The sequence below is a fragment of the Opisthocomus hoazin genome, chromosome 4 (genome assembly GCF_030867145.1).
Source record: "Opisthocomus hoazin isolate bOpiHoa1 chromosome 4, bOpiHoa1.hap1, whole genome shotgun sequence".
In the NCBI taxonomy this organism is placed as follows: domain Eukaryota; kingdom Metazoa; phylum Chordata; class Aves; order Opisthocomiformes; family Opisthocomidae; genus Opisthocomus; species Opisthocomus hoazin.
Genome location: NC_134417.1, coordinates 70830019 through 70956496, shown reverse-complemented (window position 1 = coordinate 70956496; position 126478 = coordinate 70830019). Strand labels below are relative to the sequence as shown.

Genomic DNA, 126478 nt, shown 5'->3' with positions numbered 1-126478 from the left:
AGAGATGCAGCGTGAACACTGTGTGCATTCACAGCCTCCCCTGCAACGTCCCTACTGTCCCATTCTTTGCGTTTCACACACTAAGCAGCCAATCTGTGCCTTCACGAAGGTGGTAGACTGGCTCATTGGACTCTGGTTTACATCAGTTTCATCTGACTAAACTAGTTAATACTTATAAATGAAGAAAAAATAGTTTTTCGTAGAATCATAGGTTGGAAAAGACCTCTAAGATCATCAAGTCCAACCATCAACCCAACAACACCATGCCTACTAAACCATATCCCAAAGTGCCACATCTACAGGTTTTTTGAACACCTCCAGGGACAGTGACTCAACCACCTCCCTGGGCAGCCTGTTCCAATGTCTGACCACTCTTTCAGTAAAGAAATTTTTCCTAATATATAATCTAAACCTCCCCTGATGCAACTTGATGCCATTGCCTCTCCTGTCACTAGTTAGCTGGGAGAAGAGACCAATACCCGCCTCACTACAATGCGTGTTGTAGAGAGTAATAACGTCCCCCCTCATCCTCCTCTTCTCCAGACTAAACAGCCCCAGGTCCCTCAGCTGCTGCTCGTAAGACTTGTTCTCTAAACCCTTCACCAGCCTCGTTGCCCTTCTCTGGACACTCTCCAGCACCTCAATGTCCTTCTTGTAGTGAGGGGCCCCAAACTGAACACAGCACTGCAGGTGCGGCCTCACCAGAGCCAAGTACAGGGGCACGATCACCTCCCTACTTCTGCTGGCCACACTATTCCTGACACAAGCCAGGATGCCGTTGGCCTTCTTGGCCACCTGGGCACACTGCTGGCTCATGTTCAGCTGGCTGTCGACCAACACCCCCAGATCCCTTTCCACCAGGCAGCCTTCCAGCCACTCTTCCCCAAGCCTGTAGTGTTGTGTGGGGTTGTTGTGACCCAAGTGCAGGACCCGGCATTTGGCCTGGTTGAACCTCATACAGCTGGCTTCGGCCCACCCATCCAGCCTGTCCAGATCCCTCTGCAGAGCCTTCCTACCCTCAAGCAGATCAACACTCCCACCCAACTTGATGTCATCTGCAAACTTACTGAGGGTTGTGCGATGTCACAAAAAGCCTTTTTTTTTTCACAGGCTAGAAGTTTAGGTTGCTAGAAGACTTTGCTCACTCTCAAAATAGCTTCATTGCTGTTCACTTGTTAATTACTTCTGCTAACGTTTTTAGCTTGGACATTGTTCACAGAGGTAAGCTTCAAAACTGAATGCTGAACACAATGCTTTGTTGGCATGTCACCTTGAATTCATATCCCACCAACTAGCATTTGGGGGAAGAAGAAACAAGGTGTTTTGAAAGTAAAGTTATTAGTCTACGGGAACCTAGCAAACCTTAGAGTACAGTGAGTTTGCTAATTCTTAGTTGAAGTGGACACAAGCAAAAGTTGTCAGGCTTTTTGTTCCCAAATGCAGGAGACCATCAGTACAGAGGTGAAAAGCACAGAAATGAGCCCCATAACAAACAAGACTACTTCACTGCTCTGAGACTTGTGTATTGTCTAAAATTAATCCTTTTCAGTTAGAAGAGACAGGCAGGTGCTCAGATTCAGAAGCTGGCAATAACAAGACTGATAAGAAATTCTTGCTCTTTGTAGAGCCTGGTCACATCCTCATTTCATCCTCTTGCTTTGCGGCAGGATAATCAGTACAAAATACTCTCTGTTGTAATGGCTCCATTTACAGTTCAGGAGAAGGCTGCTTGCCTACAGAAACAAAACAGCTAAGAGAAAAGGTAAGCTTTCCTACGGAAATTGGACATGTAGGCTTCTGTATTGCCATGTTTTGAAAAAATTTAACAGTAAATTTGTCATTAATTGTTACAAGATTTTTGTTAAAATCCCATATGATTCTTTGAAATACTTATACTTCCTCTGCTAGCAGGTAGATTTCTAAATAATGTCATAAAAACAATTAAAGCTTTCATAATAGAGCCTTCTATGAAATACTAATATTTAAGTTTTGCTTTGACTAAACTTTCCATAGAAGCTTTGGCTGATCTATTTTTAAGATTGGAAAAACCATAATGATATATTAACCTCACCAACTGCACCTAATGTAAACTGTAGAAATCCATGCCATGAATCTTGTATTTTTCTCTATAAATTATTTGGTCCCACATCTGACTTCCCAGTTCCTCTGTAGGGTAGATAATGACTTATGGACTCTTGCCTAAATGCTTTATAAAAGCTCTCTGTCCTGGCTCCAGGTCAGGTTCTAGAGCCTATGAAGACTTTTTAGTTCAATATTCAAAGCATTTAATGTATTGGGCCATGGGCATGTTAAAAACCAAACTTCAGTCTACCAACAACTGGGGCAGCTGCTGACCTCCTGAGCAGTGCAGATCATAACATTCAGTCTAAATTCTGGGGAAACCAAGATCTGGAATAATCTTCCACTGATCAGAACAGGTCCAGGTTGTTTAGGGAAACACTGCAGATCCTTTGAAAAATGAAAAGATTGTTCTTTTCATTTATCTCTTTTGAATTGATTTGGAATATCCTACACTCGTGGCTCTCTTCTTTATGTGAAAAAGAAAAAAAAGAAAGGAAAAGGGTAAGCAGAGGGGGACTGCTCTATGTTAACACCTTGGGACTAAGAAGATCTTGAAAGAGATTTCCTTAATTTCATTCTGCCGTGCTGTCCATATAGGTTTTAACACTGATAGCCATTTTAAACACTTTTTTCCTTTTTAAAATTTAGTTCAAAGCAACCAGGTTAGGTGGCATATATTTCAACTGAAAGACACGTACAAGGGGAGCCCATGAGAACTGCCTATGTTCTTGCTACGCCCCTTCTGCTTTGCATTTGTGAGAACACTCACCTGTCTCCAACTGTGCTAATTACTGAATTTTAACTCTGTTTTGGATAGATCTGTACAAGATGGTTGCAGCACCAGACTGTGCTGCCTTCTTGCTCCCTGAGTGCCACAAGTCTGGTGTGCAATCTGAGCAGTTCTCCAAGCCCCAGCAACTTCACTTATGAAGCTCAGCACTGGAACTGACCGTTGTTGTGCTAAATAACAGCAAGGCATTATTATTATTTAGCGTAAGGCAACACAACTTTCAAATTCCTTCAGTTGCCTTAAAACTGTATGGCTTTTAAGAGTAGGTGTTAATCCTACGAGTCCTTGATGGAATTCTGAATTTATTACTGGTGCTTAGATCTCTGAGAGATACTTGTTCAATGTAAAATAACGTCAATGGTGATGATTGACTCTAATAGCAAGAGTAAAGTTGGTACAATTGTATGGCAAGAAGATTTAAGGAATATTACAAGCCTGTGGGGACAGCTAAGGGTCACACAGTTAATGCTGGAAATAAACACTCTGTTCTATTTTCGTGAACAGGAATGTCTGCCTTATCTGAATAATCTTGCCATAATGCACTTAAAATAAAACAAACACAAGAGTAAAGAAACCAGAACCCCAGAACAAAACAAACTACTCTCAGCTGCTTTCATAGGTATGCTCTACTGTAGCATGTTTATAAATGGGTTGTCTATTCTTCTGATCTTTCTCTGATATTGTTTCAGACAATGGAAAAATGCTGGAAAACAATACTTTTTTCTTCCTAACAGAGTTGATTAAATAGAAAATAAAATGGATCTCCTTTTCTTCCTACCTTGGAGTTGGCCAGAAAAAATACAGCTAAGAATACTGTCCCCTCAAGCTGTGAGTGTGATGCCCCATTTAGCTTTGCAGGGCAGGAGAGCATTTCAGGCAGTCAAGTTTTATATGTTCTTAACAAAAACAGCTAGAATACTGTTGTGGCACTTGTAGGGGCAAAACAGAATCATAGAATCACTTAGGCTAGAAAAGACTTTTAAGAACATTGAGTCCAATGGTAAACCTAACACTGCCAAGTCCCACTAAACTCTGGCCCTAAGCACCAGGTCCACGCGTCTTTTAAATACACCCAGGGATGGTGACTCAGCCACTTCCCTGGGCAGCCTGTTCCAGTGCTTGATAACCCTTTCTGTGAAGAATTTTTCCTAATATCCAATCGAGATCTTCCCTGGCACAACTTGAGGCCGTTTCCTCTCTTCCTATCACTTGTCACTTGGGAGACAGACCCCCACCTTGCTACAACCTCCTTTCAGGTAGTTGCAGAGGGCAAGAATGTCTCCCCTCAGCCTCCCCTTCTCCAGGCTAAATAACCCGAGCTCCCTCAGCTGCCCTGATAAAACCTGTGCTTTAGACCCTTCAACAGCTTTGTTGCCCTTCTTTCGATGTGTTCCAGCACCTCAATGTCCTTCTTGTAGTGAGGGGCCCCAAACTGAACACAGCACTGCAGGTGCGGCCTCACCAGTGCCAAGTACAGGGGCACGATCACCTCCCTACTTCTGCTGGCCACGCTATTCCTGACACAAGACAGGATGCTGCTGGCCTTCTTGGCCACCTGGGCACACTGCTGGCTCATGTTCAGCCAGCTGTCGACCAACACCCCCAGGTCCTTTTCCCCGGGGGCAGCTTTCCAGCCACTCCTCCCCAAGCCTGTAGCGTTGCATGGGGTTGTTGTGACCCAAGTGCAGGACCCGGCATTTGGCCTTGTTGAACCTCATACAGTTGGCCTCGGCCCATCAATCCAGCCTGTCCAGATCCCTCTGTTTTTAATTACTTTTATGAAGAAACTACTGCAAGGTAGCACTGATAATTTCTGTGGGAAAAGAGGCACGACACCTGCACGGGGCTGTGGTAAAAGCCTATAGCAATGCTTTCCTTCACTCGACTGTAAGGTGCCCCTTCAGCATATTAAAACTTTCTGTAGCCAGGCAAGAACTAACAGAGTGACTTACAGAGGAATGCATTTCCTAATGAGTTCTGAACTGCGTGGCTGGGTTTACATCTTTCCTCTGATTAGAAGGGTTTTTTGGTTGCTGGGGTTTTTTTTAAGTAATAGCCATGCTGGCAGTCACATAGCAAACTGATGGAGGTCTGTGGTTTTTTTTTCCATACACTTCAGCTTCCTAAAAAGGATTTTTGAGTATCTGACTCTTCAGTTCAAGGTCTTGAAAATGCTGGAAGTTGAGAGAAATTAAACTAGAAACCATCAGCCTCAACTCTGCCATTTTCCCTGTCCAAATGCAGCCTTCAGGCAGCTCTGCTGGGCAGAGCGAAGGGGCTGTCCTACTTAGCATGCGTTTATCCCAGCTCCACCGGTGGCTTCTCTCAGTCAGACAAACTGGTTCCCCCAGAGAACCAGCTCGGTTAGCGCAGCAAAGCCCCCGCAGCGACCGCTTCTGCCGCGGCCAGGCTTCTCCCTCAGCGAGCCGCGCGCGGCTGCCGCGGGCGCCGGGCGCGGGCCGCCAGGGGGCACCCGAGCGCGGCTCGCGCCGCGGCGGCGGCGGGGTGAGCGGGGCCGAGCCTCCGCCGCCGGCCCCCCGCCCCGCCGCTAGCGCTCGGCGGCAGCCGCACCGCCCCGGCACCTCACGGCCGCCGAGCTGCTGCGCTCCGCGCCGCGCCGCTCTGCCAGCGGGAGCCGGCCGCGGAGGGGGCGAGGATGCCGCGCCTCAGCCGCGGGCGCCGCCGGCAGCGGCCGTGTCCGCTGCTCCTCCTGCCAGCGCTGCTCTGGGCGCCGGCACTGGTGGCCTTCAACCTGGACGAGGAGAAGCTGACGGTGTACAGCGGGCCCCCGGGCAGCTACTTCGGATACTCGGTGGACTTCTACGTCCCCGACCCCAGCACGTGAGTGCCGCCGCCGGGCGGGCTGCGCGAGCCGCTCCCCTCAGCGCCGGGCGGCGGCGGGGTCCGGGCTCTGCCCGAGCGAGCGCCGCCGGGCCGCACCTCCTGCCTGGCCGGGGCTGCGGGGCGCCGACGGGCTCGGGGGAGGCGGTGGGGAGGGAAGGCAGGCGGGCGGGCAGGCGGTGGGGAGGGAAGGCAGGCAGGCGGGCAGGCGGTGGGCACACGGCGGCCGCCCGCCCGCCGCCCTCGGGCCGCCCGCCGGGGTGACAGCCCCCGGCCCGCCGTGCCCGGGGCCGCCGCCCGCCGGTCCCGATGGGCGCGGTGACCCCCCGCCGTGTGTGTCGCAGGGTCGGTGTCCTGGTGGGAGCTCCCAAAGCCAACACCACGCAGCCAGACATAGTGGAAGGAGGAGCGGTGTACTCCTGCGGCTGGCCCTCCGCCCGGTGCCGGCAGATCCCCTTCGACAACACCAGTGAGTGGAGCGCTGCGCCGCGCCGCGCGGGTTGCCCTGCTGCGCCCGCGGCCCCCTGCGGCACAGGCTGCTTCTTCCGCCCTCGCTCTGGTTGTGGCGCTGGGCCCTGGGTACCCGCAGTTCGCCGGAGAAATCGCGCTCCTGGGGGTCTGTCTGCGTGTGCGCCTGCAGAGCAGGGTTTAACGGTCCCCAGAGAAACAACGGGAGGATGACCTCCAGGGTCTGCGCGTAGTTCATCTTGACGCTTTAATGAAAGGTGTTTGTGGTTCCTTATTTTGAAAATGCCTTTTTTTTTTTGAGTGGTCAGAAGGCAAAACCCCCAAACCCATGTCTCGCACACTTCTCTTGAATCCTGGAAACCACGGGATTGCTAGTCTTTGCTGTTATTTTCAGCAAGGGGTTTTTCGTCTGTTCAGATGGGTGAAGTACCTCGTGTGGCGTGCTTACTTAATTCTTTTCAGAAGCAATAATTTCATTTCAGAGTTTTGAAAGCTAGATACAAACTGATTTAGGCACAATGCAGATAGATTATATCCACTTCCAAAATCCCTAGACAGATGTTTCTTATTTAATTAGAGGGAACACACGTTTTAAACAATTCAGGCTGTTTATGTTTTCTGTTGTCTCTTTATAGGTCTTGAAAATAATTTAAACCTAGTGTTTGCAGAGACTTTAAAACTGATTCCTTTATTTAGGCACACTTTGATGGTTTAATCATTAAGCAAAAGCTATGATTCTTTAGGTTATATTTAATCTTAACACTTGTGGTTTATTTAAATCCAAACACAATGCAATTCAGGTTTTTTTTTCTGAGAGCACAAATTAAATTAGAAGAGCTTACTTAAATGTAGCAAGCAAGCAGTGCAGTTCTTTACCTCTTCCAACTCCAGCCACCTACACATCCTATTACTGTGTTAGTGTCTAGGAACTCTGCTCAGGATGACTCTCCCATCATCCTGGGCATTCTTCAAAACAGAGTAAGAGATAGCTCCTTTATGTGTATGTGGCTACTTGGGCATGTGATGCTACCTACAGCGTATGGTTATATGTAACTGTGAGTGTACAGACGTAGACAGTATGCATGCAATAAAGCTGACTAAAGAGACTCAGGACAACTGCATGCTCTTGGCAGAGGTGTCCTTTCGCAGGTACAATGTTTCAAATAAAGGCACAAAACACAGGCTGATGAGTAAGTATTGTCAACAAGGCTTTGGACTGCATCACACAACTATTCAGCTTGGAATCTCCAAAGCATGGGTCATTCAGTCTACCTGAGACGGTTGTTTCTGTCCTCTGGATGGATGCCTGACCTGTAGATGGTTGAAGTTAAGCCAGAGAGAGCCCATTGTGTAGATACAAATGCAGTGTACTTGGAGGAGGGACTGCAGTATAGGCAGGTTTAGCAATGTTGTCATTAGCTGTCTAATTCCGGTACCACAGGCCGTAAAGGTGTCATTCCCCACAATTCAGCAACGGCCAGCTGCCCTCATACACAGGGACCCCGGGAAGGTTTGCATAGCTTGTACCAATTCTTCATTGACAGCAACATAAAGGCTATCTCCGGTACCTCTCAGATGACTCTTTTTGCTGAAGTATGGATGTATATTTTGTGTCAGTTTTTTCTCTCCAAAACAGGCGACTCACAGGAGCGAGTTTTCCATCTTTTCCACTATTACCCCAAACAGGGCAGTCCACATGAGCTCTATCCTAGATGATACTGTTTAAAATAGTCTGTTACACACAGTTCCTTTTGAAGCCTTTGGCTGTTGTATGCTTGGTAGGACTTCGATAGTCCTTACGAAATATGAGGGGTATTTTCAGTTTATGGATCTTTCTTGTACAGGCATCTTGTACTAACCATGCCTTCTCCCTACAACATCACTCAGAAATGCTACTATTCCCATTTTATATTTATATTCCCATTCTTATATTTATTCTGATCAACAGAAAAAAGTCAGTCTGGGTTGTCAAAGATCATACAGGAAGTTTGTGATGATACTGGTAACCCGCTCGGGATTTTTTTTTCTTCCTTCTGTTCCTTAACCACGAGATTATCCTTTCTCCCAAAACAAAAACACGCAGTAATTGTTAGAAGACTAGAAATTAATCTCTAGCAGCTTTGATTTTAAAGATTAATACTTCATGCCTCATAGGAGATTTTGAGAAGTCTTGGAAAGATTTGGGAATATTTTCTAAAACAGAAAAGAAAAACTACAGAGGCTGCTTCAGAGCTGAAAATTTTCATTTTGATGCCTTTTTATACAAATCTTCCTTTTTAAAGTACTTGTTTCTTGACTCTAACCAAATAATATCAGCCTTTTCAGTTAGATTAACTATGCACAATTAAAGAAACAAAACTGCTGAATAATTGGAAGCATTTTTAATTAAGATCAGTGGTAGAAAATGAGTGGAACTAGAAAGAAGGGGAGAATATAATGTGATACTTAAAAGGCAATGTGACCCAACAAATAGGTAAAGCATTTACTAAATCAGTATTTTTCAGCCATAAGAGTTCAAGCAGTGGAGGATTTGTAAATTCTAAAGAATTTGTAAAAAAAAGCAGATTCGCATATACAATATCCCAAGTTAGATACATGAAATTGCTGCAGGTAACAGAAACTGCAAAATTTCCACTATAACATAAAAATTCAAGAGATCGGCAAATCCAAGTGGTTGAAAACCACTGGCTCAAATTACTTCTGAGCATGAAGGCTCATGTCTTCCATTTCTGAGGGCTGGGTACACAAATGCAGCTCAGGTACATTGCATTCAGTGCAAGTTGTGTTTTGCCATTGAGGAGGGAACATACAGTTCACTTGGATGTTATGTGGACTGTTACTGCCACAAATAAGTGTGTAAGTGGTACCTGATTGGTAAGACTCATGTGTAACTGTACAGATTATTTCACTGTTTCTGCAAGAACAGTAGACCTCATTTCAAGAAGGGTTCCTTCATTTGCAAATGCTTTGAAGTTATTTGTTTTAACACTATTAATATCTTGGTCCTACTAAATGAAAACAGTGAGCATGTTGACTAGTATTCTGTGATGGCTTCAGTAAAGATTCTGGACATTTTCGAATATCATGGTGTTACAGGTGTGGAGTTGCTTTGTACTAATTTATAGTTATCCTGTATTTTACAGATAATGAGATGTTTACTGAATGAATGGATGGACAGATATACCTTATTATGGGGCTGTAAAGTATAGCAAACTAAAAAGGAACAGAATCCGTCCCCAAAAGCATTTAAGGCTTGTTAAGAGGCTATGATGAACAAGAACATGCTCATGAGTCAGGGAAGCGAAGGAGCAAAAGAAGAATGTGTTGAGTTTGTAGAGTATATGTTGCCTTAGATTGAGGGGGCACTTGTCCAGGAAGTGATTTGAGGGAACCAAGTGAGTGGTAGATGCCTTAGGGGAAAACTTAGGCTTACTTAAGTTAATATTATGAAGGTAAGCACTGAGATAGGGTGGTCTTTGGTCCTGTAGAGGGCTGTTTTGTTGAAGAGTTTTGTTTTTCTCTGTGAATAATATCTATTTTTGAAATAACTAAATTTTTTCATTCAAAGAAAACTGTTCTATATCCTACATGCCATAGAGTCCTGAAGGGAGAATACAAAAGCTAAGCCTAACTGAACTTGACATCCTGACACTGGTGTAAGGCAACTGCAATATTCCGCAGTGGATCAGAGATCTGATACTGCAAGTGTTGCACCCAGAGTCAACTCCTGATCACTACACAGGCTGTGTCACTCAGGACTAAGCTCTATTCTTTGTCTCACACAAGCTTTAAACAGCAAAAGACACGTCCTTATGGTTTGTGAAGCTCTATTGCTCCTTTTTTCTCAGAAACTAAGATCACATAAGGGAGTAGACATTGCATTGGTTACTAACGTATACCCAACAGGAGCACTCAGTATTGACTCAGTTCCCAGTGAAAGATACGCAAACACCTTTAAAAATGTGTCATTACTTCCGAGTGCCAGGTTCTAGCTGTCAAACACAGACTGGGTTCCTTACTATTAGCACTGATACTCAAAACCAAGACTACTCCTGAAATCATCGCAGTGGCACTGTGCGTATGTTAGGATGCTCAAGCTGGTCTGAGTGCTGTCAGCAGCTGCGTAACTTGTGTTAGTGTGGAAATGTGTGGGGGCTAAAACACTCTTCTGAGAAGATGGCATAGTTAGAGTTAGTTAGAGTTAGAGTTAGAGTTAGAGTTAGAGTTAGAGTTAGAGTTAGAGTTAGAGTTAGAGTTAGTTAGAGTTAGAAGGGGTGCACGAGTATCCGTGGCCCATTCCTAAAGGAACCACCTCACTGAAGTGGTTCTACAGGCAGTTCTCCCAGATTGTCACTAATCCCTCAGGCCATCTACCTCTGTTCTTCAGGGTAGCTAATTCAGAGATTTCCAACAAGGTGATTTACTTGCAAACCGACATCAGTAATTAATCCTATTGATAAAATAGATTGTTCCTGACAAGGGACAGAGGGGCAGAGGAGGGAAGGGGGATGAAATGTTGACATGCTGTAGGATTTGGGCTGACCCATCCATACGCAAGTCACGTAACCGGACATTCCCATATGGGTTGGCCAGGGATATGGCCTCCAGCCAAGCAGGGGCTTTAGCAGGAACTCTCCATGTTTCCTGCTGTTGATACAGCACTGACTCTGCAGTCCCGTGTTTTCAGTTCTTTAAAGCTCCCTAAATCTAGGCACTGGAGCCAAGGCTCTGGGGAGAAGCTGAAAGCACTGCCCCTGAGAGCACACCTGGTGCTTTAGCCTGCTCCATGGCAGCAAGGAACTGAGATAAAGTAGAATGAAAGGGCTTTTAGTATCCCCTTACTCCAGGAGATATGGGCTGAAGGGCAGAGACTCTTCTCCCTTTTTTCCCTGCTCCGGAAAGCTGTCTTGTTGCATTTCAGCGTAAGGCTGTGATACTCTTTGAAACTCAGTGAGAGGACAAGGGAACAAGTGTTGGCATTGTATTACAGAGCTGTGATCTGTCTTTCCTCTCTTACCTACACAAAGCTAACTTCCCTTTTCAGTTTCTCCATTATGAAATTAGGGTTACAATGACTATTTCTGCTTTAGCATTGAGGTAGAATTACTAAATCCTTGTGTTTAAGCTGAGTGCTCTTCCATTCAGCTGCCAGGAGAGGTAGCAGGAGAGCAATATGAAGAAAACTTTCTCCCTGCTTGATTAACTGGGGAACTTCTGAACTGCTCAAAGCATCTTGCAGCCAGAAGCAAACTTAAATGCCCCCTGAAGTGCACTATTGTATTTGAAATCTGGTAAAAAGCTAACAGTTCATATTTCAGAAACTCCTTATAATGGTCATTTTAATTGTAATACTTCACAGACTGCAACACGTTCTTATGTTTTAAATTAGCTCCGAAAGGCAGAATTTCAGATACCACTTTCCCTAAGTTTCCAGAACTCACTGGAGTGTTGTCCTTGCTATCGTTGAACTTCACCAATTTTTGTAAAATAGGTTATATTTTTTCTAAACTAGCTGGAGAAAACCTGAACAGCCTCTGAAGAGGAACAGGGGAGGGGGATGTAGATCTGTTCCAGCCAAGTGTGCCGTTGATAAAAAACATGAGCTAATCTGGCCAGCAGTTGAGCTGATTGTAACAGAACCCTGGTATTGCATAAGGAAAGGATGTACTGTGGGACTCGAGAGGTTTAGTTACATGAAAAAATCATTAGCTGTAGAGATGGTAAGATTCTAGGGAAAACTTAGAATCCTGTTATAAAACAGAATTTGCATCTCAAGAGAAAGTTCTGAGGGAGAACTTTGTTGTACTTTGAAACGTTGACACATTTCAGTCCACTGTGCCAGTAAGACCTTATCTAGAACCTCACGGTTCACTTGTAGCATTCTGATTTATAATAGACCCTCATGGACTTCTTTTATAAGTCACAGCCTTATCTAAAGGGAAAAAATACCCTTAGCTATGTTAGTTCAAGCCCTGAGGTCTTAATTTGGTTTTGATCAGATTGCACTTCGGGAAACATTCCTATTGCGCTTGATGATTCTTTTTTTTTCTTGATTCATGGAGTGAAATTCCAAATAAAGCTCTCTAGATACGATCTATTAAATTAAAATAACTCATATGAACAGCATCTAAGGCACGATAAAACCCAGAAATTAAATATATGTTTGCAGCATCTGATAAATCTAAAAATAGAAGCAACTCTTCTTGTCATGCAAGGGTTTTGCATGTCCTTACTGTCTCTAAACTCTGTGGAGCCCTTTTTTTCACCAGCATTAATGTTGAAGGCAATTGCTTGGTTTAGTTTCCTAGATCATAGTCTTTAGCTTTGCACTTCTATTCTGTCTCTCTGTTGATGGTCTAAAATCAATGACCCTGTGAATGTTACTGACTTACCTTTGCTTAGTAGTGGGTGGTATGATCAGAATCTTTTATGGTAGTGATACCAAAAAAATACCGCTCTGCCATGGTAATAGGGTTGACAAGATCCCCTGTCTTCCCTTGCTTCTGGAACACGGGACTGTGTATGCCAGTATGAACCCTTCTCTCTCTCTTCCCTCCTGTAAGGCAAGACCCTAATGATGCAGCAGGGCTGATTTCAAAGTTAAATTAGGTTGCTCAGAGCCTTGTGTAGTGAAGTTCTGAAACTACCCAAGGATGGGGATGCCACAGCCTCTCTGGGGAATCTGTTCCAGTGCTTAATCACCCTCACCATGAAGAATATTTTCTTTATATCTAATCAGAAATTCCCTTGCTGTGACTTGTGTCTTTTGCCTGTTTTCCTTTTGCTGTGTGCCTCAAATGGGAGTTTGGCACTCTCTTCTCTCGACCCATTGAACACTGGATGAAGTGCAAATAGATCCTCCTTTGCTTTCTTTTCTTCGGGCCAAACACCTGCAAGTCTTGTACTGGTGTCTCAAAACTGTACATAACATTCCAGGTATTGTCCCCATGTGAAGGGGATAGTCACTTTCCTTGACCTATATATATATTTATATAAATATAAATGTTTGTTTTTTCTATACGTTTGTATTCTGATTTTACATAAATACGGATAGGTTGAGGTGACTATTCACCTCTGCTCTGCATATATATAATTACGTATAAATATATATATATTGCATTTTATAGTCTCTATGTTTTATACATATGGATGTGCATAGATACACACACACACATATATCAAAACAGGTGTTTGAAAGGGATTTACCATCCTGGATGTAGTCTGAGTAGGTACCGATTAGAGGGCAGAGCGTAACTGAGCCTGCTGCAGATGCCTGGTTAATGGCCATCTGTGTTTATCCAGTACACACAGGCAAACACACACGGAGCAAGTAAAGAGAATACTTTTCCAAGTTCCTGAAGGGTGAGAACTTTTGAAAGAGTTGCAGGTTTATTACATAGCTGGATTTGTTGCTTTGATTAGAAACATTGTTTTCCTATGTTAACTTTGATTAAAATATTTTTATTTGCTCTTGTTCATTTGAATATTATAACAGAGGCTGCATTTTTTACCTGCAGTTTTCAAGAGCTGAATGAACCACCATGAACCACTACCAGTGTTTGTAAATGCATGTTTCTTATGCAGATCTTGATTACTACAACAAAGAAACATTTGTAAGAGTAATGTTTAACTCATGCCTGTTAAACAGTTTATAATGTGCTGACTCAGTGACTGAGAGGAGACCAATTCTCATACAAAGTACCAAATTTAGTCTAATGTGTGCAAATGATGGATTTGCATTAGCACTTGCTCCAAGCTCAGTTTTTAATTCCTAAAAATGAATCTCTGCACTGTTGTTCCTACATAGGTTTGCATTTTACTATCAGCATTCAGATTTTTCTGCTTGTCCAGCTACAGCTTTGGCAATTTAAGGGGCCTTTTTCCCTTTGGCATCCCCTAGGTACCTCAAGTCTAAAAAACTGGGTAAAGAAACACTGACTTTGAAAATCATGTTTCACCATCCCCAGAGCTGCTGCTGAAGATGGGCTGTGGGACAGTATCAGTATATAGGAGTCTTGGCTCCTGCAGTAGAATATGAGATGCTTTTGGGTTGCAGAAATGCAGTTTAAGGATGTCCTGACACAGAAATTTATGCGTATACATCTCTCTGCTCTTTGCATACTCCTGGTTGTCCAGGCCTTAGCCTGCAAGGCAGTCTTAGGCAGTACAACGAAGAGTGACTGCAGGGCTGAGTTTCAAGACAAATTTGGGAGTCATCCAGACTGCTGACCATCTGGAACAGCTTCTGGGCTGGCTCTGAAGCAATCCAGCTGGTACTCAGGCACTGCCTGGACTGCTCCGCGGACAGGCTCAGGCGTTGTGTGCCCAGCCCAGCTGCTGCCTTATATTCTAGCTATCCTTGCACAAGCATCGTGTATCATGATACAAGATAGACTGGACTACTTCCCAAAAGGGGCCAGACATTCTCCTGCAGAAGAGAAGATGACGTTTGAATGCAACCTGAATTCAAGCCAAGTTTTTGCTGCTCACAGAAATACAGCTTAGCTTATGGGTACAGTATAGGTACCGTATAGACATAGCCTGGGCCTCAGATCCCCGTAAATAACACAAGGAGAGATATTTCCCTGTCATATAAGGGTGTTGTAGACAAGTGAATTTATTGAAACTCTTAGATAACACAGTTTTGAGGGATGTACTAAAGACAGAAATAACAACTTTTTTTTTTTTTTTCAACTGGATTGGAATTTATCTGAGTAAATGAATACTTTTCTTCTGACTCTAGTCTAAGCTGGTCATCCATGGTTATCTACAGTTGGTAAAAAAATAAATTAAGTACTTTTAGGCCATGGCTTTTCTGACCTGCTCAGATGTTTGCTTTAGGAGGAGAAGAACTGTGCCCTAGACCATGTCCTCAGCTGTAAGTGGATGACTAGCTCAGAACTGGACATTTACAGTGGCTTCGTTCCGAGCCTTGTTGCCTAGCTGAATACAGTCAGGGCACAGTAGTGAAAGTCCACATGTATTCAGACAGGTTAGCTGTGTATATAGCTTCATTGTGATAATGTTATAGGCGAAGCAGTATCTGGTTCACAGCAATCTGAAATTCTGATTGGTTGTTATATACAGAAGACTGAAGTATTTTAAGGCACAACCTCAGAAACTGGGGATATGACTCCACAGCTCCAACAAGTATCCTGAACAAAGGTGATTAGAGAATTTCTGTCAAAAGAGATTTATCTAGGGATAAAAAGCTGTTTATTATTTTGTGTGTCTCTGATATTTTACTGATCATTTTATAATGAAAATGCAACACATGATGAAGGATTCATACTACATTATATGCCACTGAGCAGGGGAGGGGTGTGTGTGTGTACAGTTCTTGTAGATTTACTGGTAAATTCAGCTATAGTTTTTATAAATCCTGCAAACGGTTGCCCTAGTTTTAAAATCTAATTTAGTTTCAAATTTTAGTATACTTTGCCATTAGACAAGTATGCCTGTTTTATTGAAAACGTAAGCTCTTTTTAAGGTAGAATACTGGTCGTGAGTATCCTCAGAGCCAGGCTAGCATTGGCTGCTGTAAGATGACCATGGCTGACTGTCGAGCTTCAAAAGCTTAGTTTCTATCAAGACCTCATCTGTGGACATTGATCATGCTCAGATCTGCTGCAGCATTAAAAAAATTAAAAAAAACATTTAAAATTTTAAAGGGTCTGACTTCACTGGAAAAAATAATCAAAAGTGGTGTTGCCAACAACTAGGTAGAAGCTGGCAGCTCCTACAATGCAGTGTGCCAAAGTCGCTGTCTCCCACACTCTTGAAGTTTAGGCCTAACTTAAATAAAATGTATGTTTAAAATTAATATTTTTAGAGTGTTTTAAATTATTCTTCCTGAATTTTAAAGATCTAAATATTCCTGAAATTTATCTCTCTTATCTCTCTAAGCATGGATTTCCGTACTAGCTCCTGTAATCAGCGCGGCACAGAGACAAGTATTTAAATGAAGGAAGACGTTTTCTGAGACTTTCAAACTTTCACAGATTCATTCTCATTCAACTTGCCTTCATGTTTATTAGAAAAATACAGAGATAGAGTACCCTTGGTCTCCCAATACAACACATTTTTCTTTCTAATTCAGTTTATATCCGTAACATTTATGAAGTTACCACAAGCTGGGGTAACTGGTGATCCAACATCCAGGAAAAGCATTCAGATTACTCCTTTATTCCTGTCAGGCAAATCCTAGGAAGTGTTGGCCTTTTAAAGGTGACAATTATACCAGCTGCATTTTTCTTCAGTGTTTTAAAAAATGTATGTAAATCCATACAATATAATCTGACAGTACTTTTTTCCTACATTCCAAAGTAAACCATATATTGTTTTATTTTCACTTAGAGTGAATAAAAAGGGTTGATTCTTGTGAAATCCCTCCTGATAGGAACCAGAAATAAACATACGGGAATGCAGATACAAGGGGGAAGGAGTAATGCCCTGCTTATGTATAAATTGAGAAGTTCATTAGGAATGACTGGTAAGGGAAGAGCATAGCTCATGAACATATGGGAAATCAGTTTACTTCAGAGAACTCACGGTGAAAGGAAGGGATGTCTGCTTTTTATTAAAACCTAAAATGCATTATAATTGGCCTGAGTCTTTGCCCAGATGGCTTCCCTTATGCTGACATCTGCAAGAGTGTATATAAAGCACCATTAAGAAGCTGTCTCTTGTGACAGTGTGTACACATGTAATTCTGTTAAAAACTAAGTCATTTGCTTACTCTGGTGCTGGTCTTTGAATATGCATGCTGAGAAATGTCATTTGTACGACAAAAACTAGTTATGGAACATGCTTTTTACGTGGAAACTTTCTACCACGTATGAGAAAACTTTTTAAGGCTTTTCACTTATTTTTGTAGATTTTTGTTCATTCTTCATCATAAATTCCAGGTAAATTTTTTTTCTTTTGCAGGGGGAAGCACAGGGTTTCTTCTGCCAGTCCTTTGTATTTTTGTCTGGAGTTTAAGTGTATTTATTTTGATTTTTCACAGATGAATTTTAAGCTGATTTCCACTGACCAGTCAAAAGTTTAAGCGATACTAGAATGTCCATTTGCTATTAAGCTGGTAGGACAATGACAGTGGATGCAGTGTAATATATCGATTAGTCAGTTCACTTGTATCTGTAATTCACAGGGTAATTCTTTTTAAAATAAACTGTCAACATACTGCTTCTTTCTGTATCAGACAACAGGAAAATTAAAGTCAATGGCACCAGGGAACCTGTTGAGTTTAAGACGAATCAGTGGTTTGGGGCAACAGTCAAAGCTCATAAAGAAAAAGTTGTGGTAAGTCTTATACATTTGGTATTCATTTGGACATAATGTTTATTCTTCTCAAATGTATATCTTTAATATCTCTCTGTGTAAATTTTGGAAACAAGTCTATGATTATGCATGAATTATAAAACAGGTAAAGTATGTAACTGAAAATGAAAGTCTGTAAAATCAGGTTGAACTAATCAAGTGAAGGTGATCCCACTGCCTTGTGAAAATAGCAGAGTGCCGTATTGTTATGAAATGGAATGGTGGTTTTTTTAAACAGATAATGGACATATTTTAGAGATACACAGTAACTTATAGCTATATGCTATAAAATGTTTTGCATTATGAAGCTTGATTTGGAATGCTAAACACGGAGTGTAATGGCAGCCATGACCCTGTGGTGAAGATCAGTTAGTAAGAGAAAGCACTGACCTTTCTTGTCACATTAACAGACTGCCCTGGGGAAGTGGTGGAGTCCCCATCCCCGGAGGTGTTCAAAAAACGTATAGATACAGCGCTTCAGGACATGGTTTAGCAGGCATGGTGGTGATGGGATGATGGTTGGACTTGATGATCTTAGAGGCCTTTTTGAACCTTAATGAGTCTATGATTCTATGATTTTTTTTAAAACAGGTAATGATAAAAAAGCTCCAAATCAAGATTGCTGTCAAACTGCAATGTCTATTGTCCAGTTTCACTGAACATTTTACCTGTATTGATAGAGGACTCCAGCGTGGGGCAAATACTTTTACTGCTTAGTAAAGTAGTGGTGATGCTGGTTATACACAGACATTTTATACTTACAATTTATGCACTAAGATTTGCATTGAAAATATAACCGAAATAATTGTAATAAAAATAAGTAGTTTAGTCATTAGTTTTATTAGCTTTTACAATTGCAAAGCGATAATTTGTATCTTGGGATTTGCTTAAAACTTCCAATTATTACTTAAGAAGTAGTCATAAGGGAAAAAGTATCTAAAGGAAATGCTTTCATTTAAATAATATGCCTAGTGCTTAACCTAGGGAAGGATTTTGACATGAAAGAGGTAATGAATAAAACATCACCCTATTCTGTTACAGAGTGAAGTAAATGAAAAAAGTCTAAAAAAATCTAAAAATAACTGAAGATTTTTCAGTTTGTGTACTCTACTAAGCAACAGTTCACAAACTGAAATAAAATAATTCTTTACCATAATTTTCTGTATCTTAATCAAGTAAGCAGAAAACCTTATCACCGACTGATGTGCTGTGTCTGTACTGACTAAACTGTTTTGCTTCTGATAATTCTTCTCAGGCTTTCTGAGGCAGAGATATAGTCAACACTTTCAGGCGAAAATTTGAACAGTGAAGCTAAAAATCTTTGTCTGTTAAGCTTTGTAGACTGGAAGGAGAGAAAAAGAAAATGTCATCAAGCTATCAGAAACATTTTTTTTTAAACTACATATGTGATAGTCAACTGCATTAGGTCGATGTTTATGATTATTCTTGTTTCAATCCACTTTGCTCAATGTCAAATGCACCTAAAATCACCCTCACAGGACATGTATTCCTCTTTGCTGCACTCTGGTTTTGCTCTCTGTTTTAATCTGTAAGGTCTTCTAGGCAGGGGCATGGTAAGAGTCCCTGTTCTTAAACCAGTGTTCCAGGAGCTCTGACTTTTCTGGTAAGCTCTGAGTAGCACAGTGGTTCATCTAGCTGGAATGGATTGCAGAAAGAAGGCTTACACAGTAAGGTGAATAATAACAATGCCTTGCCAGAGGTAGACAGGTTTCTGATGGGAAAAGTAAGACAGAGTAGGATATGAATGGAGGATTTGTTTGTATCTTAGAGGCAAAGTTGTAGGGAGAGGCAGTGTCTTCCTCTGCTTACCCACCCCCCCAGCCAATTGAAACATTGTAGGGCACAGGAATCCCTAAAGAATGAATTGCATACCTAACAGCGTATCTTTTTTATTTTTCCAATTATCTGAATTTCAAAAATGATAATGTCTCTCTCTACACAACTTGTGTATCCTTTATCCTTACACTGTCATGTTTGTAACACCACTACCATAACAGAGAAGGTTAAAAATTAGTTCATTAGCCAAAACTTACTTAGCAAAAATCCATTCACTCAGAGACTGTTAAATGCATTATAGCTGTATCATCTCTCCAAAGATTTGAACAGGGGTTTATAAGAAGGCAGACAATCTGATGATTGTGATAGACAACAATACCATGACAAATCTTCTGCTAAGTAGAGTGGTACCATTCCAGTTCTGCTGCAACAACCATGATCTTAAGACATGTCTGAACAGAAGTAGGAATGTCTTCAGCCACATGTATGTGATCTACATCTTAAACTATGGGATCAAGTCCTGTGTAACGAGCAGCAATAAAGCAAACATATTACTTGTGAAGCAGGCTTAGAGGGTGTTTGTAACATATGCTTAAATGTGAGATGTAGTCCCTGACAGATTTCACCTGCTAGGGGCTATAATTGAAGTATCAGACTATGCTTTTCAGGTTATAATAAAATTATGCCAAGCAGTGGTCCTGGATTTTCTTCTGTCAATACATTATGATCATTGCTGTATTAATGATACAATACTAGAGAGAATCCTTGTACACTGTTAAAATACTACATTTGCCAGATGCTTGAGTGTGTGAAAGGTGCGTGTGGCATTGTTTCTGTTTTGACAGGCTTGTGCTCCTTTATATCACTGGAGAACCCTTAAAGATAGCCCTGAGAAGGACCCTGTTGGTACCTGCTATGTAGCAGTTCAGAACTTCAGTGCCTATGCTGAATATTCTCCTTGTCGCAACAGTAAGTATTACTAGGAACTTTGATATGTTACTGTGTTGGAGGAATTGATATTGCACTCACTGTTTTCAGCTTTTCAGTATTCACACAGTCTGGGCTGAATGAAGATTACTATATGACATTATTGCATTCGATGAGGGTTTAAAGAAAAAATAACATTAAATTATATGCCTGCAATTGGGTGCTTTATTGTATAACTGAAAGACAAGAAATTAAGTAAATTAAGCTTATGCAGTTATAGTGATGAGATATAATTGGTTCAATTTAAATGGCTTTAAAATGTAGCAAATAGATCTAGATAAGAACCAGACAGCATTTTAAACCAATTATTCATGCTGATGCTGAGTATAAATCTCTCATCACAGGATCACCATCTGAAGACCAGATCTTGCACAGAAAAATACAAGCCTGCATCACCATTCATGCCAATATCATTCACAATAGCTCATTTATGAAGGACTTCCAGCATGAAGGAAAGCCGTGCACATTAGCACTGCTGTTCCACACTGTTCTCTGTGCTGTGCTGAGGATGTGGTAGCCATCTCTGGGCCTTGCTTCTTGGGGAATAGGGGAAAAAGTGCATGTGTATTTAGAATCTAGATCAGTTACCTAGAAGTCTTCAGAAAACGCCACACATTAGATTATATCACTCGTTCATCCTGTTCAGCATCCTATGTCTAAGTGTTTATGATGGTTATCAATACCCTCTTTACCTCAGCACTCCAAATTGTTAAAGTCAATATGAAGTATCCAGTGACTTTACTGAGCTTTAGACTGAGCTAGGTGTATGGCAGTTTCTGCATTCACAGATCAGAGAATTGTTGTTTCAGTTACTTCTCTAAAGATAATGTTTATAAGATGGAAAGTATGATGGGCTTACCTATCCCTTCCAGGGGAAACCCTCCCAACAAAGCTGTGATGTTCAGTTCAGCGGAGATGGGTAGCTGTTGCAAGTTGCGCGTGCTAGCCAATAACACGAAAAGTCTGAATGTAGTTCCTTGTCCCAATACCCCTTGTACAGAGACCTTGCTGTTGCAGCTAGCATTCTTGCCATGTGCACATGGGCTAATTTCAAAACACACCTTTTAACTGTTCCTCTACTGCAAACTGTGCTCCTACCTTCGAGTTTCTCATGGATTATTCTGCCAAGAAAGTAACAGGCGTTTTACAGAAAAAGTAGACACTTACTTCACACGATTAAAAGGTATCATTCCTGTGAAGATCTAGTGACCGCATCACATCACATAGCTGGATTTTCCTGACATCTGACAAACATGTGATAATGTAGCCCAATAATGCTTTCCATGGTCAACCAGAAAATCTGCACACCTATAGCAACGTGAGATTTTTGCGTGTACATTCCGTGTCACTCTGTGGCTTTCCTTTTCTCACATTGTGGTATAGTCCTAGAATGAGTTGTACTACGTCTTTCTTTAAAGTGTAATCCTTGTCCCTGGATGGATAGGTGCAGAAAGAAGGTGAATCCGTAAGAAATGGTGACCAGAAGATCTGCTTCCTGTACTTCTGATGTCTCACTGGGGCTTTGCCAAAGGCTTATGCCGTTTGAAGAGAGAGTTCAAGTGGCCAGTCTTGCTCTCAGTTTCCAATCCTGCAGACTTCCAACACTCCAGCAGTCTTAGAAAAGCCCTAAAATGCATGCCAACACACTTGGTACAATTATATAAGGCTTTGGAGACTAGAAATAAAAAAGGACAGAAGCAGAAAGGATGTTTTTGCACATACAAATGTGCACCCAAAGTTATATTACACTTCAGTCCTCATTGAGCAAATGCATATCAGTTAAAGGGCTGGCCCTTTTAAAGGACATATGCCCCTTTCCCTTGGCATAGTACAGATGATGGGATGTTGTCTGAGCATGGACACTTTGTTAGTAAACACTTTTTTTTGTGTAATGGCAAAGTAGACTGTGGTGACCATCCTAGGATTTCTTGTTGTTTGCTTTTGTATCTCCGGCCAAATTCAAACAGAATCCCTGGTAGCTGGTTGCAAGGGTCCTTCCTTGGCGGTGAGAGGAGAAGGTCCCAAGTAAGTGGTCCTATTTCTGAAAATCTTCACCTGGGGATTGCATGTTCAGGGTCCTATAAAAGGTCTTGATTCACTCTTCCTCTTCTAAAAAAGAATACGTGTCTTTTCATGTGTTTTGGTATTTTTGCATTTACAACCTTACAGCTCCAGGGATATTTAAGCTGTCTCCCCCATGCACTATGAAATCAATAAAATGCTTCTACCTTCATAATTGCAGGCAATGCAGATCCTGAAGGACAAGGCTTTTGTCAGGCAGGTTTCAGCTTAGACTTTTACAAGGTGAGATCCTGCTTCTGAAATACTGTGACCAAATGTAATTCTGATATATCCCCAGTGTTCAAGCACTGCCTCGGTGATCAAGTTTATCCCCATGATGTTGCACATGAAAAGTTTCATGAAGTTGTTGCAAGCTTTTTCCTCCTTTACAGGATCAGACTTTCTAGTTTCATTAATAAAAGGAATACTGCAATCAGCACCTGTTTATCTCTTTGCAGAACTCCTGTCTGACTCTGCTCAGTCTATCTTAATAGAAAATTAGGAGAAAAATTGTATGTGCTTTTATCTCAGTGTGTCACACTTACGATGCTTTCCAGAGACCCAACTTTCAGAAAATAATGGGCAGGTGCCAGCTAGTTTTTAAAAGTTAAAATAGGTTGTGTAAGGATGTATTTGGAGGCAGACTAATCATTGAGTAAGTCCATTCTCTTGTGGAGATGAAAGTGCTTAAGGGAAATAGCTAGTTGGTCAGTTATGCCAAGAGGCTCCAGAAAGAATATTGTGAGACAAAATAAAACTTTGCAACTATTCTTACTATCTGCGCCGTTATCAGAGCACCAGGACCTCACGTAACTTTGAGCATTGCCATTGGTTTCAGTGTTCTGCAGCTACATTGTTATTCGCATTATTAACAGTCAAGAACTAAAGACCTCCTTGTAGGGTAGACAAATATATATTTCTCTATAAAGCATTACTCTTGCTTCATTGAACTTGAAGACCCTCTTTTATGCTGATTTGGTTTTGTTACAAATAATCAGCAAGTTTTAAAATGCTGTGTTAGTGCTAAAAAAATTATGTATTTCATTCAAGTGAAGATGCATAGGGTGATCTTAACTCTGTTTAACTGTGGATTTTCCTGCACATCCATGCACCTGCATCCTTTCCTTGGATAGGTGTGTTCTCCTTTATCACAATTCTGATATTCTTTTGGTCATTTACATTGTTTTTGCCATGCATGCTTAATTTTGTTGTGTTCTTTTTTTGAGTAATTTTATTCAATTCTGTTTTTTGTAGAATGGAGACCTGATAGTAGGTGGGCCTGGTAGTTTTTATTGGCAAGGTATGTTCATCTGGCTGGTTAACTTGATCTAAGAAGTGAAGCAGAGAAGCAGAAAGTGTGTGGAAAATGTTGTTCTCGATTTCCACTGTTTTCTGAGTTTAAGATAACCAGTCTCTGGTCTTATTTTCAACAAATGTAAATCAGAAGAATTGCTTATCAAGCAACTGAGCATAAAAATAAGTCAGGAAAAATTCAGGTTGTAGGTTGTATAGGAAGTGAAGCAAATAGAAAGAACTATTTTTATGTTGGTATTTTAGCACATTTGTCATTTAATTAATAAACTGACTGTTTCCCTAGAAATAGTGCAATTTAAAAAATAGCTAATATTTGTACAGCAAATGTAGTATTTTCAAAGTTTTTGTCACTGTTTGTTTCTGAACACAACCTTTTATTGCTGTCTGCATATATTTTTAGTTCATTTGTGGCATCACTGTAGTTTGCAAGATATAGTTTCTCATGTAGATAAAACCTGAAGTGGTTTTGGTAAAGGATTGAAAGGGTATTTTTGCTTTCACCTGTTTTTGACATGTATGATATAGCTGATGCCCAGACTCTGCCTACCAGCTTGGCTGTTGTCAGCCTCATTAAAGTGTGTTTTTGCATGGCCATTAAAGGAGGAAGATCTAATTGATTATGGCGGTAGGGAATTCATAGCTTTGAATTCTCCATTGAGAAATTGCTTCCATTGGTCTACTACATTTGTACAGTACAGCATCAAAAGGTAGCTGAGCCTGAAAATGCTTGACCAAAGTTTGAATCAGCACCTTGAAATGGGTCCGGAGATGTTTTTGTGAGGGTTTGATAGAGTCTTACTGCCTTGTTGTATAGAGTTTTGTGTACTTTTGAGACTTTCAGGGTTATAATGGGGAAAGATTGAGAGGTCTACTGTTCGCATCTGTGCTATATTATGCCTTCAGCTCTGTTCCAACATTCTGCTAGCCCTGTTGTGTAGAAACTGGCTCTCCTGTATGTCCCATTCATTTATGAAGTTGTTTGAATCCAGGTCAGGTAATCACTGCAAATATTGGGGATATCATCACAAATTATTCCTTCAAGGATATTCTGAGGAAACTGGCACGAGAGAAGCAAACAGGAGTGGCACCACCCTCATACGATGACAATTACATGGGTAAGCTAAGCTCTATGTCAGTTAGCAATGCGTTCTAAAAGCATGTGGCTTATAGAAATGTGAAAACAAGCCCTAAATTACTCAGGTCCCAGTTGTGAGAGGATTTGAACATGTTTTGCCTTAAGCGCAACAACAGGTCAGTAGTTTTCTAGTTACTTCGGTGGGATTTGGATTATGAACATTCTTAAAATTATGTACAGAAACAGGGTTTGAGGGTTGAGATCTTGAATGATGCATTAGTGTTCTTAGTATTTGATCTTAAATAATTAAGCAGAAATACAAAATTTTCCCATTTATATCATTTTTCATTCCAAGGTGATGGATTGAGTTTAAAGTAATTAAAGACTGTTTCAATTTTAAATAGATAAAAGAAAATTCGGTTCTGCAGTATTTTGTACATTACTGCACAAATACCCAATTTATTCTCACTGATATTTAAAAGATACAATTGAAGTAAGCAATAGCAAAAGTCAGTTTGAAGATACTATGTAACAAATAGAAAAAAGACTCAAAGTACCTTTTATTAGTATTGATCTCCAAGAATTTGCATGATATTCACATGTCTCTGCATGTAAGACAGGTTTTTCTTCATGTAATTATAGAAAAGATGCAGTGGAATTTGAAAGTAAAGATGCATCCTTTCATCTCTGCCCATAGATATGAAATTACACTCCTGATAGAATCCAAAAGTCTTTACTCTGTCAATAGCAATTATCTCACAGGTTTACTAAAACTCTAGCACGTACTTCACTGCATCTTTGGAAATCTGTCTTCCATATAGTGCTAAAACAGCATACTCACACATTACGCTGCAGTAATGAAGACCTAAATTGTGTCAATAGCTGTTAGGGTGAACGACCATAGTACCTGCTGTTTTTTCAGATAGATTATTATGTATTAATGACTTATAAGCTCATTTTTTGAGAAAAGGGATACGTTTATTATACATTTAGACCTATAGTTAATTTAGTCCTAGTAACGTGATAAACAATTTTCCTTTTTTTACATAGTTTTAGTACACTAATGTTAGAAAATTTGCATTCTGATGATCAGATGAACAGACAAATCTGATTGTCCTTGCATAAGAAATGGTTTGTCAAGTGTTTTGCTTGTAATTTACCTTTAACAGGATACTCAGTGGCTGCTGGGGAATTTACTGGGGATTCTGAACAAGGTAAGAAGCTATATGCTCGAATGGAAACCATATGGCTATGCACCTATTAAATTCCTCATTTTGGGTTTCTATGCAGGAACATACCTTTTATACATTTGAAACACTTGTGAGAATTAAGCTATCTGTACCCAATATTCTCAGAGGCAAATATTTCCTTAGAAGGTATAGCATAACGCAACAGAATTTAAGTAACCCAGAAGTCTGAATCTGTTGTTGTGGTATCGTGAAACTTTCACCTGAAATGTTTCATGATCTGTAAAACACCACCTTCTAGGATTCGATGTGCATGACCTGGTAAAGTAGAGCAACGTGCACTGAGGAAAAACTTTTGACGAAAATTACAGGATAAATGTTTTTTTAAAATGTGCAGAGTGTCATTACATAACTAAAAATTCAGCTCAAACACTGAGGTTCAAGTTGTTCCCTCTGGCAAGACATGACTTATTAGTTTCACATGGCCAGTGAAAACTACCCTGGAAGGTGGCAGCTCTGGTAACATGGTTCTGTAGTTCTCTAAGGACAAAGTCAGAGCAATCCATCCTGCAGAGGCTAGGTTTAGCAACAATAGATCCTGGAACACCTGTGAACAGCTCCATGGTCCAGTCTCACAAAGCCAATAGAGACATCGTACAGTGGTAGAAATGAACCCGGCTCCCAAGAACTACTGCTGGTGCTTAATCCCTATAAAGTAAGTTCCCTGTCCTGTGCCACTATGGGTTTAGAAAATAATAATAATTTTGAGCCGAATGGTATAATGTGGAAAAAAAGACGTGTCCCTGGTAATGGAAGGCTTCAGCCACCTAGCCACCTTTCTCTGTATGCATTTTTTTTTTAACTGCATGCTCACATTTTTGTAATTGATGGTTCTTGAATCAGTAAGTCACGTGAATGGTTGGCACAAAGAAGTGCATTGTTGGCTGACCTGGGAATTGTCCTGTGTCCCATTCAATCCTTATTTACAACTTCCATCTCCCCTTGACAAAACACGTTCAACCGTAGGGCTAAAACCATATAAACCCAGAAAGGAACAGAGGAGTGCTAGGTCAGTACAAGCAAATGTCTATGGTGCTCTGCTATCTGAAGTTCCTGCTGCTCTATTCTGATGTGGATATCCTAATGAGGGAAGGTTTGGACAGTAAGACTGCAGGCTGTGACTTTGCTCTTCTTTTTTTTTCCATTTTTTCCACTAGTTGTTTAAGATTTCACAATTGAGCAGAATTACGTCCTAGAAGGCAGCTAGGTCCAATGTTTCATGTTCTTGTTCAATGGATTCCCCGAATGCCACTCACAAAAATTTCGTTACAATGCTGTTAGGTAGCCTGTGCAGAACTTGTCAAACACTTTCATGCCATCAAGCCAAATAACAGAGGAGGCAAACTGTTGTGCAGCCAGAAAGAAAAGGGGTATTTGTAAGGACAGTTGTGTTTAGCTTCTGTACTCTAGTGTGTGATGCCACAACTAATTCTGGTTCCATGAATCCACAGCCGTCAGGTAACAAGCTGATTTGTACCAGGAGCTTTATTATACTGTGCTATGCTAAGTAATGCTAGGCAGAAAGAGATCTCTGGGTGAGTGTAGTCAGCAGTTCAGATGTAATATTTCATGCAACTAGATGCACTGAATAAATGTTAAAACCTTATGAATTAATGTCTTGAAGTGATTTGCAGGTGTTTCTAATACAGTTAAATCGAAATCCTAAAGGTTATAGGAAGACTTAAGTGGTGTGGGATACATGTTGGATGCCCCACTCGGCATAATCAGTTCACTGTTGATCATCTGTCTTTTCAGAGTTGGTTGCTGGAGTCCCAAGGGGAGCGCAGAACTTTGGCTATGTATGTACTGGACCCACATTTTACCCTTTTATAGTGAGAAGGCAGTTACACTGTTTTGAAGGTTAAAGTCTACATTGTATTTTCTGTCTCTTTGATCTTGAACTTTCTAATCAGAGAAAACTGCCAATGACTTTCACCTTCAGGCTTACCAGGCTGCGTTGAAATATCTTACTGGTTTGGGCTTTGAATATCAAGCGCTTAGCCCCTTCTGAAGTCAGTTTTCAATAGCCAATTACAAGCATGCTTTGAGTATGACTAGGATTCCTATACTCACTGAGTGTTCTATCAGACCTAAGCTTATCCATAGGTTAGCGTATTTCATGTGCAATACTGTGTCCACAGTGGAGAGAAGTCCAAGTTCAGAATATTGATACCCAGTGTTTATTTTCATTGGTCTAAGTGCGTACACTGAATACCAGATGCAGAGAGTCATGACACGCAGTTAGAAGTGAAGGGAGAAGACAATACAGATGTGTGGATACATCTTTTACCTCACAGGAAAAAAAAGTTTCATAACTAACCTGATCGGGAAACAGAGATCCCAGCCACACACGCATTCTCTGGTTGTGTGGACCCAAAACTCCTGGTAACTCTGGAACATATTCATACCATTTTTCAGAAGAAAGGTGTGTGTATGTATAGATATTTGTGTGTGTATGGATGTATATATATATTTTTTTTCTTTATGCTTTAAGTTCATGTTTTCATGTCTAATAATGTAGTCACTGATTAGCTGATAGTCTGTGATTTGCTTCTGGTCAGCATCCAATAAGGAAGGGAAATAATCTTTTCCCCATCTTATTCATGGGGGACCTGAGACTCATAAAATCTTAGTGATTTGTTCAAGATCATACAGGAAAACTGTGGTGACAGAAAAGAATTGTTGGTTTTTCTTGGCCACTTGGACCATCTTTCAGTGTGTCAGATTGGTTTGCAGTGACATTGAGCTGCAACATCTCCATGTGTGCTTGAAACTTGCCATATTTTTCTGTTACCAGGTCTCAATTATTAATTCTTCAGACTTGACCTTTATCCAGAACTTCACGGGTGAACAGGTAATGTCAAGCAACTACATGATGAAATACTATAGAGGATATAGTTTCATTAACATAGTTTCAAGAATATATAAAATATTTTTTAGAATTAATGACAATAGAAACAAAGAAGATATCAGTAAACATTTTTTTTTAAATTGATATCTGATATGAAAGCCTATCTCTTGTTTTTTATTTCCAGATGGCGTCTTATTTCGGGTACACTGTTGCAGTATCTGATGTTAACAATGATGGGTAGGTTACCAAATATATTCAGCTCCACTGAACATTAATAGAAGCAATGCCTGATATTTAATAATAAACATAGATTTTCAGGTGCTTCATACCTCAAAATGCTTCTTTTGCCTTCTCTGCTTTTCTAATTTTAATTGTTCACATAGGTTTATCTTTGTGCAATCACAGTGGCACAAGTATTTGCAGGCCTAGTTTGGGTGAATTTATCTTCCTGAATATATATTCAAAGCAGTGTGGCACAGTGGGAATGTCCAAAGTCTTAGGAAACAGGCCCATGTAGAAGAACAGTGAATAAACAGCACTAGCTACTGCTGGGAAGAGCTAGGTGAAAAGTCAGGTTTCATTCTCCCATTCTCAAAAGCAGGTAAGTCTTCTCACATGTGCACCATCCATAGCTTCACTTCTCAATTTTAAAAGCTTTCCAGTATCATCAGCTCCTCATTCCAGCACCTGCTGGTTGGCCATCCATTTTCATCCTCCAGAGGACCAAAAAGTGTCTATGGCCCGTAGCTGTTACAACAGGCATTGTGCTTGTCTGAGGGAGAATGCTGCTCGGCTCCTGGGGTCATGCCTAAGATGCTTGGGGATTTCAGACCCTGTTGAACAAAATGCTTGCTAACTTTGAACTCATGTAAAGTCTGATTAAGTGTTTTAGAAGATCGGGACTTTAGTAAGTGAATATTGATACTAGATTTCTAGCAAGGAGATAAATATCTCTGAAGCTCAGAGCCTTGGAAGTCTGCACAAAGGTGAACCAGGATTATATTTAGAGCTGTGGCATACTCTTGCCTATTGCAAAATGTCTCAGATGTGTCTACTTCATATTCTTTTCTTGTGATTATTTCTTACTAGGTGCTTAAACATAGTGCATTAAATAATTTTTCTGGGCTAAGTCATTGCTTCCCATCAGTGACTAGTGACCCTTTAAAGAGTGAGGGATATAAGAAAAGAGAAAAGTAAAGAAATGTGATAAAATGTTTTTGCAGTTCCAAAACAAAAACAAACAAAAAAGAAAGCTTCAACAGTTTCTGTGGTGGCTTCATAGTACTCAAATCTTTCCAAGTTTCTGAGGTCAAATAATGTCATAGTACCACAGCTTTTGATAATTCCTATTTTGATGATATACAGAGTCAGGATTAATTTAGTCCTACCGTAATGCATTACTAATGTGAAAGGGTGGAGAAACATTGATCTAAGTTACAACAGACACTCATTAGACTTTCAGGGAACTTGCTATTTAACTTCTCACTGAACCAAACTATTTCCTGTGCAGGTTATTTCCTGTGAATTGTAGGGTTACTTGGCAGGTCTCATATTTTCTGTGTACCTCTAAGACCACAGTTTATGTCAAAAATATAATCAAACTGCTGAGGCCTGTGTGGTCTCCCAGTCTATATCTTGAAAGAAATCTAATGACTCTCTCTGAGATCCAAACATCCCACGGAAAACAAAACACAAAAAGCTTTACTTGATAAACATGTCTTATTAGTTACGTAGTCTGTCTTTGCTGGTTTGCACATATAGTTGATAGAAATATTTTTCTGAAAGGGAGAGTAAAACAGAGAGAAAAAAAAGGCAAAAAGGAAATGACCACTTCAAATTCACTTGGGTTTTTTGTGCAGCTAATGACAAAGGAGTTAGTAATGGCCTTACCAGTATGAGAAACCTGATTAAGCTATGTGCTGAAAAGATTAATAGGAATGATGCTTTGCTGTAATAAGACTGAAGACATGGCTCAAAGATTAGGATCATCCTAGGAAAAAGCTCTGTAGATCTTCTGCTCCAGCAATTCTGCAGGTGTTCCAGGGTGACTTTCGCAGTTTTATCTGCATCACATCAGAATTCTAAGCAGAACAGGAAAACTGAGGATATAGTTTGAAGTACTGTTTAGTTGCCCAGTGCTAATAATGAGAAATTCACAATGAAATTTAACAAATCAAGCTGTGCTGTCAACTTACAGACTACATTCCTAGTAAAGAGGAAAAAAGAGAACACTTTCAATTTAGACTGTAACAGCCCAATAAAAATAGTGGAATAAACTGTTTACTAGTCTTTTATTTGGCCTATATCAAGTTATACTTTGTCCTCTTGACATTTCCCATACTCCTGCGTTTTATTACTTGTCAGTATACAAAGAAACCACGTACAGTCTCAGCAGGTGGTCAGCTTGTGCTTTTTAAAGATTATTTTTATCAGAAGGGAAGCAATACTGGCTGGTTACATTTCTGTGCTGGAACAAAAATAAATATATAATTTATATTAAGTGCAACATCTTAGTATAATGATGAAATAAATCTAATGAATCAGTTCAAAATACCACTGCAAACTGAACTGCACTTTATAGTTTAATATTACTGTCCAGGGGCTTTTGCTTTTGCTTTGCTCTTATGGCCTTTTAAAAGCGATCACATCAACCTGAATTTGGCTTAGAACTCCTATCTTGTAAATATAAACTCCTACAATTTAAAAGCCAATTGAAATATCCTCCCTCACCAACAAAAATGCGCAACTCCAATCACATAGGTACTTATAACCAAAGAAGTGACCCCTCTTGACAGCTTGATGTCTAAATACTGAAACTGTAGGAGCTGGAAGGTAAAACTGACCATAAAACACGGCAAGCAGCAATTATTTGCTTGTTACCCACTTGGAGAGAAACCAGGAATAAGTAAATGAGGATCAGAGAGAGCAGGCTAGCTGAAGAATCCTTCCTCTGGCTATGGTATGCTGCTGTGACAGTGCAAAACAAAAAACAAACCCAAAACCCTAGAATTGCCTGAGGGGGAATTCCTTCTTGCAGAGGACTTCGTGTAGCAGCTTGCCTTGACCTACAGAGTTCCGCACTGACAGAGAACGGGGAAAATCAAGAGGGTGAGGAAAGGAAGGCTTTTGTGTGGGTGAGACATAGAATCATAGAATCATGCTAAGACCTGGAGGGAAAGCAAACTAAGTGCTCACGGGTGTTCTGGGTAGCTCTGCTGCCTGTAACCAGTTTAGAGATACGTCAATATATTTTAGATGACTGCCTTCTTCCCACCTTTCCCTCAGCACATCAGAAGATGAGCCATCTTAGATACTGGGTTCTGATCCCTGCCCCCTGAACTATTCACACATTTTATACAATCGTGGTCATTTATTTTAACAAAGTAGAAATTTTCCTAGAAAAATAACCTGGCATTGTGCACTTCCAGCTGAGATGCTGTGACCCCTGCACAACAGACTCCAGCTTTTGTCTGCTTGCTTTCTATCTCACCTGGTGAATCTCACATTCTGGGTTAGGCTTCTGCTTAGAGAGTTTTAGGCCACTGTGGATGACAGATAGTCAGATAGATAGGCGCTCTGGATATTGTTCTGTGGACCAGAGTTCTAAAGGTATGTAGGTATCTACTTATTTTACATTGATATACTGGGAGCTTCCTGGTTCTGAATCTTTTGGTTCCTTACCACCTCTGAAAAAATATTCCCCTAGTCTTACAAGCCTTCATTTGTAAAATATTAATTGGAGCCAAGTTCATATTTTATTCATAACACCATGGGGTCCCAATCTTATGGGCAATATTTGGACTGTGATGTACTAAGATAATAACTGATGACAGTGCTACTGTGTTATGCTTTTAGTATATGGCATACATAAAAGAACTTCTGAAAAAAAGAGCATTCATGATCTGTTTCTGTTACTGCCATTGTTTCATGGCAACCATTTCAGGTGACATTCTATCCCAACCACGAACATCTTCCATTAGTAGAGGAGGACTTTTGATGTTTAGTGTGAAAGGAAAATCCCACCTTTGATGTCAAGTCAGCATCTGCTTCCTTCCTTTTTTAGTTATTCATGCCATGGAGTAAAATTTGACCTATAAAGAATAGAACAACTGTACCACAGTGACCTGACATTTTGAATTACAGTTTCCTTTATGGAAATGTACTATAAAACTTAATACAAAAATAACATTTCTAGAAGTATTTTGTCACAATTTATAGAATGTGTAAGTTCTACAATGTGATTAAAAGGCTTCTAGATGAGATATTCTGTACTGTTTTATGTTATATATCTTAGAACCAAAGTATATATCTATTGGAAAGTAGTTAGCTGAGTAAATCATACAGGGTTTTTTTATCAGGATTGGAAAAAACAGTGTAGTGTAATTTTACTAAGTGGTTTACTAATGGATAAAGCCTTTGTGAAAACATCACTATTGGGAATATGATGAATTGAGAATAGAAAGTTTTCTACAAGTTTTACGAAATTTGAACAAAGTTTCATGTTAGAGGAAGAGAATATGTTTTCCAAATCAAAAATTGCGGGATCAAGTAGTATTAGTTATTTGCAGTGACAGAGTTGCTTAATATGGATGACCAATGTCCACTGAATATAATGGGAATTATCCTATTAGTTTATATGGGCTTGAGCAAACTTCAGAAATTAATCTGATACTATCATTTCAGATCTCAGAAAAATCTATTAAGAATATTTCTGCTTGATACCTGTCTATCAATTTTGCTTGATTTTATTCTTTACCATATAGTAAAGGGTCTTTTTTTCCTGCTAAGTAAATGTTCATAACATAGTTCAAAACACCCCCGTTTAGAACGACAACAGGCAAAATATGCTTTGATTAGTTTGTCTTCTTTTCCTGGATCTTCTTGGAGTAGCAAAATGGACAGAAGGACTTTTCCCTCTAAGCCTTATGCTTTTGTGATTCTATGATGTCCTTTCTCTTTAACACTTAATAAAGCAAATTGCGTGAGCACTGCAACTACTCGTGTACCTAATATTCAATAGAAGTGTTTTCAGAAATAAAGCTTTGGCTTTGTATCCCAGCTTCCATTTGAATTAGTGATGAGGCATCCTCTGTTAATTGATGCTCTACCCATATTTCATGTGTCAAAAATCTGCTGGGAAGTGGCAATTTTTGTTCTTTTGTTCACTTAGTAATGTATAATTTTAAAGAGCTAGATTTTATACTAAAATCTGTCTAAAATTTGTTCTAGTAACATGGGTCCCCTCTGTGTTAAATTCCTGACTTCTGGATCATTGACTGCAATGTATAGCTTTTCAGTGTCTATTGTGGGGATAAATTGAAGTGGAAGAAATTCCATTTAAACCTAGGAATAAATGTTTTTGCTGTAAGGGTGATCAAACACTGGAAGCAGTTTCCCAGAGAAGCTGTGGACTCTCCATCCATGGAGATATTCAGAACTGGAGTGGACATGGCCCTGGGCAGCCTTCCCCCGTTTACCATGTTTTGACCAAGAGTCTGGACTAGAACACCAGAAGTGCCTTCTTACCTCCGTTAGTCTATGACTCTATGATAATTGTCAGATTCCTGTTTAACAAATGCATGAACTGTGTTGATTACACTCAATCTCTCTGTGACACTGTGTTTTGGTTGACTGTTTCAGTTTAGATGATATTTTAGTTGGCGCTCCTCTCTTTATGGAACGAGAATTTGAGAGCAAGCCTAAAGAAGTTGGGCAAGTTTATCTATACCTGCAAGAAAGTGCTTTCATCTTCCAAGATGCACAAATTCTGACAGGCACTGAAGTGTTCGCGAGATTTGGCAGTGCAATCACGCACCTTGGAGATCTCAATCAAGATGGATATAATGGTAATTTATATATAATGCAGTAATATATATCTCTGTATAACACTGAAATTAAGAATGGCTAAGCAGTGAATATGAAGTGCCTGTGCAGTGCTTTTTAACATGTAACTGTCTTCGAAAGTCATGAGAATTTACACTAATCCTAATGAAACTGATACTGAGGGCCAAACCAAGAAAAGCTTACCTATAGGAGGACAGTCATATTGACTACAGTGCTTCTTTTTGCTAAATATTAGCATGTTCATTTGAATAAAATTATCTTGGTTTATGACTAGAATTGTTTTTAAATACTTAGTTAAGATGTTGCATCTGTTTAGACCAGAGTTCTCCTTCTCTCCTCAAATGGTTGGATGAGTTTGAGAATTTAATGAGGCTCAATAAATGGAGCATTTTGCGCACAATAAAAGAATTGGACAAGTACAGACATACTATTTTTGAGTCAGACTTCCACTGGTACTCAGGCACCAAAAGAAACAGGTGCATAATGAGACCTTTTTCAAATGACTATAGCACATGCACACAACAAAACATCCATGTGAATTAACTGGGAGCCTAAATTCAAGAAAACAGTCCGAATACACTAACTTGTGTAATGATCTGAGATAGTTCGGATGCCTTGAGCATCTAGAGTTAGTCTTCTAGACACGGTCCATAACACTCTGTTTTTCCCTGCCTGCATTTCCTTACTTCTTATTTCCAGGATGTTAGGGATCTGCAAAGTAGGCATCACTGCATCTAAAACTCCAAGGAATTTTTCATGGAGGAGGTATTTTGCACAGTAGCCTTACAGATAGTTGGCCCACTAAGCAAAAATTAATGGACTGCTCCTCCTTAAGTTGAGGGCTGTTTTTCGTGGTGCTTTAGCCTCTAGACTCTAGAGCAATGTCACCAATGTCTGGCTCCTGTGCAAGTGATAAGTCATGTCATGAGCCATAGAATTGTATTGGGGTTCAGGGTACACAAAATCCGAATACCATCCTGTGGGTAGAAGCTATTGATTGTAACTGTTGAGAAGACCCTCAATGGGTTGTCCTGGAATCCCGTCATGGATTTCAGCCCAGCTAGACCCCACGGTGAAGGCTTTCTGTTTTCTACTGTGAGCCATAGCAGAAGACCTCAGCTTCTCTGGACAGGGAAGGTTTATATCCCTGCTCTCCAGCATTCTGGTAGTGCAGGGAGGAAACACTCCTGCTTTTCTCTTTAGCTGTATGGAGAAGTCTAAGCAGGATCTAGAGCCAAAGTCTTCTGCTTCATAACTGAAGATGCCAGTCATAGACCTTTGGTGCACTCCTGCCTTTAGTGAAGGTACAAATTCCAGGTGCTGAAGTCAGATTTAATAAAGGAGTCCAGCATCAGGTCCTAGTTCAGAACCTAAAAATGAGAGCCATAGATACGTATCCTCCTCTAATGTTTCCTGTTGGCTAGCTCAGCTAGTGCGACTGTTGAATCTCAGTGTAGACACATGATTCTCTCCACATCCCATGCATAGGAACTAAGAAGAGCATTGTCAGTTCCGCTTCTTGGATATGGCACCTCATTTTTTAAGGATTGCAGTGCTTAATTGCATAGTGCCCAAGGCCTTTGGTTCAATTCCTGACTCAGTACTATTCCCATTTCTCAATAAGATGTTGGCTTGGTATAGAGGAAAACATTATATTCCATTGATCTCTTTTGCATACTAAAGCACTGGATGTTTGAGGGGGGTGGGGTTTTTTTTTGTCTATGTTGAATATTTTATCTGGAAAAAGAAAATTAATTTTGTGTAACAACTGTTACTTATTAATTAGGTGATAGAGGAAATCAAAGAAAATTTGTGTCTGTTTAAAAATATGGAAGTAGAAGCAGGCATTCATTAAATCTTGGTTTATTAAAGCTTATTAAATGCCCTGGAAATAAAGTAGAGGAATCCAGTGTTGACTGACTATTTAGTATAATAAAATAACCCCTTCTTAGGATGATTTTATAAGCTTTTGCCGTGAAAGTTTGACACAGAAAATACACTACATTTTTGTGTATTTGCCTTAAAGCTAGAATCCATACAGATGTACAGAATGTTCACGTTCTTGCATGTATGTAGCAGAAGCCATTTATGTCTGTTTTCCTGCAGGGACTTAATTTTTGCTTTATTTTAATTGTGCCTGTTCTTTTTATTCTTTTATTGCACTGCAGACATTGCTATTGGTGCACCATTTGCAGGAGAAGATAGAAGAGGAAAAGTGCTCATTTACAATGGATACAGTAATGGGTTAAATACTAACCCTTCCCAGGTTCTCAATGGAGCGTGGGCCTCACAGTCCATGCCTTCGGGATTTGGCTTCACTCTAAGAGGAGACTCAGATGTAGACAAGAATGATTACCCAGGTAAGATTTTTCTGTTAGAAAGGGAATTTCATACTTCCATTCTCTGGAAAATGCATCATGCTTAAACTGCTCCTTTTGGAAGGCAGAGATCAGAATAAAGAATAGACATTTTTGAACAGTTCTAGCTTGCTTTCCTGAGATTTAAAATCAGACAAAACAAATACTCCCTTTCCTGTCAAAAGACATGATCAGAAAGGCAAGAAGGGGCTTAAATAGTTACATTAACATAAAACATGTGAAGTTTACAGTGAAAAGCTTAACCCTTTCCCCCCACTTCCAAAAACTGAATGCTCTCAGCTTATTGAACTTGTAAGGTCTCCTTCATCCTGGCATTCTTTCTTAATTAAAAACATATTGTGTTGTAGAAGAAGGGATTGACTTGGTTGTGTTGCTAAGTTGTTTTTTTTGCTGTCCAAAGAGACACTGAGCTATATATAGGTTCTTAATGGCTTTGATTACATTATGAAAAAGCAGAGAGAATGCAAGGACGTTGCTTTAAGGCAGATACTTCATTTGGGCCTTTCCATCCCTTTTATGTTTTCATTCTGCTATATGGACTCTTCCTTTTTAGGTTAGCTTTAATTCTTCCTTATCAGTTTACCTGACATGCAGTAGAATTTTTCAAGTTTGTAATGTTGGTTGAATTTCTCTGGGGAGGTATTTATTTTTTTAAGAGACATGTTTGTAGCATTGTAAGTAGTCTGAAAGTTAGAGCTATTTTTTATGTGCTTGTATGTACTTGCTCTCTCCTCTAGAAGCAAATCTGTTCTGTTTCTTTTCTCACAATTCAGAAGACTTAGCAAGGTTGTGCAGTAAAACATTGTATTTTGCTATTGTGAAAGGTTCATCCACAGTAAAATGCTAATAGTTTTTTTCTTTACTTCCCTAACTTACTATGAAATCTCTTTAGTTAGCCCAGGTTATTTCAAGGCTAGTGTTCTTAAAAGTTGTATTGTTTTAAAAGTGAAAATTGTGATTTTCAAAGGGACAAAAATGGAATCTCTGTTACCTTTTTGTGATGGATTGTAAAAACCTTGAAAGATGTGTTTTTTCAAAAGCGGAAGAGAGTTTCTGGGAGGGGGTGTTTAGAATAGAAATTACGGTTTTACAAACAGAAAAGCTGACTGCAGAGTAATAAAGTGAGGCTATCACAAGACTGAAGAGAGAGGATCATTAGCGTTTCAGAAAAGAAAGGGCTTTTAAACACTGTTCTGACTTTTTGTTTGCATAGTGTTGATGTTGCTATTAATACTCTTTCATTGTCCGTGACTAAAGAGGTTCTTTTGGACAATGGAACTCTTTCTTAAAATTTCAGCATTTAAACATTTCCTAAAGCACCCACAAGGTCCCCCAGCAAAACTAAAGAAAACAGGATATTGCATTCCTGACACTTCTAAGATCGAAAAGATAGAGAGAGGGAAGGGAGAGATATTTTCAGGTCATCTTTGAGTCACATGGGGAAGAAAGAAGAGTAGAAGTCTAACCAGTGTACTTGCATACTTTATGTGGAGCATCTTTTAAGCTAACTTGTGAAAAGTTTGGGTGATGAGTCTTCATCTTTCTAAATGTGTACTGAGGAACTGCTATAGTCAACTCAGTTGTGAGATTTCTTGGAGTTATTCTGCTTGTCATTGTTGGCTCCGCTATGCATCCTACTTGCAGAATTTCACATTGTCGTATCAGCTCACTATGTGTTAAATGGCTTGGGTTTACTAAATGAATTACTTATTTTAGCAACGCCTGGCCCTGCAGTAACTGTAACTGTCTTGTCCCTCCACCTCTCGTTCTGAGTATCTGGATGAGCAGTCCAGAGTACTGGTGAGAATCTGTCAGAAAATTATGGAAGAATAAACCTTACCATCAGTCAACCACCTCTTTCTTAATTCACAAAGACTTAAAGCACCAAAACAGAACTGTAAAAATAGCACAGCCATGGCACAGTATTAGCACAAAACCAGAATGCCTTCCTGTGGGAAAAAGGGAAAAAAAGAAAGGAAATAATATGGGGAAATGTAAGTCCAGGACAAACACACTAGGCAATGAATTAAGTAATCCTTCTTGTGTCAAACAGCTTTTCTTCTTCACCTCCTGATCGAAGTGCTGAAGGGCAACCCTTGTGCAAGGAGGAAACGAGGGACTGAACTTGGAAGGAATAGGAAGGAAGTTCTATTTCAGATGTCAGCTGAGAGGCAGAGTATTTGCTAACTATAGAAGGCCTAGGAAAATAGCCTTGAATTCAGTGCTTCCCAAACTACTGGTTGTGACTGTGATTTTGAGAGCATTGTGAAAGATTAGGAAAACATCTCAAAAGTTTTTGTTTAAGCTTTTTAATGTGTATATTATAAAAGCAACCATTTTATAAAAAGAAAAAAGTATTAAAACCAAATTATGCTGACTCATCACTCTCAGAAGTTCAGTTCCCACAGACTGGGAAATGAGAGCCAGCTGTGGTGTCTGGCTGTAGGTATAAATATGTATTGCTGCAGTCTAAGGTAAGATTCTCCAAGCAATCAGCTCTTCCATTGCTAGAGTTGGAAGTGTTGTGTGAAGACAAATGAGGGCAACAAGGGAACACGCTTGCAAGAAGTTCAGGAGTGACACCAATTTGTGAGGACTCATATAACTGTAGTTGTGCTTGTACAATTTATTTAAGTCCTTGTGCCTAACGTTCATGAGGCAGGCATATCCCTGCTAGGAAATGAGAGGCTGAGAGATGGGGAGTTACTCTGCCACTTCATTTTTAATGTGCTTCTGTACCATTTTTCAGAGTTTTTAGAGTTTCAGACCTTTTTCTTTAAATCAGACAATGCATTAATGTTCTTGGAGCAGGTCACAGACCTGGAGGCCAGAAGATGCCACCTGTTTGTGTGGCTTCTTATCACAGACCACTGAACTTCGTCCTGGGCTCACTGTATTGAGCTCAGGAACCAGCGCTCTTAGAGACTGAGTTACAGGTTGAGGAATATAGTTCCTGAAAAGTGAGGGTGAATCACAGTCAAATTTTTCTCCTATTGGACAAAGACTAAATCCTCTCTTGGCTGGGAGTTCAATTCAGGCTAAGATCTACCTGTTAGCCTTCTGGAGAAGACCAGCCATTTGGCACAGAAGTGATATCTTTCTCTCTTCATCCAAATGCCGGTATAAGCTCAGCAGCAGAGAAAGTAATAGGGAGCAGACAACGGCTGCCTAATACTCAGTGCTGTTCAAATCCCCTGCCTTTCCTGTGGATCGAGGAGTGGTTTCTCCTTCCTCCTCTTCCTGTAACTCCTGGCCAGCAAAGGGAGAGAGACCACCTCCTGCTTCCTGGTCTTATCTAGGAAAGGCAGAGGAAGACCTTCTTGTCCCCCAGGACCCCAATTGTGTAATAAATATGGGAGAAAACTGATCATGGACAGGTTTAATGATGGAGTAGCAGAACAGGCAGGGAAGAACGTAATGCAGCCATACCGATACAGGTGAAAGATCTGTCTAGCACTGTAGCCTGTCTCCAGCAGTGGCCAACAACAGATCCAGGAAACTGTGCAGTTGTTGTGACATTTCCCAGAATATTCACCCAGCTCTAACCAACTGGAAGAGCAAGGTGTTTTTCAGTCGGAGGTGGCATCCTCAAATTTAATAGCCCTTGACAGACTTCTCTTCCATGAATTTGACCAATCAGTTGTAGAACTCATGTGAACTTTTGGCATCCACAGCAACCTGTAGCAAGGGGCCCTACAGCCTGCCTGTGGAAGGAACCCTAATTTGCTTAATTGTTCCTTGTGCAGCGGCAAATAGCACACCAGTCCTGCTGTACCAGATGATGGTACAGTCTTGCCATCACGTGCTGCCTCTTGTTTATACATTTTTATGTAAAAAGCAGTGTGTGAAATGTGACTTATGTCTGGCTAAAGCATTGCTTCTAATAAAGATTTTACCATTGACCTGGGTTTTGAACTTATCTGACATAAAAAAAAAAGCTGTATTTTCCCCACTGAGAAGAAAACCAGAATTAATACTTGACAAAACAATAATCCCAAATGTTTTTCATTGGTATCTGTGACTGTGTTTGTGCAAGAAAATAAAGTGAGCCAGAAACTGTGGTCTGGCCTTGAAGCTATGTGGCACAGCACATCTCACTATCATCAGATGAAACTCTCCTGCCCACTGAAACAGGATAGCCATACCCAGTCTGCCTTTTGGGAAAGGTCCTTGGCTCAGGCTGTTCCCCAGACCATTCCTGGCCACTATCTGGGAGAGTAGTAACTTGCACACACTAAAATCAGACCAGAGTCTGTGCTAACAATATAAAAATCTGGACAGTACCGACACAGTGCTCAAGCTCGTTCCCTGACTTTATATATTTCACTTGTGTAGCCACTCACTGCACAAAGCGCAAGATACAGACAGCTGAATGGCCACCTAGTCAACATCACACCTAAAAATGAACCTTTCTCTAGTAGGATCAGCATGCAAGCAGGGCTGGTTTTCCTTCTCATTAGCAGTCCTGTCAGTGTCATGACCATCTGTTGTCAGCTGTCCTGGCTGAAGGTGTTATCACTGTAACAATAACAGACCTATACTCTCAGCATTATGAAAATACAGGAGGGTTTCTAACCTTTCAACATGGAAGATTTAGTTTTTGTTATTAAGCACAACCCTTGGTTTACATCTCTGCTGCTTTCCAGGGTAGGACTTCTGTAAATTGTGTCGTACTGATAGGCACTCCAGATGTGATGTACTCAGAACTATTCCTTTATCAACACAGATAGGGATGATAATATGGTAGTCTCTGCTTTGCAGGCTCAGAGGTAGTGGGAAACTTTCAGCCCTGGGGAGCAGCAGAGGCAGAAAACTCTGCAGATCATCCTAACAGCTGTGTGGCTCTGAAGACACGTGGCTGCCCTCTCTCTGTGGCAGTGTTCATCACCCTCAGCCCCAAACAGCTGTGTTCCTCCTTAGCAGAAGAACTGTGGTGCCAAACAGTGGTGGTGGTGGTAATGAATGGATGGATGCTCCTTTCTCTGCAGTCATGTAAGAGTTAGGCAGACTCTGACCAAACTTTGTAGTCAAATAAGGCTAGTGAGGGGGAAGCAGTAGGAGGAAGGCAGATTAAGCATGTCAGTCAGATAGACTGAGTGTACCAAGCCAGCTCTGTGCTTTTTGATGTGACTATTCGGGGCAACAAACAACATGGGGCTTTCCCAGTCTTCCAAGCACAACACTGACAAGCTTTGTGTCGTACTTACCCGAGTGACTCAGTATCTCTCCAGTATACAAAGTGTACCCAGCATTTGAAGGAAAAGATCAAATAATCCTCTTAAGCTACATCTTCACTAGTAATTCAAATACGCTTTTCTCTGGTTCTGAACTGTCACTGAGCAGTCCTTGTCCATACTATCAAACTCACTTTCTTGCCAAAACAGGGTTGCTTTGTGCTCTCTTTTGGAAGACCAGTAATTGGCATGGGCCAACTGCCTTAGGGCCATTCTAATGATACCACCACAGGCAGTGCAGGGATGGCACATAGACACATTCGCTGGCAGTAATTTGCCAACACTGACATAATTGTAACATCTTTCAGCAGACAATCCATTTCACAGTTTTCTGATAACTCATGTTCTAAGGTTATATTAAAAGGAGAGGATCTAATCTCACTTGTGCTGTTATAGTAAATACTGACTTAATGCCATTACTCTGGATTGACATTCAGGTAAAAAAAAATAAAGGGAATTAAAGAAATAAAGGGGGGGGAGCTGTGAATGAAGAGAAAAAGTGCTTTTCTCATCAGTTTAAGTGCAAATACAGTGGCAGTTGGAAGGAACTATGTGCGAGATTCTGTGCTGCACTTTTCAGTGGCAAGGTTAGGACATAATAAAGCAGCATTATGCTGTGTCTGAGGCTGTACTGGCCAGGCCATAACAGAGTTTATATAGCTTGGGATCTTCTGTGATAGCAGCTCTCCACGATTTGCCCGAGATCTTCTGAAATCCATGCCTCAGTACAACCTTCCTGGCTGTCTTCTGTGCTGGAACATCTGAACAATGTAATAACTTTCAACACAGCTTCCATTACAGTCCCCAGTAAATCTGGGGCTTTTAGGACCCCTTTGCTCCATCCTGGGCTTTACTTGTATCATCAAGGCCTGGAGCAGGCAATGAAGCCTCAGCTTAGGCACGTATTTTGAACTGTAGTTTATTTAATTTATAATTTTCTATTGTCTTTTTCTGTTAGCATAATACAATTTTTCATAGGAACAAAAGAAATCCATAAATCTATTTAATGGGAAAGAAATTTGTTTCTTTTGGCTTCTGGGCATCTGTTCAAAGCTGGTCCCCACTGAGTGCTTGGAGTCTGTGATTATCTAGGTGATGGTGTCACACTTCCAGCTGGTTCATTTGTCTGTGCTGGGCTCAGGCATATAGAGGCTGTAAGGTTTCCACCCTCACATTTCAGCATATGTTCGGTCACTTGATGGCTGATTACAACTGAGCAAATAGTTTATAATTAATAACTTACTCAACTCATTAAGCTTGCTTTCTTCTTGTGGCATGTCCTCCAGCAGACTATAGTTTCTTCAAATGTGTTTGTGAACCAGGATGATTTACCCAGTTTCTTTTAACAGTGTGGGTAGATTCAGAGCAGTGCTCTAGATGAATTCACTATTCAAAAACTGTTGATTAGTTAATTAGTTAATTGCTCAAATAAATTATAGAGTATTGTTTCTGCTCCCTGCCTGTTCAGACACTTGTGTAAGTCTTCGTTATTAATATAGTCACCATGGAGTCAGTGCCACTGAAGCTTCAAGGTATCCCACTTTTATACAAACACAGCTGTTGACCTGTTCTTTTGGTTATTCTTTTTAGTGAAGACTTTGTCAACAAAGGGAAATGTATAAAGGCATCTTCACGCCTTGTTATTTTGGACTCAGTGATTTTCTTAAGAGTAGCATGTAGTTAGTATAAAAAAATGACTCTAGAAACATTTTAAGAAGTAAACAAGTGTGATCAAATCAGACAAGATTTCCTCAGAACTTCAGTAATCTGGTCTGATCTTATTAAAATAGGAGTATTTAACAGCTCCATCTGCTAAGTACTTTAATTCAAACAGTGGGAAGAAGAACCTCAAGTTTCTTTCTGAGAGGGAAGGGTTCCTCAGCATTCATAATTTTTGAGAGAGCAATAGGCATTGTGCCAACAATATCACAAATCTTAATCTAGTGATGATTTAATTATGAAGTTGGTCCAGGAGATTTGTGGAAGACAAACAAATTAAATCAATGAGAAGCTGCTTCTGCTTTGGTAAGAGAGGTCTGCTGAGCGTGGGAGCCAGAACAAGGGCATGGATTTTGGAGCAAATCCAGAAAAGTTGAAGTGTTTCTACCACCTAATTATGTTTTCACATGAACAATCAATCAAAATGTAGTGACAAGCCAAAATGTCCTACAAATATGTTAATTTTATGGCAAATCATCCTCTGTGTAATTTACAGGTACGCTTTTCTAAAATTCCTTGAGATATTGAATGACATTGCAATATTGTGCCCAATGGAATGTAAGAATAAAGCAATTAATCCCAGTAAGTAGGGATTTACTGAAGTGATAGAATATTAACTTCCCTCTTTTGGATTTGTTTGTAATATAATGATTAAGAGCATTGTATTAGGAGAGGGAGTCATTCAGACTAAAGAAGAGCATTGAGTTGAATTAGCCTTAAGTGTTCTCCTTAACAGACCAGAATGGTTGAAAAACAGAGAAGGATCAAGGCTGTTGAGAATGATAGGACTGGAAGATGGTGACTCTGTTTTGGGTGGTGGTTGTTTCCAGTATTTAACTGAAATTCTTGAGTAAAGTTGGCTGAACTGGACAATTCTGTGTCAAAGGAAATTTTATTCTGGACCTTTCCAGCTGACGTTTGGGAGTGTAGTGCTCTCTGAAATCCTAGAAAACATATAGAAGTCTGACTGTGGGCCTTTTTGGCACCTGATCTGCTGAGGGAAATAAAAAACAAAAAGGCTGACAAAGATTTTTTAACAGGGTTTTCAGTTACACAGTTTTCTCACTCTCTTTTATGAAATTTCCCTTAGCACCTCTACTCAGATAGGATTCTAATTGTTTTCCAGTCCCTATTTAGACTATGCAGTTAAACTGTCAGACTACACAAAGTGATGTTTAAAGCTGTCGGCAAATCATTCTGAGTCCATAAAGTCAACACTTTCCTGCCAGTATCCTGGTAGAGTTGCAGTGGGGAGGTGACTCAGCTATCGTTTCATATTTGGGTTTCTCGCAAGTGAAGTGTGTGCCAATTATGTAGTCCTTCACTGGCTGTTGCTCTTGGCCACTGTCCCCCCATGAAGCGAGATGAGATACCATGTCTTGGCAATTTCTCTTGCGACTGCTGGACAGACTCCAACCAAGTGTGGGGTGCTGAGCATGCCGCGTGTTTCTCCCTGCCAGACTCCCTGGGGCTGCATCTCTCAGAGGGGATGGAGATGTCCTTTAAAAATACCAGGGGATCAAAGAATTTGCTCAAGTTGATAAGTGAATATATCTTGCTGAGACTGGAGGTAGGGCTTCGTTGATCTTCCTACTTCCCACAGTTAGTTGAAGGCTTAGTCAGCATCATGGCAAGTTTCTGCCCTTTGGTGTTTCAGGTCTGGCACATCCACATGGCAGAAGGTACAGGTAAACAGACCAGCTTACAAAATCCAGTGTGCCTCTCAATGCCATCTGTGAATACTCTTTCCTTAGCTTTTTATGATAATTCTGTCTCAGAAAATGGATTTTCTTCACCAGACAACAGCTTGCAAGCCTTCCTTTCACAGCAAAGTAAAATTTAAAATAAGCATGAGGATTGTGTAACTTCGCACAGTGCCCCTTGACTTCAGTTAAGTACATGCCAAAGACACTTGTTTCAGGATTAAGCTCTGTGAACTCCACCAGCTGGGATTTTAGTGCATACAACCCTCAAACTGTGTTGAAATGCAAATTGAAAATTCCTTCAGAATCACTACATGCTTGTTTTCTTAGTTTTTGCAGTGTGTTTGTGACCCCACATCTCATTTATTCCACAACAGCATTGAGGCAGAAGCGCACGGCTGCTGCCACCAGCCCCTCCTTCCAGGTCTCTGCTTCTATGGAGGGTGGTGGCTGATAAAGGATCTTCTCAATGAGACGACATAGGCAAAATGGTCATCTACTTATATCTATGAGGTCCTTCATCCTCCTGAAAACATGAAATATGAGAAGGAGTGAAGATTTCATGATTCTGATACTTCTCTTTCTTTCTCTCTTTATTTATACACATTTTAATCTGAGCTTGAAATAAACCCTCAACAATGCAAAGTAGCAAAGTTTTTCATATACTTAAGACTCTGTTTGAAAGGGTTGTAAGTACTTAAGCTGGCTTTTTTTGCTATATAATTCGAAATTGCTTGTTAAACCCTTGTTTTTCAGCTACTGACCTTTGCATCAGTGACATTGCATGTGTAGCATTAACAAGCAATGAATAAAGACAACTTCTCTCTATTTTTAGGAGGGGAGGGTTGCCAAACTTCAGATAATTTAGACATCTCATGTTTTTTCACAGAAATGATTAATAACTTTTCTTCTGCAGAACACACAATAAATTCAAAACTTCTGCTTATAAAAGTGTTTTAATTTGATGTGTATTCAAATCTCATGGATTTGTATCAATGTCAAAAATGTTTTTTTCCGATGATGGGCATAGGAGTTGCACCTCACATGGCAATGAAAGAAAGAAGAAACTACTGCTCTGTAAGAGAACAAATACAAGCAAAGCAAAATCCCTAATGGATCTTCCAGTGAATACTCTGCTACTTGATTGTTAGATTGTTATATTAGACCATAGATGTCACTACTGGGTGTCAGTATGATTTATTGTTTGCATATTCATTCTTAAGTCCACTTCTCCTACTGAGTAGTTTCATTCATTCAAGCTCTTTGAGTCAGGAATAAGCATGACTTAGACCAGAGAATAAAGGACAGGTCAGGAAAAAAGTAAGAGCTTCCAATCAAGAGCGGGATGAGCGTGGGCCTGGCTGGCCTTAGAGTGTGCTCAAATAGTGCCTTTGTGATGGTGCCATGACTGAACACCCTCATCTATTTTGCTGTGTCTCCAAATCTGGCTGAGGTGGCAATGCAGAAAAACTGCTCATGGAAAACCAGTCTTTTGGTGGCTGGGCCTGTCATTGCTCCTCTAGAACCATTACCCTCTGTCTTCAAATAATCTGAGCTCTGTCCCAAGGAGAACAGGGTTGAACTATTAAGCAGATGTACAAAATCCACTTTAATATTAAAGTGGAGATGCCAAGATAGTGGGAAATCCACACAGGTGTAGATACTGAAATTAAGAGTCAACTCGTACTAGTGAGGCTAACTGTATCTGACAGACTCATTCTTTTTAACTTCAGATTCAAACAGGCTACATTAAGCTTACTCAAGTTGTGTGTTCAAGCTTTCCCTTGTGCCTGTGAAGGATTGGAGTGCTTTATTTTTTAATAAAAGGTCAGATTATGAAATCATCCCAAGACCAGGATCTAAAGAAGTCTTGAATACCTGTTTTGTCTCTGCCATAACATAGCCCTGTACGGAAACCTTTTGAGTTGAGTAATCAATTCTAGTACAAAACTGTACATATCCGAAGTTAAGTCTGTTGCAGAATTCATCAGGAGTGTCCAGCTGGGAAGAAGAGAATGGGAAACGCCTTCCTTCTTGTCTTTCACTTTCTGTTCATAATATAATGTTTCCTTTTCATTGAAGAAAAAAAAAAACACAAACAAGAAACACAAAAAAAACCCAAACACAAAACCCCAAACCCCAACAGAATATTAAATCTTTTGGGCTTACAGTGGGTGTTGCTATGAGGGAGCTGCCAGGAAAAGTTCTGTCATGTGCATTGTGTAGCCTTTATGGTAATGGCTGTGTCTCAATCAGTTGTTTATTTAAGAGGAGGATATCTTCAGGTTTTGGTACTGTGTGCAAGTTGTCTATAAAAGCTGCTAATGAAAAGGACTCATAAATGTCCCAAAAAGGAGATAGAAACGACACTTATTTTCTTCTGGTATTTAAAGTGTTCCTGACCCTGAAGCATATTTCTCTAAGGCCAATAGAAGTAGAAAAATGTAAATGTTGTACAAAAAGAGGATCAGACCCATAAACTGTCCATGTCTTATCGTATTAGGACATTATTCAATGGAATTCATTGTAGGACAGGCTGTTACCCATGTGGAGTACTTGTTTAAACTTGTGAAATCCGGGCCATCTGAGAGGCAGACAGAGAGCTGGAAAACACGCTGCCAGACCTGGCCCAAACCAACCCAGCTAATTAGCATCAAAGCTTTGTAATTGCATCGTGCTTGATGACTTCAGGGCTTCTTAAGCAAACTAGTGCTCAAACTATGGAAGCAGCAAGGGTTTGTTTACAACCCTGAGTACTGGTTTAATTGACTCATTTAGTTCAGTGTAGGTTGCCAGCCTGTACCACTGCAAGGTCTGTTGTAAGACTTGGTCTACTGAATTGGACATGTGTAAATCAGGTGGTATGATAACAGCAGTAGAGTGAAAGGGGTGCCCAGATGGACACTAGGGCATTTGCAAATGAAACAAAGCTCCTTCCTTTTCTTGAACTGTGCTTCAGCTAATGGCAGCAGGAAAGTTGACCCTTTTTCCTCAGTGCGTGGCTCCAGCTTTTCTCCAGCAGGGCGGAGTGGTCCAGCAAATCAGTCTGGATCTTTCCAGAGAGCCCTGTGTGGGGACTCCAGGCAAAAAGAGGAAATATTTGGGCCTGTAGAATCCCAGCCGAGGCCAGTGTCCAGTAACGAAGGTGTGCTCAAGGCCCAGTGTAGCACTTGTGTTGTTGACTCCATCTGTTCCAAATGCTGACTGGTGGGGAAAAAGGTGACCTTAGACGGATAACTGTTGTAAGCCTTAGCACATGCTGCTACAATGCTGAAAACAGTGGAAACTACAAAATCAGCCATCCTATCTCCTGTGTGTTGTATTTATGTACACAGAGATGTAATGCTTAAATTAATGAACAAATTACTTCAAACACAAAGCAAGATGGGAAGGATTGTCAGGAAGGAACACCATAAATTATGGGGACAGTCTTTTTAGCAAGGTCTGTTATGACAGGACAAGGAGTAATGGTTTTAAACTAAGGGAGGGTAGATTTAGACTGGATAGAAGGAAGATATTTTTTGCAATAAGGGTTGTGAAACACTGGAACGGGTTGCCAGAGAAGTAGTGGAGGTCTCATCCTTGGAAAAGATGAAGGTCAGGTTAGATGGGACTCAGAGGAACCTGATCTAGTTGAAGATGTGCCTGCTCACTGCAGGGGTGTTGGGCTAGATGACCTCTAAAGGTCCCTTCCAACCCAAAGCATTCTATGGTTGTATGATTCTATGAAATTTTCAACATGACCTGTAGAGAGTGACGAGGAAGTGGTTTGCATCTCTGTCTGTAATGGGCAATTAATGATTTGGAATAAAATGTACAGGGGTTAATGACATTCTTTTTCCCCTTTAATGCAAGTTGGAGAGAGGCAAGATTATGGCATGGGTGACCTTGTGTTAAATAGATTTGCAGTTACTGGGTACCCCCAAGACATTTATGAGCCCATCTCTGATAATGTGAGATGTTTTCTTTCAGGTACAGTGTTAAAAAAATTACTTAGAAAAGGATTATCACATTTGTTTTATGTTACTGCATTTTTAATATAAATAATATACGCTGAAACAAAATGTGTAAGAGGCTTCTATATAGTTCTTCTCAAGCTGTTTTGTTTTTCCAGATTTAATTGTAGGTGCATTTGGAGCTGGAAAAGCAGTTGTTTACAGGTATGTGGTAAATACAATGGATTTTTTTATTTTACATCTTTGGTGGGAGATCTGCAAATAAAAAAAATTCACATTTCTGTGTTTCCAGGGTACAATGTGTAAAAGATGCTCATTACAGATGATAAATAAAGCATCCTGTGAGGAACAAATGCTTTTTTCCCATACTCAAAACCTGTCATTTTCAATGAAAATTTCCATGCTTAATCTTAGTTCTAGAAACTTCTTCTGGAATGTTTGACTCCTCAGTTAATTTTAAATAAGAAAAGAAAATGGTATTTTTGCTACCTTTAAAGCAATGTCACACACGTTCCTATACAGTCAAAAGGTTCTTGCTACAGCATGTCAGAAAGAAATTTAAAAAGCATAAAACTGAAAAATAATTTATTTCCTGGGGGCATGGTACGAGTAAGAAATTTTGAAGTGACTCTGATTCTTTGGAAGCCATGTACATTAAAGCGTCAACTATTTATTGAAAATAAAGACTGTTGCTTTTAGCTTTAGTTCAGAAAAAATGTAAGAGATCCCATTTTATAAATCACAAATTTGTTGCTGACCATGGATTTTCACTAAATGCACTGTTTGATTAGAGGTATAAATTAGAACTATCAAATACAAACCCAAAAATCCGCTGCCCTCTTAGTCCAGCCATGCTGACGATTCTTTGCATTTAAATATTCTCCATCCTATGCTGCAGTAATGTGGTCATGTTTCTTGATTCCTGTCTGTCTTCGTGTCTGTATTCTGAACTGTACCTGACTGAGAGAAGGCCTGTTCTGCTTCCTAAAATGTTTGTCAAAGCATAAGAATTTTGTAAAACAGGAATGTTAGCTCATTTTAGCTAACAGTGTAGGTGCAGTGAGTAGACCTGATATTCCTGCCCTTTTTAAGAATCATGCAAATATTTTACAATGCATCACTTTGCAGTGGCATGAATGACTGCACAGGATGTGAAATATTGGAGAATTAGATGCAGTGTGTATTTTAGATAGCAATTAAAAATGTGTTCTGTTTAATTTAAGAAAGTGAATAGCAGGAGGCCCTCAATCTTTCAGTTTCCTGGCCAGAGTGCATCAAATATGCAACTTGCCATACTGGAGAAATAGATTTTCATTAACTGAAATCTGCTAGAAAAAAGCTTTTCCCTGCTGCACAAAACTGAAGAAGATAATTTTATTTTTTAATGTCTTGCTGAAGTAATATAGAGCAGTAATCATAAAAGCTCAGCTGTGGATTAAAATATGAGGGAAGTAATTTTGTAATAAACTAGTTTTGCTAGAATTATGTAAGTTACTATATAATAGTACTGCTGTACCCTTTCCTGTTTTGATTTGTCTTCTGAATTGCCCTCAGTTATAGATTATCTCATTACTTAATAACAGATTGTTATTCAGAGGGATGGTTCCCATGACCACAACTATATATATATTCACATACTCTGCAGAATTTTGTGATGATTATTCCTGGTTTCCAAGGTCAATTGTCTCAAGACATGTCAGACAGAATTTACTTTATTATTGTCTCAAGATATTCTAGATCAACTTTAATTTTTTTGAGAATCTTAAACAGAGATAGCATGTCTGAATATGTCACTGTTAGTGGAGACAGTATAAAACAAATCGAACCGTATAAAATAATGACCAAAGGACTGCTGTAAATTCCCAAAGGCAGACTCTGTCCCTTTGTGAAAACCCAGTGTGATGAACTGTGTCTGATGTGCCTCAGTCGTGGGACACACCTATTGTTAACCATAGAATACTGTTTCAGCGATGCTGTTAACCTGTGATTTTTTTGTGAAGGACTTGCAAAATGTCGTAGTATAAGGTATTACAGTTAGTGACCAAAAAAAAAGTTATTTGGGGCAGAAGCAGCATTATAAAAGTGTTTCTCCCAAGTAACTCTGCATTTTCGGGTTTTTTATGGCCATCCCAGTTAAGTTTTTCCTCTGCTGCAACTTAGATACTAATGTGCTCCTTCGGTATGCGGTGAACCGTATTTCTGTCCCGCAGAGCCAGACCTGTTGTGACAGTGAATGCTCAGCTCGTTCTGAACCCCATGATTGTGAATCCAGACAATAAAACTTGTCAGCTCCCTGAATCTCAGCTTTTGGTGGCCTGGTAAGTTCATGATTAGACAAAAAACATCCTAACCCTCTTTCTCAAATCACTTCCTATTTGTAACTTTCCTTGCAGCTTTTTGTTGAACATGTTCAAAGTTAAAAAAAAAATGTTCAAACATGCTACGAGCACAACAAAAGCAAAAATGTATAGAACAGAATTCTTTTTGATATTTTCCAGTACTTCACAGATCTCAAAATGAAGTAGCTAAAAGCCAAGTCGTTTGATATGCTGAGTCTCCTTCTGCATAGGAGGATGCACAGTGCTTCCTAGGATCAAGCTGCAAATTCATATGCAGTGTTTGGATGAATGAAACATGAAACAGCTAAGGCAGACAAACCACAGAAACACTGATCTGTCAAAACATACATCTTTGTTGAGAAAATGTAACAGCAAAAGTGATGCAAAGAGCTGGTGGGCCCATTGTTTTCTGTTAGAGAGAGAGATATCTCCGTCCTGTGTGGAAGAGAGAAGATATCTGCTGGCCATCCTGAGAGCAGTTCACAGGGTGTTGTTTCTGGCTGCCATTGGTGAGAGGAATGCTTTTTTTACTGTTTTGTACAGGACAATGTTGCATATATCTTTAAAAGAAAAACTCCACCACAGTAGCATTTAGCTTTGAAAAGAAAAAGTACATTCAAAATCTTGAAACTAATTAAAACAATTTAAGACCAGTTACAAATATAAAATGCTTGCAGGACAGTTGGAGGCTATCTAATAGCACATAATACCACATAAACACACATTTACTGCACTAGAAAAATATTGACTTAGAAAGGAGCCCAGGAACAGTTGACAAAAGAGGCTGTTGCGAATACATAAGATGCTGTTTAAAAGTGGAAATCATAACAAATGAGGAAACTAAAAACAAAACAGAGCATAAACACGTGCAAGTGGAATATAAAATACCAGTAAGTCCTGCCAGAGAGACTGTGAGGAACAGATTTCTGAGACATGAAAACTAGTCATATCTTTTCATTTAAACACATTAGAGGCAGAAAGCCTGCCAGGACGTGGGCTGGAGGAAAAGAACATCAGGGTGTAAAGGAGGACTCCAGAAGATAAGGTCACTACAGAAATTTTGCACTACTTCTAAACCAGAGGTGTTAACAGGGATTCCCCACACTGGAGACACTCTTTGTAGGAGAAGAGTTTTAAAAATAATCTCAAATGTAAGAGCAAAAGAGTTTTTAGAACAAATTGATAAATATGAACCATAAAAAATAATTGTGACCAGAAGCAATTCTATTTAACAGTCATAAAGGAACTAAACTCTGATACACTTCCATCACTAAATGTCTGGGCTTTCAATGCATTTGATGCAATTTGTGACTCAGGATGTTCATTAATCTACTGATTGTGAAAATCTGGGATGGAGCTGTCAAGAGATTTTCACTTTTGCTCTATTCTTTTACTCTTTATGGAACATCTCATATTTGTCATAATCTTCCTCATTTCTACATCCTGTGTAGAAAATCACCCATCTAGAGAGCAACATAGAATGCACTTGGTAGAACTATGCAGTCCCAGAACTTTGAAGAGCTTTGACTTTTCTGGAGTAGGATCCAGATCAAGATCCATCTTTTTGACTCAAGCACCTTTTGTTTTAATAGTTGATGTAATAGAGAATTTACAATATTGACATTGGGCTGAAGCATGTTCATCGATACAAATTATGTTTTTTCAGAACTTCAGTTTTTAAGACCTTTTAAGAGTGCTTTATGTTGTAACGTAAAAGATTTCAAAACCATAACAGGTACCAACAGTGTACTGAAAGAGAAAAGGTGGGGTTTTGCACAAGAGAAATAAATAAAAACATCCCTGTTAAAAAGCTGTTCCTGCTGTGAGACGTTGTTTAAAAAAGGGAGGAAAAAACCCAGAGTATGTTCCCTTAACATGTAGTTTTTTCATTACTTTTTATTTTATAGTAAGTAAGAAGGTGTTTGGTTCATATCTACAAGCATTTGAATAGAAGCATAATTTAATTTCTGTCTGCTTTATTGTAAAACACTCTTCCCTAAAGGTTTAGTTTGTGTTACAGAATGACAGAAGAGCAGCTGCTGTTTTCCATGCTGTAATTTTTCTCCTTAGTTGATATAAGCTGTATTGTACATATGAAAACAATTAGCAGGGAAACTCCAACAGGCAAAGAATTCCTCAGTCCCATGGGATAGATCTCTGTATCAGCCAGCTGTGCAACTTGTATAAAATGTCTACTGACTGACATTGCAAAATTAGAATGAAAGGAATCCTCCTACCAGAAAGGTTTCAGGAAGTATGTGTGTATGAATAATGCGGATTATTGTACATTTTCAAGTATTAGGAAAATATTATTTTTGCCATGATATAAATTGGAAAGCTGAAGCATAGAGGAAACATGCACAAAAAGTCATTTTTATGCACAGTCCTGAGGATTGTCCTGAACTTCTAGAAACACATAATTCTTTCTCTGCTATGTTTAAAACATGGCTATTTCTGAGTTCCCAAAACTAATAAATTTGGAACAAATTCTGCATCTTTGAAGCTGTTAAAGAAAATGTAAAAACTGTTGGGTTTTTTTTTTAAGATGTGAAAGATGCCAGTTGATTTCTGTAAAAAAAGTTAAATAAATCAAACATTTATATTTTTCATAAAGCTGTTTCTACATCATATGATTTATTAAGTCCAAGACTGGAATCCAGTTATCAAGAGCTCTAATTTATCTCTTCTTTAGTGTTTTTGTTGACGTTTGATTATACACTAGCTACTTTGTTGATACTTTGTGATTAAATTGTGTCTGCAAGTTTTATTTACTCCGCCTCTCACTAACTTAAGGTAGTGCAAATGTTGTTACTTCCATTTGACAGAGGAGCAACAGGTCAGACAAGTTACCTGACTTGACTCACTTACCGAAGTTTGGGTAGCACAGAAGTGGCCAAGCATGATAAAAAATCTATTTGCAGAATATATTTTTATTGGTTAGTGGTTTTCCATTTTGGATGTCTAATCTGAGATGTGCCTTGTAGGCTTCTTCAGGGAACCCAGCTATCCACCTTCTGTAAGCCCACTAAACCAGAGGCAAACTGCTTAAAATCTCTGGTACTTAAGTTGCTACTATCAAAAAATTATTTGAAAAAATCTTGTCAGTCTTTTATCTCCAAATGTGTTATTATTAAAACAGGAATAAAATACTTATAATCTTGAGTCAGCTAGACTCAGTAAACGAAACATTTCTACATACACTTCAAAAAAAGCTGAATACAAAATTCCTACCAAAATTATAAAATCCATAATTAAACATGTTTCAAAATTACAAAATCAAAACTAAACATGGTTCAAAATTATAACATCAAAACCAAACATGTTTCAGTCCTTCCTAACTGTATAATGTTTGGACTATTTTTCGAATTTTTCTCCTTTCTACTGCTGGTACTTTATTTTTCCATTGACCTAAGATGAAACTGGGTGCGATCGATGCCCCATGGGTATGGACCTCAGGGCCTTTGTACTTCGTTGAGATGAATTTGTGTGAGATTTACCATAGACTGTTGGCCAGCCTGACTCTGTGAGTCAGATAGCAAAGTCCCATGGCCGAGAGTCGAAACACGCATACCTCACACCTCAGGGGCTGATGGCAGGTCGTGACAGTTGCTACCCAGGAAGCCCACTGCTGTGTTGCAGACCTCTGCTGTGCCAGGAATACAGCTGGGTAATATGATGCTATTAGCTTTAGTAGCCCTGAAGACATCGAAAAGACAGCAATTTGAGTTAGCTAGCAGCCCTGGTGTTACCACAGCTTGGCCCCGTGATGTAGCCTAGCCACGGAAAACCTTCAGTGTTAAAGCTCCATGTTGGTCATTGTGTGTCACTGGGTTGTGCTTTGGCGTAACAAAATCGAAAAGCAGGCCAGTTATCAGAGTATCGTAATAGAAGTATGTTGGCTTGCTTTACATATTATTCCTTAAAAAGAGAACAATTTGTTTAAAGGTAATTCATCAGTAGACAATAATAGCTTCTGCTATTCTTCTGTAGAGGTTTGTGACCTTGCAGGCTGGGTATCAGCCTCACACAGAATGGAAGTCCATAGCATCAAAGGTTAGAGTGCCTTTCTCCTAAGGCATTATCCATTTTTCCTCTCCATGTGCAATTCTGTGCCCTAAAGAAATTGTCAACAATGAAAAATGACATCTGGTAGGATCTGGTAATTCCTTGCTTTTCACTTCCTGAAGTAAATTTCCTCTTTTTTTTCACCTACAAGAACAGCCAGACCAAAATAAATTCTTACTGGTAAAAACTGCAGTCTAGAAAACACTATTTGGGGGTAACTGATTTTTTTATGTTCTAAGAATTAACCATTTTGTGTAATATTAAGTAATTTGGTTTGATTTCTGAAGAGACTGTCCCCATCTATGCCATGAGTAGTTTTGAAGAGGAATATTTTTAAGCTTCTTGTTCTAATAATATTAAAAATGTTTCTGTCTACCTGAAAAACACGAGATTATTTCAAACTGCTTTCTTAAGATTACCAAGAAAAGCTAACGTATTCAGTTTTAAGGCTTTCCCTCTCTTTTGTAGCTGCAGTCAAATACTGCTCAAACTGTAAGCTTACAGTAACAGACACTGCAGAATAAATGCAGTTTGGGGATGTCTTCAGAGAGGCAACACTGATAGCACATAAAAGTTCATATACTTTATGATGATGGACTGTTTCCCAGTTCTTTCTTAACCGCTGAAATTTTCTTCCTTTGATTGTTAATTGTCTTGTTTGGTTGATTGCTCCTACAAGCAAGCTCGAAAGCTCAAGTGCTGTATTTCTTACTGTGCCGAAGAGTCAGGTCTTAAATCTCATATATCATTTAGACTCCTGCCCTCTTTTGTGGTCTGTCTTTTCCTCTGCTTGTCTTTTTCTCACAGCTAAAACATCCCTCAACATCTTCACAGCATCTTCTTCTCTAAGTGATGAGCATATCTCAATTTGTTTGGTTTTGTCATAAAAATCTGTGATGTCTTTAGAACTGTTCTGAACTAAATATCCATAAAATCACAAATGCATGGCAGAATTCTACTAAACCCATAGTCTTGCCTCTTGCATGGCCAGAGGTTGGGAGACTAATAAACACCAAATTTTTGCTTTTTTGTACTGCCATTCTCTTTTTAACACTCTGCCTGGAGTGGAAGGATTAAATCTTGATTCTTACAGTAATACTTAAGAACATGACTTTGGTTATCAAATGTGTGTGATGAATTATTCTATTCATTATAGTAAACTAAACATATGCTGAAATTGTGCTGTTTAATAAGTCAAGCATTTCAAGCTGGATTTTTAACTCAACCTTTTTTTAAACATGACAGTGCAAAAATGATGTGAGACCTCCAAAGCGAGATCACTGAGTTTAATACGTGATGGCAGTTCATGAATTTACGTTTGAGAAAATACTCTAATGCTACGACATGTGAGACTGGCCTGTGAAGCCTGATATCTAAATTGCATTTGTGCAATTACACAAGCCTTTCTCATTTTTGTTGCCCTTGTGTATTAAGAAATAATAAACTCTTCATCTGTTAACTCATAATTGTAAAGAAGTAGGAATATGACTGAATTTGCAATTTTTGCATGGAACATGAATCAACACTCGTAATGTCATTTGAAGGCTACAGTTAAGTGGAGTTTAATGGCATAAGGCAATTTTTTTGCCCAAGAGGAAGGTGTTTAACAAGGTCATGAGAGTTACATGAATCCCAGATGTGGCACAGTTTCATTACATTTGTCAGAGGAAGCAAACACACAATTAGAATGTGATTAGAGGTTATTTTAAAGGTTATGTTACTGGTTTTGAATTCACTGCATGGAGAAGTGAGTATGTAGTATAACAGTAGTGAGGAGATTAAGAGCAATGGCAAATTCAAATATGTTTTTATTTAACCCAAGCTGATTTCACATGTTCCAGTGCTGAGCTACAATCCACATTTATCTGGGTCTTCCATATACAAAACAAAACATTTTCTGAACCCATGAAAATATTCTGTACAAATGGTTGGTAACCAGGGACAATTGCAAGTTTTAGGTAGTCCCAAATCTTTCACCTGAGCAATTTTGTTACATTGTACAGGACTTCTTTGGGAATAATGGTGTGAAGAACTAAGTCTTTATGGAGTGTGACAGCAGAAATCAAACATCAAGAGCATCTTTCCAGTGACAGATTTCTTGTTTTGTCACTCATCAGGGAAGTGCGCCCTGCTAATAGCATCAACAAGTGTCAGTATAACTGTTTCCCTAGCCATGCAGAGTAATTTGTGAAAGCTTTTTTAAAATGTGATTCAGTTAAATATTTATATAACTTGCATAGATTCCTTACAAAATGAAACTTTTCTATAAGCATTTACATTTTTTAATGTTTTTTTAATTGTTTTTCATAGTAAATATTGCTACAAGGTATCAGCCAATAAAACTATAAAAGGCTTCTTCTGTCAGTTGTTGAGTATAACTGCAAATCTATTGCCTGTCTTACAGTGAAGTGGAAGTGTTTATTATGAGAAATTACTAATTATGGCTGAGGTGATGTTTGTATAATACAGTTATAATTGTAATGTGAATATTGCTAGGCTCAGAAAAGCTTGCTATAGGGTATAAGCAGGCAAATAAAAACCAAATAACTTATAATGTGCTGCATTGTGTAGAATGTGTTGCTTTAGCATATGAAATAATGGACTAGAATAACTAGTCTCTCTATGCTTTGATTTAGGTCATGTACCTGCTAACTTCTGCAAAACGTAGCAAATTAAATACAATACATTCTGGTTAGTCTTGTGCAACAAAAATTGAACAATTCAGGCAGTGCGTTTGGAATGAATCATGAAAGTCTTTTAGTAATGCCAATGGAAATCATCCAGGTGTTTTGATTTGCTAGAAAACAGCTTGGGTGTTGACTACGTGCTGAAGAATTTTTCTTATTTGACCATGATGAACCAGAAAGAACTTCTGCAGACAGCCTTACACAGAGGTGGCTTGCTGAAGCTCAGCATAACGAACTCAACTTTGCCAATAGTATTAGAACGGTGATCTCTGTAGGCTATCTGTCTCAAGAATTAGTGAGGACAGAGACTCTTCTCCATATCTTTCCTAGGAAGACATTCAGATCCTGTCTTTATTGATTACTAGTGGAGCCTAGTAGACCTGCTAATTTAGTTACAGAATATCTTAGGTAGCTAAATACAGATCTCGGTGAACATGTTTTTAAGAAAGTGATAGGAAAACTTGAAAGCTATGACTTGGGAGCTGCTGATTCCCAGGTCAGCTCTCTTTCTGCTAATTATTGCTTCTTCTTTTTTATATATAGCTTTACTGTAAGAGTCTGCGCAGACTTTGAAGGTCAAAGTATTTCCAATGAGATCGGTAAGAAATGTTTTGTATTTCTATAATTTACTCTGACCCACGCAATTTCAGATGTATTTTTTTCTTACACCTTGAGAGACGATAGGAGTGAGATCCTCCTAAGGCAAGAAAATACACTTTTAAAAGTACAGATATAGATACAGATACACATATAGATGTAGATACAGATATAGATATATAACACAAAGCTTCTATTATTCACTTGAAGACTTTTAGATTCAGTTAAAGCCAATTTCCAAGTAAAACTAAGAATGTACCCTGTTGGAAAAGGTTCTGTTATGAATTAAAAAAACATTAAAAAAATTGAAAGAGGTCGAAGTTCTGTACACGTATGATGTGTAAATGAAGTTAGAAAGCTTAAATTAAACATACTCCATATTTTGGATCAAAAACTAGTGTGCTGCTAAACAGACAGGCAGTTAAAGCATGAATCGGTTTTACTTGGAAGACTTTGTCAGAGTAATTAAATATAATATATAATGAATTGTTTACTATGTTTTCTTTCCATGTTAAATAAATAAATATTTTATTTACTTGTATCCTTTAGTGCTGAAAGGTGAATTGCAATTAGATTCATTGAAACAGAAAGGAGCTGTTAAGAGGACACTCTTCTTTGATTACCATCAGTCACATCATTACTTCTCCATTGTGATAGAAAGACAGAAACAGCTCCATTGCCAGGACTTTCTTGTTTATCTCAGAGTAAGTTCTTTAAAGTATTTTGGTCTGTCATCATTTGAGTAGTATCAAGGATTCAAAGATAATAATTAAAAAAAGGAACTACTGGAAAAGGAAGAACAATTTCCATTGTTCTTAGATCCCAAAATTACAGAAAAGTGAGATAAGAAAGGCCTCATCTGGGTGTCCAGAAAATTATTCTACCAGGGTAAAATTTCCTATGTCAACCTCATAGGTTTTGTCATCTTTTGTCAATGTAAATATAAAAGAAAGACTTCCTTTGAAGAAGAGTGTACAGTTCCTCTGTGTACAAAAACACTCATTTTGTGCTCTTCCGGAAATTCAGATGAAATACTGCATCTTCTGGTACAAAACTGCAAGATTGCTCTCCCTATAGTTTTCACATTGGGATAATCAACTAAACATGATAAATGTCATGCCAGTTCAGTTTCAACAAATATTTTAAAGGAGTGTCACCAGCAATATTGGCCTAAAAATCATATGTTTTAAAAAATATTTTTAGGATATTTTAAAATGTTTTTAGAAAATTTAAAACTGTGGATCTGAAGTTGTGAAGGAGAAAGGGTCATTGGTTACTCACTTGCAGCTGAAATTACAGAATCACAGAATCATGTAATGGTAGGGGTTGGAAGGGACCTCATGGGTCATCTAGTCCAACCCTCCTGCCGAAGCACGGTCACCTACAGTAGGTTGTAGAGGACCTTGTCCAGGCGGGTCTTGAATATCTCCAGAGAAGAAGACTCCACAACCTCCCTGGGCAACTTGTTCCAGTGCTCCGTCACCCTCAGAGGGAAGAAGTTCTTCCTCATGTTCAGATGGAACTTCCTGTGCTTCAGTTTGTGCCCATTGCCCCTTGTCCTGTCACTGGGCACCACTGAAAAGAGTTTGGCCCCATCCTCCTGACACCCACCCTTCAGGTGTTTGTAAGCATTTATAAGGTCCCCTCTCAGCCTTCTCTTCTTCAGGCTGAACATGCCCAGCTCCCTCAACCTCTCCTCATAGGAGAGATGCTCCAGTCCCCTCACCATCCTTGTAGCCCTCCGCTGGACTCTCTCCAGTAGCTCATGCAGTTGAAGCAAATTCCAAGGCTGGTCCTAGAAATGCAGTGGGAGGTGAAATGGAGGAGTCTCAAGCAGTATGTACGGGAGTATCTAGGCAATAAAGGTGGTGGAGCTTTACCATTGCTCACCCATATAAATTCTTGGTTATGAAAAAAACAGCAATATTAGCTCCACAAATCCACACATGCCCTCCCTCCATTCCAAAAGGAAGGAGTGCACTAGCTGATAGGAAGTGGTTCTGTGTGTCGCTCTTAAACAGCTTCATTTTAGGCTAATGCTTTGAAAAAATTCTGAGTCTACTCAGATCAGCCAGCTTCTTCCAGATGTGGGGTTGTGGAGGCAATGTGTTCTGGGCATTCCAGTTATTGGTGAGTCACTTTGTTTTCCTAATGACATACCATACAGCCAGAATTTGGTCAGCAGCTGTCAAGGACCATATCTTTACCTTCAATAAAGACTGAAGTCTGAATCTGTTGCCATACCATACAAATCTGAAATAATTATATTAAACTATTGGTTTTTATTATGTTATTGACACTCACAGGATGAAACTGAATTTAGAGATAAATTATCTCCCATCAGTATAAACTTGAATTATAGTTTGGATGAATCCGGTTTTGAAGATAGCTTGACTGTGAAGCCAATACTGAACTATTACCAGAAAAGCTCAGTGACAGAACAGGTATGAATTTTGCATGCCACATTTTCTCTATATAAATGTGAAGGCATTTACAAGTACTGTGTGTGTCATCTTCTTAAAACAGAATTTCATGCCCAGAAATTTCACAACAAGGATTTAATTCATTCAAAATGTGTATCGAATATAAATATAGAACGAGGCAGGTCTTTAAAGCATTTCCAAAACTTTATTGTGTTCATAGTTTTGATTGCACTCTAGACTATATAAGCCAAGTTACTGTGGGAAAGGGCCTGAATGGTGATATTGTTCTGCTAAGGACATAGTTGACAGTCTAAATAGTCTCCAACAGTACTCCTGTGGAAAGGAACTTACAGGAAGGAGAAAGAGGTTAATTCACCAGGGCAGTGCTAGTGATACTTAAGCCATTTGGGTTAGTGATATTTAAGACATTTAATTTAGGTTAGGGACGTTTAATGAAGTGATTTGGACTTTGAAGCATGCACTAACTGTATTATAATTTTTTTATTTTATAACAACACAGGCTTACATTCTGGTTGACTGTGGGGAGGACAACTTGTGCATTCCTGACTTGCAGCTTTCTGCTATGCCGTAAGTTAAATAAAATAAATGCTGCTGTGTATAACAAAATCCAGACACTTCTACCTGCTTTAACAGAATGAAATATGTAGAACACAGTCCTGTTGTTTGCTATAGCTACTCATTCTTACCTGATTTCCAAATTTTAATTTGCGCATCAATTTCATCTAGGAAACCAAGAAATGGTGAAACATACACTTGAAAATGTATCTTTGTCAGACCCATTCATGTTTAATGGTTATCGTAGAAAATATAGTTTGCAAGTGTTTGTTAGGAGTGATTCTAGTTCTCTGAATGCCAAGAAATGATACAAATTGTTGTTCAAAAGAGATTTTAAACTTGTTTATTTCAGTGTGCCAGTGATTTTGATGTTGGGACACAATTCTCCTAAACTCAGTGTACAGTGAAGTAAATGAAACTCAGAATATAAGAATTTCAAAACATGCTAAGATTTCCCACTATGGAGGGAGAAATAGGCCAAGCAGGACAAGTGGGGAACCTCTGACAGTTATGTGACTCTGTGCCATCAAAATCAGTACGTAGCTGTGAAAGGAAAGGGCATAGTGCCATTGGAGGTCTCGAGAGCTCTTCTGCCATCGTTCATTTTACAATGGGCATGAGGGGAAAACTGGAATCCCACCACCTTTGTGCCTTCCATAAAACAATGCTGATGGGACCCCTGTGGCAAGCAATTTCTCCACTAGATGCTTCTTTGTGGTTAGAAAGTATTGAGGCTGTGAAATTTTATACAACTAACTTTCAAGTTCTGTGGTAGTCCACTTTGTCTGCTTGACCTCTTTCCTACCCAGGCGCTGGCATACTTTTCCATGGGGTAATTTTTTTATGGAAAGTGTTTTATTCTGTGTTCGCAGAATATTTTCCAGAACAGATGCTATGAAAGCAAAGTGTCCTTCTGCATTATTCATACATAACTTGTAACTGTGCATGTTTTAACTCCTGACAAGTAGTATGTTTTATATAGAGATAAGGATCAGCTAATAATTGGAGAAGAAAACTGTGTCATGCTCATCATAAATCCAAGAAATGATGGGGAAGGAGCCTATGAAGCTGAGCTACATATAAAGATTCCACCTGAAGCAGATTACACGGGGGTTGAACGCAACAACAAGGTAAATGAAAATCAACATGTTAGCAATAATAAGGGAGAAGAACTGAGACAAGGTTAACCGATATACGCTACACTAGCTGAAAGCAGTAAGTGGAGAGGTGCCTCTTAGGAAGGCAGATTCCACCAACTGTCTGCTGTCCTTGCTCACACAGTCCAGGCTAAAGATTAGCCATGTGTCTAGAAGATGGGAAGGTCGGGACCATTCTGCTCGGAGCCAGCTCAAGTCCAGCTCCTTGCTATTAACTTAGTTATAACACCACACAAACACTGTCACATTTATCCTAGGGCTAGTGGTATTCGTATCATTCAGATTTTGAACCAGTAAATCTTACCAGTTACAGGGAGTGGTAGTGCAGAATGCCTTGACTGCTTCCAACCTTGGATCCCATGGTACCAGCTCTCAGTCAGAGTTAATGAGCCCAGCTGATTCCCAGACACTTGGACAGCTCTGTCTTATGGTCCAAGCCCACCAGTTTTTTACCATTATTAAGGGTATCCCAGTCTCTGATATCCTGAAGAGTTGAACATTAACTGCAGTACAAACTTGACAAAGTTGATTTTGTTTGTAGTCAATTATTTTATCTTATGGATAGGCCAAAAAAGCGGTTATAATGTAAAATGTGCCAGTGTGCACAGAAGGGCTAACGTTGACTGAAGTCCTGCTGAGCTGTGCTGAACGTACAGTGTTTCCTTTTTGGGTCTGGTGTTTTTTTAAAAGCAAAGACGAAACACTATCCTGCAAACAAGCCAAGTGTTCATGTATTCTCTGTTGGACAGCAAGTCTGAATCACCTCATCTGAGCATAAATCTCCCAAGCTGTTGCAACATGAGCTTGCTTTTCTCTGTCAGTGCCTGGAATGTTCAGAAGGGCCTCAAGGGTGAGAGTGGGAGAAAGCAAGTTAATTTCATTTCTAAAGGCAAATGTTTTTAAGGAAGATGAAAGTAACTTACAAGGTATTTCCTTATTCTCCTTCCGTCAATGTCTTTATTAATGGGCTTTTAACCCAGTTTGAAAAAAATGACAAGAACTAATGATTTCACCAAAGCTGAAAATATGAAAATTCTCTGCAACCTTACTTCTCAGAAGCGTATCTTTGTACACAAAACATATAAGTATAGACACCAGCCTTTTTCTGTTGTCTGTTTCTTTAGTTCTCTTAGCATAACCTCTGCTTTTTTGGACTGTGATCTACAAAGCTTAAATTCTCTTTAATATACTACACCTGGTTATATTTTTCCTTTGTTGCTCTTTAAGAATCTTTGGCCGTTCTTTTGGCCATTACCGAGGATGTCAGGGGAGGCACTTATTTCAAAACCCACAGCACTTATTAGCATGTGTCTATCATTTGGACAGAAATCACTTAGGGCTTTTCTTTATTTTAGGAAAAAAATAATTTTGTAGTGCCAGCAGGGTAGATTTATGGGGAAAGGAAGGAAAAAAGAGATGGGAGATTCTGGTGCTTTGGAAGAATAAGGAGAAGCTAGAATGGGTTGGGAAAGAGTTTTAACGTTCTTTTTCTTTTGAAAAAAAAAAAAAATTTAAAAGCCCAGGAGATGTAATGCAACTTTTTCTTCAGATTCTGTGGAAGATAAAATACATTTTTGACAAGTCCAACTCTGAATCCTTCTGGATTTATAGAAAAATTGCCTTCATTTTGTCCACATTTACTTAATTCACTACAACACACAATTTATTTCATATTTGGTTGCTTTTCATACTTATTCCATTGAAAGAGATGTCATTATGTTCTTTCTGAGAAGGATCCAATAATTGGTCCTTCTATCTACATCATTCTTAGTGTCTTCCCTTCCGCACTGCAGGTACAGTTTTCACAAGGATTGCATATGGTACTAAAAGCAAGTTTATTCGCTCTGTGCGTTTTTAAACTGTAAATATATATTTATAAAAACTTTTATATTTCTAAAACCAAAATATCGTGGCATTAAGATTCCATTAAATAAACTAAAATATTCACTTCTAAGTGGATTTGGAAAAGAAATTGATATTGTAATTTTCTTCAGAAAGACAAAGCTAAAACTTGCTGGCATTTAACTGCTGGTGGAGGTTGGCTCTTGTATGTATTCAGTTGCTTTTCTGTTCTGCCATATGTCACCTAAAACTACTGTGAACATAACAAAGAAGAATATACAATCTTTGTAATTTAAAAAGAAAATTTAGAATGGAAAAACACATTTTTAAACTCAGACATTCTTTCATTTCCTTCCCATTCTGTTTTCTTATTGAATTCATTCTTTCTAAATGTACAAATTAAATAATTCAATCACTCAAATCAAGAATTAGGGTTTTTTCAGTTTTTTTTTCCCAGAGTGATCGAAATCGTAGGTATTAGAGGTTCATGTGTTACCAGGATGACCAAATTCTTAGGGACCATAGTATAAATGACTATAAATTAAAGAAAGACTCAATTAATTCAACCTATAGGGCCTTAAAAAAATATGGCGATTTACTTGGCAAGAGGACTGAAGAAATTATCACAATGGTATTGCAGTAAACATTGAGGTATATGGAAAAAAGGTCTCTCAGTCTGTGGGTATTTTGAGGCGTGGACCATAGATGAAAATTAACGTTTTGCTGTCAGTTGCAGTGGAGTCAGAATTTCACTTCTGATTTTTGTGTTTGCTCCACACCCTGCCAGTGGGGCATCTGTGACTGCTCACGAAATGTACTTAATTTAATAAAGAGTAATTTCAGCAGACAGGTGGATTTGTAGTAGAACCTATTGCAATCATGCTTTTAAAGCTCTGCATCTAAGGACTTCATTGACTTTTCGATGTATCAGCATTTATGGTCCTCTGTGTAGCTGTTTTGCTCCAAACTGCAGAATTCCTTATATTAAGGTAGAGATAGCATTCACCTCAGAGCCAACAAAAAAGCAGTCTCAGAGCAGAATAAATGAAATGTAATGAGCTGAATAAATCATTTGGTACATTTCTGATGGACCTGAAAAATCTTTAGAATCAAATCATTCCATTATGCTACCATCTTTTCAAAGTAATTATACTCATAGAGGATATTAGGCTACTTTATTATGGGGCTACTCTAGATTTAGTCTGTCTAATAAAGAAACAAATTTATCCCTTAAGTGCTTCCTGTCCAACCTGATTTTTTTTGGAACAATGTGTTGGGTTATTTTATATCATTTGAATTACACTCAGAAAGTGTTGAAGTCAACAATTCAACTGGAAATTTGCTTGCCTTCTACCTCTTGCCTTCAGCTTTATGGATTGCAATGTTTGACCTGCTCCAGTTCTCATTATCTGTGATATCTTGTTGTCTCAGGCCTGATTCTGTAGCATATTGTACATAGACTGTGCAACCGTATCAAAAGAGTAGCATTTTGCAGAGATATACGTGATCATATGCCAATGGAGTGCCAAGTGAATGTGCGTGATCTCAAAGTCTGAGGCCAAGCATGTAATTTTGAGGTTTCATTGATTCTTGCACAAACTGATACTTCCTTCAGTCAAAAACTGATTAATGAAGTACAATGACATACAGTGAAATAAAATGTGTTATTCGTTAGTTGTATTGTGGAAACACTTAGAAGGATCAGAGACCAGATAAGTGAGTAAATTACCACAGCTTTAGTAGTTACTGGAAACCTTTTGGCGTGTAGTAACTGTCCATATGCAATAGGTCTGGAGTTACTGGAATTAGCTGCAATGAAAAAAGTATAACCACGTTATGTTACCTCACATTTCCATGGCCAGCAGTAGATCCAGAGGCAGTATATACTTGCTGTGTGGTACATTCTGACACTACAATAGCATGATTGTGTGTTTGAACCCCAAGCCATTGCCTGAATATTGTGCGTTTATCCTTTGCCCAGTGAAAGAGTTCCCCATATTGAACGGCTCAATCCTGCCTTGGTAGCAATGGCCAGAACCGAAATTCATATGAAATAATCAGTAGAAGTAAATTAGGCAAATCCAAAGCCCTAGCAGGTATTTGTTGCACACCAAAAATTTTACATATTTTGGCATAACTGTCTCTGCTCTGGCTGGGAACTTCAGAGTTGTTGCAGATCACAACCAGATTTATATTGCAATGGATAAGCTCCGAGCCATTATCCCCATGCCTTTCTGAACTAAAGCATGACACTCTCTTAAAATAGGAAAAAGACCTGAAACCTTTTTGTCTTACCTGAAAATTCTTAGAATAAGTACATGGTGGCTGCCTAGATGAGATGTGATTTGAGCCTTGTGAGGGCCAACAATAATTCTTCATACATCAGCTAGATGAGAAGCTAGATTCTGGCACCTAGTACCTAATCCATCCACCTTTCCTCAGAAAATAAGGTTGAAAGGTGTTGATCAAGGAAAGAGAGGAGGTGTTATACTCTGCAGCCTGTTACGCTTAACTCTTCTGGCATCAATTAGTAATTCATCACTAAGACCACCAGAAGGAGTTTCAAGTTTGTAGGCTGCCTGGATTACTTCAAGCATCCAATCATTTTCTAGTTAAAATGCACCCTGGGAGCACACGTGTTAATTGTCGGGGTTTTGCTTCTGCTCAAGACTGCCAAAAGACCATGTGTTGCTATAAAAATATAAATTGCTACTAGTGTCAGGTAGAAGGGGTTTGTGGCAAAACCTTCCATCTGGCTGAGCTACATCTGAACTCAGTGTTGCTGACAATACTAGGTGTAGAAGTCTCTACTCCTGCTTGCTTCCTGCCTGGTTTTAATTTTCCTGTTTTGTACTTAACCACCTCACAAGTGTGATCAGTCAAAAAGCAAAGCCAATAAATCTCCATATTGAAGAAATTCTACCACAGCTGACCCTTTGTCACATCTTTATGCTGCACAAATTAACTTTTGTGATGCTGGTTGTATTAATTCTGTGCCATTAATAATTGTCAGTCTAAGAGCCTAGCCTCCAAATTGCAGAAAACCTACTCACAAACTCCTCTACTTGCTCAGCCTTTGAGGGACAAAAAATGTGTGATAAGGGCTGATTTACTCTGTGCTGGTCTGTGATACAGCATTGATAAAGAAACTGCAAAGTATCACATACAGATGAATATTTATTTTCTAACATTTAGACCTCAATTTCACACACATGCCCAAATCAAAAACGAAATTATAAACCAACACATCAAGCTAAAATGAACAGTTTTCCAGACAAGTTTGGTTTCAACTGCGTTCACGCCCTCTTTTCTCCCATGTGTTGCTTCCTACTTGTAATTAACCAGCTGGAAAGACTGTAAAAATCCCGACCTTAGAGGGGCTTGGAAAGGCTATTAGTGTGCTGAGCATGCTGTGTAACAAACTTTGTTTTCCCCTAGAAAACTGTAAAAGTGTTAATATAAAATGAGGTGTGTACTGAGGGCATACTTCATATGAGCTCTTTTTAGGACATGCCCTGTTTTTTCTTTTAATCTCAGGAAATGATAAGATCAGCACGTCCATACTGGCTTTTACAGATGGGAATGAAATGGTAGTCAGTGGTCTGGAGATTTCCCAGGTCTTTTTATATAAAGACCATGACCTGGAACGTATTGCTTAACCTGTGAGTCACAAATGAGAGGAAAGAGAGTGGGAGAGCCTGATAGCAACAACTAGCTGCGTACTGCTTTTACAAAGCTGGTTTACTTCTGCATGTATGTGGAAGTATTTTCTATTATTGAATATGCCAGAGAGGAAAACAAAAAAAACCACATTTTGTTGCTTTGTCCTACTCTATATCTCGTAACTTCCACTGTTCTAGAACTCTTCCTCCTTTTATGCAGTCTGTTTTGTATACAGATCATCCAACTAGTGATAAAGACTATAAAGGGTCAAAAGAAAAGATAAAACATTGTACATTAAGAGCTTTAGAGTGAAATTGTACAAGTGTAGCCTGCAAGTTATCCACCAAAACTGCCTGAGAAGTGTTAGGTACAAACTGGACTGGAAAAGTTAAATTTTACTTATTGCTATAAACAACAAACACCTTAATTTCTTGTAATGTGAAAATCTATCATCTCCTTTGTTGCTAGATTATAAACACAGGTAACAGATTATGTTTTTAAAGAAGTATTTAATGTTCTAAGTACTTTAGCATAGGTTGGAAAATGAAGTTCTAGACTTGATCCATTATAAACTTCTGCCAATGCCACAATTTCACTACTGAGACTTCTAGTGATGGATAATACAACTATTGCAATTAGTGTGAGGCCTGTTCTCCTCATCCAGTTTTGCCCACTCTTTTTTTCTCTGTTGAGTCATTATGGCTACAGGAATGATTCACAGCAACAAAGCAGTTTGTTAACACTAGAAATAGAGTGATCTCACCATGGCTTTTAAGGTACTGGGAAGCTTTCCTGTTTGTTTTTCCCTGGCATCAGTTTTCCCCCATTGTCTGACCATAACTGATTAAATGTTTGGATAGTGCACTGAGCAGGTGTCTGAAATCAAAAGAAATGTCACAGTCAAAAAGGCATCACTTTCCCAACTGGATACATTTCCCTGTGATCTCTGACCTCCATATTGATGTGCTTTTGTTACAGGCACTGCGTGTATTGAGCTGTGATTACAAGATGGAAAATGAAACTAGAATGGTGGTTTGTGATCTTGGGAACCCCATGGTGGCTGGCGCAAACGTAAGGGAAAACCAGATGCATTTACTGATTTTTACCTAATTGAATTTTAAAGGGGAACAAGTGGAAAACTATTCAATTAGCAGAATGTGTCCCAATAAGCAGCACCTAAACCAAATTACTACTTGGACAGGAAATTGTTGATGTAATAAGAGGTGCTTCTGAAAAACTAACAATTTGTTTTTCTAAAAAATTAATGATACTAGAGTCTGTGTTTTATTTCACTTACTCTAAAGCAAATGAGAATGAATTTAAGTCACAGAAGTTGCGCTAGTATAATGAGAAGAGAATCCAAATCCATAATATGATCTGTTTATTTCTCCCTTTTAGTATTGTTTCTACTTAAGATATGTATATTAATTGACAGCTTCTTTAGCCTAATTCTCATCTTGAGTGCATATGGGTTGTCTTATCAGTTTATGTCATGATTTATTGCATGAATATGTGGTTGGAGTCAGGTTTTCCTTCAAGGTATTAATGTCATTCTAAACATTTTCCTAAGACAGTGATTCATAAATCATACTACACATTAGATGGAACATTTATAGCATTGTTTTTAGACAAAAGTGGAACTGAATAATGACTGACAATGGACAGCAGATAAGGATTAAATGTGGGTTTGGAGATACAAAAAGTGCTACTCATTCCACAATTGTCATCTCTTGTCCCTGTTTCATGACAAAACAGTTCCGGGGAAATCCCAAAGTGTTGAACCCAGGAATGTTCCATCATGGATGTCCTTGCAGAGGAATTCTGGCGCTGCTCATAAATTCATCAGTGCTACGAATATTTAACTAAAAGCAAATAATTCAAGCTTTTATACCTAGATAAAAAGCTGTCCTAATAAAAAAGAAGCAGTCATCAGCATGAATATATATGAGGAGTAAACAACAGCTTTTAATTGAAAACTGCCACTGTTTGCATTTCATTGGGCCTGGGGCTTTGCGAAGAAAACAAAGCAAATCTCCTTAGTATTTTCAAAATCCCTACTAAGTTAAGGTTTGTCCTATGGAAGATCAATATTTCACTCTTCAGACTCTCTATAGAGGGATGTTTTTCTGGCCTCTTATGATCTTGAAGCATTTACTGTCTCACCCTCAATAAAAGAACCAAATGGGTCACGTGAGGAGACTGGAACTAGAATAAGCTTGTTTGGATCATAGAGTTAGCTTCAGATCAGTCAGAGCTTTTGAAAGTGAAGGTGAGACCAGGTATTTCATGCCTTCATGGTCATGAGCAATTCCAGATAGATTCTTTGGGATTACAAGGAGCTGGAAACCATTTGAAAATTAACTCCAGGTTATGGACATATGTCGTGGTTTAACCCCAGCCAGTAGCTAAGCAGCAGACAGCCACTCGCTTACTCCTCCCCATCCCCTCCATGGGATGGGGAGGAGAATGGAAAAAAGTTAAAACTTGTGGGTTGAGATAAAGGCAGTTTAATAAGAAAGCAAAGAAATTAGTAATAATAATAATAATATATATAAAGCAAGTGATGCACAAATGCAATTGCTCACCACCTGATGAACGATACCCAGCCCCTCCCTAAGCAGTGATTGCTGCCCCCCAGCCAACTTTCCTCAGCTTATATACTGAGCATGACGTCCTACGGAACAGAATACCCGTTTGGCCAGTTTGGGTCAGCTGTCCTAGCTGTGTCCCCTCCCAGCTTCCCATGGACCTGGCAGGCCAGGCCAGTGTGACAAGCTGAAAAATTCTTGACCGCCTAGCAACAACTGAAAACATCAGTATGTTATCTACATTATTTTCATCCCAAATCCAAACCACGGCATTGCACCAGCTACCAGAAAGAAAATTCACTCTATCCCACCCGAAAACAGGACAAAAAGTGGGCAGGAATCTTGTGGGTGATTGCAGTGCAGTGTGGGGAAGGACAGCATAAAAACCCATGCATCTGGAAGAGAAAAGGAAGGCTAAACATAAGACACACTAACATTGTATATCAAGCTAGGAGCAAGTCTTTGTGGTTTGCATATTGTCATAAACATAAGCAATAGAAAGGTCTGAGTGTGGAGGTATTAGACTACAGCCCCTCACACTCCTCCGTTTGAATCCAAAGCCCTGTTTCCACATCATCCTTGACCCAAAGTGCTAGCAGCATGAAGACTTCAGGAATGCTATTTGGTGGCCACTGAAGCAGTACTACTCTTACCTGTCTCCTTGTGAATTCTCATAGCATAAATAATCCTGTTTTTCTTCAGAATCTGTTCTAGGGCTGCCATAAATGCATTATTACCAAGTAGTCCTAAGCAAAATACTTCATAAAGAGAGACTTAGAAGTAACATCAGGGTTCATAACACGTTGGAAGATATTCTGTCTTATAACGAAAGAATCCAACCCTTGAAAATTAAGGAAAGTGAAGATAGAGCATTACAAAGCCAGATGGCAAAAGTGTTTGATTATAGTGAGTGAAAGCTTAAAGCCTAACTTTGTCTTTGAAGCTAGCTCTCCTGGAAGCTTAGTAAAGGTGAAAGGACTTGAGCTTTTTCAGTCCAAATGTATTTATGATGGCAAATGTACTTCCAACAGCGAAATACCAGCCCTTTGTACAAATTGCATAAATCACGAAAGGCTGCTGTGATCCATTTCCAATTTTGCAAAACAATTCTGCTCTGGCATAAGATCAGTTATTCTCAAAATATTCAGTCAAAAAGGGACTCTTTGTGGAAGTTGTGAGGGAGTGGGAAGGGAGCGTTAGGTCAAAATCAAACATTCCTAAAACTCTTAACTATTGAGTCACAGTAATGATTTTTCAGCACCCTGAAATCCTAGAATTCTTGAACTCTTTAAAGATCAACTTCTGAGTATGAGGGTTTCGTCAGCATTTTGTGATATAATCCATGGGATATTACTGCAGCAGGCTACAGAGTTATCTGTCACATCTTCAAAATGCGTTATTGTCATCAAAATTGGTATATCTCTGACTTTTTAAAAATCTGTGCCTTACTGGCCACAAAAATTACTTAACCTTTTCAGTAATATCTCTGTGGTTAAAAAAAGATACAAAGAGAAAAAAAGAAGATAAAAAGAAATGTGAAGAAAAATGAAAACACCACGTGGCCCAGAATGCAAACTAAATGTCTGCGATACCATCTCACTGGCAAAGAGTGCTCAAATTACTTTATGACAGTGAAATGGATCAGACTGACAACCTTCCTCATGCCTGTTGAGCAGCCTTAGCAAGTGGGATGTAGGTTTTATTATAAGTTCTGGAAGAACAATTTAGAAGCTAATAAAAATGAATAGAAATAAGGTGAGATAACCAAGAGGCTTGGAAGATCTTGCCTATTTCTTGGTATGTACCAAACTGATTCCTCAAGAGCACAGAGACTTTATCATTCATATGCACTGTAAGACACTTCAAAAAAGCTAGCCCTCTGTCTCCCAGCATACTCCTAGGTCCTAGATCATCAAGTCCAACCATCAAATGAGCATTATCTTTTCATCTTTTACTTCCAAAAACAGAAATTAGCAAAAACTATGGCATTAAAATGGTCAGAATTCAAAGATTTGAACTTGCCATTTCTTTTATGATAATATTGCTGTCAGCGTAGGATGACCGAAAGACGTAATTGAAACAGGTTGGCTAAGTCTCGTTCTAGAGACAGATTGTGATTCAGTGATGCACCACTGCAGGAGAGGAAAGAACTGAATGAAAATTAAAAAAAAATAATACTTGGGAAAAGGGAATTGCTTAAACATCTGAAATGACACCCACAGAGGGAAATGCCTCCTCTTCAGTGATGTTGAATCTAGGTCCTAAACACAAAACTCTACGTTGTTGTGTTCTGTCCTGTTGCTGACAATGCTACACCAAGTATGTTAAGCAAAGGATGCCAAGCAGACAGTTCTTTTTCTGCCCCCCCCCCCCCATAATCTAGTCAGATATTGGCAGAGGTGAAGGAATGATGTCCTCATTTCCTCATGCCTTTTGATGAATTTTTCAGGAAGATTGTTTCTCCACATGGAGAACATGGCTATATGTAACCATCCTTTTTAAAAAAATGAAAGGACAGTGTGTAAGTTACCTGGCAGGAAATTCTATCATCGGGCAACAAGGGAGGTGGAGAGGAGTGAGAAGTTGTACAAGATTACAGGATGTAGACTTTGCTGTCAGTCTCAATGCAAAATTCACATTTCAAAAGTTACCAGATTCAAAACACATGCAGTTGAAATGAGGCAATTAAAACATTAATTTAAACATTGCAGTACAATTTTATTAATTTAACATGGAGGGCAGATGGCGTCTTGCCCTACTCCCCTGCCACTTACATACTGAGGCTGTAAATATGTCCAACAAGAGGGTTGCGGAGACCCCACCGTGTGCTGTTGTATATTCCTTCTTTAGTTAGCCCTGCAATTCCATTCTCTCTTCTGAATTAGCTTGTTCTGCTTTACTCCACGCCCTTCTTGCAAAGCAAAGGGAGGAAGCAAGGTCTGCATAAACACAAGGGAGCACCAGTGGAAGCCCTTATCTCCTTCAGTTTTGGGAATTGTGTGTTTTACCATGTATCTTCGGTGGTTACACACTGCAAGTTGTGGCAAACTGAACTGCAAATGTAACTTTGAAGTTGTATTCCTCTTAACTGAACTGTGGCTCCCAGAAGCTGCAACGAAAAAACTCCAACCACATCAAACTAAAACATCAAGCTGCTGCTAATTTAGGCTCTAGAAGAAAAACAGGTAATCAGTCAGCTCTGCAACACCTAAAGCATGCAGCTCGTATGTCACAGTTACAGAGACAACAGGAGGAGGAGGAAGCCCTGGAGACCTGGACAAAGGCGTGCGTGGATGGAGGCAGGGATGAGAGGTGCCAGACAGCTATTATTTTCTTTTGGCTTGGCAAAATAAAGCAAATACTGTCTGGATGAAGAAGGGACCACCGCTGTGTTCTCAGGAGCATGCTTCTCTGCTCCTCTTGATCTATCCTCTGTCCAGCCAAGTTTTCCATCTGGTGACATACACAGACAGGATGGTATTTTTTCCTGAAAACAACTAAAAGATACTATTTCATACTAATTTTTAAAAGTAACAATATCTTATAAAAGTCTGTGAAATGCAATGTTGAACAGTACTGCTTTCTCGATGTGGAAAGATCAAACCATTTTTAGTAACCTGTTGTTTTGTTTCTTTCCCAGTTCTCTACAGGCATTCGATTTTCTGTTCAGCATTTTGAAAATGCAGATTTCAGCATCAATTTTGAGCTGCAAATAAAAAGGTTAGATGTTTTAGCAAGAGTATGGTCATTTAAATTCTGAATTCCTATTGATAACTGAAGTTTAAAATCTAAGAAGGTCACTAACTCTTCAGTGTCAGTATTTATTTCATGGGCTTTCCTGTGGTAGCTTTCTTCAGGAGAATTTGTGGAGTTGGAGTCTCTTAGCTTTTAGCAAAATCATTCTTAGAGTTATTCTGAGGATTTTATTTTGTTAAAATTCAAGCTAACTGATTTTGGTCAGTGGTCCAATCATCTTCTATAGATTTGCCAAATTTGCACTTCGTTCTCCACTTCAGGATTAATGAACAGCGACCACTTTGTAACAGAGTTCTGTATTTAAAAACATATCATGCTCTTAAAAAAAAAACAATGCTACTTCCTCGTGACAATTTAGACGATAGAAGGGGAACAGTTAAAACCTGCTCAACAGATTTACTGGCATGAAGAGAGAAAACTGTTTCAGTTTGATGCAGGTGAACCTTTGTCATTTTTCCATTAGTTTCCTCCGCATTTGGGGGGCTGAAATATTACTGCTGGAGAATCTTCTCTTTTATGTTGAGTAGTATTTTATCCACAGGGACAAAACAACACAGAATGGGCTGGGTTATAACAGCAAGAACAAACCTAGGACTTTTTCAGTAGGTGGCAGGGCTTCTGCTCCATCTGTCCTCGTCAAATACACGCTGGAGTTCCTGATGGGGCCCTCCCTGCCCCACACACAGAGACTTAATTGCTAATGTCTGGCCTTTAATGAGGGCCTTGATCATGTACACTATGGTAAATAACTGAGACATTTAAAATGTTTAAGTCATGTTTCCAGAATGTAACCCTTGAGGGAAAGGACATGCAGAAACTTGGGAAGGGCACAGCAATGCCACAGAAGACAGTGAGGTGCCTGGTCAGGCATCAGCCCTCTCCCAGGGGTCTGGCTGGTGAGCTGGAGACCATGCAAACCTGGGCATGGGCTCCTCCGGGGAGAGATAAGAGATAGAACGTCTAGCTTGTAGGTCCCCTGTCCATACCACTGTTCACTGTCAGGTGATTCATGCAAGCAATACAGTATGTAATGCGTATCAGAGACTCTCAACATTAGCCTTTTCATGCTGTGAACTTGAGGAGGTTTGGAGCTTTTTGGGTAGCTAGATCTTTCTAGGTAGTAAGTACTGAGGGTAGGTCATTTTCGTAGAAAAAGTGGCAAGGCTTTACCGAGGAATAAATCTGAACTTCAGGAGATAGCAATATCTCTTGCTTCCTCCATGAGTGTGTCTTGCTAAAATGTAAAGGGAGGAAATCTGCTGGGCTACCAAAGATGACGGTTTCCACAAACTGTTATCAAAATGCTGAAGAGCACCCAGCTTCTTAAAAAAAATAGGTAAAAATTCTTGCATAGGGAATGTACCCTGCAGTTAAAACTCACTGCTTTGTACATTCCTTTTCAAGCAGCACTACAGTTTGTGCATTTCTATGGCCTTAGTGAACAGGTAAAACAATCTTAAAAGAAAAAGGAAACAGAAATCCATAAGGCAGAAAGAGGAAATTATCTAAATGGAAGGAAAGGAAAGCAGAGAACATGTCTGAATTTGTGTCCTGGTCTGAGTTACTCAATAGAGAGACCTTTAATTTACTCCAAAACATCAAATGGAAAATAAATGTTTTGGTTTGCAAGAGTGAAGTTCATTACTTGTAGGAAATCAGCACGAGTCTTGAGTAGTGTCTCGAAATCTGATTCCGTTTCTGATGTGGATTTTGCTAGGCAGTTACACACCTCTTAAAAAGGGAGATAGCCTAGTTTATTTAAACTATTTTCTTCTCTACAAAGTACCATAAAGCACAAACGAGATTTGAATACCGAATATATATGATCAAAATCTTAATTTTAACTCTATGGAAAGTAATACCATTATACAAATTGGAGAGCGGCTTAACAAATTAGTTGTATCGTCATTTTTATACTTTAAGCAATTTTTGTACTTTTGTACTCAATGGCTCAAAGCAATGGCTATAGAGTATTACATCAAAAGTTCAAATTATGTTTGAGGGGAATCTGCATTAGTTTACAAACAAATTAGAGCTGCTCCTAATTTTAGCAATCTGTAACCAGAAAGCCTGGATCAAAGCAGTATTGCCCTTTACTCCTCAGGAGTCAGTCGCTGGGAATGCTGGCCTCCTCTGAATGTTTCCATTTGACTGATGCTACCCAGATGTGATAACAGTAAACTGTGACAGCAATAGAAACTTTGTCTCCATGAAGCAAGGAAGTACTTCCACACTTGCTTGAAAAAACCTCCAAACTTAGTATCATTAATCACATAATTAAATAAATTCGAGATCTGTAATTAATTATTTTCATCACCTTCGTGAATTTGAACCTGAAAACCTCTCTTTACATGAATGGGATATAGTCATAGGAATGGCCTTTTGAAGTAGGAGCAACTACCTTTACTACTGAGGATTTGTAATAAGACAATAAAATGAGTGAGAGCACTAGGCTTTAAACATAGGGATCTGTTTGCACTAAGTGGGATTAAGAGTGTAAACAGTCTGGGTGGGGGAGGGGAGGAAATAAGAAAGGTAAAGAAACAGTTTATTTCGGTACTTTTTCTTCAGAGGCTCTGTCATGCAGAAGTCACAAGTTTGGAGTCATAAAAAACAGATTTTGTTATAACAAAGCCTATCTTGTTCATTAACACTGCCTTCCTCCAATGCATGAAACACAGAATCACAGAATCACAGAATAGTAGGGGTTGGAAGGGACCTCTGTGGGTCATCTAGTCCAACCCTCCTGCCGAAGCAGGGTCACCTACAGCAAGCTGCACAGGACCTTGTCCAGGTGGGTCTTGAATATCTCCAGAGAAGGAGACTCCACAACCTCCCTGGGCAGCCTGTTCCAGTGCTCCGTCACCCTCAGAGGGAAGAACTTCTTCCTCATGTTCAGACGGAACTTCCTGTGCCTCAGTTTGTGCCCATTGCCCCTTGTTCTGTCACTGGGCACCACTGAAAAGAGCTTGGCCCCATCCTCCTGACACCCACCCTTCAGATATTTGTAGGCATTTATAAGGTCCCCTCGCAGCCTTCTCTTCTTCAGGCTGAACAAGCCCAGTTCCCTCAACCTCTCCTCGTAGGGGAGATGTTCCAGTCCCCTCATCATCCTCATAGCCCTCCGCTGGAATCTCTCCAGTAGCTCTTCATCTTTCTTGAACTGGGGAGCCCAGAACTGGACACAGTACTCTAGATGAGGCCTCACCAGGGCAGTGTAGAGGGGAAGGAGAACCTCCCTCGTCCTGCTGGCCACACTCTTCTTGATGCACCCCAGGATCCCATTGGCTTTCTTGGCAGCCAGGGCACACTGGCTCATGGTTAACCTGTCGTCCACCAGGACGCCCAGGTCCCTCTCCGCAGAGCTGCTCTCCAGCAGGTCCACCCCAAGCCTGTACTGGTGCATGAGGTTGTTCCTCCCCAGGTGCAGGACCCTGCATTTGCCTTTGTTGAACCTCATCAGGTTCCTCTCTGCCCAACTTTCCAGCCTATCCAGGTCACGCTGAATGGCAGCACATCCTTCTGGTGTATCTACCACACCTCCCAGTTTGGTGTCATCAGCAAACTTGCTGAGGGTACATTCTAACTCTTCATCCAGGTTGTTGATGAAGAAGTTAAACAAGACTGGGCCCAGTACTGACCCCTGGGGGACACCACTTGTTACCAGCCTCCAACTAGACTCAGCGCCGCTGATGACAACCCTCTGAGTTCTGCCATTCAGCCAGTTCTCTATCCACTTCACCGACCACTCATCCAGCCCACACTTCCTCAGCTTCACTAGGAGGATATAATGGCAGACTGTGTCAAAAGCCTTGCTGAAGTCGAGGTAGACAACATCCACGGCTCTCCCTTCGTCTACCCAGCCAGTCATGTCATCGTAGAAAGCTATCAGATTGGTCAGGCATGATTTCCCCTTGGTGAATCCATGCTGACTACTCCTGATAACCTTCTTTTCTTCCGCTTGCTTCATGATGGCCTCCAGGATAAGCTGCTCCATCACCTTTCCCAGGATGGAGGTGAGGCTGACCGGCCTGTAGTTCCCTGGGTCCTCCTTCTTGCCCTTTTTGAAGATTGGAGTGACATTGGCCTTTCTCCAGTCCTCGGGCACCTCTCCTGTCCTCCAGGACCTCTCAAAGATGATGGAGAATGGCTCAGCAATGACATCCACCACCTCCCTCAGCACTCGTGGGTGCATTCCATCGGGGCCCATGGATTTGTGGACATCCAGATCGCTTAAGCGATCCCTCACACAGTCCTCCTCGACCAAGGGAAAGTCGTCCTCTTTGTAGGCTTCTTCTCTTACCTCTGGGGCCTGGGATTCCTGAGGGCCAGCCTTAGCACTGAAGACTGAAGCAAAGAAGGCTTACACCCTTGTATTCTGTTTAGATACTCCTATCCATACAGATAGCCAGGTTGAACAATGGAATTTACATGATATTCTGAGCTAAATAAATTTGTGTTATCGTATTCATGCATAGGATTCTTTAAAGGAAGCTTGAGTTGATTATATTATTAAACATGTGATGAGCTCAAATAATATCAAACTTAAATACCAGTGTCCTACAAGACTGAAGAGTGGCAATAGCAAGCCCATGTTGTAATATGTCCAATGGCATTGCTTCCAATATGTCCAGTTGCAGGCCTTGTGGTATTCAGTGCTATATCTATAATAATCTTAGAGTTCTGCTAAATTACCTTTTTTAACTCTTGTACATATCTTTTCCAGTTCTAACAAGGTTAATCCCGACAGCAATTTAGTCAACCTCCATATCAACATTAGTGCTGTGGCTCAAGTACAGATCAGAGGGTAAGTATTCCACTGTTTCAATTCAGAATGATAACTGTTCTTTGTACTGAATCTTTCCACATATAATAATCCCATGTAGTGAATCTTATGAGATATTATAATGCCAAACACCTTATCCACCAAAAACACCTGAGAGTTCTGAGGGAGTCTCACTCTTGCAAGCCTTACAGGATGGAGCTACTAAGGACTTACCAGGTCATGTAGGGCAGGACTGCAGTAAACATGGACTCCAGCAGACTTACTGAGTGTCTGTGCAAATGCAGCACAGTGTAGAATCCCACACTGTAGTAACACCAGTCAAAGCCAACATTTTACTTGGGCATTGAAATTGTGTATGGATGTTACTAGTACAAAATGCCTGTTCATATGCTTCTGCAATGACTTAGGCACTTAATTCTGAATACCAAAGCAGAGTCAGCAGTGCTGCTTTTGTGACTGGCATGATGAAACACATTATGGCAAAGTATATACTAATAGAGAGCAGAGTGAGGCCTTTGGAGAAAGTATGAATAAGGAATGAGCTATGACAAGAGATCAGCAAGCTGCTACTGTAGCATTCATACATTTCTGTCTGAAGCAGGTGCCTGTCCACTGACACAAGGGATATCAAAACAAGCACAGGATATGATCACAGATTATTATTTTGCTCTCTTTTTTCACACATAGCTTGGTTTCAGAAACTATAAAATGCAATTAAGTGACAAGAATATTTTTCATCACATTTTGTAGATACTTTCCAGGTTAAGAAGACTAACCCTAAGGCTAGAGTTAGGTGGAAAAAGGACTGGCACTCAAAGACTGTGTGAATATATGTTAATGCTTATGTTTCTGGAAAGGAGCAATTGAAAGACATACCTAACAAGACCAGAAAATGGTGTATTATTTCATTTTCTGTAGTTAGTGGTGATCTAGGGAAATTTGCTGGATAGGAAGAGAGGTGAAAGATGCAAAATGAGGAGGAAGGTAACACAAAAAGAGAAATAGAGGCTGAGGAAATAAGAAATAAAGGGGTTAGTTGGTGGGCTGCAGATGTGTGAGAAAATGTCGGGAGGCAGCAACTACCAGATGTTGCCATGGGTGGACACCCTGGTTAAGGGCTGGCTGAAGCTTCAATGCATCAGTGAAATGGTTACATACATTTCAGTGAAGTTGCTTGTCAGCTGCACAGAAAAATCTTACAAACTTTTTGTACTCTGCAAACTTTTCAGAAACTTTTTGCCTCCATCATGTTAATTCTGTGCCATAGTGTGTTCTTTTTAATAAAAAGTTCTGTAATAGGTAAACAGACACTGAAAAAGCACCAGAACATCCCCAGTTCTTACAAAGAGCATGCCCACAAGTGGAAAAAAAGTGGCTTGAATAACTGCCTGCAGTACTAAGAAACAGATCATTAAATACAGAGGAATTACTTAAGTGAATGACTTCCAGTTCCTTTCCTAAGTCTTTTAGTTTTCTTATTAGCTATAGCATGCATGTACAAAGGAAAATTCCCAAATGCTTTGTTGACAGATTTTGCTAATTACTCAGAAATGCTGAAGCATACAGCTCCAAGGGAACTATTTGCTCACAATTTCCTAGATAAAAATAAAAGAGAGACTGTGTCCACATTTGGACTGGAAAATGTCTTGTGTTGGTTTCCCTACTGCTCTGCACGGAGTTGCATGAAGTAGAACTGGAATCATTGTACATTTTACTGAGGAAAAGTAAGTAGTTATCAAATTGTATCTATGCATACATACATATATACTTGCACCGTAGACCCACGCAAATACTGCCTCTGAGAGAAAGGAAGAAATCTTCTTCAATATCCTATTCAAAAGAAATTCAAGATAACTACTTGGATATCGTTTATTCAATGAGCAGCTGCTCTGATAACTGGGACTTTATTATTCTGCTTACCTTTTTTCTTGTATACAAATGTAAGAGTTCTGTAGTTTTAATTGTTTCCTGCTGAAGAGCACGAAAGGAATGAGGGATTCAGGAAGGAGGTAATTTGGACAGGTAGGATTTGCAGCTGGCAGAATCCTTATTGTATATCCCACAGAAGTATTTTCTGTAGAACAGAATTCCTTTATCTTATTTTTCAGTGCTCGTTTGACTGATCATTATCACCTAAAAGTCTAGCAAAAATCCTTATCTAATAAATCATTCAAATGTTTAAAATATTCTAAGTTAAATGCAGAATAAAATAGTTAAAAGAGAATTTCTGTTTAATTTGACCTGATTTTCTTTCATGTCAAAAGCAGAAGTCCTCAAAATAAATGTAAAATCTGTTGAGATAAATGTTCTTATATACTTTATAATCATTTTAATGAAATGTCTACATTTACACTTCACATTTTGTAATTCTGTGAATTAGAAAAACACTGCACGGGGGATGTGGTAGAAAACACTGGTTTTTGAAACCTCATGTCTGCTTCTTTTTGTCTATGTATGCTTTCTGGTTTGCAAATTTTTGGAGTAGCTTAAGGGTCTCTGTGCCCTGGCTTTTGCAACAACATAGGAAAGTTCCTGTTCACCAACAACAATTAATAATTGAAATTCTTATTGGAAGCAAGGCCATTTATGAAATACAACGAGGTTGTCTAAGTACCTCATCTAAAATTACTTTTTAATGAATATGTTTCATTTCCTTTCTTATTTGGTTTGGCTTGTAAATTTATCCTCTGGCGTACTTGTTAGTACTAACTGCTGGCCTTTTGAAGTCTGGGGAAGTGTTTAGAGTTAGCAGGATACTCCAGGACACCGTAAATTCCATGAAGAGTTGTATTTTAGCTGGATGGTGTTAAGTTGTTCTTCTCCAGGATCTCTTGCTGCTTTGAGAAGCTGTATTCTGTAGGAAAGACATTCTATCAGACATTTCATTCATTGTATATGACAAAAGAGCTGGAAGTAGGAACGGTTTGTTTTTTCCTAAAGTATTTTAAAATGTCAGTATTTGCAACAAAAAAACCCAGTCTTCTATTCTCTTCTTCATGGGGCAATCTGCAGTGGTGCTTTCTCCGTTTAGACTCAAAGAAAAGTCAATTAACATTGGTGGAGAGCAGTCCATTGTTTTAGTCAAATGTTATATTCTGAAAAAAACCTCATTAGCAGTCCTTTTTGAACAGTCTTCTGTCGGCAAACTTCCATCTTTGGCAGAACAAGCATTGAAACTTCGTGGCTTTTCTTTAAGCTAAAGATGCTGGAAATCAACAAAACTGGTAAGAGCTGAGCCTTGTAAAGAAAGGGTAATACCATTTTAGTATCAAGAGCTACTTCAGTACTAGCAGATGACAGATGTCTGTGCCAGAACTCACCTACCATGCTGAAAGAAATTCTTGGGATCTGATTTCCCAACTTCTCAACAGTTGAATAAGGTTAAAGTTGGCATCTGAATGGGACCCCTCCAAGGAACTTCCAGTTTCTACGGGAAGCAAAATGCTTGTGATTCAAATAGAAACATTAACAGAAGACTACGTGGTCCTTTCTTGAGGTCAGACAGAGAAGGAAAGGAAAAATAAAATACCAGACAAAGAAAGGCGTCAAATATGAAGTCACTATTTTATTTATGTTCTATTTACATGTTGCAAGTTGCAACAGTCTTTCAGGAAATGCCTTAGCTGCCACTTCATTTGTGAAACAAATGGAAGCCTGGAGCACTATTTAGTCCTGAATTCAGTTTCTTGCTGCACCGATTTGCACTGTAACTTTATGGAAGTAATTCGCCCTATCTGTACCTTGGTTTCCCACCTGTAAAATGAGATAGACTGCTTTGTAAGGTTTGTTACAGGAATAATAACAGAGGTTATAAGGATTTACAGTCAAAGCAGTTAAATAAATATCTAATAATGTATTGCAGAGAAGGAAGATGCATAGCATTAGACATCTACAGGCTTTAAATGGAAATGAGAAAATACATTTATTTATGTATCATTACTCTAGTTTTGTGGGTAATGTATTCAGATACCTCGTCAGTGAGAGTGATGTAAATGCCTGACAGACTGCAGTCCTCTCTGCAAATAGAGAAAGAATCACTCCCTTGTCTGGAAGGGATCATCCATCAATTGAAGTATGAAACTAAAAGCACACCCTCAGAAGTCTGTAAGGACTGGGTAGTACTTTTGGAAGCATTCTATTGTTCATCTCACCTAATTCTAGTGAATGTGCCCAAATAAAATGCCCTTCAGTGCTCAGGTTTCTATAGTGGTCTTTTAGAAAAGTAGTGCAGCTCATCACTGGTAACCGTTAACAGTTTTAACCTGTTTTATATATTACAGAGTGTCTCACCCCCCAACAATTATCTTGCCGCTTCACAACTGGGAACCCAAAGATGAACCTACAAAAGAAGAAGAGCTTGGTCCTTTAGTAGAACACATCTATGAGGTAAAAATTGTGTATGTTGCTGCAGGACCTCATGCTGCTCCGTTTGAAATTCTGATGAATGTGGTTTGTTGTCTTTACCTGCAACTAGACAACAACACAAATATAAATATTCTAACTTTAGCACATGACTCAAATTTAATCTGGGAATTCACAACCCCAGTATCTGTTCATGTTAGTGGAGGAGATATTAGTTTATGCTAAGAGTCAGTCTTTGACATTTGATAAGAATTAAAAACATTAGTGAAAAGCTCATTACAATCAATGCCAAATATTTTTAGTGATTTGACTGGTTTCTCATTAAAAGCTGTGAGTGTGGTTCACAGGAAAAAATAGGTTTCATTTAACATTTAGCTAACTGAAAAAAACCTGTAGACATACATGTAACTTGTTACCTCATCGCTCAGAAGATGTTCTGTTGAAAATAACTCCTAATGTTTAAAGTGTACAGATTTCTACCTTGTATTGTTGTTGGATTTTTTCTATTGATGATTCATCAATTAGAAAAGAAGAGTTCAGGTTAGAAACAAGTGCGTTGAATGAACTACATGGAATACAGACCATCTTTGGAATCTGATGGATGACTTTTATTCTAAGGGGTAAAAATATAAGCAACTGAGCTTAATCAGCAGTGTAAGATTACCATTTGCATGACTAATACTAAACTGTAGTGAATCAGACTGTACAATACAAAATATTATCTATGAATTCCTCATCTTAACACATTTCTCTGAACTGAAATATCTCTAACAAATCTTACTGTCTCAAGCATTTGGGCTGTTTATGGAACTATATATGTGACTTCAAATGTATTAAAATAGTCACAGTGATTATTTACAGTGATTAAAGAAACTGCTTTCATGGATTATTGATATCAGCAAAGCATAAAAAAGCCCAAACACTCACCCAAAAACCCTTTACTAAAGAAGATGTAAGACTGAAAGTGGGGTTTATTTGCTTCTAAATAAAGCTCATCAGTCACAAAAATTCTACACATTTTAAAAAAAAGGAGGTTCTCGCCTCTCTAGCAACTTTGAGTTCCGTGCTGTTCTGCTTCGCTAGCTCTCATGCCCAGTGTTAACACATACCCAAACTTCCTGTGGTCGTGATACTTTCAGATTGTAAACTGATGTAAGAAAACAATAGCCCAGATTTTTTAAATTTCTATTATTTCTATCTTTACTCATTTTCCCAGGAAAGAATAATGTCCTGGGATCTTACTTTAGGAAGATTAGTTCCTTTTTTTCTTTTGGGGAAATTTGAACTGAGAAGTGTTGAAAACAGAGTTCTTAACCACAAAAAATAGTTTAAGCTCTGCTATACCTTCTATTCCTGCACCCTGAAATGTGATTCTTTTGTGTCGTGAAGTTTCTTGAAGTTTCAGCTACTATTTTCAGGTATGTCCTGTTAAGGTTCATTGTATATGTTTGTATAGTGTATTTTACTAGTGTATTTTGGTTTCAGTTTTTTATACTTTTTTAGGTAACTTTAGCTCTTTCATATGTAGGAAAAAAACGGGAAGCTGGTAGATTTTTTGAATACAGATTCCGACAAAAGATGTTGTTCTCCTAGATTTGCCACTGGCTTTGTGACTAACATGGAGAAGTCCTTTTTCCCTATCTGACACAGATTCTCCATCAATAAAATGGCATTAATAATCTATACATCTTTCCCAAAGTACTTCCAGGCTGTGGAATTTGAAAATGTCTTAAGTGGTCGTTGCTGTGGGTTTTGTTGTTATTTACCACCTTGGAAAGTACTGATCATATTTGTTTGACAGCTGCACAATATAGGACCAAGTGCCATCAACAATACAGTTCTCCATGTCGGTTGGCCTGTGTCCAGTCGAGAAGAATTCCTTCTTTACATTCTTCATATTCAGACACATGGACCATTGCACTGTCAAACAAGCTCTCCTATTAACAAAATGCAAATAAAGGTAAGTCAGCCCCTTTTATTTCCATCTCTGTCACTTGATTTTTTTCTACTTCACGATGTGATGGAGCTTTTGGGGAATTTTACACAATTACCTTGAGATCATTCTCTGGGGTAAGAAGCAAGCTATAGATAGTCTATAATGTTTCTAATGTTACTGTTGTGTTGCATGGTATGTGTTTGGTTTCTGTACTCTGCTTATCAGAAGAAACTTGTATTTTGATTCAGTATACAAGATAATTTTTTAAATGGAAATTTGCAGGGTTTTCCTTGAGGATCATTTTTAACATGGCTTTTAATAGATGACACAAAATTTTTCATTTCTCATGGGGCCCTGAATATTCCTGTACAGAAGCAGTACATTCACTCAGAAAGTCATCTGTTCAATGCTAAGCAGATGAACTCCTGAACATGACATAAACGTTTGTTGTATCAAGGGATGCACATAGCTCTTCAGCTGAGTCTGATGCAGCCTAGTACTGGTTTGTTTATCAAAAGGTCTTACACCTGAACCTGTTAGCAGTGGGGAAAATCCTTTACAGCACAATAATGCAACATCGTTAAGTTGAAAGACATGAACTTCTCAGAGCTGTTCATTTAATAGACAGCAGCCATCCATCCAGTATTGTAGCACTAAGTATTTTTAAAGAGTGTAACACAATTTTATTTTTTATTCCAATACAAATGATTTACAGCTAATTTGTATGGTGATTTGTTTTTTTAGGATCATAGGCCAGTTCAGGTTGGAAGTGACCTCAGGAGTACTGTGATCCGACATCCTCCTCAAGCAGGGTCAGCTATGATATCACACTAGGTTGTTAAGGGCTTTATCCAGTCTGGTCTTTAAAACATGCAAGGACAAAGACTGCAAAACCTCTCTGGGCAAATTCTGCTGCTTCTTGATTGTTCTTACAGGCAAAAGGTTTTTCCCTGCATCCAGTCAAAACCTCTCTTGTTTCAACTTATGCCTGTTGCCTGTCACCGTCCCACCATGCACCTCTGCGAAAAGCCTGGCTCCATTTTTGTGATAACTTTCCCCCTCCAGTAGCTTCGGTCCCCCGCACAGCTTACTCATCTCTGGGCTGTACAAGCACTGGTCCTGCAGCCTCTTCCTGAAGGACAAGTGCTCCAGCCCTGAGCATCCCTGGGGTCCCTTCACTGAACTCATTCCAATATATTGATCTCTGTCTTCTGCTGAGGCTTCAAAAATGGGTGTTATATCTACATGTGGTCTAATGAGTGCTGAGCAGAGGGGAGGAATCACTTGCTCCTGTTCATACAGCCCAGGATGCTGCTGGCCCTCACTGCTGACAGGGCACACTGCTGGCTTGTGCAGCTTAAGCCAGTTCTTCTTCTGCAGAGCTGCTTCTTAGCCAGTCAGTCCTTAGCATGTTTTGTTGCCAGGGGCTGTTTCCTTGCACCGAGTACATGAGAAGATAAGTATTTTTAGTATCATATGCTATATTTTAGGTAATTATTATGTTCAACATAGTATGAGACACTACAATCTGCAAAATGGGAGTCATTTTAGAAGCCTATATACATTTTTACCTGTCTTAAAGTGTTAATGATTTTAATTTTTTGAAGAACATACTTTGAATATTCTATAAAGTAAAACTATCAACAGAAATTCTGCGTGGAATGTACTCCAGAAATGGAAGTTTTCATGTATTGCAACTTGATAAAAAGATTGATATAGTCTACAATTATTTTCTGGCTTAATCAGTATTAACTCATAAAAGTTACAACTTTGTCAGAAAGCTGACAAGTTTTTGTTTTTTCTAATTGGAAATGATTTTGTAATTATTTTAATCATGCCAGCAAAATGGAAAAAATTCTCCTGCCAATATTTTTGTTAGTGTTACTCCTAGGTGTTTTTTGCCATCCAGATTGCTTCCCCTTCCTTGGACACGGTTCTTCTTTCACAGCAGAGCTGGAGGTCTCAGAGGAGGTCCCGAAGGAAAAACTAACAAGGGGAAGCCTAGTAGCAGCCCCCTCAGTAAAGTGTCAATGTACCAGTGTCTAAAAGCCTGTTTTAAGATCTATGTTTGTGATGGCAGATTACCCCAAAAGAGCTTGATTTGGCTCTAAGTCAGATTTAGAAAAACACAGCTCGACATATTATCCCATCAAAAACAAGATATCCAATTTATGAAGTATAACTGATTCCAGACACTTCTGGAGTAAACAACACTTCTCGAGTTCAACCAGTAGCCTGTTAAACATCTTGTGGGGAGAGCTGCATTCCAAATGCTAAAAGTGCTATACGTCTTTTGGATTCCAGGAGAGATTTGAGTTCAGTACAGCGGATGAAAGTGGAGACATCTTTTTTAGTGAAGGAGATTGCTCATGACACAGGAGCTACGAGACAAGTCTTCAGCTTAAAAAGACAGAACTACAATATATACTTACAAGAATACAGAAAAACTGATGTATATCAAATACATTATGGCTAGATTTTTGTGTTTCACCCAGGAAGCCAGAGAGAGGTTCTGAGTCTACCCTTCTATATAGTTTCTCTAGAAGAAGAAAAAGGAAATAAGGGATAGGGAACTGAAGACAGAAAATGTTTCCGTTTTGTACCCAAAACACCGCAAGTTTGGAAACAAAGAATTTTTTCTATTAATCTTTTCCACCCTGTTTCCACCTATTTTTCAAAAGTGGTGAGGAGAAGAAGCTGAGCTGCTGCATTTCTATTTGCAAGCCTAGCATCTCTAAGCCACTGGTCAGATCAAGCTGCAAGTATGGGAAAAGGAGTCAGCATCTCCCCTCCCTAGCCACTGTGTTCTCTTCTAAGTTTCAGTTAAGAAGCTGAGATCGGAGCATTGCTGTCAGGAGAGCAGAGCTCCTGGGTAAAATAGTGCCACAGTTCTTAAGGACATTTACAGGCAATGTATTTTTTTATTATTTGTTTTTTAGTTTTTTCAATTTGCTTTTTCTTCTCCCACTTGATAATGACTACATCTGTTAAATAAACAAGACTAAATTCTTGTGAGGCTTGTGTGAAGTCTTCCTGTAATAAGGAACTAATGGTCTATTTGTCTTAGCAGCATATGGCTTTACATGCACAATCATTATTGCAAAAATTTAAACATCCTTTCTTTATTTCAGTTTTTCAAAGCACTGAACAGCATGAATACACAAATCAGCTTTCAAATATGTAATGCTTATCTGCTGCTTCAGATGGGAAGAAGATACAGAGACAGCTTCCTTCAGGTTTTGTATAAACATTGGGATGCCTGGCTCGAATTTCCAAATAAGGCTAAGGACATCACATGCCTGGCTCCTCTTGGATTTCAGAACCTAGCTCTGTTAGGCTGCTTGGGCATTTCCCCTTTGAAATTATTTAGTTTTTCAGTTTCAGTTAAAGCAGTATATTCGTCCCCATTGCTGAATTTCTTGTGTCGTGGAAAGGTTTCCTTTGTGCTTTGTTGCTTCTTCCACAAAGACAAATCGAACCTGTGCACACATAGGAGGACTCTTATTTAGAGACTTTTCCTTTTCTGTAGTTTATCTTTCACTGAAGGCAGTGAGGGATGTAAAAAGAAAATAAAGTCATGAATCTGGCAAAAGGTGTAAAGAAGAGCAGAAGGACTAACCCAAGATGTGGAACAGATTACCTTGCAGAAGAACTCAGCACACTAGGATGCTTCAATCTAGAAAGGAGGTGACTATGCACAGATGTGATCTACAAGATCAGAAGTGGCGGGAAGAGTGTGGGTGGGGGTTGACTGCTCTGTGCCTGTTCCTGGACAGGAATGGAGTGTGTTCACTGCACAGAAATCGGAGCATCCAATGAAACCTGTAGAGCCAGATTCAAAACAAGCAAAGGGAAGTGGTGGTTCATGCAACAGGTATTAGGTGTCTGGAACCTGTTGCCAAGGGAAGTAGTCAGGGTTAGAAGTTTACATGGTTTTAAGAGGAAACTGGACAATTTTGCACAAGAGAAGTCCAGTGAAGATTAATAAATGAACAAAATCTTCATGCAGATCAGGAAGACCCTGAGCTCAAAACATTTGGAAGCTGAAAGTTATTAGGTGAGAGCATTGTGTGTGCATGCCCTGTTCTTCTTGCTCTTGCTTCCACATGTGCTTAAAGGCAGTGTTGAGATGGACCTTTGGCCTGAGCTGGTGTTCATGATGAGTTGGTTTTTTTTCCCAGATTGATGGCAAAAAGTAGTTTTATGGAGCCAGTGCGTATAAATACCAGAGTTATACGCAACAGTTTCCAACTACAGTAGACAGTACAGGGTGACACACATGACACATTCTCAATAGTTGAGCGCTGGCTGTGGTACCATGAATGAGGCGTCTGTCGGGGAAGCAGTGAAATAGCAGCTAAAATCCTCCATATTGCTAAGGTACATCCACTAACATGAGTGGCAGGAGCTAACCTCTTCCAGAGGCAGTGTCTCCTCATGCTGCAGAGCTGTTATTACTCTGTGTAAGTCCTGATCTGGAGACAAAATAATACCATTCAACGCATTGCTCTTGAATGCTGCCTGACACCTCTTGTATAACAGCTTTTACACAAAGTCCTCTTCCAGAACATTTCTGATGGAGTTACACATTGCAGCAGAGGGTATTGCCTGGCTAGAGAAAGAGGAACGCTAAACCAGGTTTTGAAATGAGAAGTGAAAAACTGGAGAGGTCTGGAAATCTGCTCAAGGTGACAAGGCTCGGGAGAAGAAAGCAGTACAGTTTTCCCTGGTGGGGAAGCCGAGACAGTCCATTGTAGTTAAAGGGAGGGAGTGAGAATCCATTTAATATAAGGGATGGTGTGCTAAATATGTGGCATGTAAAATAGCTACAGAAACAGAGTTGTACAATTCCATGCTACTGTCTCAAGAAGGATAAAACAATTTCTTTAACCTGAACATCCAGGCCACTGGAGAAATTCTGCTTCAAAATTGTTTCTTTTAATCACAGAGGGCTCTTTTCCAACCTTTGCTGTAATAATTCACTACTGAAGATGCTAACACTACAGGATCTATGAAAAAAATAAGTAAAAGTCATCTAGTATTCAAATGGATCTACATAAGTATCAGTTGTGATCATATATTGAATGCTTCTTCAAAGGCATGTTATTATGTTGTGGTTCTTTTAATCTGTCATTTTTAAAGAAGCCTATATATGCTGGTGAAAGAATCCTGGAAAGAGAATTCCCACATGTTATCCCATTGAGAGGGAGAGATTTACTAGCTATTCAACTGTTCCTTATTGCAAAAAGACAATGTTAACCTAATTAAGCAACAAAAAAAAAAAATTCTTATTTTTGCATAAGGAGTTTTCATCAGTTAATAAATTATAGTTTCTTTCACTTTGCAGGATGCTTTTGACTGAAGATCTCAGACAATGTCAAAATAGTTCCTTCTTTAGCCTCATAATTTTCATCAGATGAATGGTACAAATTTTCCTAGTACCACGCAGCATTAGTGTGTGGAAGGTTTGGTGTTTATACCTATTCTCTTCCCTTTAGTGCTACAACATTTCTTACAATTACAAACATTTTCTTTAGGAATTTGTTTAAGATATTTTGTGTTCAGGGGTTAAAGGAATTAATAAGATGGATCTGATGTAGCTCTTTCTAATCAGAGGCCCGTAAAGAAATGTCTTGTCTATGTTTAGCTGAGTTAACGTTGAGATGTTATTACAAATTTTCACATATATTTTATTGCGATTTTACATTATTGGATTGTCATAAATTAGAATTTATCCTTCCCTCCATAGCAATTGGGTTCCAGGCATTCTCTGAGGCTTCTGGAAAGAAGCCGTAAGTGCTCTGTGTAGAAATTAGAGACAAGAATAAAAACACGTTTTAATCAGAGAACAAAAATCTGTGAAGATAAAGCTGAAAAGAATGCTTTTTAATATGAGATTAAAAATGATAAACCTGTTGCATTATACAAAGTTGAGTTGTTACCAAAAGAAATCTGTAACAAATAATGATCAAAAGTTGTGTTGCTAGAATTCAGATTGTCTTTTTTTTTCTTTTACTTTCTAAACCTGGACAAATCATTGTATTTCAATAGGTAGATTCCGATCTGAACTAATGACCAGATTTCAGTGCAGCAACTTTGAATTTATCCTGTTATAGAGGTCAGAATCTGGCCCCAAGAGTCGAACAATTTAAGTACAGCAATGAAACTGACACCACTAAAAAGTGGAAAAAAATGTTGTCTACTGTAATTCCTATAGCTGGGCAATATCTTGCTGTGTTATTACTAATCATGCTCCTAGCTGAAGACAGTATATTCTCATGGTTGTGCTGTTAAATTGAAAAAAGAGTGTTAATCCAAAATTCAAGACCTCCAAGAAGGGAGCAAATCTGTTAGAATCATTGTATGAAAATGTCTCTGCCATTCACATTTTTTCTCTTTGCAGTTTGCTGTTCCACAAGACACTCCCGAACTTGCTGCTTTTTTATATAATTCCACAATTTCTCATTACATCAGGAGAAGGGATGTCACAGTGGCAGAACCTCACAGGAAAAACTCTGCAAAAATATTGGTGAGCTATCCAGAAGATATAAACTGGGACTACGCATGCAATATATCAAGGTGGCTGTTGGGTTGACTGCAATTTATTTACAGATATGGTTCTAAGTGATTTTTAACATTTTAGTTTAAGGTATCATTTATTATGTATCACCATGCCAGTGATACAGATTAGCGATTTTATTTGACAGATTTTTACATTAAAAATCATGCATGCCAAATTCCTGGCTGTCTTACTCCTGGCTGTTTGCAGGTCATGCAGTGGCACACTTATCACAGCAAATTTCTTCACAGATATAAAGAATGGGCCCCTCTGCCACAAGCTAAATTTCAGATTCTGACTTTTGAAATGTAGTTCTCTTCTTATTAACTTGACTCCTAGCATGCTGGCTCTTTTGTAAGGAGTAGCTCACACTTAAAATTAGCATTTTCTTATAAAGTAACGGTTCTGACATACAAATAGCTTGGAGTGTATTTATTCCTGCAGTAAATACTTATCTTCCCACGGAAAGGTAAGACACTTCCCCTTTACAGTAGCACAGACAAGCCAAATGGGACAGGTCCCTGCATTGTTAACATTCCAGACAGTGCTGGAGCAAGAGCAAAGATCTCTCTCCTAGGAAAATAGTTCTGATTAGTCAGTCTGGTACCTGAGTATTTGGACTTGGCTGTATTTTCAGAAGGTTGAGTTTTTTCCATTCCTGCATTTGGTGTCCCATCCTTAGCATACTTCAGCACTGTAGGTATCAGCTCCCCCTTGCCTAGAGGCAGTGTTCAGACTCCCTGACCTTGGGAGGTCATGAAATTCATGCAGTAAGTGCTATCCATTTATTTTTACGAACCTTGGGCAGAGTTTCTTTCATGCTGTCTAGTCTCTTGTTAAGCTGTTTAATGCAAGCTCATGTTTGCATTCCTTGACATCACTAGAATTTGGTAGGAAGAAAGAACATTGCAGACCTAAGTATTTTGGAGTAATAGAATAATTATACTGCTTCTGAAAGTTAATTTGGCAATTTTTGCAACAGGAAGAAGGTGGCATCTGAAAGTAATGAATACCATAATGTTATTAAGAACAAAATCACAGATGAACCCATTTTAAACAATAATCACTGTTGATTCCTATGTAATTCTTCCATCAAGCTAATACCCTGGGAAGAATCTGATTCCACTGGAGCTGAAGGAAGAATGCCTGGGCTTTCAAACACATAACAGTCAATACTGCAGAACATTTAATCCATTCTTCAGTAATACCTTAATTATCAGTTATCTTGTTCTGTGATTAGTCTCATATGCTGCCAACATAGAAATTACTGCAGCAACTGAAAGTGGTCAGCCAAGTTCTTAAGTATGTACTGTGTCTGCATCTTAAAATACGAAGCAGAGATTTTTCAGCTGCTTGATGTAGACAGATGGTATTTAGCTGAGTTCTTAGTAATATAAAATTGGCACTGTGATGAGATGTCTTCTCGTACAATATACTTTTGATAAGCACAGATTAGCATAGGATTGGGTACAGTCTTTACCACTAGAAATATAGCAGGACTTTTTCAGGATGGGCATAGAAAAGCAACATGTCATTTGTTTAGTTAGAAAGGTGTCCTAATTTTGTGTGCCTTCAGCATTGCATACTACAGATCCAGAAAAATTAATCTTTTTTTTTGACACGTTTGAAGTAGACATGGAAAGTGAATGTTGCTCTTGAAAATGACTGATTAGCCAAAGGTAATTATTTGTTAAAATTTGTAAATTTTTTACAGAAATTTTAAGTTAATTTCATTTTCATCAAAGCATTTTCATAGAGAGGAAAAATTTTCTGAGAACCTCGTATTCTATTTATATTGTTTATTAAACATTTGGTTTCTCTTCCATTAGTTCTAATGTTACAGCGTTCTGAAAATCACTACAGGCTAAATGCATTACTAAGAAAAATAGAAATATGTGATCAGGTCCTAAAATGTCAGCCAAAAGTAGACTTTTCTGCATGCTAATGATTTATTTTGTTCATATGTGTTTTTGGCCACTATGACTAATGAAAACAGCTCTCCTCCTTCCTGCAAGATAAATAAATGTGGTTGGAGGATGTTTAAATATGAAAAGCCAAATAAACAGATACTTGAAATACTCATTTTAAAAAAAGGTTTATAGTTGCATGTTCCAGGGTTTACAATTTCATTTTCAGGCAGGTTTAGAAAAGAGTGATTAAGCATACAGCTTTTCTTAGCTTGTAATAAGATAGAGATTGTGGGGAAAGCTGTTATAAAGATAGAGGATTCCTTAAGGGTGTTTTCAGATCTGTTACATACATCATCATCTCATTTTCTGAAGTGTGGGATTTGGTAGTGCAGCCATTCTCACTCTCCCGAGGGAATGTACTTGTGAAAACTTAGCTTTGCTTTCGAGGTCACCGTACCTGCTGTCAGGAGTGTCAATAAAGCATCTGTAAGGGAAGGACTGATACGAATCAATTAAAACCTCAGCCTTCCTTCTGAATCAACCTAAAACTTTTCAGGTAAAACCCATTTGTATATATAAACCTATACATTTTTTTACAGACTCATTTAATCATTTTTTCTATGAGATCTTTCTTTCTTTCTATGCCCCAGACAACTACATTATTTCTGTGGTTATCCCATAAGACTTTGCTCATTCCCTTCAGTGGCTTCCAGTCAGCTTTTAGCCTTTTTTTGTGACATTCTTCTGGCAGACTTTAACAGATTATATAGTTTTGACTTGCATTGCTTGGCTTTTGTCTTCAACTCTGTGTATGAGCCAGAATCAGGAACACAGCAGGCACATTTCATGGACAACAAGTTTCAAATAGAGCAACTAATGAATCTCAGTAAATGATCTGGCTGCTATAATGTAAATACCAATAAGAAAATCAGGAGAGTTAGAAGAGGTGAAAGATTTAGGAACAGAAATAAAGACTTCAGGAACAGAGGACGGAAGAAACCCATGCTGAAATCACAAAATGACTGATAAATACAAAGCACATATTTCAAAGGATTGATAAGTACCTGGACATTTTAAGAGTTCTTCAGACTAGATATTGTTGAAAATTATTACTTTTATTTTCATTACTACAGGTAGGTGGTTGTATTCATTGCTGGTGCAAAAAGAATCTCCCTCTTGGTTTATAGTTCTCGTGATGACTCTTGGGGTATCTCATGTAAATTAGATTAAATTACTGATTTCAGACCACTTAACTGCTTTATTTCGCTAATTTATAGCCTTTGAAAGTGATTGTATACATTTTTTAAGTGTAGGTATGACTTCCCTTTATTTTGTACACAGAACTGTACAAATGTGAAGTGTATCCTTATTTCCTGCACTGTGGGACAACTGGAAAGAGGGAAGAGTGCAGCGCTAAAAATCAGGTCCAGGCTATGGGCCCAAACATTCCTGGAGGTAATGCACACAAAAATCTCTTTTTATACACAGAGACCCCTGCATCTTTTATTTGACCAGATATTGAAGAACACAAATGATGAAATTAAATGGGCCAAATGCAGTTCCTTTTTCTTATCACTTTCTTTGAAGATAACGCCTCCCTGGTGTTCAAGTCACATGCATGCTGCTTACTTTTATTTTTCTCACTGTCACTCCCTCTCAAATTCATGTCCTGAATTTTCTTGCCTGAAAATTCCCAGATAATTTTTAAACACCTTTCCTGATTTTGTTTCTGCTTTTCTGGACTGGCCCAAATCTCTTAGGTCTCTGTGATTTGCTCTGCATTCATAACATCTTTCCCAATGAAAGGTTTTTCTTGGAGCCAAACAGTAGATGGTGTAGACTGTGTCCAGCTTAAAAAATTCATTGTTATTCATTCTTCATTAATCCAGGGAAGAGTAATGTGTATCAACCTCATATGACATACAACACTTACGTAGTGAAAATCTGTGACTTGCTACTAAAAAGAAGGGGCAGCGCAGACCATGGAAAAAATTAACTTCTCTTTGCAGATTCTTGCATTTGCAATCTCATCAGCTCTCAGAATTGTACTTGCACTGCATAAGGCAGAGGGATTGCACTGTGAGCTGTTACCTCGCAACTGGCCATGTGTCTGTAGTACTATGTGGTTGTCATATCTTTAACACCGGGCAGTACATTGAAAATTTATAATTCAGTTTGCTGTTGCTAGGAAATAACTGCAGATCCTATCTTGATCAAACTGACTGATTATCACCTTCCTTCTTTGAGGAATTTAGAATTCCCTAGTCTTTCTACCTGCAATACAAGAACCTTCCTGTGTTCCCCATACCTGTGGGAGAACAATGATTTATCCCCACAGTACCTCTTACCCTCACAAGAGAAGAGTTGAGGTTCTTCAGCTTACAACAGGAGCTTTAAATTAAGCTCCTCACACCTTTTAAGTTAATTTCTTCCTTTCCTCAAATGTGAAAGTAGATAAAAGAAATTCTTCCTCACTTAACTTGCTTTCCTGGAGAAATGAGAGAGCAGATGGGCCAGAATTTACAGAAAGCTGAATGCCAGCTCAATAGCTAACCATCATGGCTCCAAATCCATAACGGGTGCATACTTTGGAGGCCATGGGTCCCTCTTGCTGTACTGGACTATGGCAGCGGTTATCAAAAGGATGACTTGAAAGGTCTTTTCTACCTATCTGCCAGGACTTAAGGTCACACATGCTGTTTCTTCTGCAACAGCTATTAGCACCATTGTGAAGAGAGCATAGAACTATGCGGCCTTGCTTGAGAGAAGGTGATTTCTGCCTAGCTCAGTAACAAAGGACATCCTTTCACATACTAGGTGAATTAATTCCTGATTTGTCAGCACATTTTCTTTCTATTAACAAACAATCCTGAGAAATTCTCATATCCTCTCTTCAGTTCCCTTAACACAAATACAATGCTTTTAAGAGGAGGCATATTTAACAAATGTGTTTGAAAGGCTAGACTGGAGGTGCTTCACTTAGGTTTGCTAAATGAGTCATCTGCTAGCGGGGAAAAAAGAGCAGGCCCAAAAGCTTGTCAGCTTAGATGTCTCTCTGTCCTTCCAAATCTGGGTAACTGGGGTGGACATCTGGCGTAAGCTTTTGCAAAGATCTTACAAAATTTTCCACACAGAAAATATCAGTATGTAAATATCTCCGCACTCATAGGAGAAACATACATATTGCAAAACATGATGGGAATTTGATTCCAATTTTTTCTAATTCCAATAAGAGACTGTTCAGCCTTTGCACACTGATTAGGCCCTGCTAAGTTCAGTTAAGAACTTAACTGTACTAGTTCACTGTTCCTAACACAAAGAGACAGGCTGAGAGGCAGATACTATCCTTGGCTGGAACAACCTGTGATAATTTTGACCACTGCAGTGTCCAAGCAATATCACAGTGAACCTTCCCCATATTCTTCACCAAGCAAAAGATTAGCTTGCTTAGGTAGCTGCCTTACTGGGAACTGACACATTCTGGATCCAATCAAGTCTTTCTGTTCGTTGTTCTGCTGGTGAACTCTAAGTAACTCTGTAAGGGCCAAAAACTAGGTCTCGTGAAAAAACAAACACATAAAGGAAACCCCTTGCACAGATCCTTAGATGCCAATTTTGTAGGCTATTTACAGCTATTTCAGTGAGAATTAGCCTCATAAAAGTTTTCCTAAGAAGTCCGGTTTAGTATGTAACAAGAAATAACTGTAAGAGATTAAAGCGAAACGAATTTAATGAGAAACAGAGAGTGTTTCTCTGAGTTTTTGGTTGTGTCAGAGGATATGTGACAGTTGGAACAAACTAGCTATAGAGGACATGAAATCTCCTTTTAAGCCTAGTTAGCCTGACTTAGGTTCAGAAGAAGGATAAGTGCATGAAATTCAGTGGCGTGTCTAATGCAGGAGCAGTGGGACTCATCTCATCTAATTTTAGTCATCTGAAAGTTAGATGCCAAAGCTGGTTCCTAACTCTGTAGCCAGTGGCAAGACAGAGGGGTGTCTTCAGAGGATGCTTTATCCAGCTGCTTTGAAACACCCTTCCCTGCCTTCCTTCTGCTCTGGATGGTGGAGAAGGGTCACAGCTGTGCCCTGGGACACAGGTGTGTGCAAACACACCAGGCAATGCCAGTGCTGCAGTAGCTCCTTGCTCCTTAATAAATCCCACTTGCTACTCCTGTACCTCCCTTCACTCAGTGAGCTCAAGGCAGAGATGGAACCTTACACCAGCCTGTGGGCAGGGGCAAGGATAAGCCATTCTGTAGGCTCCCTGGGTGCAGAGACCTCATGGCAAACACTCCTACAGGTACATCCTTTGCTTTGCTTACTCCACTGTCCTTACACACCCTTGCTATCAAACAAGGCTTTTTATCGGCTGTGATGATTTTGCCTTTTATCTGTATCCTTAGGAAGCATTTCTATTTCCTTCGGACCGTAACTTACAAGCCTTGTAAAGGCTCAGAAAACTCCACTTAAAGCAACCAGACTTTTTTCCAAGTATAAAAAGGTAGTCCCCAGAGAACTGTTACATCCTCTCATTTTTGTCTAAGAAGATGCCAGAATAACATGACCCCTGCTTCACATGCAAACATATATTGAGAAAAGAGAGAGAGCAAATAGTGTAATGGGATCTGGTTGCCTTCCTCCTACTTGCCTCAAAACTGTTCCCCTTTTTACGCCCCCTTTTAAAATTAGCAGTTATACAGCCATCAACATAAAAGATGGTAGAGCATAATTAGTTTCCTAAAAGGGGCATAATCTGCTCTTAGTAAGCTTGTAAACTTCTAGTTCCTAAGGTTATTTCAGAAGTAAATTAAAGTATACCTAAATAACAATTGCTCTTAGCTAGGCTGAAATCTACAGATTCAAACTGAGGATTAAAGTACAGTCAAAATAATCACAATGTGGTGGTTCTGAACCAGGAGGGACTGTTCAAGGGCCAGACTGAACCTCCCAGTCATGGTTTTGTAAAGAAACTTAGACAAAAAGTTGCTGTCTCTACAGCAACATCCCAAACTCTTCTGCACATGAATTAAAGTGCAAAATTTTCATATACCAAAGAAAGCAGGATAATGGTGACATACAACATTCCTCAACTGTGTTGTAATCTAAATGAAGATATGATGATCTGCAGAAGAAAATGTTTGTGCTCATTAAAGCTGAGAACACACTGTCATTATGCATTTTCTTCTCATAGGTATGCTAGTGCAAACCTGATAAGAATTTGGTTGAAAGTGATTGATTAATGCAGGGTTGAAATAATTCATGTTTCTCATTGAAGTTATATATGGATCAGCCTGTATATTTTGTTGCCACAAAAGATCAGTCATGGGTTGAGTGACTCCTTCCTCTTCCACTTAGTTTAACTGACAACAGCTGACCCCTTTGCCTCTTGACAGTTGTAATCTGTCACCTTAAAACCCAAACTCCCATAACAAATAACAGTTAAATGACGTGCAATGATTAGACATGTTTGAGTAAATAAAGCAGCCCAAATTTCCCAACCAGCTAACAAAGATAGAGACAGACATCGTGCAAAGGCCAGGAAGAATCACAGACTTTTTTGGATTAACTTCAAAGCCTGGCTGTAAATATGAACCCTCTAGTAAAGCTGACTTTTGGATTCAGATTTGCTGATTGAGCAAATAATAGCCTGATTCATGCAAAATAGAAACAACCTTACATGGTTATGTTATGTTGTGTTCTCTTAAGGCTCTATTATGGCCCTGTTTGTCTAATCATGGTATTTCTGAGTCATCAGAGGGAGATCCAAGGGGATATTGCCCAGCATTCTTTGAACGCTGGTGGGTACTTTTTAATACAAGACTCAGGAGCTGGCTAGTAAAATATCTGTTTTGAAAATGTATTTCTGAATGATGAATCTGTACCATCTTTCTGATTTGCCACATCCTTCCAGGCTCCAAGCTCTTTGGACACTTATAGCACTGTGGGAAGTGGAACTTGGCTCATTCTTGACTATTATTTCACCCTGTATTGAAAGTTCCTTCCAATGATAAAAATTTCCTTCTGGGAAAGCTTGGGGAGGCAGTAATGTAAAGAAACCACATAGGTGTGCGAGGTTCCCAAGAGGTTTGAAGTTTATTTTATTTTCTTTTAATTCTGTTGAATATAAATGCATTTTTTCTCTCTTGACTTTTAGACAGTTCCAGATACTTGAATTTGGCACCCCTGGCTGCATGAACTTTAATAGCTAGGATGGAGAAAAATCTAGTTTTAGTCTGAGAAAGCTGAAAAGCAACAGAAACATGGCAGACACAGTGTAATCGGGTGCTCCCTTAGTACACAAAGCCATGTTTTGCCTCCTCTGTTAAATACTTGTTATTTCAGTGTTTCTGAACATGCACTGCTCCTGTTTCCTTTTTGATGCCTAAATATGGAAATATATGTTTGACATAATAAAGGTGATGAGTGCTGCGACACTCACATCTTAAGTGCCTGGCCCCAGACTGGAATCCAAAACCTGAAATTAAATACCTAGTCTCCCTATACAGCATACAGAGACAATGAGATCCCTCAGACAAATTGATTTGTGCTGACCATCAGAGTGGTACATGAGGGCTATCACTTAAGGGAGGATAAGCACCCGAATCACGATTAAACAGAAATATTTCCAGCCTCTCAGAAGGCAGAATCCAAACATTACTCAGGAGGTACCCACAGCATTAGTTGAAAGACTTAAGGAGGACTTTGTTTGTTCAATATTCAGTGGCAGAAGTTAGAGCTGGCAGTCTAGTGATTAGAGAATTCATGACTGGAAGATGTGAATTCAGTTCCCTCCTCAGCTTGAGAAACCCCACATCCCTGCTTTATAGAATGATGGTGTTCACTTCTGCATATCTACAAGGACATAAAAAGAAGTGAAGAGGTCTGGAAGGGTACAGAAAATGAGAAAGAGCCTGATGTAATACCTTGTTATTTTGGGCCATCAGCTAGAAGTCCTTCCAGACCTCTGATCTCCCTTTGCCTTCGTTACCTAGCACCTGGAGCTATCATCACAGTTAGAGTGCATGCTCTGATTGTACTTCTTTGATGAGAAATTTTGTTGGGAATCTCCATGTTTTACTACTGGTGAACTCAGAGACTCATTTTAGTGTGGCAGAAATCCTCTAGGCCAGGCAGTGCTTTTGGGACTAGGATTCAGTTTAGCTGTACAAAGGCCGTTGGAGGCAGAATCATAAAATCATATTCATAGAATCATAGAAGAGTTTGGGTTGGAAAGGCGCTTGAAAGGTCACCTAGTCAAGTCCCCCTGCAATGAGCAGGGATGTCTTAACTAGAGCAGGTTGCTCAGAGCCCCGTCTAACCTGGCCTTGAATGTTTCCAGGGATGGGGCATCTACCACCTCTCTGGGCAACCTGTTCCAGGGTTCCACCATCTTCATTGTAAAAAATTTCTTCCTTATATCTAGTCTAAATCTACCCTCCCTTAGTTTAAAACCATTACCCCCTGTTCTATTGCAACAGGCCCTGCTAAAAAGTCTGTCCCCATCTTTCCTATAGGCCCCCTTTAAGTACTGAAAGGCCGCAATAAGGTCTCCCCAGAGACTGCTCTTCTCCAGGCTGAACAGCCCCAACTCTCTCGGCCTGTCCTCACAGGAGAGGTGTTCTAGCCCTCTGATCGTCTTTGTGGCCCTCCTCCGGACCTGCTCCAACAGGTCCATGTCCTCCTTGTGCTGGGGGCTCCAGAGCTGGACGTAGGACTCCAGGTGGGGTCTCACCAGAGAATGCAGATAACCAGTGCATTGGGACCACACAGACTGTCCTCTGTGCAGCATGTGTGTGTTTGCAGAGGCTTGGAAGTCAAAACAGAGATGAACTGGTGGACGTGGTCCAAAACAGGTGAGAGATCTAGCTCTTATATAAGCTCCTTTATTGAATCACTTTTCTCCCTCTCCTCTTTACTATGGGAGCAATTATTGCATTTGTAAGTGGGATATGACCCCAAGGAACAATAGGTTCTATTCTCAGCATAGAACCTCTTTGTATGCCCAGTGGAAAACGTCTCAGTCAAGGCAAGCTTACTTAGTGTTTTCAAGGCATGGATCTGCAGCCAGATTAAATTCCATATCTGCGGATGGAAGTAGGGAAGCACAGAAAAATTAGTAAGAGATCTTGGTCTCTCACTAATTGCCATATGTAAGCCATATATGGAAGTTTAAGTATTTTATTTTAATTCAGACTCAGAATTAAAAGCCATAAATTTGATGTGCTGCCCTTCAAGCCACATACAATAACAAAAAGAGGAAGTTGTCAAAGAAATTTGCCTTTACGTCAAACAACTGTTGTTATTTGAAAAAACAAAATAAGTAAAAAAACAAAACCGTGTGTGGCCAAAAATACTGTATTATACTGGATTTTTTTTTTTGTGTGGAATGAAGGCTAGAAAGAAAAAGACCTTGCCACTGGGGTGAATTAGCGGGAGATTTTTCGGGTGTGGGCTAGTTTTGTTTTCATGCATTGTTATTTAAAATAGTGCCAAAATGTTAACAAGAGTAGAACATGAGACTCTTGCTAGATGTGCTAAACTATAGGTAACATAAGGTTTATGAAGAAATAAACATCTTAAATTGATAACCATTAATATCTGTATATTAAAGTGTTCTGAAATCACAACAAAATATCTGCCTCTATCATAATTTAAAATAGTCTGTTTAAAGGAATGTAAAAGATATAATATGTGAAGTGTAAGAAGTTAGAGATGAGGATGTGTTGATTTTCAGATGAGTTGTATTGTCTTTGGTCACAGATACACTTGGGTGGACATACCCTCCGGTTACAAACAGCACAAGTACTTTTTGACCATGCACAGAGTCTTACATAGATTTCTTTAACAAATTAACACAAGAGCAAATAGTTGTACAACCTCTACTCTCAGCATTTATGTAAGCTACTCTATTTGTTGGCAGTAGTTCAGGTTTTTGGAGGTATGATTCAAAGAAAGCAAGCTAATGAATTCCCAAAGCATATATTTAAAAGGTAACACCATACTGCTTACCCTCTTGTCTCTAAAATGTGCCAGACTCCAGCAGACACGAAGGGAAGCAAGTTTTAATCAAGCAGGGCCAATATTGTTACAACAGCACTGAATGCTATATGCAACAGATGTAAGTTCTGGGAGGGAAATTCCACCGGAGCATGCAGCTTGCAGTAGAGAAAGTACATGGCCTTCAGTTAGGGTGACTTCACTGGACTACATCTAACCTGAAAAAAAAGTATTTAATAGAAATTGAACAATGCTCCATAGAGGCAGTGGAACAAAGTTGTTCTGGGAAGTCTCTCCAGTAGTTAAACTCTTCAAACCTGCAGAAGAACAATGACCTGTCAGATTTCTTTAAGCTGCTAAACGTTTTGTTCCTTCTACCCTCAGTCTTGCTCCCTGTGGGCCAGATTTGTCCCTGCATTTTTGTCTGCTCTCTAAGAGGCCTCTATATGCCTTAAAGACACTTTGGGGAGACTTCAGGTCTTTGCCTGAGCTTCCTGTAGAAACCCCCAGTATTCTACTGGAGCTTGGAGAACTCTCCTTCAAATTGTCCAAGATTTTCCAGCACTTCCCACATTATTTCTGTTTGTCTCAATTGTATTAAAGGAAACACTGTACTGACTATTTATTGGGAAGACTTTCCTTCATTTCTAAATGCTTCTGTGTCTCGCAGCTGTTAAAGAAAACAAAGGTTTCAGTTCAAAAATCTTTATGTGAAACAAAACTGTGTAGAGAGAGAGAAGCCTTAATAAATACACCAGCAGGGCTCTGCCACCCAAGCAACACAGGGGATGACCATGTTTTGCCTACTTACCAGAATACTGGCAAACTACTGTCTTAGTGAAGCGCACAAGAGCAGTCTGCTTGTTCTACTACGGCAGCAACCTCAAAAGGCTGATGTAGCTAGGGCTGGGCTCCCTGCTGTTGGTCATTACGCACATTACGCACATTCACAAATTCCAAATTCCTTCTTCCGCTTCCTCTGAGCTATAGTGAAGTTCTCAGCTTGAATTGCAAACCACGGGTCCTACTGCTTCCAGTAAACACTGAATATTTAAACATATGCTATTTAAAAAATTATATGGTAAAGTAGTGCTGTTTCTCACAAATTACTTCAGAATTATAAACAAGGCTATAGGAGAGACAGCTGCCTGTATCTCCAAGGTGTTGGTACAAGTAAAAATCCTGTTTGCAACTGGTGCTGACCACATTCATTATTTTAAAGCCATTTGCCACAAACATGCTATTCTGTGAATGCAAGAAAATACTCTCTAGTCCTTTACATTCTCCCTTCCTGTAAAGCAAAGTGCAGCATTTCCAGGAGCCTAATGAAGGGTCAAGGAGAGTTGATAGCTGTGGGCACAACCCAAGGTTATTAACCCCAGCCAAGCATTAAGCCACAGAAGTACCCTGCCCTGATGTTCTTTTTGCTGATATAAGCTGAAAATGAAATAAGGCATGTATAGTGGGTGAAAGGATTTATTTTTCCATGACTGCTATGTTTCCTTTATATGATGTTTCAAGAGAGTTAATGCCTTTACTGTACCTTAGCCAATCAGGCTGTGTGTCTAATGTCTAGTTCTGTAATAATGTAACCCTGTCCTCTCCATTACAGGTTACTTTTATAAATCATATAAATCATATCCAGAATCCTGCTTAATGTGAATTGCTTAGAATTGAAAACATAAGGCTTTTTTCAGGCTTTTTTCTGAATGCAAATCATTGCACAACTACAGAATCATGCTGGGACCTTGTGTGAGAAGTCTAGTGCTGTAGAATAAAAGATGAAGAATGGCTTGAGTCTGAAAATGGAAAATAATTAGCGTGATAAGGAAAAAATATTTGCTGAGGACCATCTCATAGGTGTTTAGCACCATGGAAGTGTATAAAAAAATACTTATTTGCTAAGTCTAGTATTAAAACAGTCTAATTTTTCATTTCAAACACCATTAATAGAAAAGGTAGTTCCATTTCATTAGATGCCATCTATGTTAAGGAGCCAATTTGACTATTCCTATGTACTCACATGAGGTGGTTTTCTTCATATTGCTCATTTCTAATAGAAGCCCCAAGGAGAGGTTAAATGTTCTGATAACAAACATTCGGCTGCTCTCAATATTTTAAAAGAACAAAATTATGGCATAGCCAGATGAGTTCCAGAAGGCAATAAATGTGCTGGCTTTATGTCACCAGTAAACACAAATATCTGAAGAGAAAACTTTGTTTAAAGAGAAGACAGAATGGACAAGGCAAATACCAGAACTACAACCCTGGACCTCAGGAGAGCAGGCTTCAGCCTTTTCAGGGATCTGCTTGGAAGAACTCCATGATCCTGGACAAAAGAGGAGTCCTGGACAACTGTTTGATTCTCCAGGATCACCTTCTTTAATCTCAAGATCAGTCCATCCCGACATGCAGGAGGTCAAGCAAAGGGGGCAGGAGGCCTGCAGAGATGAACAAGGAGCTCCTGGTAAAATTCAGACACAGAAAGGAAACATAAAAGAGGTAGAAGCAGGGTCAGTTGACCTAGGGCAGGGACTGGGTGGGGAATACAGAGACGCTGTCCAAGCATGCAGGGACAGAGTTAGAAAAGTAAAAGCCCACCAGGAGCTGAGCCTAGCAAGTGACTTAAAGGGCATCAAGGAAGCTTCTATAACTGTATCAGCAGCAAAAGGAAGGCTAGGGAAAATACGGGTCTTCTGCTGAATGGGACATGGAAAAGTCTGAGTTACTCAATGCCTCCTTCAGTTTGGTCTTTACTGGTAAAATCTGCATACAATAATCCAAGGCTTCTGCAACCGGAGAGAAAACCTGCAGCAATGAACATTTACCTTCAGTGGAGGAATGTCAGATGAGGGAAACATTTAAACAAATTGAACATACAAAAATCTAAGGGACCTGACAGCATACACCTGCAAGTGCTGAGAGCCTGAGCTGACCAAGGTCAATGAGAGACCACTCTCAATTGTCTGTGAAAGGTCATGATGATGGGGCAAAGTTCCTGAGGACTGGAAGAAAGCAAAGGTCACATCTATCTTCAAGAAGGAGGGTCTAGAGAACTACAGGCCAGTCAGCCTCATTTCAGTCCCTGAGAAGGTGATGGAGGAAAAAATCTGGAAGCCATTTGCAAACATCTGAAGGACAAGAAGGTGATTTGGAGTTGTCAGTGTGGATTTATGAAGGTGAAATCATGCTTGACCAACCTGATAGCCTTCTGAGATGAGATAAATGAGGTTCATCTTGGTGGATGAGGGGAGAGAAGTCACTGGTTTTTTGACTTTGGCAAAGTTCTTGACACTGTCAAAATGAATGAAGATAGGTTGACAGAGAGGTGGATTCAAATCAGACTGAACTGCCAGGCTTAAAGTGTTGTGATCAGCACCTTGAAGTCCAGCTGGAGATCTGTCACTAATGGTGCACCCCAGGGATCAATACCAGGGCCAATACTGTTTAACATCATTAATGACTTGGATAATGGGACAGAGTACACTCTCAGCAAGTTTGCAGATAACAGAAAAGTCAGAGGAGTGGTTGATGCACCAGATGGTTGTACTGCACTTCAGAGGGACCTTGACAGGCTGGAGAAGTGGGTTGGCAGCAATTTCATGAAGTATTATGAAGGGAAATGCAAAGTAGTGTACCACAGGAGGAATAATTCTATGCACCAGTACGGGCTGGGGGCCAACCAGCTGGTATACAGTGTTCTAGCAAAGGATCCTGGTGGACACTGAGCTGAACGTGAGCCCTCTGTGGGTGCTGTTGCAGCAAGGAAAGCCAACAACCTCTTGGGCTGCATTAGGAAAAGCATTGCCAGCAGATCAAGGGAGGTGACTCTTCCCCTCTACTCAGCACTGGTGAGACAGATCTGGAGTGCTGTGTCCAGTCCTGGTCTTCCTGGGACAAGTGAGGCACGGACATACTGGAGCAAGTCCAACCAAGGGCTTCAATGATGATTAAGAGCTCTGAGCATCAGATATACCAGGAGAGGCTGAGAGAGCTGGGACTGTTCAGTCTGGAGAAGAGAAGGCTCAGGCAGGATCTTACCAGTGTGTATAAATGTCTGATAGGAGCGAGTAAAGAAGACAGAGTCAGGCTCTTAGTGATATGCAGTAACAGGACAAGAGGAGAGAAGCACAAATTAAAATACAGGAAATTCCATTTAAACGTAAGAACAAACTTTTTACTAGTGAGCGTAGTCAAACACTGGAAGAGATTGCTCCTAGAGTTTGTTGAGTCTCCGTCTTGGAGATACTCAAAACCCAGCTGGACATGGCCCTGAGCATACTGCTCTTGTTGACCCTGCTCTGAGCATGTGGTTGGAGTAGACGATCTCCAGAGGTGCCTTCCAACCTCAGCGGTTCTGTGAAAATTGTAGTTGGGCCATGGTCATCCAACTACATCCATACTGGCTCCCAGGTTTAGGTTATGCTTATTTCAGGTCATGTTCACAAACCAACCTTTCTCTGTCAGTGAAGGAAAGAAATAGTAGGCCAAATTATCATATGCGTACCTCAATCTTTGCTCCACAAAGCAGCTGAAAGGGGAGAAGCATTTCTTAGAGAGGGCTTATGCCTTTGATGCACAAGGACATTCCAGAAAAAAACGCCACCTAGCAGGGAGGAAAAGATGTTGAGTAATTACATAGGAACCAAGTCTTATCCATGGGACAGAACTCCTAAATGTGCCAGAAGCAGAAGGAAGGAGAAAGAGTTTTGCAGAAGGGGAGTTAGGAAGTGACAGTGACTTTCCAGATACACTGGACTGTAAACAGCTGGTGCCAAAATTAAAGATTGCTTTGCTTACAAGGCTCTGTCTTTCCGTAAATGAGTAGCCAAATACTGTGTTGAATTCTGGTCATCGTATTTCAGAAAGGGTTGAGACAGGTAGCAAAAATTATTAAGGCCTTCACAAATATTCTCATACAAAAGATTAAAATTGTTTACCTCAGGGAGCCTAATGTAAAGGGATATAATAATGGTCGTAACTCCTGGCCTTCTGGATTCCGGTGGACATAGTAGCACTTAAGTATCTAATGTTTTTCAGAGCATATCAAAGCACCTTCAAAAGAGATCCATACCATTACCGCAGCTTTCCATGGGATGGGATATACAAGATAAGTTGCATGTAGTGTCACCCAAAAAATCAGTTGCAGAGACAGAACTAGACACAGGTTTGCTGACTTCCAGAACAACATGATAACCACTCAGCCATCCTTTCTTGGGGTGAAAACAAGGAAAAAGAGGACGCAGTTCGAGTGCAGGATCTTCTGTCTGTAACAAAATAATCATTGAAATTTAAATATGTCAAATTCAAAGTGATGCCAAGAGCTCAACAGAATTCAAAATATGCGTGTGGAAAATATTTGTATCTATTGTAGTAACTGTTGCAACCATTAAGATTCTTTTAAGTGACGTGCACTTTCACATGTTGGGGCTTACGCCCGTTCATAACAGATTTAGGCAGGATTTTTCCAGTGGACATACCAGCACTTAACTATCATTTCAAGGCAGTTTGCACAGAGTGGGAGATTTTTGTCAAGGTCAGAACAGCACAATGAGACACACATTTGGTCAGGTGTAGCGTGTCAGTGCCTACCTGGCTTCCAAATGAGGTGAAAGCACCAAGTAGAAGTCACAGCATGAGCCATACGATGTAACAGTTTTTAGTCATTCTGAACCAGGGCTTCAAAATGAGGTGAAAGCACTAAGTAAAAGTCACAGCATGAGCCATATGATGTAATGGTTTTTAGTCATTCTGAACCAGAGCAGGTAATACCTAATCTAATCTAATCTAGTAATATTTTTTAAATACGAGCAAATATAAATGAAAGGCAGAGAACTGACAGAGAGATACATTTGGTTTTGTCTGCACATCTGTGGGTTTGTTGAAGTGCTCAATGAGAGCTACATAAATATTTTACTAGGCAGCCAGTTAAACAATGACTGCTATCCATTCTTAGTGCAGTTGAACAATGTAGTAAAAAAGCAAGGTGAGTTGTGCTGGGGTTTTTTCCTACTGCAGTAGGAAATCGATCAGACTCTTAAGTGAAGTGCAAAGATGATTCTTCTTATTGGTGTTCTTTGATGGGAAGGCACAGCCATTCTTTTGATGCTGCCAGCGAGCGCTGCCAGCCTGGTCTCAACATAGTCCTGGAAGTCTGCTCAAGATACCTGTGTTTGTTGCTGGGCTTGGTGAGCAGAGGCAAGGTTTTAAAACATAGACAGCCCACAAACCTCCCCCTCTGCTTCAAACTCACCAGTCTCCTATTCCAGAGAGAAATATGAGAAACAACTGTATGTGTGTTTTTGCATGTCTAACCCTTCTTCCCCATTTGAACAGCCAGTCTTGGTATTTCAGCTTTGTGCTGTGTTATGTGTTTGTCTCATGGACACGTTACAGGTCCCAGGATTGCTGTACCCCTTACCAAAAGAAACCATCTTTGCCTTAGGAGATCAGTGCTCTGTATTTCTCAGTTTATTTCTCATAATGCTTTTAAGTATAAACATGTTTTTTAATGATTTATTTTTTTAATGTAATTTCAGAGAAAGAATGATCTCTATGCTCTTTCTTCCAATGTGTCCTTCAAAGTTCAGAGCATGCCATATAAAGTGCAACCAGCAAAGCTCCCCGAGGGAAGCATAGCAGTAAGTAACTGAAAGTTCTACCTTTGTGTGAAGCACATGTATTTGGTCATTCTGATCATAGCTGTGAGAGTGTTTATAGATTAAAATCTTGAAATCGGTCTTTCCTGTGTTTCTAGTGTAAATTCCTGGAAAAATACCTAAAGGAAATACCTTTATTGCTTTCTGTGAAAGTTGCTGGTATGATACTAATTCTATTTTCAAATAATTTCTCACTGCATTAATGTGCAGACTGCTTTATTGCAGTCAGGATGGATTTTTCACCCAGAAGTAAACAACAAAACTGTAAAAGCAACTGTCTAATTACCTTGTTCGGTGTAAAAAAAATCTGGAGGAAATTTTTGTGGAAAATCCAAAATCTTGTTTCTGTCAGGTTTAGATATCTCACTCTTCTCCCAGTCAGCAGTTCTCTCACACAAGTCTGTGGACTATCTGTGGCAACTTCTCTCTTATCTGTATTAAACTTGTTTGATACTCTAATTTTTAGAAAGCTCTACATGCCTCTTGAGGGTTTCCACTTCACAGCACATCAGGTGCAAGAAATTACCTGGTAATCCCTACAGATGTGACAGATACTAAAGTACTTGCCTTATTTGCAGAGCAAGATTTGTATGGCCCTGGATTATTATACAAAACATTAATCTTGGAGGCATAAGCTTGATTTAATTGTTGGTGCCAAAGCATTGAGTTTGGGGAGCAATTTGAAGGAATTTGTTTCTTCTGGTGTCTAATACCATTGTTAAAATTCACTCTGTTTTGTCATTACTGATGGAAATAAACAAAATATGAGTGCAAAATTTGATTCTAGTGTAAGAGTAATCTGAAATTTGAAGGTTTATTGTTCTCATGTTTGTAAAGATTTATCATTTACAGTCCTTCCTTTAAAAGGTAAGCTCAGTGCAAACTTGTCCAAGTTAAATCCTGGTGCAAATACATCATATCAGTCTGTTGAGATGTAGTAGTAGAGAATAGAATATTTTCTTGTATGGAAAACCAACTTAATAATACACTTTACAGCTTATATTGAATATATTTTAGAGTATACAGGCTATAAAGTTTTGTTTTGAACAAGCGCAGATTGAATGGTTGACTGATACTTGCTCTGAGAAGACACAAGGTGAGATCTTAGTCCTATATGCTCAGTGACTCCGACCTCTAACATCAGGAGAAACATGCTTTCACCAGAGAGATTCGATGCTTAACGCAGTATTCATGCAGAAAGGTTCAAAGGCTCCAAGCTGACAGATATACTCAGGCTCTTTTATTTTCTTGCAGCATGTGTTCCATACCAGAAACACATGTTGTGCAGAACTCTGTTGATAGAGGTGGCTTCATCTGGACTGAAGTGCTTTACCCCAGGTGATAGCCTGCTGTTCTCAACAAGTGTCAGATGATCTACCAAATGATCAGATAAGCATTTTATTCTCTTACTCCAGCCAGTATAATGCTTGTTATTTGCTGCAGATGATTTACAGCAAAATGCCTGTAATGGCAACTGTAAAATGTTGAAAAATGATAGTGCTTTTATGTCTTTTCATATCTGGACATGGCAGTGGATGCTTGCCAGCTCTACAGCTTGATGTGTTATACGCACAAGCTCTTTTGATGTTCCACTTGCAAGAAGAAATATTCGCTTGAAGTTGGGCAATGCTTAATATTTTTGCTTCGTCTGAAAAAGATCACTGGTTGTGTTTTAAAAGTTACCAAAGATTTCTTTGAAAGTTTATGGTTTTCTCTCAGACAGTGCAAGGGTGGAAGTGGAATAAAGATTTTAATATTTTAACATTAATTATCAAAAGCATATATTTACTAATCAGCTAACACCTTACAGTTTATATAGTGAAGAGACTATATTCTAAAAGAACACAGCATATGTCCTTCATTTAACTCATACAGCACTGGGTTCCAATTTTGCAGGCTGATGGCTATATTTAATTTCAATGGTATAAATAATCCCATACACATCAGTAACGTACACAGTCATGTGCTTACCTCTTTGCAGCACTGAGGTCTATATTTCCATCATCATGGAATATAGGCCTATATCTTGCACAGAGTGTCCTTATACATAAATGTGTGAAAGGTTGTATAAATGTAAGAAAATCTAAATCTTTTCTAGTAAAACATTAGAGTGAAAATGGCATGAAACACGAAATTAGCTTGAAGCTTAGTGGAGCTTAAACCAAAATCCACTGAAATGAATAAAAATATTTCTGTTGATTTTGATAGGCTTGGAATTACAACTATATATTGTAAAACTCTTTGGATTTCCTTGCTAACAGCTGTATCATTTGAGAGAAAATTGTCTGTTTTTTCTTAGAGGTATTATTAAGATAAATAATAATACTATCCTACTTGATGAATTTCATATGCAATGTGAAATAATAATTTTTATTATGAAAACTATAGAGTTAGAATAAGCAGTGATTTGTTCCATTTCAATTTATGATTCTTGAGCCAATTTTGGGGTTTAATAAAATATGATTGATTTTCTTAAATGTTTGATGGGATCTTCAGAGGGGATGCCTTTAGTAGAAATTCTTTGACCAGTGTCCTACACTGAGTAAAACTGATTTCAGACTAAGGCTTATAACTCTTTTTTAGCTATTACACAGTGATGAGTACTTTCATTTTAAACGTGCTTATACTCCTTATGAAATATATTTGTACAAACTTTTGTAAAATGTAAGCATAAATATCAATAATAATTATGACTCCAAGCTCAAGGGAGCTTTTGCATTCTGTTTTGAGTATTTTTTCAGAACATACAAGAAGTAAAGTACTAAAAAGTTCCTGTTTCTCAGTCTCTGTGAGCAAAATAACTAAAGATTAAAGGAAGGTCATCATGGGCAGTGAAAGTGGTAGCATTAGAATAATAGTTAATTTACCTACTGTTTCTTAAAGTAGCAGATTAAACGATGAAGTTAATTTTATTTTTTTAAGTGTCTCTTTTAAAGGACAAGAGGGAGAAAATAGCTTTGTGAGAATCTCACTAGCAAGCACTGCATTCTGACCATTGATGCTGGATGTTTGCACCAGTAAAACCTAATTCCCATCTATCCACAAGGGCCTGCCGATGAATTGGCAGCTTACCACACATGCTTCTCTCTGTGTTGTGCTGTCTTCCAGTGGAATCAAAGACAATTTTGGAGCTATGTTGAGTAGAACCAAAATCAAGAGCAAAATCCAAACTGTACAAAAATCAGTGGCAAAAAAAACGAATATTGCTTTTCTTTGCTTACACTGTGCTTAACTGTGGCACATTTGAAAAAAAAGAAAATAAAATGTCCCTTATAGAAATACTTCCATGAGCAACAAGTGACTTTCATGGAACCACAACAGTGGTTCTGAAGTTAAGACTGTCACAGAGCATCCATGCTAAGATGAGCTTGGGTTTTATTTCCAACAGCAGACAAAGGCTCTCAGGTTGGCTTCACCCTCAACTTGGTGCTTGAGCCAAATGGCTTCCTTGTCACCCCTTTGCATACAGAAGGTGTGAGACGTTCAGCAGTGTGAAAGGCCAACAGTCAGATGGCTCCTCTCAATTCTGAGGTGTGCTTTTCACCAGCCTGACAAAGAAGCAACTGCTGGTTTCAGTGTTCAGTATAAGAAAGTCTTCTAGCCCTGAATGGAGAGGAATGCCAATACGCATCAAAGTACAGTGCCAATATGCTCTGTAAAAATTGTGTAAAAATTCCACTTCTTCGTATTGGCCAACTTATATGAAAACAGATAGATCCCCCCCAAAACGTTCCCTGGCTTTGATCCTGCAGTACTAAACCTACCACATGGAGAAGAACAGAAATACAAGCTGAATAATGCAAACTTGTCTTAAATCAAAATCATGTGTAAAACTGTTGTGGACAGCATGGGGTGGAGGAGGGACAGTCTTCTGTGGAAATGGTGAGACAAGGCAGGCAAAACTGAAGGGATGCTTTGTTTCTTTCTTCCCCTCCAGCCTCAGCTCTGTGGGTGTTCAGGACTTGCAGTGTCAAACTGTTCACCAGGAATTGCATTAGTAGCCCTGCAAGTCTTTGTACAGAGTATAAAAGGTGGCAGCCCACAGGCGTTATATTCCACTGGTAACACACACAGGCAGGAGTGAGGCTGATGACTACAGAAAATCCCCTGATCTGGAAACAAATCTCAAGCACTTAGCACAACCCTTCCCTTGCTTTCAAAAACCGAAGACAAAGAAGGATTCATGGGAAAAGGGTGTGGGTGAGACAAAATGTTTTTAAGATTTTAGCAGGCGAATATTTCATTAGCCGTTGGCCTCACTCCTGCTACAAGAGCAGAGAGATGCAGCAGCTTTGCAGCAGCATTCTGCTTTATACAGGATAGACCTAATTTCTGCTGTCTATTTAACTCATTATTGATAATCTAAGGATTATAAACACGATGCTCTGCACTTCTACAAGATTAGGGTTTCTTGTTTATATTTCAACATTTGTCAGGCTCCAGCTGAGCTACTGAAATTACACTGTAAATTGTACTCTACTGTCTGTAAAGGCATAAAGACAGAAGGAAGAAGAGAGAGAGGATTATGAACCCATGCAGTACAAGCAAGGCTGAGCACTGCTACACCACTCGTTATTTGTTACATCGTGTCCTCAGGCAGGCCCAGATGTCCTTACCTGGATCCATGCTCATAGGTGCTCTGTAGGTATCGCAAGAAGAGCTAGGTTGCCTTATCGTTTTCACAGCCTAAGAGAAAAGAAAACACAACACACAAATGCAGCAAACATCTAGGAACTGGTGCATAAAAGAAGACATGGAATGGCTACACAGGTACTTGTAGATGCATACACTACTATCAGCTTTATCCAAAGCCTAATGAAATCCACTGTCCCTAATGAAATCGACTGTTTCAACTGATTTCAGCAGGATCTCAACCACACTCTGAGGTCTGGATTGACCCTGCCTAATTTTGAGCAGCGAACTGAAGCAAATCAGTTGAGTCTAGTTGCTGTGCTCCTGTGCAATCAGTAGGCAGCCCTATGAACAATTCAGATCCTAGACAGCACCAGGCAGCAGCTTAGTTTATCCCTGTCTGAGAGCACCTGTGTTGCTGAAGTAGTTGCCTTAGATTGGATGAAAGCGGACTTGATGCCCAAGGAGACAGATGCAGTTCAGTCAAATACTGTCTTAAGAAATATGTAAACAAAAATCTTTCCTGCAGAAGTACCTGCCCTTTCTGATAATTTCTGTATTCAGGATACACAGTTTCAGTAGACTGTCCCTCTACCAACCCATCCATAGCTGGCCAGCAGCTTGCCGGAGTCTTTCTGTTCTGGTTTGCTGATGGTTACAGTCCCGTCCAGAGCTGCAATGCTGATTCCATTTGCTGTTGCATTTATCTCAGTCACATTATGCCACCTAGGAATCTGGGTCAAGCTATCAATACCAGAAATGGCTAAATAAATTTTTGCAAGCAAATGGGTCTTCCCTTGTGTTTGATCTTACTGTAAAATGGAGTCAGTCATTTTGTCGGACTTGAGAGGACAGAAAGCCCTGCTTGAGTTTGCTTTTTGCTGTTGTTTACAAATATTTGTTAAGATGATTGTGGTAAGTGGTCTATCACTTTACTGCTCCAGCTCCACAGCAACATGCTCAGACAAGTGATAGTGCTAGAACAGAAACTGTAGTGAAGCTCAAACCTTACGTAAGTATGTATACTGTGTGTCGATAGTTTCAGATCCTTTTCAAATAATAATTAAAAAATTGATAGCTTCTTGCTTGTGATACCACAGCCTTTTCCAGCAGAGAAAAAGCACAGTGTGGATGAGTTGGGTTTTTTTAATCAATCTCATTTTTTCTTCCCAGCTTCCCAACTCTTGCGCTATATGTGATCTGGTCTTCAAGGCTTGCCTCAGGGCAGCATTCATGAGGATTTTCAAACAGTAGAAGGGAGATGCTTTCTTCCTTGGACAGCTGAGCTCATTGCTTGCTACATACTTCATGCAGCACATCATGTGTGCATCCTTTCTGATTTCACTGGCCAGATAAGCCTTCTATTTGCAGTCATCTTTTTCCTTAACTGGCTTTTCTCTGGGAGGAATGTCTGCAGACAGTTCAGATGACCTATTTCTCATTTTCTCTGCCCTTGCATTTTAATCCCAGATTCAGTACAACTCTAAGACACAAGGAAAGCCATTCAAAAACATTTTGTCCTTACTAAATGAGCACTGCTTTTGCTGAATCTAATGATACAGAGAGCCTATGAAGTTCTGCAGTGGTTAAGAAGCAACCCAAAGAGGAGGCTGGGGAAGGGAATGGTATCCCTGCAGTGGCATAGTTGATCACTTGATCACACCAGCAAGATGTCTGTTGGGATCCAGGGGTGGGATTTCATGGGGTTTTCTACTAATTCTGTTTGCCTTTAAATAATTTGTTTCTTGTTTTAATTGGCTAGCATGTTTATTCTTTGCATATGCTATCTTTCTGAAGTCTTTTAGAGTAGTAACTGTCCACAGCTGCACCAGAGAAGTAAATTAGCTGAATGTGTTTTATAAATAAATGATGGTATGGCCAGCACTGCAAGCACTTGATCTTCGGGGTACAGGTCAATGTTCTGGTACTACGCCCAGAAGGACTGGGCAGTGTCTTGGAATTTTCTGTGTAACCTTCAGTGTAAGGTTTGGTAGAAGGCAAGTGGCATCCCACATAGAAAGTTTGTCCCTAACTTCAGCTATGACCTGTGTCCCATAACAGTGAGGGAACTATAAAAGATATATGCATCAGTAGACTTCACGAAACTGCCACCTTTCTAAGCGCTGTGTCAGAGTAGGGGACAGTTGGCTGCACAGATGAAGTGGAAAGGGTTGTTCCAAAGTGTCTCCCAATTAAGTGTGACAGTAGCTGGGAGACACGTGCTGGTGCTTGCAGAATGAAAAGTCTGGGAAAGTATGCTGATCATGAGGAAGAGAGAGAGGAAAGGTCTAGATGTTACAGAAAGGCTGAAATTTGCCATTGTCAAGGAGAAAAGTGAGAGACACAGAAATTAAATTAATTTTCAATTGGACTACAGAGTTGCGTCCAGTCTTCAAACTTAGGATACTGTTCCGTGAATTAACAAAATAGCATAGTGCTAAATTTCAGGTGCACCAACCAGTGTTAATAGCAAAAAACAAGTAGAAAAATAATTTGCAATGAGTGCAGATAAGGGACTGGGCAATAGCCAAGAAACTTATGAAGAAGAGTGGATTTCCTAACTCTACCTCGAGCACTGAAGAGAGAGATCATCTGAGAGTTTGTGCAATCAGTTTGCTTTGCAAAATTATTTCATCTTGTCGGAAGAAAATAACTACTATCTGTCACATACTTATCCTGTTCAAAGGAGATTAGGAGTAAGTGAGAGAGGTCCAACAGAAAACCCCAGAGAGAACTTCCTACGCTAACAATAAAGAGGAAAGTTTGACAAAATAAACTAAAACTGAAGGGACATAATTGCAGCCAAGGAGCTAAGGAAAGCTCAAACTAGTTCCTTCCCACCTGGGAAGGAGCAGGGAGAGAGCAAATATTCAGTGAGACTGATGTGGAGCCTTGCAAGCGGAGTCTGAGAGCGTAGAATAAATTTGGTACAAGGTATGGAAGGGAGAGTGAGGAGGAGATTACTTATGTGGATGGCCCAAGAAGCAGAAATACAGAAGGGTTATTATTACTCTTTGTCAAGATGAAGGTCTAAAGAGAGATGTTTGCCAAGTCCTTTAAAACCTTTGATAACTCATGTTATACACACCTGCTGCTTTCTAGAGGCTCAGACAATGAGAGAGCATGTTTCGTGCTTATTTCTCATTTAGGTAATAGTCTGTATGCTTGACTTCTTTTAAGGAGCGTAACATCATCCTATGCATTAGGCTTTATCACAAGGACAATGCATTCTGCTTGAGTTTCATTTTTGGACTGCTTAGCTGAAATGCAAGTCATAGGAAAAAATGTATACTGGTGTGTTAGCAGAAATTAAAATAAGATTAATGTAGCTGGTATCTATTGTGGTTTGAACTGAGAGTTTGGGCTGAAGTCAACCATTGTTTCAGAGTAATCCAGCGTAAATTGGTTTTACTGTCCTAGGCTGTACCAGCATACATGTGAGCAGAACTTTGCTCCTTGAATCTTCTGGAAGCATCTGCACAGAAGGGTACTTTTTGCTACTCTGTGTTAAGTGAAAATGATTTGTATGTCTGATACAACAAGACTTTTGGATGGGTGAGAATCCTATTTATAGTAGTTATCATGAACAAGTAGAAAGGAACTTGCAGTAAACAAAGCCAACGTGGGAGAATTCCAAGCAATGTGCATTTCTAATATGTAAAACTCTATTGAAGTGAATGCTTAGAACTTCTACATTCTACTGTCAGATTTCCTTTACTTCAATAATTTTTGTTAATTTAATGTATTATTTTCATTTCAGATCAGAACATCTGTCGTTTGGTCCACTCCAAATGTCTCCTTTGTAATCCCTTTATGGGTTATAATACTAGCAATACTTCTTGGACTACTGGTACTAGCTATGTTGACCCTAGCATTATGGAAGGTATGTTGCATTATTACTGTCACTGTTGCCTTAAAAAAACCCTGAAAGATACTAGAAGATACTAACAGATAAGAAAAAGACAGGCTGGAATTCAGTGTTCTTTTACAGTTTGGAGCAAAAGCAACAATACATGTGTCTTTTTTTGTTTTGGCATTTCTGACATGCTAGTGTCACTGACCTTTATGCAGGGAACTTGTTTTCAAAGTCCTCCTTTATTATTAAAGTCTGGTTATAAATGGGCATACAGAATTTGGCTCTGTTTCCCAGGACCTATGATCCTCTTTTTCAGGATGTTTGGGTTCAAAAAGAAGTGACTCTAACTTTGTTTTTTCTGAATACTTCAGGAATTTCCAGTATTTGTCAGCGTGTAACAACACTCTTAACTTTGAGAATTAATTTTTATAAGATTTCCATTTGTATTAGTATGTCATATCTTCTGTTTCTAAAGTTTTCTAGTTCTGTGTTGGTCATTACACTCCCTTCACAAGTTTTAAGACAAGTTACTGGAAACTGCTATGTTACAGGGAGATGATGTAACGTTCAGCCATCCTCTCAGTTCCCATTAAAAAAAAGTTGAAGTAATTTCTTAAGTTAGGATATGTGTTTAGCTGCCTAAAGGTTCACAGAATCACAGAATGGTAGGGGTTGGAAGGGACCTCTGTGGGTCATCTAGTCCAACCCTCCTGCCGAAGCAGGGTCACCTACAGCAGGCTGCATAGGACCTTGTCCAGGCGAGTCTTGAATATCTCCAGAGAAGGAGACTCCACAACCTCCCTGGGCAGCCTGTTCCAGTGCTCCGTCACCCTCAGAGGGAAGAAGTTCTTCCTCATGTTCAGACGGAACTTCCTGTGCCTCAGTTTGTGCCCATTGCCCCTTGTCCTGTCACTGGGCACCACTGAAAAGAGTCTGGCCCCATCCTCTTGACACCTATCCTTAAGATATTTATAGGCATTTATTAGGTCCCCTCGCAGCCTTCTCTTCTTCAGGCTGAACAAGCCCAGCTCCCTCAGCCTCTCCTCAAAGGAGAGATGCTCCAGCCCCCTCATCATCTTCATAGTCCTCCGCTGGACTCTTTCCAGTAGCTCCTCATCTTTCTTGAACTGGGGAGCCCAGAACTGGACACAGTACTCCAGATGAGGCCTCACTAGGGCAGTGTAGAGGGGAAGGAGAACCTCCCTCGACCTGCTGGCCACACTCCTCCTAATGCACCCGAGGATCCCATTGGCTTTCTTGGCAGCGAGGGCACACTGCTGGCTCATAGTCAACCTGTCGTCCACCAGGACACCCAGGTCCCTCTCCGCAGAGCTGCTCTCCAGCAGGTCCGCCCCAAGCCTGTACTGATACATGGGGTTGTTCCTCCCAAGGTGCAGGACCCTGCACTTGCCCTTGTTGAACCTCATCAGGTTCCTCTCTGCCCAACTTTCCAGCCTGTCCAGGTCACGCTGAATGGCAGCACAGCCTTCTGGTGTGTCTACCCCTCCTCCCAGTTTGGTGTCCTCAGCAAACTTGCTGAGGGTACATTCTAACTCTTCATCCAGGTTGTTGATGAAGAAGTTAAACAAGACTGGGCCCAGTACTGACCCCTGGGGGACACCACCAGTTACCGGCCTCCAACTAGACTCGGCGCCACTGACGACAACTCTCTGAGTTCTGCCATTCAGCCAGTTCTCAATCCACCTCACTGACCACTCATGCAGCCCACACTTCCTCAGCTTCCCTAGGAGGATGTTATGGGAGACCGTGTCGAAAGCCTTGCTGATTGTTATGGATTATGGGTTAGGTGTCCAGCCTATGCTAACTTTCCAGATACACCTAGTCAGTTAACAACAACAGAAAAAAGCTATGTCTAAAACATGGGAGGATGAGAGGAATTACCTTTTGGTGGAACTGTCCTTTGGCTTCTTGTGAAGCCTACTTAACTTTCAACCTTTTGACCAAAAGGGTAACATTTAGGCAGCTGAAGTTATTAGGTGAAAGGAATTTCACCTGTAGTGATCTTTAGTCTAGGTCAGAACACTGTCCTGTGCGCATTTCCCAACATATATTTCACCTCTGTTATTATTACTATTTGTCAGTCTAAATATCTTTTCTGAACAAGTGTCTTGCTGAACTGAAACTAGCAGTTTTCTCATTAGAGTCAGTCAGTACCAGCATTCAGACCAACTTTACATCTCCTCCAAAGACAGCTTTCATTTGAATTTTTAAAGGTTATTTTGGAACTCAATGCCTTGCACCTAAAGCTTTAATTTTTCATGGGAACAATTTGAATAGAAACGAAAAAGCTTCACAGCCTATCAGCCTGCCATAGATTGTACCCGAACTTTCAGGCTGACTGAGTGAAGAATCAAACTGCAGCTGAGTCTTCCTGTGGTTGTCTTACCATGACGCCTTTGTTTCTGTTGATTGTTTTCTGCAGTGTGGCTTCTTTGACAGAGCTAGACCTCCTCAAGATGACATGGCTGACAGGGAACGACTCACAAATAACAAGACTACTGATGCATAGAGAAAGAGAGTGACAGTTCAAGTCAGAATCCTGCCTGAGACTAGAAACATGATGAGGATGCAATGAAGGATTCCTTCCACCAGTCTTCCTTTGTACCTGCAAGTGACATGGTGTCATAATCTGATCTATGCAACGTTCTGAGAACATGCCACATGATGGGCATCCTTGCCAAAGAAAGCAGCTTTACCACTGCCTTACAAACATACTCATCACTGAACAGAATATTTATCCCATATTCCAGTCAGTCTACATTTCAGCAGATGCTTTTGAACACGTGTGGTATACTGACATGCTTCCAGAACAAGCCCAAATCTCCCAAGGAGAGAATGCCTGCATTGCTGTATTGTCTAGAAGATGGACCAAGACAAAACTTCTGAATACTGCTGTATCATGCAGAATACCTTTGACACCTCCCTAAGAATAATAACTTTTCTGAAATTATGGCTCAGGGAGACAAGCAATATATCAGTACTGTGAAAGTACTTCTGAAAAACAAAGGTAGTCTATAAAGACCTTAATAGATGGGGCACAATTATTTATTTTTCCACCTTTTCAGAATAAGTATCTGATATAATCATCAACTTAGATTTTAACAGAAGAAAGTAAAAAAATAGAAATCATGTACTTACCTTGCATGTAAATAGAAAAGTAAATCCATTGTACACACAGAGCACATCTTTCTTGGCTACAAGGTGTTTTGCGAAGCAGAAGATTTACACAACATTTTACAAGATAAGACATGTCATAAACAAGTACATGTTGTATCTCTTTCAACCCAGAGCTGGCAGTGTCACATCCAGATAACTAAATCCATGCACAGTACAGAGCAGGAGCTGAGTTACCCTGCATTGCATTGCTGGTGCCTGACCACCTGTACAGCTGACACAGAACACAGTCATTTGTGAAACACTGATTTAAATTACCACAGCCACACTGGTGATATTGAGAAGGCTTGGGGGTTTTGGGCTAGGACAGATTTTCTTTGCCATTGCCCTGTTACTTTGGCCTCTGAAAATGGAATGGCTACTGCCATTGTATCTTCTGTTTAATTTGTGTCATAGACCCTAACATTTTGTTCACCTAAAGAAATCTTTGTGTTGTTTTTCTTCTTTATTTTACAGACTACAAGATGACAGTATATTTAGAGTTTTGTTTTCCTCAAAGTTTAGAGCTGAATATAATGATTTCTTAAGCAATGTCTTGCAGGGAAGGCGAGTGGGATTTGTGTTTATGCAGAAAAATAGGATGCCAGCCAGCCAAGCATGAACAAAAAGAAGGTATTTTGAGGTAAAGAGTAAACATGTACATTTAGGATTTTATTTTTTTCTGAATCAAGGAACCTATAGAAGAGACGCTTCATTCTTTCTCTTCTATCAGGAAATGGTCCTTATCTCAGCACAGGCTCTAAGCTCTGAAAGGTGCAAATTTGTGCCTGAAAGCTTGAGTCTTCCAGTGCTGCCTGTAAGTGTGAGATTAGCTGTATTGTGTAAACTTCAGGAGGGATTGTTCATTTTGTGAAACATATGCCACACTTCCCATCTCCTGAGCTCCTTTTCTTTCCAATCCATCTCAGCTTCTTAGTCGGCAAATGGCCTCACCCGTTCTGATGCTCCTTTTAGTTGACTGCCTTTTGCTTCCTAAGACTTCAGGACAGGACTAGCCACGACACATTGTCACTTCCATCAGTGTGACAGGAGATTTTACAGTTTTACCATTTCTTGCATGCAGGCTGACCTGTGAAATCCAAGCAGCAGCTAGGAAACCTGAGCAGGTTGTGTTCCATCATCATATCTAAGGCAAATTTTCAAGAAGACCTTCATGAAGTCTTTAGCTTATCAGATGCAGTGTGCCTGTGAGACTTAATGAGAGGAGGAGACAAACGCCTCAGAAAACGGAGGTGAAGCACCGTGGTAGGGAGGCCTGACCACTTCCTGGTCCCCTACAAAAGCATTAACAGACCCCTTCCCCCAAATGGGTTTGAGCTGACATCACCCTTGTAGGTTAGAGAGACCACCACAAAGCAAGCCTATTCCATATTTGCACACCTCTGTATCCCATACATTCCCAGCAAAAGCATCTTCCCTTGCAAAAGACAGTGAGCATCTAGCTTCTGTAAATACTGAAATGTGTGTAGCAGCTTGTGAAATAAGATCAGCTAGCTCATTACAGTCACATCATCTGCACAACTCTTAACTCTGATGAAATAGCACCATAAGGAGATACAGAACATAGGACTTTTGTATGTGCAATACTTTATATTACTTATATACCTGAAGCATGTTTACACTGGCATTTGTGGTTGTTTTTTAAACTTCTGAATATACTGATTAATGATTACAATAAAGAAAAAAAAATAATAGGAAAAAAAAAAACCCAAAACCAAACACAGCTCTGTTCAGTGTTTGTTGCAGTGTGTTCTCGATCCTGCTTTGCTGTGAGGATGGAACTAGGTGACCTAATAAGTTCTTTGCAGTTGTAACATCTATGGTTCACTTTTGAGCAATTACTCTCCATTTTAATAATGGGCAGAACATATTCAGATACTAAATTTAAACCAAAAATAACCTCAGTGACTCCTGGGCCTGGCTGGAATCCATAGGCTGCAGCTGTGTAATGTCACTGGAAACCAAATTAGAGGCACATGATCTGACAAACAGTTACTTTGAGCAAAACTTTGTTTTATATTTCTACATCTTTGTAGATTAAACTTCCCCTGTGGAAATGTCTGGAGCCGTGTGCTGTCAGGGACTGTAGTCTTGGGTCCCAGTGTTTGTGGATAGCTTTGGCTGCAAATTGCAAACAGCTTTGCGAAGGAGATTTCTGAGTTTCAGTGCTTGCCAAGAGTGTTTATCCCTTGGGGAGATTGCATCCTGGATGTGGACACTAGCAGGCAGTTGACATAATCTTTCCCCCTCAGTGTATTAGTAATGTGCTGCGCGATAACCTCTGCCACATCCCTACATGACTGAACTTTTGTTTCAGTGATGTTATCCTTGTAATGAGTTATTAAATGCAGCTTTCTGTAAAAGTAATTCAGCCTTACACTTCCAAATGTATGCGGTGAGCTGGTAATTGCTGAGAATACAGGAGTCGTCCGAAGAGCAGAAAAAACAGGAGGTTACTTTATAAATCGAAGATTTTTAAAACTGTTTATTGCTGTGACCACCACAGCGGTCTAGTAAACAGACATTCATCTTTTATTTCACATGCTTCTTGCCCAGTTTGAGAAAGGCTGTCCAGTTATTTCATCCATGCAGCATTTAAGAGTGTTGAGTGTCAAATGTCAAGTGACAGTTTTATGAAAGTCTCAGAATTTACATAACAGGGATCAGTACATTTAAATATGTTGTCTTTTATGGATTTAATCTTTAATCTTTAGTCTTTAAAGCTATTTAGAAAATACAATTTTCATTTAACCACCAGCTTGTTAACAAGAATTTTCTCTTCTCACCATTCTGTCACTCGTTTACAGTTTCTTCTGTCTTCTCCAGCTTTTTTTGCCCTGACAGCTTTTACAGATTTCCCACATTAGACATCTCTTGTAAATGACACTGATTTTCTCTACCTTTTAGCTGTAATTTTTTCATCCATCAGCAAGAAGGATCTTCTAGTAGGCATGGCATACATGAACTCAAAAGCCTTTGGGGAACTGACAAAACACCTAGAGATATGCGGGTGAGAGAAAGTCCCAACTGGCCATGGACTATGGTATTCCACTGCATTATAGCAAACTTTTTTTTAATGAAATACCTTCTGACACCCTGCCTTTTGGTATTGTTTATAAGTGAGTGTTTTATTTATGACTGTTGGCAAAGATCCATATTAAAATGTAGTGAAATGGTACTGCCGCTTGACAATAAAAAGTCTTGAATTTAGCTTAGGCAGGCGCCATGATGTGACACATCAGGAATGCTTTTAATATTGAAGGACTATTCTTGTTTTGCCTGTGTGTTGTATTTGAGGGGCACTTCGCTATTCAAGATGCTACCCTACTGTACACAGTGATTGTTAGAAAAGAATGGAAGTAATTGTTCAACTCACTTTTCAGATGGTTTCATTTGTTTTCATCACATTACATCTACTTAACTGATGCACCATGATTTATTTGGTTGTGTACTGTTCTTTGTTTCAGTAACAGTTTGTAAAGCAGACTTCAGCAACTCTTTCCAAAACCGGATTGCGTCAGGCAGTATTGCTTTTCCAGAAGCAAGCGCAGGATAAGAGCAGCAGAGCAGAATTCAGGATGCTATGTGAAATGGTCAGTGCATTGCAGAGGCTAGCTTACTGTTCAGGAGTTCACCCAAATTCATATTCAGAGTAAGTCATATTAACAAAACATTAACCTTAGACTCCCTGTTTCTCCTGTCAAGGAGGGCGAGGGTGTGTCCGCTTTTATCATCACTGTAAAGACCAAAAACCAAGCAATCCTCATGGCAAAGCTGGGGAAGGGAGGGCACATTTTAGACCTGCGCAAGAGATATAAAAGGCAACCAAATCAAATGTATGGCAAAAGCACAAACATCTCTCTTCTGATGCTGTCGTGTTCACAAAGGTTAACATTTTCCTAGCAAAAGCAATCTGCTCATTTATCACATTCAAGCAGCAGCACCAGAAAAAAATCTCTGAAGTTGCAAAAATTTCCCACGAATCTTGTATCCTTTATAGAAATTTTACATTTTGAAGTATATATGATTGCTCTTGGCTCTTCAAATAGCCTTACTGGTGGGGTATTTTTGTTGGGTTTTAATATCTTAATAGCATTTAGGTAACGTTAGATCAGCATAGTACAAGCTGAAAAAGAAAATACATTTAAACTAACAGTGAGGCCTCATAAGAGACCCAGGCTTGGATCTGGGCTTATCTTTTCAATTTTTAGGCACACGAGGCATC

The 126478-nt window shown here is 39.5% G+C and overlaps 1 protein-coding gene across 2 annotated transcripts; it reads left to right on the top strand.

Annotated features, from left to right (window-relative positions):
• Positions 1–5513: 5513 nt before the first annotated feature.
• On the top strand, positions 5514–125664 carry ITGA8 (integrin subunit alpha 8). Of its 2 annotated transcripts, XM_075419430.1 has the most exons (30): positions 5514–5713; positions 6058–6182; positions 17385–17485; positions 20146–20269; positions 22530–22591; positions 23603–23648; positions 24652–24777; positions 25907–25951; positions 27740–27783; positions 28782–28838; positions 29020–29072; positions 34476–34681; positions 36848–37039; positions 49828–49873; positions 51880–51987; positions 59304–59359; positions 59907–60061; positions 61664–61801; positions 62301–62368; positions 63339–63486; positions 69997–70089; positions 75247–75326; positions 80089–80169; positions 84429–84534; positions 86312–86470; positions 92850–92975; positions 96257–96370; positions 110451–110552; positions 118963–119085; positions 121502–125664. In XM_075419430.1, exons 1-30 carry the CDS (start codon positions 5529–5531, stop codon positions 121586–121588), a joined length of 3156 nt encoding a protein of 1051 aa, XP_075275545.1. In that variant the 5' UTR covers positions 5514–5528; the 3' UTR covers positions 121589–125664. The 2 variants fall into 2 exon arrangements, with proteins under 2 accessions (XP_075275545.1, XP_075275544.1); XM_075419429.1 differs by lacking the exon at positions 96257–96370 and having other exon boundaries at positions 5527–5713.
• The last annotated feature ends 814 nt before the right edge of the window (positions 125665–126478 follow it).

Coding starts and splice junctions, on each gene's coding strand:
- ITGA8 (XM_075419430.1), top strand. CDS start 5,529: ATGCCGCGCCTCAGCCGCGGGCGCCGCCGGCAGCGGCCGTGTCCGCTG. Junction 23,649..24,651: donor TGGTAGTTTTTATTGGCAAG/GTATGTTCATCT, acceptor GTTTGAATCCAG/GTCAGGTAATCACTGCAAAT. Junction 60,062..61,663: donor ACTTTCTTGTTTATCTCAGA/GTAAGTTCTTTA, acceptor TGACACTCACAG/GATGAAACTGAATTTAGAGA.